This window comes from Dendrobates tinctorius, unplaced genomic scaffold, assembly GCF_039654945.1.
Source record: "Dendrobates tinctorius isolate UK_male_01 unplaced genomic scaffold, ASM3965494v1 ptg000360l, whole genome shotgun sequence".
NCBI classification, from domain to species: Eukaryota; Metazoa; Chordata; class Amphibia; order Anura; family Dendrobatidae; genus Dendrobates; species Dendrobates tinctorius.
Genome location: NW_027362026.1, coordinates 3943477 through 4081575, shown reverse-complemented (window position 1 = coordinate 4081575; position 138099 = coordinate 3943477). Strand labels below are relative to the sequence as shown.

Here is a 138099-nt window from a genome sequence, read left to right as displayed (position 1 = left end):
AGCTGTCCAGACAAAAGCTGTATTCTATTTAGGGAAAACAAAGAAATATACCAAAGTTGCCGCTAAATCCTGTTCCTTGAAGAGGTGGTGGACTGGTAAATATGCCACTGCTAAACAAAGAAAAAGGGGGTACATTAGAGATGTGGCAGGATTGGTGGTCCTGGATTGGGACCATACAAAAGTTGGTGATGCAGCGGTGGTCCTGGGTAGGGACCATAGTAAGGTTGGTGGTACAGCAGTGGTCCCAATGGGACAGTACTTACTATTATTGGTGGCTCAGTGGAGTGTGAAGTCTGCACAATGGTGCCAGAGCAGTGAGTGAGCGCTGGATCACAGGCTGTGCTTTTTATCCTGTCTGGTCCGGTCATGTGACCGGAAGTGACATCAGACGCCGGGGCGTGTGCATTGGAGCACGGCCGTAGTGTCTCACAGTGATCCCCACCAAAAAGATGGCGCTGGCTGTTCACACATGCGCAGTAGAGCGCAATCAAAGAAAACCTAATGAGGCCATGCAGAGACTGCTGTAGCTCTGAGTGGGACACACGCATCTGGGGGGGAGGTGCAGTGTGCTATATATAAAGAGACTGGGCAATTAACATATGGAAACAAATATAAACGAACAGTATTATTGCAAATCATACATGTAAATATACAGCATTTGAATTGCGTAGGAGTCCAAACTTAAACAAACATAAAAAATAAAAGAAATGAAAAGAGTGATGTCAGACCTAGGGGAGAGAATGGAGAAGGTTATGAACTCAAATCAAATGAATTATGAAGATTAGAAAAAAGGAAAAATAAAAAAGGAAAAATAATAAAGGGAAAAATAAAGATATAAAATGAGAATAGTAGAAAATAAAAAATAAAAATAAACAAAAAATAAAAAATAAAATAAAAAGTAAAAAATAAAAAATAAGAAAATAAAAAATAAAGAGAAAAAGGAACAAGGGGGGAAAAAAAAGAAAAAAAGAAAAAAAGAAACCAGACCGGACCAGACAGGATAAAAAGCACAGCCTGTGATCCAGCGCTCACTCACTGCTCTGGCACCATTGTGCAGACTTCACACTCCACTGAGCCACCAATAATAGTAAGTACTGTCCCATTGGGACCACTGCTGTACCACCAACCTTACCATGGTCCCTACCCAGGACCACCGCTGCATCACCAACTTTTGTATGGTCCCAATCCAGGACCACCAATCCTGCCACATCTCTAATGTACCCCCTTTTTCTTTGTTTAGCAGTGGCATATTTACCAGTCCACCACCTCTTCAAGGAACAGGATTTAGCGGCAACTTTGGTATATTTCTTTGTTTTCCCTAAATAGAATACAGCTTTTGTCTGGACAGCTAGATACCTGGGCATATTTTTACAGTCCCTCACTGTCTTTTTTGTATACAACTAGCTACGCCACTTATGCTGGTTAATCTGTTTTATCCATCTGTCCTCCAGACACCCAGTTCAGTACTTGATTTTTTACTCTTTATTTTTTATTTTTTTATTTTTTTTCTTTATTTATGTCACCCTAACGATATGTTCATCTATCCCTACTTACAGAATATGCTATCAACTCATTTATGCCTAGCAGTGACACTATCGATTTGGTGAAAACAGACCCTACATTCAATTGAAAAGGGTATGACCACGCTCCTTCATGTTTCTTATCTACCGCGTTATCTCTCAGTTTCACGTGTTTGATGTCTCCACATCTTTCTAAATAATTCTAGTGCTTATATTCCATGCTCTCTGGATACTATGTGTATATATTTTGTATAAAGTTTACAATTTTTTGATATTTTTATGTATGTATTTTATTACAGCGACTTTGTGATAAAGGCCGATGTGGCCGAAACGTCGTTTGATGTCGCTTCCTCACTGTCAAGCAATAAATTTACTTCACATTAAGTACAATCAGCGTGTGCAGCCTAGGACTCTGGCGTCCTCTTTCTATATCAGCGCTTCGCTTTGGGGTCAGCTATACACAATTTTAGCTTCCCAGAGCCTCTTGTCTCTGCTACTGTCCTTTTTTAAGGTGGGACTCTACGTCCCAGCGACTGACGAATAGGTCTGAGATGTTTTGGGGGTCCTGGATAAACCCAAACCCCTTTTCCAGATTAAAGTTGAGGACCTGGCCCCATCCTGCCGTGTCCTTAGGCCCATACCGCCCTGTGCGGGTTTGCCGTTTCTTTTCTAGGTCTGGGCCTAGCACTACCAATCTTTGCTGCTCCCTCACCCTCTCCTCCTCTGCCAGCTTTCGAATTTGCTGCTGGCAAGAGTCCTCTACCTCTTTTTGGAAATGGCCTCTGCTGATGGAGGACAGCGGTACCATGGTCAGGGGATCTAGTGTCTCCCCCCTGGGGATAGTGTCCCAGGCCATGTCAAGTACTATCTGTCCGGGTGTTGGAGCAGATGGGTAGTCGGGAGCCCCCAGGGCGCAGGGGCGGCGGCCATACCTTTGTTCTCCTGATCATCTGGGTCGGGTGCAGGCAACAGGTGGAGGCCGGTAGCAGCAGCAGTCTTCCCGGCTGCCTGGTCGGCAACCATGGCAGGTGACCGCGGGGGTGAAGCCGGTTTAGTGACAATCCCTGGTGGAGCCGTCGGCGGGACCTGCACAGCCACGTCAGGTCCAGGCAGGAGCACAGCTTCCACATCCATGTTGGCTCCCGGTCCCGCGGATAACACCTCCTGGCAGGTGGTGTCCGGCAGCGTTGTCAGGGTGGAGGCAGCAGCAGACGCTGGCGGCCAGGTTGCAGTTACCGCGCGGTGAGCGGAGGCTGCCAGGGGCGAGGCTGGTGCAGCGGTGACAGGTACCGATGGCACAGGCACCGCAGGTGTAGATTTATCTTCTGTAGGCGAGGCTGCCGGGGACAGGGCTTGTGCAGCGGTAACGGGTACTGATGGTGCAGGTACCGCAGGTGAAGGTTTATCTTCTGTAGGCCCCTCCCGAGTGCACTGCTGTTTTAGCTCATGCAGGGCCTCCTGCCTTAGCCGCAGGCTGTGGCTCAACAGGGCGATCTCCTCCAGCTGCTGTTCATCTTTGAGATAGGGCCGAAGCCTACAACAAATGCGCTGGGGAAGGAAAGCTCCTCTTCCCCGCCCTCAGTCCTAGGACTCCTACTCTTCTCCATCTACACCTTCGGCCTGGGACAGCACATAGAATCCCACGGCTTGCAGGATCACCTCTACGCCGATGACACGCGGATCTACCTATCTGGACCTGATCTCACCTCCATACTGACCAAAATTCCACAATGTCTGTATGCTATTTCAGTCTTCTTTTCTGCTCGCTTTCTCAAACTGAACATGGACAAAACAGAATTTATCATCTTTCTTCATGTAATTCTACCCCTCCACCAGACCTATCCATCAATGTCAATGGCTGCTTGCTTTCCCCAGTCCCGCACGCTCGGTGCCTTGGGGTGATCCTCGACTCTGCCCTCTCTTTCAAACCACATATCCAAGTCCTTGCCTCCTCCTGCCGCCTCAAACTCAAAAATATTTCCTGGATCCGCTCATTCCTCAACCATGAAACCACAAAAACACTAGTGCACGCCCTTATCTCCTGCCTTGACTTCTGCAACCTCCTCCTCTCTGGCCTACCCTCCAGCACTCTGGCACCACTCCAGTCCATTATACACTCTGCTGCCCGACTAATCCACCTGTCTCCCCGCTATTCTTCAGCCTCCCCCCTTTGCCAGGCCCTTCACTGGCTTCCTATTGCCCAGAGGCTCCAGTTCAAAACCCTATCCATGACATACAAAGCCATCCACAACCTGTCTCCTCCATACATCTGTGACATGGTCTCCAGGTACCTACCCGCACGCAACCTTCGATCCTCTCAAGATCATCTTCTCTACTCCCCCCTCATCTTTTCTTCCCACAACCGCATACAAGACTTCTCCCGTTCCTCCCCCATACTCGGGAACTCTCTGCCGCAACACATCAGACTCTCACCAACGGAGACCTTCAAGAAGAACCTGAAGACCCACCTGTTCTGGCAAGCCTACAGCCTGCAATGATCCTCAGTCTTCTGAACCACCGCACAACCAGCTCTACCCTCTCCTTATATATCCTCACCCATCCCTGTAGATTGTGAGCCCTTGCGGGCAGGGTCCTCTCTCCTTGTGTGTCCCTTGTCTTGCACATGTTTATTGTACTTGTCTATATTTCCCCTTTTCACATGTAAAGTGCCATGGAATAGATGGCGCTATATAAATGTATAGTAATAATATTCAGTACAGGAAACTCCAGATCCAGCTCTTCATTTTCTTTTTTCTTAATCATCTGGTGCAGTCCATTATGGCTTCTTTCAGATAGTACTCATCTCTATAAAATGCAACACAGAAAAATATATGGCTGATGACTTCTAGAGTACCTTCTCATCTTTTTCCCCAATTCTACACTAACAGTACTTCCCTTGTGCACTGTAGTAACAGTATCCCAAATAATAAAATGCAATAAAGTAGGGATATGCCACTATACGTACACCATACTATAGCAATGATTATGTCCCCTTTGTTACTAAATTAAGTAGAATTGCCCTTACCGTGTCATCCATATAGTAGTATTGTACATCTATTATGCCCCATACAGAGGCAATTTCTCTCTTTGTGGCCCCTATATAGTAGTAGCAATATTTCCCTTTGTGACCCCATACATTGGCAACATCCCCCAATGTAGCCACTCCCATACAATAATAACGTCACCTTATTTGGCCCCCGTATATTAATAATGTATCCTTATCTGGCCCCCATACATTAATAGTGTCCCCCTATGTGCTCCTCATATATCAATAATGTCCTCTTACGTGGCCCAAACATACTACCAACTTCTCCCTATGTGGTCCCTATATATTAATAAAGTACTCCTATGTGACCCCAATACATTAATAATGCCCTCTCATGTGGCACCCTTACAGTAATAGTGTCCTATGTGGCCATCATACATTAATAGTATTCACATATGTGAAGCCAAAGATTAATAATGTGGCTCCCATACATTATCAATGTCCCCCTATGTGACCCTCATACATGAATTATGTCCTCCTGTGCGGCCAGCATACATTACCAACTTCCACCTATGTGGCCCCCTACATTAATATTGTATTTTTATGTGACTGCCATAAATTAGTAATGTAGACCTGTGTGGACCCCATAAATTAATAAAGTTACCCTATGTGGCCCAATTCATTAATAATGTACTCTTTGTGGCTCCCTATAGTGTTAGGCTATGTGCCCACATTAGCGTTTTTAAACGCTCAGGAAACTGATCCCCTTCCCAGAAAACGCGCGTCTTTTTTCTGCGCGTTTCTTGCGCGTTTTTTGCACAAAAGACGCGCGTTTTTTAAGCGTTTTTTGACGCGCGTTTTCTGGGAACATTGGGGAAGGCTAAAAACGCTCACCAATGCGGAAATTAATGAGCATGCTGCGTTTTTAGCCGCTAAGCGATTCCTGAGCGTTCAAAAAAATGCATGCATTGGCACAAAAAGCCAAAAACGCATGCAAATTCATTTTAAGCTTCTTTTAAGCGTTTCTGCAGCATCTGAGCCGGCACAAACGCTGCGGAAACGTTTAAAAAAATGCAACGTGGGCACACAGCCTTAAAGTTCTTCTTCTGTGTGGCTTTCATGCAGTAATATTGTCCCCCTATGTGGCTGTCATGTAGAAATAATGACCCTATTGTGCCATTGTAAGGAGGGTACCTGTCTTATTCCGGGTCCGGAACTGTCGGGATTGTCTCCTCTGTTGTCCAGGGGAAAGAGTAAGAGACTGGACAGACCTTTGCACTCGGAAGCAGGGAGCATGGCTAAGTGGTCACAGCCACAGTGCGCGTGGAAACAGTCAGTCTTGGCGGGAGCAGGCAGCGCGTAGCACAGAGAAAGTTGTGCTCCTTCCATTGTGCTATGGGACTGTGCCGGCCTGCATCCTGGAACTCCCACTGACAGCAGTGGGGACTACAGAGGTAGATGCACAGTATTCCCGGTAGTTAGCAGAGAGCGGGATGCCGTGCGTGTCGCGACCATTAGTACAACGTATGTGCTTCAGAGAGAGAACCGGGTGCTGGATAGACGACTGTCGCCCACACTACGGGCATATCCCTGCTCGTCCATGGTGAACCCTGGAAGTGTTGCGGCCTTGTTTGTGCCGGCCGTATATGCTCATGGACTAGGTGCTCAGCGGACGGTGCTGGAGACCGACCGCTGCTACCAGAAGATGGACCGCCGCTGCCAACAAAATCTTGGACCATGCTGCGCCAGCTGTTGTTGGCGCTATCAACCCCCCCCCAAGCAGTGCCTGCAACCTGAAGGACCCCCAACACGCTAAGTGTACCTAAGAACTGCTACCGTTTCGTTTATTGACTCTTCATATCCTTTATAATTAAACTACTGTTATTCTCCCATTTAACTCTTCATCTCCCTGCGAGGAATTCATCCACTGTTAAATTAAAACTGTTAAACTGGTTAGCTACACCGTAGTGACAAAGTAACAGCGGTACGAGGCGCCCGGTGAAAACGGCACTTCGACCTCTCTTCCTGCAACCGACTTCAGCCCACAAAGATACCTGTCTACTAGGTCGTCCACCCCCTTTTGGTTATTCTGTCCGTGCACTCACCTGTGGCCCACTCGACTACATCATCAGCCCTCTAGACTCTGGCTGGCATCTCCACAGTGACTCATCCACTGGCTTCTCTATTTCATCAGCTCCCTGACCATGCCTGACTTCTCCAGAGTGGCTCTTTCACTTGCTTCTTCTCTGCTGTAGGTACCACACTCTTCTCCTCTGCTTAGGATGGTTAGGGACTCTGTTTCCCACCTTGTGTGCCAGCTAAGCTTCTCTGTAGCAATGCCTTCTGACTAGTACCAGGGGCTCCCCCTCCCCCCCACTTCACTGACTAAACCAGGAAATCTATCTCCACTCAGTTCCCGGTTAGCCACTCCTCTAATGTCTCCCTAGTTAACCCTCTAGTGTCCTCCTAGTGGCTCCAATATAAATGTGCTCAGTGCCCCCATCTTGTGCCTATTCTCTCTAACTCCACTGTCTCTACCTAATACACCTATATAACACAATATGGCAGTGGAAACATATACACAGATAAGTATGTACAGAATATTCAAACATGTCAATCATGAGAGATAACAGTGTTAACAATATTTTACAGGGCTTAAAGCCTGACCTCCTTACAAATGCACTGCACACTTTTAGAATTCTCCCTTACCAGTGGACAGACATGTCAGCGCATGTATGTGATTTATATACTTCTGGCCACATTCCACCTAGACGTGCCTGGCCTCGCTCTGTTCATTTTCATTGAATGAGGCCACACATGTCTAGTCAGCACATGACTGCATGTATGTAAATCACCGGTGCGAGAGAATCCTAACAGCGTTCAGTGAGCACTGTGAGAATTCAGAAGTCTGCAGTCAAATAGAATGACTGCAGACTCAGCACAAACCTGGACAACCCCTTTAATGCTCCTAACATAAATAAAAACATGAGAATTAGTCACTATCGCAAATAACATTTACATCCAGGTACCTTATAGATGTCGTCATCTCTGGAGTTATTCTGCTTCTTTTCTTCATCTTGTCCAGACCCCATGATGAGTTTTCTTATCCACAGCCGTCTCTGCAGACTTCCATCTTCTCCGGTCTTCTGCAGCAAATCTCCACACTTTGCTCTTAAAGATAGCAGTGTCATTATAATGCTCCTAAATAAAAATATCTGCAGTATGCTAAGCCCCAGAATAAATAATTGCCCCTCGCTATATTGTCTGTACAAAATATGACCCCACACTGTCCCTTTTATGGCACATGGTCTTCACACTGACCTCTGCTTTCCATACCGGCCCCCTCTACACAGTGTCCTCTCACACATTCCCTACACAACCCGTCATCATTCCCCCATTCTCCACACAGCCCATCATCATCCCCCCATTCCCCACACAGCCCCTTGTCATAATCTACCCTTTGCAGGCCCACTCAAGTAACATCAACCCCTTTCCAAAATCCATCCTCGGTGTACTCACACTGAGTCCAGGGTCCTCATTCCCATTTGTAGAAGGGTCCATGGTGCAGCCCCTCAGTCCTATCTTCACACAGCTACATGGTGCAGCCCCTCATTTCATGCTTCTCTGCTCCAGCAGCCTCAGTAAAACGCAGTTTCCTGCTATGGGAGCCTCACTGGACAGGAGGCCCCGCACCTTCCGGTGACATAATCGCCCTAAAAAATCACCTCCATTCTAGTCCCTGCCATCATAGCTTCAATTGTACTCGTGTCTGTAAGATGCGAGTACAATTGAACACTTGACAGGCGACATAGAGAACAGTCGACTTCCAGTCCGGGGGGCGGCAGAATGCAGCCGCTGGGGGTGACACTGCGGACCGCAACATTAGGTGGCCCGACTGCGCCCCCTGCCGGCTGCGCCCAGGGCATGTGCCCTGGCTGCCCTCCCTAGATACGCCTCTTGCCATAACGTCATTGCGCCATCTGCGTCATGACGTTGGAGTGCTGTTTAGCTGTGAGCATCTGATAGACTTGCTGCTATTAAGTGTGGGGCAGGGAGTCAGCAGTTCTCTGCTGCACAATAGGTTTCAACTGTAGGTAACTTTGAAAAGGCACTTCCAGTTGAAAATAACGCTGGCCCCAATGGCCCCCTCTCCTCCGAAGGGCTGGTTGCATTAGCTTGATAAATGTGCTCCAATATGGCTCCAGGCCTACACTGTTGTTTAACATTAACTAGTAATCCAGGGTGAAAGCAGAATTCAGGTCTCTGAATAAAGCTGAAAAATACTATAACTGTCCATTGATTGCTCCCTTTAGCTGACAGCTATTCCCCCCTTTTATTTCCAATCCACATACACGCAAAGCTAAGCGGAGTATGCATGTTTCATTAAATAGGACATGTATGTCATATCAGTTAGGGGTTAATAGAAAACAAATTCAAGAATAGGGAGCACAGTTTGAAATATTTTAAGATGGAGATAAGAAATGTGACAAAACATTATTTTCAGATGCTTGGAACAAACATTCCGTATTTAAGGTTGTTAAGTCTGTAGTAAATGACACATGTTCAGGATAAACGTACAGAGCGCATGAACCAAGTGCTTTTTTTTGCCAAAATAGTTTCCAAGAATGCTTTCAATTACACACGTGGCGTTTTTTTCGCGTTTCCGAGGCGGTTATAACCGCGCGATTTTGCCGCGAAAACGCGAAAAATAAGCATCCCATGCATTCCTATGGGATTCCGCAATGCTGTGCTAATGCTGCGGCTTTTACCGCAGCGGAATCGCTTCGCTGTAAAAACCGCAGCATGCTCATTAATTTGCGGAATCGCGGCGATCCCGCACCCATAGGAATGCATTGTTCTGCTTACTTTCCGCATGTGGCTGTGCACACCATGTGGAAAGTAAGCAGAACATTTGCGGATGGTACCCATGGTCCGGAGGAGAGGAGACTGTCCTCCGGCCTCTGGGTACCATATCCCTGTAAAAAATAGAATTTAAAAATAAAAAATATTGTTATTCTCACCCTCCGACGTCCCACGCAGTCTTCCCGCTTCTCTTCACGCTCTCGTTCCCAGTAGTCCTTTGCGAAAATGCCCGCGATTGCGTCCGTTCTCGCGGGATCGCGAAGTCTCGCGGTCATTCGCGCGACGTCATCGCGAATGACCGCGAGACATCGCGATCCCGCGAGAACGGACGTCATCGCGGGCATTTTCGCAAAGGATTACTGGGAAAGGATGCGCGGGACGTCGGAAGGTAAGAATAACACCATTTTTTATTTTTTTTTACATTCTATCTTTTACTATTGATGCCGCATAGGCGGCCTCAGTAGTAAAAAGTTGGTCACACTCGTCAAACACTATGTTTGACGAGTGTGACCAACCTGTCAATCAGTTCTCCAAGCGATGCTACAGATCGCTTGGAAAACGCTAGCATTTTGCAAGCTAAATACGCTTGCAAAATGCTAGTTTTTCCGCGGGAAAATCGCGGGAATTTAAAATGCGATTTTCCCGCGGACTGGAATTCCGGAATTCTCGCGGTAATTTCCGCGAGAGTTCCGGTACGTGTGCACTTAGCCTAAAAAGTATTCATGTTATCCTAATGAAACTGGGAACTAAGCCATCTGCATTATGGCTTTCTGTTGTTTTCAGATTTCTCCTCCCTCAGAGTCATAAATTATACAACAGTTTTGTATTTCACAATAGATTCCAAGAATGCTTTCAATTAAAAGTATTCATGTTATCCTAATGAAACTGGGAACTAAGCCATCTGCATTATGGCTTTCTGTTGTTTTCAAATTTCTCCTCCCTCAGAGTCATAAATTATACAACAGTTTTGTATTTCACAATAGAAAAATATTCAGAATTTAGAGTCCTCAGTGGTTGATACCTTTTAATGGCTAACTGAAAAGATGGTAACACATTGCAAGCTTTCGAGACTACTCAGGTCTCTTCTTCAGGCTAGACTAATACAAAATCTGAAGAGTCACATATTTATGCACAATACAGCACAGAAAAAATGCAATAGATAAGACAAGTGACGTGAAGCAGAACTATCAATATGGGAGAGGGAGAAACATAAATATTGGACCAGTGCATAGATAAGGAGTCCGGATGTTTTATAGTCCTCTGATTGGGGTCTCCTAATGTGTTGTGATGCCCCCACCAGGTTTTGAAAGCAAATTCCTTAATTGATGTAAAAAGACATAAATCCATGCGACACATTCATTCCAGCACTGAGTGTCAAAGGTCGTCATAAATTTATACTCCCAAACACGTCTCTCTCTCTGAGATGTGAAGTTACCTTTCAATACCAGTAATTTCATATCCATGGTGTTGTGGTCCATCATACAAAAATGTTTTGCCACAGGTAGATCCATTTTTTTTTCTCTTATTGGGTGATGATGAGCATTCATCCTTGTTCTAAGCTTTTCCCCTGTCTCCCCCACATACAGACCCCCAGTTGGACATTTAGTACAAATAATTAAGTACACCACATTAGATGTAATGCAGCTGAAAGTACCTGGGATCTTGTAGTCCTGATGTGAGTTGGGGATCTTTATCTTTTCCGTGGTCATTATAAATGGACAAGTTTTACATTTTTTCTGGTTGCAAGGAAAGGTTCCTGCAGCTGTTGGAGAGGACAGGGAGCTTCTGACAATGATGACAGCAGTGGGGGGTCTGGAAAAATGGATTGTAATCGGGCATCTTTTTGTAGTAAAGGTTGTAATTTCCGTGCCGCTCCCCTTAGCACTTCCAGATTTGGGTTCTAGGTGATGACTAGAGGCACCCGGTTATTTTCTTCTTTAGCTTTGTAATGTAGCAGGTGATTCCTTGACATTCTGGTGGCTCTTGTAATTTGGTTTTCAATTGTTCTTGGATGGTAGCCCTGATTCAAAAAGGTCTTTTTGAGGCGACCAAGGTGTTTGTCTCTATCCATGGGATTGGAACATATACGATTGTATCTGATGGCTTGGCTATAGATAATAGAGTTCTTTATGTGTTTTGGATGGAAACTGTCCCATTTAAGGTATGTTGGACAGTTGATTGGCTTTTGATACAGGGATGTCTCTATTTCATTGTTTTTTAGCTTAATGATGGTGTCCAAAAAGTTAATCTCAGTGCTGGAGTAGTTGAGTGTTAAATTGATGGTGGGATGAAATTGATTAAACTGTTCGTGGAACGTCTTTAGCTGTTGCTCAGACTCCGTCCAGATGATTAAAATATCATCAATGAAGCGGTAGTAGGCCAGGGGCCTGATGGGGCATGAGGACAAAAAGTCGCTTTCAAGCTTGGCCATGAAAAGATTTGCATACTGTGGAGCCATTTTACTTCCCATAGCTGTGCCAGTCTCTTGTAGATAGATCTTGTTGTCAAATTCAAAGTATTTGTGGGTGAGGATGAATTTTATAAGTTTCACCACAGCATCAGCATCAGTCCCTGTGTTTTCCATGAAGAATTTGCAGGCATTTAATCCATCTTGGTGGGGGATATTAGAGTACAAAGATTCCACATCCATGGTGGCCAGGATGGTTCCTTCTGGTAGAGGACCTATTGCTGCTAGTTTATTCAATAGGTCAGTTGTGTCCTGAATGTAGCTAGTTGTATCCTTCACCAGTGGTTTAAGAATACCCTCTACCCATCCAGATACCTGCTCAGTAAGGGTGCCCACACACAAAATAATTGGTCTTCCTGGATTTCCAGACTTGTGGATTTTGGGAAGCATGTAGAATGTCCCTATTCTTGGAGTCTCTGGTATCAGGTCATCACCGGCTCTTATGGACTGGTCAGGCAGACAAGATACCAACTTGTTTAGTTCCTTGTAATAGTGCTGTGTAGGATCCGACTCCAATTTTCTATAGTAGCGTGTCTCCATAAGTTGCCTGTTTGCTTCCTTCATGTAGTTTGACGTATTCATCATGACTAGTGTTGAGCATTCCGATACCGCAAGTATCGGGTATCGGCCGATACTTGCTGTATCGGAATTCCGATACCGACTTCCGATATTTTTTCAATATCGGAATTCGGCATCGGAATCGGAAGTTCAGTTGATTGACGGCCTGACGTCATCATGATGCGCGGTGTGTGCGCATCATGATGCGCCGTCATTTCGGGCCTTCCGGGGGTCTCTGCCGGCCTGCCGGGGGGCTGTGCCGGCCTGCCGGGGGGCTGTGTGGACTGCCCGGGGTATGTACCGGCCTGCCGGGGGGCTGTGCCGGCCTGCCGGTGGTCTGTGCACCCTGTGGGGGTCTGTACCGGCCTGCCGGGGGGCTGTGCCGGCCTGCCGGTGGTCTGTGCACCCTGTGGGGGTCTGTACCGGCCTGCCGGGGGGCTGTGCCGGCCTGCCGGGGGGCTGTGCTGATGTCCGGGGGTCTGTGCAAGCATCGTCCGATGGGACTACAAGTCCCATCGGGCGATGCCTGCTACCATGACAGTGATTGACACATTAGCCAATGATGGGACAGTAGTAGTCCCATCATCCGGCTAATGTGTTAAATGTTAAAAAAAAAAAAAAAAAAAAAAAAAAATACTACATACATACTACATGCATGCTACATACATACTACATATATACTACATACATACTACATACATACTGCATGCTACATACATACTACATACATACTACATGCATGCTACATACATACTACATATATACTACATACATACTACATACATACTGCATGCTACATACATACTACATGCATGCTACATATATACTACATACATGCTACATACATACTGCATGCTACATACATACTACATACATACTACATGCATGCTACATACATACTACATATATACTACATACATGCTACATACATACTGCATGCTACATACATACTACATACATACTACATGCATGCTACATACATACTACATATATACTACATACATACTACATACATGCTACATACATACTGCATGCTACATACATACTACATATATACTACATACATACTACATACATACTGCATGCTACATACATACTACATACATACTACATGCATGCTACATACATACTACATATATACTACATACATACTACATACATGCTACATACATACTGCATGCTACATACATACTACATATATACTACATACATACTACATACATGCTACATACATACTGCATGCTACATACATACTACATACATACTACATGCATGCTACATACATACTACATATATACTACATACATACTACATACATACTGCATGCTACATACATACTACATGCATGCTACATACATACTACATGCATGCTACATACATACCACATGCTACATACATACCACATATATACTACATACATACAATACATTCATACAATACATACATAGACATACAGTACATATAACATAGAGTAACATACTTACCAATACTTGTCACATTGTTCCCCGAAGCCATTGTCTATTCCGGGATAAATATTAACATAACAAACCACAAAAATACTCACCCACGATCCGAAGCAGTCCACGAGTGTGTCCCACGACGATCTTGGGTAGAGAACTGCAGCATCAGATGATGCTGCCGTTCTCTACGGGCTGCAGGAATGCAATGACGGAAGGTAGGTATCCTTCCGCACTGTATTCCTCCGCCACTTAAAAAAAAAAAAGTCCCTAGTCTCACTTTATGCCATTGCTGTGTGGGAAATTCCCACACAGCAATGGCATAAAGTGAGACTAGGGACTTTTTTTTTTTTAAGTGGCGGAGGAATACAGTGCGGAAGGATACCTACCTTCCGTCATTGGATTCCTGCAGCCCGTAGAGAACGGCAGCATCATCTGATGCTGCAGTTCTCTACCCAAGATCGTCGTGGGACACACTCGTGGACTGCTTCGGATCGTGGGTGAGTATTTTTGTGGTTTGTTATGTTAATATTTATCCCGGAATAGACAATGGCTTCGGGGAACAATGTGACAAGTATTGGTAAGTATGTTACTCTATGTTATATGTACTGTATGTCTATGTATGTATTGTATGAATGTATTGTATGTATGTAGTATATATGTGGTATGTATGTAGCATGTGGTATGTATGTAGCATGCATGTAGTATGTATGTAGCATGCATGTAGTATGTATGTAGCATGCAGTATGTATGTAGTATGTATGTAGTATATATGTAGTATGTATGTAGCATGCATGTAGTATGTATGTAGTATGTATGTAGCATGTAGTATGTAGCATGCATGTAGTATATATGTAGTATGTATGTAGCATGTAGTATGTATGTAGCATGTAGTATGTATGTAGCATGCATGTAGTATATATGTAGTATGTATGTAGCATGTAGTATGTATGTAGCATGCATGTAGTATATATGTAGTATGTATGTAGCATGTAGTATGTATGTAGCATGCATGTAGTATATATGTAGTATGTAGCATGTAGTATGTATGTAGCATGCATGTAGTATGTAGCATGTAGCATGCATGTAGTATATATGTAGTATGTATGTAGTATGTATGTAGCATGCATGTAGTATATATGTAGTATGTAGCATGTAGTATGTATGTAGCATGCATGTAGTATGTAGCATGTAGTATGTATGTAGCATGCATGTAGTATGTATGTAGTATGTATGTAGCATGTAGTATGTAGCATGCATGTAGTATATATGTAGTATGTATGTAGCATGTAGTATGTATGTAGCATGCATGTAGTATATATGTAGTATGTATGTAGCATGTAGTATGTATGTAGCATGCATGTAGTATATATGTAGTATGTAGCATGTAGTATGTATGTAGCATGCATGTAGTATGTAGCATGTAGCATGCATGTAGTATATATGTAGTATGTATGTAGTATGTATGTAGCATGCATGTAGTATATATGTAGTATGTAGCATGTAGTATGTATGTAGCATGCATGTAGTATGTAGCATGTAGTATGTATGTAGCATGCATGTAGTATATATGTGTTATGTATGTAGCATGTAGCATGCATGTAGCATGCATGTAGTATGTATGTAGTATATATGTGGTATGTATGTAGCATGCAGTATGTATGTAGCATGCATGTAGTATATATGTAGTATGTATGTTGCATGTAGTATTTATGTAGTATGAATGTAGCATGTATGTAGTATGTAGTATGAATGTAGCATGTATGTAGTATGCATGTTGTATGTATGTAGCATGTAATTTTTTTTTTTTTTTTTTTACATTTAACACATTAGCCGGATGATGGGACTACTACTGTCCCATCATTGGCTAATGTGTCAATCACTGTCATGGTAGCAGGCATCGCCCGATGGGACTTGTAGTCCCATCGGACGATGCCTGCACAGACCCCCGGAGCCTGCACAGCCCCCCGGCAGGCCGGCACAGCCCCCCGGCAGGCCGGCACAGCCCCCCGGCAGGCCGGCACAGCCCCCCGGAGCCTGCACAGCCCCCCGGCAGGCCGGCACAGCCCCCCGGCAGGCCGGCACAGCCCCCCGGAGCCTGCACAGACCACCGGCAGGCCGGCACAGACCACCGGAGCCTGCACAGACCCCCTGGCAGGCCGGCACAGCCCCCCGAAAGGCCCGTACAGACCCCAGAGAGGCTGTACAAGGGCAGGAAAGGGTTTTTCTTATTCCGATACCGGAAGTCCCATAGACTTGAATGGGACTTCCGGTATCGGAATCGGCGATACCGATACTTTTTTTAAAGATCGGCCGATACCATCCGATACGATACTTTGAAGTATCGGACGGTATCGCTCAACTCTAATCATGACTATTTCATCTCCCTTGTCAGCAGGTTTAATGATGATTTCTTTGTTGGTTTTTAAAGACTGTATGGCCTTTCTCTCCTGGGCACTGATGTTGGATGCTTGTCTCCTGTTAGTGTCTATGATTGTGGATTTTATCAAATGTCTGAAGGAGTCTATATATTTATCCAAATGAGGGTTGCCAGTTTGACTATATATTTATCCAAATGGTGGTGTCCAGTTTGACCTTTTCCTAGTTGTTAGGATCCCTTTTCCTTCTGTCTGAGTGTTTTCTGAATCTTCTGTATCACTGAAATATTCCCTCAGGCGCAGTCTCCTGAAATAATGTTCCATATCACTGCAGAGTTCAGTTTTATCTAGGGCCTTAGTGGGACAAAGTGAGAGTCCTCTAGAAAGCACGGCCAATTCCACTTTGTTGGGTTTATAATCTGAGAGATTGATGACACAGTTAGATGCTTTTGTGTCTGGAATGGAGTGTTTGTCCAAGTTGTCAAGTTTTAGATTGGTTTTGTATCTGTTTGTATAGAGTCCTGAATTGAGGCGCAGTCTGTGTAGTTTCTTTTCCTTATTATGAACCAGAAAGGTCAGTAGTTTGTTGTAGTATTGTTGTAATTTTTGCTCTGTGCTTTCTGTAAGTGTTTTCCTCAGAGTTTCATATTTATGTTTCTCCCTCTCCCATATTGATAGTTCTGCTTCACGTCACTTGTCTTATCCATTGCATTTTTTCTGTGTTGTATTGTGCATAAATATGTGACTCTTCAGATTTTGTATTAGTCTAGCCTAAAGAAGAGACCTGAGTAGTCTCGAAAGCTTGCAATGTGTTACCATCTTTTCAGTTAGCCATTAAAAGGTATCAACCACTGAGGACTCTCAATTCTGAATATTTTTCTATCTACTGGCTAACACGGTACAAAGATATACATCTTTCCTGTATTTCACAATAGATTCCAAGAATGCTTTCAATTAAAAGTATCCATGTTATCCTAATGAAACTGGGAACTAAGCCATCTGCATTATGGTTTTCTGTTGTTTTCAGATTTCTCCTCCCTCTGAGTCATAAATTATATAACAGTTTTGTATTTCACAAACTCTATTCTATGTGTTTGAAGGACTTCTTGCCTGCTTCTTAGTATATATTCTGACTATCATGAACGTGAAGGCTGTGCTCATACTCTTGGCTGTGGCATTGGTAACTATCTTGGTACTTGTTTCTGTTTTGCTATCGGGAGCAGGGAAGTCTACAGAAAGTTTTTCTTCTCAACCTCAACATGGAAATTATAAATCCAATGTGGCACAACAGAAAAGTGACACAGGCTCAGTGTTTTCGGACCTGACACCAGAAGAGTACTCTGCTGTTGTTGACTACCTGAAAAAAAATCTTGGCAAGAAATTTGTGAGTGCAGTTGTTGCAAAACCTACCGAAAATTGTATTTACTATATTGATATTAAATACCCCCCAAAACAACAGGTTCTAGATTACTTAGATCGAGGGGGAGAAAAGCCTACACGTGAGGCTCTTGCAGTTGTTTTCTTTGGAGATCAAGAAGAACCTACCATTACAGAATATGTGGTAGGTCCTCTTCCCAAACCATCATACCACAATGATATTACACTGGAAAAATACAAAGAAAAAATCCCTTACTACAGCAGACCTGTGACTGGTAAAGAGTACACTGATGCTTATGCTTTAGTATATGAAAAGGAATTTTCTACTGCACCACAGTTTTTAAAAGCACTTGGGTATGATGGATCCAATTTTGCATCTCTTACCACAGTTCCAAGAGGTGTCAAATCGGGAGATAGAAGTTCCTGGTTTGTTTTATTTGTCAAAGTGAAAGAAAGCTGTTTCACTGTACATCCAGTTGGACTTGAAATACTTTTGGACCACAAAAGTCTAGATTTTACAAAATGGAAAGTAACAAAAGTCTTCTACAATGGTGCTTACTTCTTGAATATGGCTGATTTGGAGAAACAATTCAATGCAGGGAAAGTTGAAGTGATAAAAATCCAAAAAGTTAAACCAGAAAATGATATTGGCTCTATGCAACCAAAGGTCAGTCCTCAGCCTGGAGCACCACTGCAGTTCAACCCAGCTGGTAATAGGTACACAGTTAATAAGAATCAAGTTACTTTCCAGTCATGGAGCTTCACATATGGACTAAATGTCAACTCTGGTCCACGTCTGTTTGATATCCAATTTAACAATGAACGCATTGCCTACGAAATTAGTATTCAAGAAGCACTTGCAATTTCTGGATCTAATGCACCTGGAGGGATGATCACCAGAAACATGGATGCCAGCGCTGGCATTGGAAGATTCTCATTCGAATTAGTGAGAGGTGTTGATTGCCCTCATCTTGCCACTTATGTTGATGCTCATTATCTAATGGAATCTGAAAGCCCCGAGAAGACTAAGAATGCCATATGCATTTTTGAGCAAAACTTGGGTGTACCCCTTCGTCGACACTATTCCAATATGCACTCTATGTATTATGGAGGGCTTGCCAGTACTGTTTTGATTGTGCGTGCTGTTTCTACTCTTATTAATTATGATTATGTTTGGGATTTTATCTTCTATCAAAATGGAGTCATTGAAGCAAAGATGCATGCCACTGGATATATCAGCTCATCATTCTACTTTGCTGATGGAAAAGAGTATGGGTCACGAGTTGGTGAACACGCACTGGGAACCCTTCACACACATTTTATTAATTACAAAGTGGATTTGGATGTTGGAGGTAAGACACATATATATACAACTAAAATTATATTCAGCAAATTATGAATAAAAAAATGGAAATGACCTTCAATGCTATTGTAAGTAGTACATATTCATAAAATTTTGGTGTCCTAACAGCAATTAAAATTATATGCTTGATTCAAAAGGTTCTCCTTTAAAGGGAACCTGTCAGCAGGAGTGTGCACAGTAACCTACAGACAGTGTCAGGTCGGTGCCGTTATACTGAATAAAATGATACCTTGGTTGATGAAATCCATCTTGTTATTATTTCTTAATCTCTATTTTCAGTTTTGTGTTAATGATATGCTCGTGTCCTAAGGCGGAGTTCATGTATGTGGTGGTCCGATTAGGTATTCATAATGCAGACTGCTGAGAGGTCAGTGATCCCTCAGTGACCAGCCCTCTAGTTTACATAATGATTATATATACCTTGGGGAAAAAAAACCTTCTGCAGGGTGTATAAAAAGAGTTTATTGAACTGGAGGCCTATAAATGACTGGATAATGCACTATGTAGTGATACTGTAAATTAAAGGATATCTGACATCAGCAAATTGCACATTAATCTGACCCCAAGATCCTTCAGGCAATCGAATGTTAATAATAATGTTGTTTCTAGCTAGACGGTACAATTGTTGCTATGGCACAGTTGTAAAATAAAAACATTGCCACAGCAACTAATCATACAACTGCTTGGGGGACCTACTGTCTCCTTCCCCACCATCCTGTAGAATGTAAGCTTACAAGGGCAGGGTCCTCTCCCCTCTGTATCATTCTGTCCTTGTTAGTTTGTCTTCAGTAAGTGATATCTGTAATTTGTATGTAATGTAACCCCTGAAGCTGAAGTATTAGGACTTTTACATGTTACCTTTACATGTACTCTGCACGCAATTTTATGGGAGTACTGTGCCAAAAAGCCACTGTGTGTGCTGTCCACCCGTGTTTGTGGGAATACAGTGCCAAAAAACCTCTGTGTGTGCTCTGCACCTGTGTCTGGGAATACTGTGCCAAAAAGCCTGTGTGTGTACACTGCACATGTCTCTGGAAGCACTGTGCCAAAAAGCTTGTGTGCATTCTACAGTGGGTATGGAAAGTATTCAGACCCCTTTACATTTTTCACTTTTTGTTTCATTGCAGATATTTGGTAAATTCAAAAAAGTTCATTTTTTTCTCATTAATGCACACTCTGCACCCCAACTTGACTGAAAAAAACAGAAGTGTAGACATTTTTGAGGAAAAACTGAAATATCACATGGTCATATGAATTTAGACCCTTTGCTCAGACACTCATATTTAAGTCACATGCTTCCTTGTGACCCTCCTTGAGATGGTTCTACTCCTTCGTTGGAGTCCAGTTGTGTTTAATTAAACTGACAGGACTTGATTTGGAAAGGCACACACCTGTCTATATAAGACCTCACAGCTCACAGTGCATGTCAGACCAAATGAGAATCATGAGGTCAAAGGAACTGCCCATGGAGCTCAGAGACAGAATTCTGGCACGGCACACATCTGGCCAAGGTTACAAAAGAATTTCTGCAGTACTCAAGGTTACTATGAGCACAGTAGCCTCCACAATCCTTAAATGGAAGAAGTTTGTGACCACCAGATGTCTTCCTAGACTTGGCCATACAGTCAAACTGAGCAATCGTGAGAGAAGAGACTTGGTGAGAGAGATGAAGAACCCCAAGATCACTGAGGCTGAGCTCCACAGATACTGCAGGGAAATGGGAGAAAGTTCCACAAAGTCAACTATCAATGCAGCCCTCCACCAGTCAGGCCTTTATGGCAGAGTGGCCCGACGGAAGCCTCTCCTCAGTGCAATACATGTGAAAGCCCGCATAGAGTTTGCTAAAACACACATGAAGGACTTCCAGACTATGAGAAATAAGATTCTCTGGTCTGATGAGATGAAGATAGAACTTTTTGGTGATAATTCTAAGCGGTATGTGTGGAGAAAACCAGGCACTGCTCATCACCTGCCCAATACAATCCCAACAGTGAAACATGATGGTGACAGCATCATGCTATGGGCATGTTTTTCAGCTGCTGGGACAGGATGACTGGTTGCATTTGAAGGAAACATGAATGCGGCCAAGTACAGAGATATCCTGGATGAAAACTTCTTCCAGAGTGCTCTGGACCTCAGACTTGGCCGAAGGTTCACCTTCCAACAAGACAATGACCCTAAGCACACAGCTAAAATAACAAAGGAGTGGCTTCGGAAAAACTCTCTGACCATTCTTGACTGGCCCAGCAAGAGCCCTGACCTAAACCCAATTGTGCATCTCTAGAGAGACCTGAAAATGGCTGTCCACCAACGTTCAACATCCAACCTGACGGAACTGGAGAGGAACTGCAAGGAAGAATGGAAGAGGATCCCCAAATCTAGGTGTGAAAAACTTGTTGCATAATTCCCAAGAAGACTCATGGCTGTACTAGCTCAAAAGTGTGCTTCTACTAAATACTGAGCAAAGGGTCTGAATACTTATGACCATGTGATATTTCACCTTTTCTTTTTTAATAAATTTGCAAAAATTTCTATATTTCTGTTTTTTTTTAGTCAAGATGGGGTGCAAAGTGTAAATTAATGAGAAAAAAATGAACTTTTTTGGATTTACCAAATGGCTGCAATGAAGCAAAGAGTGAAAAATTTAAAGGGGTCTGAATACTTTCCGTACCCACTGTATAACAGAGTCAGCATGGGTTTGTAACTAATAAGTCATGTCAGACTAACTTAATTTCCTTCTATGACGGTATCACTGATTGGGTGGATCAAGGAAATGCTGTAGATATAGTATATCTTGACTTCAGCAAAGCATTTGACAAAGTCTCTCATACAATCCTTATTGAAAAAATGATTAAGTATGGAATGGACAAGGCAACTGTTAGGTGGATTCATAACTGGCTTAGTGATCGGACCCAAAGAGTGGTCGTAAATGGCTGCACATCCAGTTGGAAGAATGTCTCAAGTGGGTTACCACAGGGCTCTGTCCTGGGCCCTGTATTGTTCAACATCTTTATCAACGATTTAGATGAAGGAATTGAGGGTAAACTGATTAAATTTGCTGATGACACAAAGCTAGGAGGGATAGCTAATACTAGAGAAGAGAGAGAGAGGATTCAAAAAGATTTAAATAAACTGGAGAAGTGGGCAGCAACTAACAGAATGGTTTTTAACAGGGAGAAATGCAAAATACTACATCTGGGCAATAAAAATGGAAAAAAGCATATATAGAATGGGAGGAATAGGGCTAAGTGACAGCACATGTGAAAAAGACTTGGGTATACTAATAGATCACAGACTGAATATGAGTCAACAGTGTGATGCAGCAGCAAAAAAGGCAAATGCAATTCTAGGATGTATTAACAGAAGCATACAGTCTAGATCACGTGAAGTCATTATTTCCCTCTACTCCTCTTTGGTCAGACCTCATCTGGAATATTGTGTCCAGTTTTGGGCACCACATTTTAAAAAAGACATCAACAAACTGGAGCAAGTTCAGAAAAGAGCGACCAGAATGGTGACCGGTCTGCAAACCCTGTCTTATGAGGAAAGGTTGCAGGATTTGGGAATGTTTAGTTTGCAAACGAGAAGACTGAGAGGAGACTTAATAGCTGTCTACAAATATCTAAAGGGCTGTCACATTGTAGAAGGATCAACTTTATTCTCATTTGCACAAGGAAAGACTAGAAGCAATGGGATGAAACTGAATGGGAGGAGACACAGATTAGATATTAGAAAAAACTTTTTGACTGTTAGAGTGATCAATGAGTGGAACAGGCTGCCACGAGAAGTGGTGAGTTCTTCAATGGAAGTCTTCAAACAGAGGCTGGACAGACATCTGACTGGGATGATTTAGCGAATCATGCTTTGAGCAGGGGGTTGGACCAGATGGCCCAGGAGGTCCCTTCCAACGCTACGATTCTATGATTCTATGATTCTATATGCGTCTCTCTGCGAGTGCTGTGCCTAAAAACACTTTTTTACTCTGCACCTTTGTGAGAATAATGCGCCTAAAAACACTTTTTTTTTACTCTGCACCTGTGTTTGTAGGAGTACTGTACCTAAATCACTTTTTTACTCTGCACGTCTGTCTGTGGGAGTAATGTGCCTAAAAAACACTATTTTTAACCCCTTTAATCCTTGGAGCTTTTTTCAGTTTTGCATTTTTGTTTTTCGCTCCCCTTCTTTCCAGAGCCATAATTTTTTTATTTTTCCATCAATGTGGCCATTTGAGGACTTATTTTTTGTGGGACCAGTAGTACTTTTGAACGCCATCGCTGGTTTTAGCATGTCAAGTACTTGAAAACGGGGAAAAAATTCCAAGTGCGGTGAAATTGAAAAAAAAAGGTGCAATCCCACATTTGTTTTTTGTTTGGCTTTTTTGCTAGGTTCACTAAATGCTAAAAGTGACCTGCCATTATGATTCTCCAGATCATTATGAGTTCATAGACACCAAACAAGTTCTTTTTCATCTATGATGAAAAAAATCCAAACTTTGCTAAAAAATTTAAAAAATTTGTCATTTTCCGATGTTAAGGAGCTGAAACTCCTAAACCCTTCATCCAATTTTAATGTGGATACCCTCAAATGAAAGCTGAAAGTCTGAACTTCAACTGCATCTGAATTGTTTTGCTTAAAATTCATTGTGGTAATGTCTAGAACCAAAATTAGAAAAATGTTGTCTCTGTCCAAATATATATGGACCTAACTGTAGGTAGGTATAAATGGATTTTTTTTATTGTTTTATTTTTTATATATTTTTTATTTTTTTATATTTTTAAAACTTTTTTTTTACTTTCGGCATGCTTCAATAGCCTCAATGGGAGTCTAGAAGCTGTCATAGTCCAATCGGCTCTGCTGCACAGAGGCAAGGCTCAGGTCGCCTTTAAGTAGCAGATTTACTTCATTGCTATGAGAGCCGACTACAGGGTGGCGCTCATAGCAATTCGGCATCAACAACCATAGAGGTCTCAAGGAGACCTCTGGTTGTTATGCCGACGAACCGATGACCCCCCGATCACGTGACGGGGGTCAGCGGTGCAAGTATTTCCGGCCCAATGGCCGGAAGCGCGCGTTAAACAGCGGCATTTAACTAGTTGACATGTCCCGGCTTTGATGCAGGCTCACCGCCGGAGTCCTCATCAAAGCAGGGGTACTGCCATTGGATGCACTATTCTGTCCAAAGGCAGTAAGGGGTTAAACTTTGCATCTCTGTCTGTGGGAGTTCTGTGCCTAAAAGCCTCTGTGTGTATTCCCGTGTGTGGGAATAGTGTGCCTGAAAAACATTTTTTTTTATTGTACACCTACAGTATGTCTGTGGCAGTACTGCGCTAAAAAGCTTGTGTGTATATTCTGCACGTATCTTGGTGAGAGTATTTTGACAAAAACTTTCTGAGGGTACTCTGCAAAAAGCCTGTGTGGGGTTATTCTGCAAAAAAGCCTCTGTGGGGGTACTCTGCAAAACAGCCTGTGTGGGTGTACTGTGAAAAAAGGCTTTGTGAGGGTACTCTGCATAATAGCCTGTGTGAGGGTACTCTGCAAAACTGACTTGTTGGGGGTACTCTGAAAACAGCCTGTCTGTTGTTGTTGCTTTTCTTTTAATTTGGGGAGGCACCAAAACATTGTTAATATCAAATAGAATAAATAAACTGCTGTGGAGTATAACAATGACTGGGTGTGGCTGGTATACTTCTCTATTAGGTCAAAGTTATGGACAAGCCCTGTGGAATCCATGCCTGGTTCATTTTAATGAATGTGAGCTTGCTTACCTTGGCTATGATCAGGCGGATGTGTCTGTCTTTGATCACACCCCCTGATGTGTTAAACACACGTTCTTCTGTCAACACACTTGACACAGGGCAGGCCAGTACCTCCGAGGCGTAAAGGGCAAGCTCAGGCCATGTGTCTAATTTGAAGACTCAGAAGTAAATGGGGCAGACCCATCACTCAGTACATGGAGACGTGAGGACACATACTCTTGCCCTACGATGTTGAAACTGTCATGCTCCTTGATTCCATCCCTTCAGCTTGTGTTCTCTGGACAACTTCACTTTCTGCCGAGCCACAGCAGACACACCTTTTATCTAGGTGTTTGGGCTCTGTTTTCTGGCTGCAGTCTGTCTAGCTTAACACAGGTGTTTTCATTTATCTGCCTATCACCTTTTGAGTGCAGCTTTACATTCTGTCCTCCAGCTGTCGTTTCCTGCTGGTGATAGATTGATTTACATGTTCTTACATTCTATTCATGTTTATAGCCAGTCTGTGAGCTTTCAGCTAAGGGTTTTCGCCTTTCTGTTTCTTTGCTATATTTGGAACCTATCTTCTGTTTATCTTTAGTAAGCAGGCTGTATATTTGTTAATAGTAATTTCTTTATTCTTTGTTTGTATTCTGACTACATAAGTAAGCTGCAAGTGTAGGGCGCTGTCAGACACCATTTCTAGGCTGCCTCTTTCACCGTACTCACACATAGTGATGTCCTAAGCTAGAACTCTGTAGGCAGGGCCAGCGTTAAGGGCAGGCAGACCAGGCAGCTGCCTAGGGCCCCTGCTCCCCCAGGGGCTCCCAGCTAGCAACACATCATGCCGCCACTATGGGGTCCCTGTGAGGCAGGGGGGCTCGCCTGCCCCAGCGCCGACTCCCCCCACCCCCGCCGCATTGAACTATACCGGCGTCATAGAGGCCGGTACAGTTCAAAGCAATGAAGGAGGAGAGAGCGTCAGCCGACGCTCCCTCTCCCATCATTCCCTGCTCTGCCTCTGACACACAGCGGGTGCGCGATGACGTCATCGCGCACTCACTGTGTACCACGCAGAGCAGGAGACAGAAGCCGGGAGCAGCCAGCAGCACGGGCACGAAGAGAAGGTGAGGATTGTGTGTTTTTTTTTTTTTAATATATCGTTGTGTGTGCTGGACTGTGGGGCCATTCTCAGGAGGGAGGGAAGGGGGAGGGAGGTTATGTGATATGTGGTGCTGGGCTATACATACTATGTGTGGCTGGGCTTCATATGCCAAGTGTGGCAGGGCTGTATATACCATGTGTGCATGGGCTGTATATACCATGTGTGGCTGGGCTGTATATACCATGTGGTGTTGGGCTATATATACCATGCGTGGCTGGGCTGTATATACCATGTGTGGCTGGGCTGTATATACCATGCGTAGCTGGGCTGTATATACCATGTGGTGCTGGGCTATATATACCATGTGGTGCTGGGCTGTATATACCATGTGTGGCTGGGCTGTATATACCATGTGTGGCTGGGCTGTATATACGATGTGGTGCTGGGCTGCATATACCATGTGGTGCTGGGCTGTATATACCATGTGGTGCTGTGCTGTATATACCATGTGTGGCTGGGCTGTATATACCATGTGTGGCTAGGTTGTATATACCATGTGGTGCTGGGCTGTATATACCATGTTGTGCTGGGCTATATATACCATGTGGGGCTGGGCTATATACTCGTACTATGTGGCTGTGTTATATACCATGGGGGGGTACATTTTACATTATATTCTATGGGGAGGCTGTGTTATATAATATGGGGGCTACATTATATTTTATGGGGAGGTGGGCTGTATTATATTCTATTTGGGGCTACATTATATTCTATGGGGGAGCTGTATTATATTTATTATATTCTATGGGGGTGATTGCATCATACTCTATGAGGGGGCTGCATTATACCATATGAGGAGGCTACATTGTATTCTATGGGGGCTTCATTATACTTTATGAGGGGGCTACATTATATTCTATGGGGGCTGCATTATACTATGAGGAGGGCTACATTGTATTCTGTGGAGGGGCTACATTATACTATATAAAGGGCTGCATTATATTCTATGGGGGCTGCATTATATTCTATGGGGGCTGCAATATACTCTATGAGGGGGCTGCATTATACTATATGAGGGGGGCTGCTTTATATTCTATGGGGGTTACATTATATTCTGTGGAGTGGCTGCATTATACTCTGTGGGGTAGCTGCATTATGCTCTAAGGGGTGGCTGCATTATACTATAAGAGGGGGGCTGCATTATATTCTATGGGGGGGTTACATTATATTGTATGGCGAGGCTGCATTATACTCTGTGGGGTGGCTGCATTATTCTCTATGCGGTGGCTGCATTGTACTATATGTGGGCTTCATTATACTGTATCGAGGACTATGGGGAATACATTATATGAAGAACTATGGGGTGCATTATGCTATGGGAAGTGAATTGTACTACATGGATGACTATGGCTGTGCATTATACTATATGGAGCACTATGAGGAGTGTATTATACTATATGGAGGACTATGAGGAGTGTATTATACTATATGGAGGACTATGAGGAGTGTATTATACTATATGGAGGACTATGGGGCACATTATATTAATGTAGGGAAGGTGACCTGACGGACGGATGGACTAGTCAGAGTGAAGAAAGATAGGTTTGCACAGTGTAGGTAGGAGACAGTGATTACAGTGGAGAAACAACTAGAAAAGTGTAGTGGACGTGCAGTACCTTGGGATGACCATTAGATGGCAGGGTGGAGTGTGAGCAAAGGACTTTACAGCAGCTTAGGGCTTTAGAAACCGTTGGTCATGGGGGGCGTGGTGACAGTTAGTGACAGTTTCAAGGAACCGGGGAAGTTATAAATACTGAGGGAGGGTTCCAGAAAGTTCCAGTCCCCAGGGGGAGCCCAGGTGACAGGAGGACTTCGCCAGTCTGTGTGCCCTGAGGAGAATCCGACCAAGGGGACTGAGGAGAGGAAACGTCAGGGGGTGGTCCTGACAGAAAGATACCGCAGAAGAGACGAGGCAGTGAGTGCCATATACCGTATTTGACACGACGACTGACCAGTGAAAGCGCTGTTGGTCATTGGGCCTAGGGCGGCCACAGTGGCGGACCTGTCAGGAGCGTCGAACAAGTGAAGGAGGGACAGTACGCATATGTACGTCCCTATTGTAAAAGTACGGTGTGTAAACGGCGGGCCGATAAGTGAAGAAACGTGCGGTGTGCTGCGGAGGCCGTCAGGCGGACGGCAAGTAATGAAATAAACTTGGACCTGTTGCACCCAGAATCTGCCTCATCGTGTCTCTGTTATCATCTCTGCGCGGTACAAAAGTAGGACCACCCCCCCCAGCTCGGCACCCCACCACCAGCACTACATTTGGCGTAGTCGGCAGGATCGCCGCCGCTAATACGCTATCTTCTGCGGCAGGCCTGCAACTGAAGGACTGAGGAAAACTTGGACTGCTCTATTTCGGATTATAAACACCTGTGGACTAAAAATTACTGACCTGTGGATTACAAATTGGGACGCTGTGTCGGATCTGTGTTGCTTGCAGAGGATCCAAGGCAGTAGCTGATTCTGCCCAAGATGGCGGTATTACTTCAGCGCAGAGGAGAGGTCCGGGTGTTTGCAGTTGTTCAGAATGGACTGGGACCCCCTCCAACGTACCCCAAAAGGAAGCAATATATGCCCGGAGACCGACGTTTCCATATATTGGACCCTGGCAGATGGATGGAAAGGTCTGCCAACGCCCCACCCAGCAGGAGGAGTGGCACAGAAGAAAAACTTGGCTGCGGCTGTCTGACGCCATTCGAGTGCTGCCCAACGGACGGTATGAGATGCTGCGGGTGTCGGGGCATCGGCCGCCTAGAGTGGCAATGGCGGCGAGAGATGGAGCTGCACCAGAAGTCATCTTCAGATTTACGGGCAGGCAGCGGGATGCTGAGCCGGGGAGCGGAGCCTGAGGGGAGTCAGCGAGAACGGCTGCCACCAATACCAGCAGAGGACTTCTCAGCGGAGCCCCCGAGTCCGGAGGGAAGGCCCGCAGGACAGTGGAGCAAGGAACGGAGGCTGCGGGGGAAACTGCGTGATGATGAAACGGAGGCCGCAGCGCCGGGGAAGGTGAGAGTACCCCCGGCCCTACCAGTGCCTCCGCAAGCAGCCCCCACCATTCTGCTGCAGCACGCGGCCCCCTGCGCACCGGAAGGCCTAGTTACCACGGGCCCCGTGGTGTATGCAGAGCTGAGCGAGGCCCCCGCTCATGTCCCCGAACTACCCCGCCCGGAGTCACCAGTGCAGAGCTCACCCAAAGAAGACGCTGCTGCGCTTTCCCTGCTAATAGCAGCTGCATCGTTGAAATCGGCCGTTACTCCAGCTCCGTTGGAAGTAGTGGATGCGGCCTGTCCTGAGGCCGCGGTTATGCCGCTGCTGGAGTCGGCTGCGGCCAACTTAGTGGGCCCTGTGATTCCAGCCCCCGAGGACCCGGTTGTCCCCATTTGCCACCTGACCCCAGCGGCTGCTGGGCCGCAGAAATCTTCGGCCGTTTCTGTCTTGCGGTCTTTTTCAGCGGAGTCCCGCCCACCGGACTCCAGGGCCCGTGCTGTTCCCTCCGTGTGGGAAGCGGAGGTGATCAGGAAGAAAAAGGCCCGGGAGCAGGAAGTGTGGAACCTGCTCCACACTCAAGGAGAGGCCGTCATGGAAAAGAAGAGGACTTGAATGGACACCCTCAGTATCCCCGTGGAGCCCTCACCTCTGTCCATTGAGAGTGGTATAGACTGTCAGGAGTTCGATGCACCGTTGTGCAGATTATAAGGACAGTTGCATTTAGAAAAAAAATTTTGTTGTTGTTTAACTGATGCAACTATTTTCTCTCTCTTTCTTTCTTCTTTCTATGTTCTTTATATACGAAAATATGTTTACCTGACAGAATGGGGATACGAAAAGTGGAGGAGTGTCCAGGTCCAAGGAAGGGGGGAGGAGGAAAGAGGAAATGCAATGTTATGTTATATTTTGGTTTTAAAAGTAAGAGAAAATGGAAAAAAAAAAAAATTATAAAAAAATGGGTACTTGTGCTATTATAAAGTTGTATGATGTATAATATGCAAAGTAAAATGCAACAGGTCCGGGTAAGGAAAGGTCTGCGGGACCAAAGGAAAGTGTGAGATCCGGTAGGGATCTAAGAGTTGAGGTCTGGGAGACCGGGACGCCGACCATGACATGTAATTGAAAGAAGGAAAATGAATGGGAAGATGTGAGAAAGACAGCCGTCCTAGGTCAGGTCCCCCGACACCACGGACACCCCTGAAGAAGGAAAGGCGGGCGCCGGCAATGATCTGGTAGGTGAGTGGCCTCGATCATGGCGTACCGGATAGTGAAAGGTAACAGTAGGGGAGAGTAGGGGAAAGATACACGCCGTAGAGAGAATACGGGTGTACCTTGCCCAATTTGAAAGACGTTGTCATGTGGCGTGCGCGCTGGTGAGTAGCAGTAGGCTGCTCAGAGCATAGTGCTCCCAGTGTGGTTCGGCCCCCGCAGATAGTGGGTTTGGCTCAACTTCTGGTCCGACAACAGAATGTAGGTGTAGATTCAGAACGACGAAGGCAGGGATGACGATTGTCGAGGACGACAATGGACAAAGGAAGGGGGAGTGTAGGGAAGGTGACCTGACGGACGGACGGACTAGTCAGAGTGAAGAAAGATAGGTTTGCACAGTGTAGGTAGGAGACAGTGATTACAGTGGGGAAACAACTAGAAAAGTGTAGTGGACGTGCAGTACCTTGGGATGACCATTAGATGGCAGGGTGGAGTGTGAGCAAAGGACTTTACAGCAGCTTAGGGCTTTAGAAACCGTTGGTCATGGGGGGCGTGGTGACAGTTAGTGACAGTTTCAAGGAACCGGGGAAGTTATAAATACTGAGGGAGGGTTCCAGAAAGTTCCAGTCCCCAGGGGGAGCCCAGGTGACAGGAGGACTTCGCCAGTCTGTGTGCCCTGAGGAGAATCCGACCAAGGGGACTGAGGAGAGGAAACGTCAGGGGGTGGTCCTGACAGAAAGATACCGCAGAAGAGACGAGGCAGTGAGTGCCATATACCGTATTTGACACGACGACTGACCAGTGAAAGCGCTGTTGGTTATTGGGCCTAGGGCGGCCACAGTGGCGGACCTGTCAGGAGCGTCGAACAAGTGAAGGAGGGACAGTACGCATATGTACGTCCCTATTGTAAAAGTACGATGTGTAAACGGCTCTGGAAACGGAGGGCCGATAAGTGAAGAAACGTGCGGTGTGCTGCGGAGGCCGTCAGGCGGACGGCAAGTAATGAAATAAACTTGGACCTGTTGCACCCAGAATCTGCCTCATCGTGTCTCTGTTATCATCTCTGCGCGGTACAAAAGTAGGACCACCCCCCCCAGCTCGGCACCCCACCACCGGCACTACATTAATATGGAAGACTATGGGGTGTAAACTGTAGATGTGCTGCTGATAACATGATACTGTATGGTGATTTGTTAGTGATCCATTAGTGATTGTTCTGTCCGCGTCATTCTTTCTCAGTTGGTGGAAAGAGTCTGGGAAACAAGTGTTGAACGACTTCAGTATTGTTGATCACGCTTGTTTAGCAGCCTGAACTCAGCGCATGTAACTACAACCTTCTGTGTGATATGCAATATGTTAGCATTTGGGGCCCCATTTTAAACTTTGCCTAGGGCCCCACTTTGCCTAAAACCAGCCCTGTCTGTAGGAGGTACATCTGAAGATTCCAGAAGGTTTATTTTTTATCTGAATTCTTGAAGATATGCACACATACACTTCGTAAAAAAAGACTTTTCTGACCAGAGCTGCAAACAATTGGGCTTCTAAGATGGCTGATACAGTTAATGGGGAAGAAGGGAGGGGATACTGACATCAGAGCTACATCAAAGAGACAGGGAGAGAGGAAGGATCAACTTCTAAAGAGAGCAAACCTTATAGTATAGAACTAAACAGCGCAATATAACAACACAATAATAATGCAATACTGTCTGATTAACAAATCATGGGACATGACAGTTTGGTATTTCATTATTTGCTTTACTGACTCTAACATCTTTCCATTGTTCAGCATGCTTCTCCTTTTATAGTTAATTCACACTCTGCTATGCCCTATGGTTATTGAGGAGGAATTGAAGCTACTCAATGGCTGTTTAAGCAGGTTAGGTGTGAGTTGTCATCTCCTAGTTCTGTGGTTAGGACTATCTCTGCCACCCGCAGGTACCAGTAGGGTCTGCAGTGACAGGATATCTAGCCTGAACAGGAAGAGGCATGGTCAATTGTGGTTTTTAAGTTTATAATAACCTATTAATCCCAAGTGAGTTGCTACACAGGCATAACAGAAATGCTGCATCTTGCTAATACAAACATTATCAGATGGTGGTGCTGGATGTTGTGCATGTAGAGGAAGGTTTTCCACATTTTGGCCATGCTAATTCTCACTTTCAAGGTGGTGTGGGTACCCCAGCTGTGCTGGCCACTTCCTCTTCCTCTGCTTGTACTTCCACTGAGCCCCCACTTTCTGTGTGAGGACCCGTCAGTAGTGTGTCTATCAGGAAACGCTTGTATTCCCGCATTTTCCATTCACAATCTAGTAACGGAAGTAAGGCATGGCACTTTGTTCTTATAGCGGGGATCTAACAGGATGGCCACCCAATAATCAGCACTTGTAACAATCCAGGCAACTGGGCATTCATTGCACAGGCACAGCAGCATGTATTTTCTCATAAGTGCCAGGCTCCCTAGAGGCAACGACTACCCAGCCACGCTCCAGTTATGCCCGTGAGCTGCTTTTAGTGCCATCATGCTGTGAACACGGTTCCTCATCCTCAAAAAATGTCCCCTGGCTGGACAGTTGTATACCTGGCCGCTGTTGGTACAGGAACCCATTCTCTAAGCCATGTGTGGACGACTGACCTGATAATGGTGTGAATGATTTCTGTTCTGCCTCCTCTTCCTCCAGTATCACCACCTCATCCATCATCGCCTGAAGCGTTTTTTCTAGGAGGCATAGAAGTGAGATAGTAACGCTGATGATGGTGTAGGGGGTATGATATATTATGTTTGTTTATGTCTCTGCCTTTCTCTTTGTTCTCGGTGCCATATATTATCAGTATATGTATATTTGTAATATATGATGGTACTGCTACACTGTTATGTGTATTACCGTCTTCTACTGAATGTATATATGAATAGTGTTATGCTTTTGTAATGCTGCTATGTATAGTGTACAGGGTAAGTGTAGTGTTCATGTTTGGCCATTAGATGGGGGCATCATAGTGTACAGTGTTTTCCCCTAGTGTATAGTATAGTAGGAATAGGAAACCAATTAGTTAATAGTTAACTAGGAGGGGCATGCTGCAGGGTAAGCAGGAGCTTTTCCTGAAGTTTAGTCAGTGCAGACCAGGGTGCCCTTCTGTGAGCACGGGCCTTAGGGCCCAGGGTTAATACCCGAATTCACTTGTGCGGGCTTATGTTCTCAGTAATAGCGTGGCAGCTCTGTAACTTTCAAGCTAGGAGCCCAGACATCCACAACACCAGGCCAGGACAGCAGCAGGCTAGTACAGCAGGAATTCACAGTGGCGGGGACACAGGTGGCTCCAGAATGTGGCAACATATCACTTGGGCTGATGCCCTCAGGTCCAGGGTGAAACAGCTAAGGGAAATTCCAGAAACGGTGAGTTTGAACCAGGAGGATGCTATGTCATCGCAAGGGACAGTACAGAAGGGCAGGTCGCTCGCCATGCGGCAACTGACTTCGGGAGCTGATGATCTTACATCTGGGGCAAAACAGACAGGCGAATGTCTTTCCGTAGCAAAGCTGAACAGGGAGGATGCTGAAGGCTCATCTGGGATGGTATGACCTGGGGGTACGTGCTGTACAACCGTGAGAGAAGTGCAGGGAAAGAGAAGGAACAATGCAGTGTGAAGCCTGTTGTAAATGTTGTGAAGACTATGGATGTGCTGTGTAGAGAACCCAGTAAAGATGTTTTGTTAAAGTTGAAATGGACTGTGTCTCAGTTAACACAAAGTTTCTCCAGCATGTGCAAGATGAAGTTCCACTTTGTGATACGTCGCATATGAGCGCAGACAGGCAAGCAGCAGGGTGAGAATGCTGAAAGCACTCACACCTCCAAATTAAGCACATGTGCCAGGAAAGGGATGTGCATCAAACTGGTTAGGCCCAGAGCTGCCGCAAGATTTCACACATTATCGCACACCACCAAGCCAGGCTTGAGGTTCAGTGACACCAACTATTCATCTGACTGTATTTTGATCCCCATCCACAGCTCCTGCACGTTGTTGTATTTTTCCCACAAACAGATGAGTTTCAAGACAGGCTGCCGTAGTTTTTTTCCTAGCTGTGCTGAAGTTAGTGGTGCAGATTAGAGATGAGCGACTTCGCCTTTTTTAGGGTCGAGTCTGGTTTCATGAAACCCGACTTTCGCAAAAGTCGGGTCGAACGAAATCGGACTACTATAGGGAAAAGTCGGAGGCCGACTGAAACATGAAACCCAATGCAAGTCAATGGGGAAGCAAAGTCGGCAGGGAGTGGAGGACAGTAAACACACCTACAGTGCCCATTTCAATGCCAAAAACATCAATTCTTATTACTGAAGCTTTTCAACCTTAATTCACTTCATAATAATAGTTACGCATTGAAAACTGGGTGCTATTTGGCTAAAGTTGTGGGTGGGTAGGGCTGGCTCCAGGTTTTCATGTGCCCTGGGCCAAAGAGTGTCAGTGTGCCCCTTTAACACATACCACAACTCATGATGCTCCGAAATAGAAATATAGGTATAGTACAATAACAAATACTTCACTGCTTACATGACATGACTGATCTATTTTAAATTGTACAATAGCTCAAAAACAGGACAGTATATTACTCCATACAGTATTATGGCCACCTCATTGTGCGCCATACAGAATAATGAGCCCCATATATTTCTCCATACAGAATAATTGGTCACATATAATGTTCCATACAGTACAGTATATGATGAGCTCCACATAATGCTACAGTATATGATGGTCCCTATGGACGATGCTCCAGTATGTTATGGGCCCAAATAATGCTCCATATATAATGGTCCCCATTTCTAATGCTCCAGTGTATAATATGCCCCATAGATGCTGCTCCAGTGTCTGATCTGCCCCATTTAGAATACTCCAGTATATGATGGGCCCCATGGATGATGCTCCAGTGTCTTATCGGCCCAAATAATGCTCCATATATAAGGGGCTCCATTTCTAATGCTCCAGTGTATAATGGGCCCCGTAAATGCTGCTCCAGTGTCTGATGTCCCCCATTTGGAATGCTCCAGTATATGATGGACCTCATGGATGATGCTCCAGTGTACGATGGGCCCTAATAATGCTCCATATATAATGGGCTCCATTTCTAATTCTCCAGTGTATAATGGGCCCCGTAAATGCTGCTCCAGTGTCTGATGTCCCCCATTTGGAATGCTCCAGTATATGATGGGCCTCGTGGATGATGCTCCAGTGTATGATGGGCCCTAATAATGCTCCATATATAATGGGCTCCATTTCTAATTCTCCAGTGTATAATGAGCCCCGTAAATACTGCTCCAGTGTCTGATGTCCCCCATTTGGAATGCTCCAGTCTATGATGGGCCCCATGGATGATGCTCCAGTGTATGATGGGCTCTAATAATGCTCCATATATAATGGGCCACTGCGAGGACAATGTAGCGCTCTGAGTGAATGTACCAGCAGAAAAATCTAGCAGTGGCTGTGCATCAGTGCACTCCATGTCAAATTCATCTTGGACTGGGGAATTCACAATTTGACTTGATAACCCAGGCATGGTATGTGAGAAAGAGCTACATGGACTAATGTGAAGTGTGGCCTGCTGTATCATTCACTTTTGGTGGGGGTGAAGGACACAAGAAAAGGGATTCTTCCTGACCAGGAGCCAGCACTTTACGACTCAGTGCTTGCATTTTTTGAAACTTCAGAAGAGGAGGCGATAGAGCTGGAGGCTGTTTCAGCAATGTAAGCCAAAAACAGTTCCTGATGCTCCGGTTTTAAAAGCAGTCTACCTACTCCCAGAAAAGGGAGCCTTACAGGCCTTCCGGAGCTACACCATGACTCAGGCTCAACACCTCCTGCCTTAGCTGCTATTGTGTTTTTGGCACTACCAGCAGATGCACCACCACCACCATCAGTAACAGGTGGCCCCCCATGCCCACATCCGCGTCCTCTTCCACCATACTTCCTCATGTTTTGGAAAATGAACACAAAATACCAGCAGATATATGGTACTGTGTCAGAAGCGTACAGCTCTATACAGTCTAGGGATAACAGTAAATCTCTGTATATATTTCATGAGTTATACACAGATGCTCACAGGCTCAGTATGGATTACACAATAAAATAAAAAGTTGAAAAAGGGTACAGTATCACCAGATACAAGGTATATATAGTATAGTGTAAACATTCTGAATCTCTGTATATATTTCAGGAGGCAGACACAAACACTCTCAGGCCCAGTATGGATTACACAAGAATATGAAAAGCTGTAAATGGGTAATGTAACACAAGCATACAGCTGTATACAGTGTTGGGGTAATCTTAAATCTCCACATATATTTCCGGAGTCACAGACAGACGTTCACAGGCTCATTATGGATTACACCAGAATCTAAATAGCAAAAAAGGTTACTGTATCAGAAGCGTACAGCTGTATACAATGTTGGCCAAATTTGAAATCTCGGTATATATTTCCGGAGTCACCCTCAGACGCTCATACAGTCTGGGTTTGACCATAATACAAAATGTTGTAAAAAAGGTACTGTATAACAAGATAGCAAGTATATATATTATAGGGTACAATTGAAATCTCCGTATACATAGTCCCAAAGTCACTCTCAGACGCTTACTCAGTATGGATTTGACAGTAATACTAAATGTCGAACAAAGGTACTGTATAACAAGATACAAGCTGTATCGAGTATAGGGTAAAAATTGGTATCTCCGATTCACCATATATATAGTAGGCGTAAACCACACACGCTCACTCACTATGGATGATACCGTAATAAAAAAATGTTGAACAAAGGTACTGTATCAGCACATACCAGGTGTATCCAGTCTAGGGGTAATTGTAAATTTCCGTCTATACTTCCGGAGTCAGACACAGACACTCACAGGCTCACCATGTATTACACCAGAATTTAAAAAGTAGAAAAAGGGAAAGGTATTTGAAGCATACACCAGTATACAGTGTTGTGGTACTATTAAATCTTCGTATATATTTCAATCTCAGTAAGCCAGTCCAGACTCTCGCTACTGGAAACTACATGGATACAAGTACAGATAGAAAGTTGAGTGTTTGCAGAAATTTGGGAATTACTCATTGCGTGAAAACCTCCCGGTAGATGTTGCAGAGGCGATGTAGACCCTCAATTACTGTGTCTGTGGAGACAGCGAAAACGGTTCTTTGTGAAGAAAGGATTGCTTTATCGCAGTAGCGTGGATCACCTCACCGTTACTCGTCTCCATCAAATTGTGATCACAGGGAGAGATGTAGACATGGTCCTCACTGCCTATCATGATGTGTCTGGTCATTTTGGAGTGCAAAAGACAGAAGCCACAGGCCGTAGGCGATTCTATTGGATTGGCATGAGAGGAGACATTGAAAAATGGTGGCCGGAATGTCACACGTCTGTGACTATCACAAGTGTGAAAGGTGATCATAAACCACCACTGCATCCGCTTGTAAGTTGACGTCCATTTCAAATGGTAGCCATTGATCATCTGAAGATAGAGGCCAGCAGGACAGGCCATAGCTACATCTTAACCATGATCTATCAATACACCAAATTTCAAGTGGCCGTCCCTGTGAAGGATTTAACTGCCCAGACTATACAGCGGTGGAGCACGGAGAGGTAAGTATTGCAACTTGCAAGTGCTGTGGCCATGACCAAGCAGGGGGGGGGGTCACACACATGGGCGACGGTACTGGCACAGGGCCCCTCATAGTACGCTGGTGTGTCTGACGGCGAGTGGGCCCCCCCACCGTCAGATACACTGTATTGTACTATGAGGGGCCCTGTGCCAGTGTCGTCGGCCATCAGTGGACCCATCCACCTGTTCAGAGCAACGACACTTGCCCGGGTGCGCCAGGTGTTGGCCCCAGCCCTTGGGGGGGCAGCCCAGTCAGGGAGGTTTAAAAAATGGCATATGTTGATGTGTAGGCTGGACATTCAGCAGCTGCAAATGGCGGAATTGCGCAAGTCCGAGGAAGAGGAGGACAAAAGCGAGGCAGTTTTCTGGCAACCTATGTGTCATCAGGGGAAGGTGGGACAAAATTCTTTGAAACCCATGCATGGTTCATTTTAATGAAGGTTAGATCATCAACATTTTGGGTCGACAGACGGGTCCTTTTTTCTGTCAGGATTGATCCAGCAGCACTGAAGACTCTTTCAGATAACACACTAGCAGCATGGCAAGCGAGCTCCTGAAAGGCATATTGTACCAATTCAGGCCAGGTGTCCAGTTTAGAGGCCCAATAGTCAAAGGTGAATGACCTGTGAGGGAGAACATCGATATGGGAGGAGAAGTAGCTTGTAACCATAGTTGACAACTGCTGTCTCCTGTCACTTTTAATCGATGCAGTATTAGAAGTCGTGTGAGCGGTACTTGAGAAATCAGTCCACAACATGGTCATGAAACCCCTGTCTCCAACACCACTTCGGCTGTGTGCACCACGAACACCTCTTCCATTGTGCCCACTACAGCTCATGGGAGAACCAGCACCGCTGCTGTGTGCTGGGAAAGCCTCAAACAAACGGTTTACCAGAGTTGCTTGTTTGTTAGCCAATATTATCTCTATGTTCTCCTGTGGCATGATGTTGTGTAATTTGCCTTTGTAGCGTGGACCGAGGATGCTGGCCAGTAGTCGTCATCCTTCATCATTTTGGCAATGCAGGGGTCCCTTTTTAGGATCCTCAAGGCATAACCGCACATGTGGACCAATGTTCCAGGTGTCAATAATGCACTGCCACTGCTGGGTGGAGGAGCACTTTCTGGCAAATCGACATCCCTACAGTCACGCACAAACCCTATACCTGACCTTGGAACGCCAACATTTTCTCTTGCCCCCTGAGAAGCATCCTCCTGCCCAAAATAATCATCCCCCTCATCCTCCTCCTCCTCTTCTTCATCCTCCACCTCGTCCAGGACAGTTCCCTGACCAGACAATGGCTGACTGTCAGCATGGCTTCCCTCCTCCTCCTCCTCCTCCTCCTGTTCCTCCTCCTCTGCTGCAGACGCCAGATCCTTAATGTGCATCAAACTTTGCATGAGCAGACGCATAAGTGGGTGCTCATGCTTATGATGGCATCGTCTGCGCTTACCAGCTGTGTGCATTCCTCAAAACACTGATGGACTTTACAGAGGTCTTTCAGCGTTGACCACTGCACACCTGACAATTCCATGTCTTCCTCAAACTGCCTGCCCGTGTATCCTCCCACAAATGCATTACAGCCTGCCTCTGTTCGCACAGCCTCTCAACCATGTGCATCGTGGAGTTCCACCTTGTTGCAACGTCTATGATTAGGCGGTGCTTGGGGAGGTGGAGCAATCGCTGCAGCTTCTGCATACGACTGGAGTGTACGGACGAGCGACGGATGTCCGAGCAGTCTTCACACCTTATGGAGCAGGGATGTTAACTCCGGATAATTATTAAGGAAGCACTGCACCACCACGTTCAAAGTGTGAGCCAGGCAAGGTATGTGTGTGAGTTTTGCAAGGGCTATGGCTGCCACAAAATTACGGCCATTATCACTGACTACCTTGCCTGGCTCAAGATGTAGACTGCCCAGCCAGGACTCGGTTTGTCGCTGCAAGTAGTCGGCCAGTACCTCCGCGATGTGTCTATTGGCGCCCAAAGACTTCATCTTTAACACAACCTGCTGATGTTTACCACTAGCTGTTCGATAGTGGGACACCTCGTATGCAACACTGCCAGCTGCGGATGGAGTGCTCGTGCGACTGCGCTCTGTGGACAAGCTTTCTCTTATTGAGTTGAGGAGGAGGAGGGTCGAAAGCCTACAGCCAACTGTTTCCTATACCGTGAGCTAGGCAGCACTGTTCCACCACCCCTGTCCCCTGTGGAGCCTGCATCCACCACATTAACCCAGTGCGCAGTGATGGACATGAAACGGCTCTGGCCATGCCTACTGGACCATGCATCTGTTGTGAGGTGCACCTTTCCAATCACTGATTGCTTGAGTGCATGGACAATGCGGTTTTTCACATGCAGGTGGAGGGCTGGGATGGCTTTTCGAGAAAAGAAGTGCCGACTGGGTAGGTCATAGCGTGGGACTGCGTAGGCCATGAGCTCGCGGAAAGCTTCGCTTTCAACCAAACGGTAGGGCATCATCTCTAATGAGATTAGTTTGGCAATGTAGGCGTTCAAACACAGTGTACGCGGATGAGAGGATGAGTACTTGTCCTACTCAGAGTGTCTGGTAGGGTGAGCTGGACTTGAGAGCTGCATATGGGGGAAGTAGCGGTGGACCGGACGGAGTGAGAGGTGGGTTGGTGATGGTATTGGTGGTGATGGCCTAGATTCAGTGTTGTGTTGCAAGACCATTGTGATTCCCTGAGTGCTTTGGCCTTGCGACGACACCTCAACATTTAGTGCTGGTGGTGTGCTTAATGGTGGCGGTGGCCTTACAGTGGGGGAAGCGATGGAGCATTGCTGGCTACCTTCAGTCGGAGCAGGTGCACATGTGCTACCTGAGGTCTTGTAGTCCGTCCACGCTTGCAAGTGCATGTTGATTAAATGTCTAAGCATGCAACTGGTATTCAAATTTCTGAGTTGTTTACCTCGGCTAAAGGTCCTTCCGCACTTCTTACAGGTAACCTTTGCCTCATCAGTAGGATTTTGGACAAAGAAGTGGTTGCTGGTATACATTTTCTGGCCTTGCACGCTGTGCTAAGTTGACCGTCTGGCCAAGCTGTCCTGCAACTCTTTTAGTTTTTGGTCCACGTTTTTGGACAGCTACGTGTTGTGAGTTCATTTTTCCCTTCACCATTGAGGTCTGATGAACTCCCTCCTCTGGTGAAGGAAGGTAGTGAGGCTGATTACCAAACACCTGGGCAGCTAGATGATGACTGGGTGGCTGGAATTGAGGACTGGATGTAAGGCTGCCGACGCCCTTCTTCCTGGCTGGTGATTTTCCTGCTGGATTCTTGGAGACCAGTCTGATTCCTGCGTCTCAAAGCTAAGTTTTTCTGCTCTGCTTTATACTCTTCAGTTTTGTTTTTGTTTTGCCTTATTTTTTGAGAGTTCTGCCATCCCCGGCCGGGGGTGAGCTGAATTCCATTTTTGTCTCTGATCTGTTGATCTTTTGCTCTGTCTTCAGAATATACCTGAGTGCTGATATAGTCTTTTGAAGCCTAGCGACTTCAGGGCCTGTTTTTCCTATCAGTCGGTTGACTCATTTTGATAGGGTTTTTGCGGATGGCAGACAGCAGCTTTCCTATCCTGTCCTATGTAGTTAGCTTGGGCCCCATCATTTGCTCAACCTATCTTTCTATCTGTGTTAGTGTTTTCATCTTGCTTCACCGTCATTATATGTTGGGGGCTGCCTATTGCTTTGGGGTCTGCTCTGGGGCAGTTTAGTTTTTCCCCTTTCTGTCTTTAGGCTATGTAGTTCTCCGGCTGTGATCAAGGGGTCTAGGGCAGCGTAGGAACCCCCCACGGCTACTGCTAGTTGTTGTGGATAGGTTCAGGGGTCTGCAATCCGATAGCTGCCAACCTCTCTGGTTTTTCTGGACTTAGCTGGTATTTTGTTTTTTCCTCCTTCGGTGACTCATCATAACAGCTACGAGACTGGCAAATAACCACTGCTGCAATTTCAATGCCTGCTGCGGATCCTTCTTATCTGAACTATTGCCAGCACCACCCTCCTCCCCCAATGGATGCCAATCCGGGTCAAGAACTGGGTCATCCATCACCTCCTCTTCAAAGTCATCTTCACCTTCCTCTTTACCTTCCTCTGTGTCACCGTGTAAGGTGGTATAGTATGAGGGAAGGGGCACCTGAGTTTCATCAGGGTCAGATTCTGGCTCAGTAGACTGCGAGGGCAATGTAGTGCTCTGGGTCAATGTACCAGCAGAATCATCTAGCAGTGGCTGTGCATCAGTGCACTCCATGTCAGATTCATCTTGGACTGGGGAATTCAGGATTTGACTGGATAACCCAGGCATGGTATGTGAAGAGAGCTCCATAGAGTAATCTGAAGTGTGGGCTGCCGCATCCTTAACTTTTGGTGGGGGTGAAGGACACAAGGAAAGGTGTTTTTCCTGACCAGAACCCTGCACTGACGACTCCGTGCTTGCAGGTTTCGAACGTTCAGAAGAGGAGGCAATAGAGCTGGTGGCTGTTTCGGCAATGTACGCCAAAACCTGTTCCTGATGCTCTGGCTTTAAAAGCGGTTTTCCTACTCCAAGAAAAGGGAACCTTACAGGCCTTCTTGGGCCAGACGATGACGCAGGCCCAACACCTCCTGCCTTAGCTGCTATTGTGCTTTTGCCAGAACCAGCCGTTGCACCACCACCATCCGTACCAGCCGCGCCCCCTGCCCACGTCCGCGGCCTCTTACACCATACTTCCTCATATTTGGGAAAATGTACCAAAAATACCAGCAGAGAGATGGTACTGTATGAGGGGCGTCCACCTGTGTAAGGTTTATTAAAAAAAATAAATCTACGTATATATTTTGCTAGTCACAGACACTCTCCCAGTATGTATTTGACCGCAATCCAACAAGCAGATATACGGTACTGTATCAGAAGTGTACAGCTGTATACGTTTTTTGTGTAACTAACAATCTCCGTATATGTATTTACGGAGTGTCACACACACACGCTGACTCTGTATAAATGTGACTGTAATGCGAACAGCAGATATACAATACTGTTTGAGAATCGGACAGCTCAATACGGTATATGGAGAAATGGAAATGTCTGTATATGTATTTACAGAGTGTCACACACATACGCTGACTCTGTATAGATGTGACCGTAATGCGGACGGCAAATATACAATACTGTTTGAGAATCGGACAGCTCTATACGGTGTCTGTATGGAAAATTGTAAATCTCCGTCAATTTTTATACGGAGTGACACACACTGTCTCTGTCTAGTTTTGACCGTTGTCAAACAGCAGATATACGAAACTGTTTGAAAAGCGGACAGCTCTATATGGTAACATGCTTTTACATTATGCATGTCATTCAAGTCTACTCCAGTTCATTTTTTTGGGTTTTTCTTCAGCATTTTTGTATTCAGTACAAATAGGGTGTGGCCTCCTTTCTACTGAGCTGTGTAGTTCACTTATAGTCCCTCTGAAGCTGGGTGTCCGTTTGGGACCCAGAGATTCTGCAACTATTCACACTAGGTAGGTTTTAACCGTTAGTGTAGTTACTGTCTCAAATGGGTACACTTTGCCGTGGTGGGACAGCTTTATACTTTTTTGATCAAAATAGTGTTTACCAAGTACCCTATGTTATTTAATGCACTTGCTTTTTTACTTATTTATTTTCATTAGGGTATATACACACATTGTTTTTTCCTTTGGTTTTGCTTGCTTTTATGGCCAGTGTGAACATGCTTTTACTTCATGCATGTCATTCAAATCTACTCCAGTTCAGTTTTTTGGGTTTTTTTTTTTAGCTCTATACGGTGTAGGTCTGGAAAAATGGAACATCTCCTCGGTTTGTTTTTCCAGAGTCACACACAGATAGCTTGTATTTGTCTGTGATACCAGCCGGTACACGGTAGTGTGTGAGGAGCGTACACCGCTATACGGTGTCTGTATGGAAAATTGTAAATCTCCGTCTAATTTTATACGGAGTGACTCACGCTGTCTCTGTCTAGTTTTGACCGTTATCAAACAGCAGATATACGAAACTGTTTGAAAAGCGGACAGCTCTATACGGTGTAGGTCTAGAAAAATGGAAAATCTCCTTGGTTTGTTTTTCCAGAGTCACACACAGATAGCTTGTATTTGTCTGTGATACCAGCCGGTACACGGTAGTGTGTGAGGAGTGTACACCACTATACGGTGTGTGAAAAAATGAACGCTCGGTAACTGACCAGAACAAAATAATAAAAGTTGGAGTGCTTTGAAAAAAGCAGTTTGAACAGCAGTGTGCACACAGCAATGCAGCTATCAGGTAGCCTTAGAAGGCAGCCTAATCACCACCAGCGCTGCTGCACACAACAAAAATCCTCCCCTGTCACTGCACACTAACTGTACAGTGAAAAGCGCTATCAGCAGAAGCTATTTTTTTTCTTCTTCCCTGCCTAACGCTCTCCCTATTCAGAATAAGGAGCAGCACCTCTCCCTATTCTAAGATTGGCAGAAGTAAGATGGCGGTCACAGCCTTTTATAGCCACTGTGATGCCACACAAAGCCAGCCAATCACTTCAATGCCCTTCTTTAAGATGGTGGTGGCCGCTGCCCATGTCATCGCGTTGCCCACAGTGTGCTTCCTCCATCATTGGCTGAGAAAAGGCACTGGAAGCATTATTTGAAACGCGACTTTGGCGCTCGGGTCGGCGACCTCATGGCCGACCTCACGCTATGGTCGGGTTTCGATCGGTGAAACCCGACTTTAGCTAAAGTCGGCGACTTTTGAATTTGACCCACCCGTTTCATTCAACTCTAGTGCAGATGTTACGCTGAGTAGATGAGAAGTTGGTGAAGGAAGTGGAGTAGGAGGAGGAGGAGGCAACATAGACAGAGAAACATTCCTAAAACACTCAGCAATCCTCGGTGGTGGTAGGACGTGCACCAAGAAAGTAGATGCCCAATAACACTAATGGTGGTGGTGCTGTCACATCCTATGTTTGCAGGAACCATGTGGCCCTGTTGCTCAGGAGGGGGGGGAAGTGACTGAGAGTGTAGCAAAAGAGGGAGCAGGAAGAACCTCAGATTTTTCCTGTTTTTTCAGTTGTGTACTCCACTGCAGCTTGTGCTTTGCATTCAGATGCTTCGTCATGCAGGTGGTGCTCAGGTTATGAACATTTATGCCTTGCTTTAGTTTCTGAAGTCACCTGTGTATTGTCATGGAGCTACCTTGAGCTGGCTTTGGTGTGCTCAGTTTGTCGGCGCATTAACCAGTAGAAGCCAACGTAATGGCTAGGATCCGGATGTAGTGCTTTTGCACCCTGCTTCCTCTCTTGCTGTGCAACTGGGCCAGCGTGACCACCACCTCTTCTTCCGAACTGCCCACATCACATGGATGACCTTGACTCCATGTGGGGTCTAGGACCTCATCATGCCCATTGCATCTCTCCAGTCTGTCCTTAACTCTGCTGAACCAGTCCTCACTACTCCTCCGTTTCTCTCTTCTGCAAATCCCTTCATTGGCTCCCAATTCCACAACATATCCACTTCAAGCTACTAACACTGACCTACAAAGCCATCTGAGTCGCCCACCCAGGGCCGTGGGGTACTCGGTACCGGGCCGGTGTCAGGGGGATCTGTCGTGGCAGCGGTGACCAGGTCCGTGGCCCTGGGTGCCCAAGTAATAGGGTGGTTTGTGGTAGTTAATGGGATAATAGTTCGTGACGCCACCTGTGGTGTTCGGCAAGGGAGGTGATAAGCCGATGCTGCATGCAGATCCACTGGGACTGATGGTATGATGCAGCAAAGATGGTGTAGCTCCCCACAGGCAGAGCTGTAGTCCCAGGGCAGTGTAGGTGCAATGGATCTGGAGAAGTGCAGGATGGTGTGGATGCTGGTACCCAGATGTAGCGGTGCTGAAGGTGTTAGCGACGAAGGAATGGAGGACACCAGAGCTTGCAGTTTCAAAGCTTTACTGTTGTGAGTTCATTTTCCCCTTCACCGTTGATGTCTGATGAACTCCCTCTGCTGGTGAAGAGAGGTAGTGAAATTGGTTGGGTTGGGAAGAACCTGTCACCTGAACAGGTGGAGCCTGATTGGACACCCGGAATCACTGAGTGGATATAAGGCAGCCGACGCCCTACAGGGGTGCTGGTGATCCTTTCTGCTCTGAGCTCTGCAAACCAGTTCAGTACCTGTCTTCTGAAAGCTAAGTATTTGCTCTCTCATTTTTCCATGAGATATTGTCTGTTTACTTAGTGTTTGTGTTCTGCCTGCCCTTGTTGGTACAGGCTGAGCTCCATTTTTGTCTCTGGTCAAGTTGATCTTTTGCTCAGTCTTCAGAATATACCTGAGTGCTGATATAGTGATTTTGAAGTCTAGTGACTTCAGGGCCTTTTTTCTATCAGACGTGTTGGTCATTATTTTGGCAGAATTTTTGCGGATTGCAGCCAGCATCTTTTCTGTCCTTTCCTATTTAGTTAGTTTGGCCCCATCGTTTGCTCAAACTGTCTTTCTGTCCGTGTTTGTGTTTTCATCTGCTTTTCACCGACAATACATGTTGGGGGCTGTCTATTGCTTTGTGGTTTGCTCTGGGGCAGTTTAGATTTCCCCTTTCTTTCTTTAGGCTTATTTAGTTCTCCAGCTGTGAACAAGGGGTCTAGGGCACCGTAGGAACCCCCCATGGCTACTGTTAGTTGTGTGAATAGGATCAGGGGTCTGCAATCCGATAGCTACCAACCTCTCCGGTTTTCTGGACCTAGCTTGTATTTTTGTTTTTTCCTCCTTCGGTGACTCATTCATAACACTTTACTCACAGTTTGTGGTACACACTGGTGCCTGCCTCCATGCCGTGTCCTCCGGGGTAAAGACTCAATCAACCTCCCGGGCAAGTCAGGGCTCTCCTCTCCAACACTCCGGCAACATGTACCTTTCTTGAACGACTCCTCAAATGTGCCTTGTGGTGTGAAGCATTCCAGTACTTAGTAACCCTAGAATGCCTCCTAACTAGATGTTCCTAGAACTTTACTTGCACGGCAGACAGCTGTAGTCTGCTTCGGGGACGCCTCACTCCCGGGTCTCTATCTGTGTCGCTGTTGTGCGTCAAGTCTTGGATGGGAGTAATGCATTTACAGCCAACTACTCCACCGGTGTCTGCTGCAGAACCATAAGTGTCCATGCAACCTCGGGGACCGGGCCCTGGCCTTGCGCTGAGAACCTATAGGCAGGGTTCCTCTTCCAACCCACTCCTCCTCTCTGTTCTCTCTCCTTTGTTCGGTACTTGTCTTTCCTTCCTATGGGTGCTTTGGTTACAGTTCTCCGTCTTTCCACCTTTCTTACTTTCCCGTGCCAGCTGGTTCAGATCACTGAGGCAGCTGCAGCACTCCTTCCTTCATCCCTTCTTCCAGGGATCCTCACTCCTCACCGAGTGACTTCCTACTCCATCGACCTTCTGTCAGACGGCCCCCTAAGGGACTGACTTGTAATTCTAAACCTTCCCAATCTTTTATATGGATCTAAACTCCACCCACCTCCCAACACATCCAGTGTTCCATGCAGGGAACCACCAGAGGTGCTCCTAATATATAGGAGATGAAAGGACCTCAATATGATGTGCAGAACTACCCTGTTGTGTGGGGTGCGAGTGTTTGAGCGTGGAAAGGTGTTCCCAACCTACCAGGATGGTGGGGCACCGCACCTTAGGAGAAGGTGTAGTACCTCTGTGGCGACTGAGCCTCAGGGACGCCACACATCCATAATATGGCACCCCATATATCTCTGAAGTAATCTCCTGGTATCTCCCACCACGTAATCTCCGGTCCTCCCAAGACCACCTTCTCTCCTCCACAATCGATATGTTCCTGATCCAATTACCTGCAAGACTTCTCAAGAGTATTCCCCATTCTCTCAAATTCTGTGCCCCAACACATCTGATGATCCACCTACATTCAGAACTTTAAAGCTGAACTTGAAGACTAGGGACGGTGTTATACATAATAAATGAGGAAAAATAGTAACTAATGACGGTGATATAAACTGTATACTAAGGGACTGTGCTTTACATAATAAGTGAGTACACTATACACTAAGGGACTGTGCTTTACATAATAATTGAGTACACCATATACTAAGGGACTGTGCTATGTATAATAAGATTACATTCCTGTATCTGTGCAGTGTCGGTGTGCTGCAAGCTTTTACAGTCGCATTGAGCATGTCCTATTCTGATCCTCAAAATTGCATCAGAACAGAACATTCTCTGACCCTCATGGATCTCATTCTCAGAGCCGTGATTTTCATGTATGTGTGAATGGACCTATAAAACTTTGTGTGCCGTCCGATAAAATAACCGGGGAGCACATGGACATTTCACACAAATGTGAGAATGTAGAATAACGTATTTTACAAAAAACATTATCTCTCCACATCACACAGTGCAGATCTCTATATATAAATCTGAATGTGTGTGTATCACCAACCAATCACGAAGCAGCAGAGTGGGACGCGGTTGGAGAGTGGAGCTGAGGATGGATACAGCAGGACAGTGCATGGAGAGCGGGGCTGTGAGGAAGACAGTCTTCTGGACAGGGGCCGAAGAGTGCCGACATCCTCCCAGCCCTGTCCCGGCTCAGTCGGTGCTCCCTGTTGCCAACTGCGCTATCCCCCCTCTCCCCTGCAGCTTCCTGGCCTAAATTTAGTCCCCGACTTCTACTGCGGCCTACTACAGCGCTAGGCCACGCGCTGCAGCTCCGCTCTAGCTCTGCCCACTCCGCCCAGCTCCGCCCACTCCGGCCAAACGAACAATCTGTGCACCTCTCTCCTGGTCCTGGCGTCACCGTGTGTGGTGCATGGAGAGCGGGGCTGTGGAGGAAGGAAGACAGCAGGGCTGTTGAGGGAGAGAGCGGGAGAGCAGGATTGTGAAGGAAGAGAACGGGGCAGTGGACGGAGAGAGCGGGGCTGTGAAGGAAGAGAACGGGGCTGTGGGCGGGGAGAGCAGGGCTGTGAAGGAAGAGAACGGGGCTGTGGACAGGGAGAGCAAGGCTGTGAAGGAAGAGAACGGGGTTGTGGAGGGAGAGAGCAGGAGAGCAGGGCTGTGGACGAAGAGACCGAGGCAGTGGAAGAAGAAAGCGGGACTGTGGAGGGGCACCGGGACATGGATGTAGAGCGCGGCTGCGGAGGGATAGAATGGGATGGCAAGTGAAGAGCGGGGATGTTAAGGAAGACAGCAAGACCCACAGTTAGGTACTGTGCCCAGGCAACGCCGGGCTCTTCAGCCAATACAGAATAATATCTACATCCAGGAACTTATCGCTGACATCTCGTCTGATTAGAGCCCCTTTCTCCTGTTTCTTCTCTATCTGGTCAGACCTTCATGTCAATGTAACCCAGCCATGAATTGTTTTGTCAAGATGATCTTCATAGCCCTGAAAATAACAAGATCACATACATTGCATTGTATACATACATGTGTCTCCCCCCTGAATACAGATATGTAGCCCACCATTAATAATATAAAGCGATAAGCAGCACGGTGTACCCCCTTAACTATAATCTCTGACTCCCCATAATTTAAGTTATTCAGTCTGACTCTCATTGTTCTCCTCCATCATTTCCATCAATGCCCTCTCCACCACATCCATCATTGCCCTCTCCACCACCTCCATCATTGCCCTCTCTACCACCTCCATCATTGTTCTCCCCCACCATCTTCATTATTGCCCTCTCCACCAGGTCCATCTTTGCCCTTTTCTCAAACCTCCATCATTGTTCTCCCCCACCAACTCCATTATTGCCCTCTCCACCACTCCCAGTATTAACCTCTTCACCGCATCCATCATTACCCTCTCCACCACCTCCATCATTGCAGAGGCTTGCTACCTGATAATGAGGAGGACGATTGGAGATCTGGAGTTTCTGACTGGATTTAAGACAGCTGACTCCCTCTATCCCTGCTGGTGATTTTTTCCTGCCTCCTGAGGTCTTAGTTTCCAGCTCAGTCCCTGCATGCTCATATAAGTGTTCTTTTGCTCTTGTTCACATTTGATCTGGTTTTGTCTATTTCAGTTTTGTGTGGTCAGGCAGCTCCAGCTGGGGCGGTGATGAATATGTTACTGCTTGTGCCAGTTTGTTTTTGTCCCTTATTAGATTGGCCTCTTTTGCTCTGCTTTCAGAATATACCAGAGTGCTGATATAGTGGGCGAAGTCGTGCGACTTCAGTATTTTTCTATCAGACGTGTTGGATATTTTTTGCAGGGTTTTTTGTGTGATTGCAGACAGTATCTTTCATTTCCTGTCCTGTCTAGTTAGTGTGGGCCCCATCGTTTGCTCATTCTATTTTCCTACCTGCGTTTGTGTTTTCATCTTGTCTCACCGACAATATATGTTTGGGGGCTATCTATTCCTTTGGGGTCTGCTCTGGGGCAGTTTAGATTTCCCTTTTCTTGCTTTAGGCTTATTTAGCTCTCCAGCTGTGTCAAGGCGTCTAGGATCATCGTAGGTATGCTCCACGGCTACTGCTTGTTGTGTGGATAGGATCAGGGGTCTGCTGTTATGAATGAGTCACCGTGGGAGGCAAAAACAGAAATACTAGCTAAGTCCAGAAAACCAGAGAAGTTGGCAGCTATCGGATTGCAGACCCCTGAACCTAACAACAACAGCTAGCAGTAGCCGTGGGGAGTTCCTACGGTGCCCTAGACCCCTCGATCACAGCTGGAGAACTACATAGCCTAAAGACAGAAAGGGAAATCTAAACTGCCCCAGAGCAGACCCCAAAGCAATAGGCAGCCCCCAACATATAATGACGGTGAAGCAAGATGAAAAAACACTCACACAGATAGAAAAATAGGCTGAGCTAATGATGGGGCCCAAGCTAACTAAAAAGGACAGAATAGAAAAGCTGCTGTCTGCAATCCGCCAAAACCCTCTCAAAAACAAGAGCCAACAGACTGATAGGGAAAAAAGCCCTGAAGACGCTAGGCTTCAAAAAGACTATATCAGTACTCGGGTATTATCTGAAGACAGAGCAAAAAGGAATTTAGCTCACCCAGCAGGGAAGGGCAGAAATCCAGAAAAACAAGGCAAAACAAAACCAAAACACAAATGCAAAAAGTAGAGCAGAAAACTTAGCTTTTGGGGAGCAGGAATCAGACTGGTCTCCAAGAATCCCTCAGAGTAATCACCCGCAAGGCAGAACGGCGTCGGCTGCCTTATATCCAGTCAGCAATCCCAGTCACCCAGTCATCATCATTCTGCTCAGGTGCTTTGTAATCAGCCTCACTACCTTCCTTCACCAGAAGAGGGAGTTCATTAGACCTCAATGGTGAAGGGGAAAATGAACTCACAACAGTCTGCAATCCGCTTAGTTACCAACCTCTCTGGTTTTCTGTGGCTTAGTTTGGTCTTGCTCTCCTCCTCGGTGACTCAATCATAACACACCCCTCCACCTCCGGGCCCCGGTGCAGCTGCACTGACTGCACATGCAGTATGTCTGCCTGTGAATCGCTGTTCGACCCCATCCTCACCCCTGTTTTCTTTGCCAGTCTACACACAGCAGAAAGCCACAGCAGTTGGCACCTGTGTTTCCTCATCATCAGCAGACATGTACTGCGATAGTTCACTGACCGTTTGTACTACCCATCTTATGTACTCATCCTAAAGCAAAACAAGTGGTTGGGCATCAGTGCAGTTAATCTATTCCACTTGTGGGGCAGGACCAGGTGGATGGCCCAAAGAACCACAGTCAGCAGAGTCATCAAAAAGCGGAAGTGACTGCTGCAGACTGGAAGTGACTGGGGCTCAGACTGGTTGCCCGATTTGCAACTGTGCTAGGTGGAAAACAAAGCAAAGGAACTGAAGTTACTCTCAGCCATCCAATCTAAAAGCACCTATACTTGCTCTGGCCTTACCATTCGCCCAGCAGTACTCTTGCCTATGAAATTACGCAGAACGTACAGTAGCTTGCATGCACCAGAGAAAGATGTTTCATTTGTGCACGTAGCAAGCACAGATTGACCACGTCCTTTCTCTTCCTGCAGCAGCTATACCACCACCAGCAGCAAAATGGCCACATCCCCTATTTGATGGTCTCCTCATTCTTTGCATCACAAAAAAAGGGCAGAGTATTACACGGCCTGTATAAAGATTGCTCCCACAGAGCCTGTTTTCAGAGTACCCCCCCTCATAAAAAAATGTTAGCTACCTCCTCCACCTCTTCCACCTACAATGGCACGTCCACCTCCTCCTTAACCTCTTCCTCTACTTGAATCTCCATTCTCCTGGTTCAAGATTATTATTATTTTTATCTTATTTTATGTTATTTTAAGTCATTTCCTAATCCACATTTGTTTGCAGGGAATTTGTCCTGCTCTTACTCTCATTTAGCTTCATTTTGCAGTCCCCTAGCCCTCACTATGACCATTTTAGAGCACCAAATTTCTGGTCCCTATTGACTTCTATCGAGTTTGGGTTCGGGATCAAATTCAGATGCCGAACTGAACTTTACGCTGCAGTTCGACCGAACGTGAACATCCAAGGGTCCGCTCATCCCTACTTATTACATACAACTTAAAGTTTGCACTCATATATGCTAAAAAAGACTACTTGTTAGGCCTGTTTCACACATCCGTTTGTCTCCATCAGTCAAAATCCGCCGTTTTGCAAAAAAAACATCCGCCATTTTTCTTGGCGGATCTGTTTTTTTTCCCATTGACTTGCATTATCGGCAGATCTTGACGGATGGTCATCCGTAGGATCCGATTTTTACGGATCCGCCAAAATGTTGGCGTCCGCTGACATGACAGGATGGACAATGAAATGTTTTTTAGGCTGGCCGGATCCGCATTTGTCGGCTGCTAAAAATTCTCTCTCTCTCTCCCCCACGGTTCCTTTAAATTTCATCATTTGCCGGATCCGTTAGAACAACGGTCCGGTGACACCCGTTGATGTCAGTACTAACACGGATCTGTTTTCCACCATTTTCGCGGATTACAACTGACATAAAAAACGTATGTGTGAAACAGGCCTTACTCTCATATCTACATCCCATCACCGCAATTATTTCAACTTCTAACTCCCATCTCCACTCTGTTGTTGTCTCCTACATCTCCCACCTCAGTTGAGGACAATGTTTTAAATTCAGAGAAAGATTCACCCTAGAGAGTCCTCGATCTCTCAGCACAGTTTTTTACTCCTCCTCTCGTACCATAACATGCTTCTTCACCATTCATTATGAAAACCTGTCCATTCTACTCTCCAAACCATACCTCAATAATAACTAATGCAGTGTTGCACAGTTTAAGAATGCCCAAGATGAACTTTTGCACCTGGATCCATAAACTTTTAGATTAGCCCCTGCTATAAACTATTAGGTACATTCCTGTTAATTATTTTTTTACCTGCTGGACTTTCTAGATATTACAAGAAATATGTAATATGAGACATTCATAAAAACTGCAGAAATGTGGATGGAATCTTGCTTATTATTTTGCAACTTTGGAACCTAATGTATAATGTCATTTGTTTTTCTAGGAACTCACAATTCAATTATGACTCAAGATATGAAATTTAATCCTGTAAATTTACCATGGGAACCAGATGTTAAAATACAACGACCAAAGGTGGTACGAAGCATATTGGAAAATGAGAACGAAGCAGCTTTTGAGCTTCACGCCAAAACACCTCGTTATATCCACTTCTCAAGCAACTTGACTAACAAATGGGGTCATCCTCGTTCCTACAGAGTTCAGGTGGTCAGCTTTGCAGGAGACTTTTTGCCAGAAGATAGTCCAGTTGAGAAAGCGATGGGTTGGGCCAGGTGAGAAAAGTCAAGATTTATTTTCTTCTTATAATAATTTTATAATAATAATTTTATTTATATAGCACCTGCAAATTATTCTGCAGCACTTTACAATTAAGCAGGGACATGTACAAACAATAAAAACAATACATAGTAACACATAGTTCAACAGTTATAGGAGGAGAGAGGGCCCTGCTCCCACAGCTTACAATCTATAAGGAAATAGAAGGGACACAATAGGTAAAAAGTGCTCGTCATATATGGTCCAGCCATCATTATAATAAATAGGGCATTTCAAATAATGCTGCATGAGCTAGTCATCAGCCAGTATCTGTCTACGTACAGTTACCAAGTTCTATTGTGTACATGGTAGATGTGGCAGCAGAACAGATTTTGAGGAAAAGGAAAAAATTTGAAGCGAGAACAGGGAAGAGATAGATTAGTGATGATAGACCTATCTAAAGAGGTGTGCTTTTAAAGAACGCATACAAATGCGGGGGCTAAGTATTAGTCATTAATTAGTCTGAGTAGTACATTCCAGAAAACTGACACAGCATGAGAGAAGTTTTGGCGCTGAAGGTCTGAGGTTCGAATCATGGAGGATGTTAGTCAGTTGCAGAATGTAGAGCATGAGTAGGGTGATAGAGAGAGATGACGTAGGAGATGTAGGGTATTGCAGAATTTTGTGGGTGAGAGTGTTCAGGATGTATTGTATTCTGTAGTGAATAGGCAACCAGTAATGACTGGCACAAGGCTTAGGCATTGGTGAAGTGACTGGACAGAAATTCAACCCTGGATGCCGCATTCAGGATGGATTGGAAAGGAGAGCGTTTTGTAAGAGGTAAATCAATCAGTAGAGAGTTGCAGTAGTCCAGGCAAGATTGAATAAGAACAACAGTCAGAGTTTTTGCAGTTTCAGGCTATGTACCCACATTGCAGAAATGCTGAGGAAATTTCCGCAACATTTCTGCAACTCCCTCCTTGGGTAAAACGCATGCGAATTCGCATGCGTTTTTCCCGCGAAAAACAAGCAGGTTTTGCATAGCGCTTGACAAGTATGACCAACTTTTTACTATTGATGCTGACTATGCAACATCAATAGTAAAAGATAGAATGTTAAAAATAATTAAAAAAAAATAGTGATATTCTCACCTTCCGACGGCCGCCGGAGCCTTCCCACCTGTCCGCAATGCTCTCGGCATCTTCGGGTCCCAGTAATGCTTTGCGCGAAACGCAAAAGAACAGCATCACGTGCACACAGCCTAAATGTTGTGGAACATCATAGTACATAGTAATGTATAGAATTTATTAGTAGTTTTAACTCCAGCGTACAGCTACTTTGTTGTTGACGAAATTTCCTAATAAGGCTGTGTTCACACGTAGTGTTTTTTTCGCGGATTTGCCAAAAAATCTGCTCAAAAAACTCTTAAAATAAGCTTCCCATTCATTTCTATGCATTTTGCACTTTTTGTGCATATTGATGCGTTTTTTACCGCAAAAAAAACGCTTCGAGGTAAAAAACGCAGCATGCTCATTAATTTTGCGGAAAATTCCACGTTTTTAGCTATTTTCTATGGGTCTGGAAACGCGTGGAAAAAAAACGCATAAAAAACACGCGGAAAAAACGCATAAAAACACGCGGAAAAAATCGCATAAAAAACGCACGTTTTCTGGAAAGGGAGTCCGGTTTTTATGCAGAAATTTCTGCATACGTGTGCACATAGCCTAAGAAATCATTATCAAAATCACGTCTTTAAATTAGAAACTCAATAAATGTGCTCAATGTGAGTTTTTCCAGCAGACCTATACATTAGATCCCAATTATTTGTTATTCTGCTCTGTGAAAAAGTATAGTCCAGAATTTTTAGAAAACTGGATAATAGCAGGAAATTGTATACAATAATTCTGCATGTATTTAGTCCATCTTTCAAAAACCATGGTCGACGCCTTTATCTGCATTCACAGATGTACATACACCATATTAAACAGAAGTCTGGAAGTGACTGACTGACTTCAAGAATGGAATAGAGAGTCTAATAAGACAGTATCTGCAATGACTGCTTCAAAGCCGTTTCTTAGATACTCACGAGAGGTTGCAGTGAGGAGCAGCTCAGGCAATGGCACTCAGTAGCAGTATATACCATGGGTGGATGCCCAATAAAAGGAGGCATAGTAGCAGCATAATACAGTGGCTTGGTTGCAAAAGTATTAACCTCACCCCCACCGCCTTTTGGCATTTTTCATGTTTTGCTATGTAACAACCTGGAAATACACTGTTTTTTTGAGGGCTTACATCAGTTCATGTAAAGAGCATGCCTACAACTGTGAACATTTGGTTTTCTTTTTATTGTGAAGCAAATAACAAATAGGAAAAATAACTGAAAACTTCAGTGTATATAATTATACCCCCCTAAAGTCAGTATTTTGTAGAGTCTGCTTTGGCGGCAATTACAACTGTAAGTTGATTTAGATGAGTCTCTATGAGCATTCCATAACTTGCCACTGACATTTTTGCCTATTCCTCAAGGCAAAACTGCGCCAGTTAGGCTAGTTTCACATTTGCGCTTTATAGTGCAGCCATGGCCTGCGCACGGCCGCCGCTAAGCCCCGCCCCCTCCCGGCTCCCTGCCCGCCCCATCCGGTCATCGCCTCCTACTAGCGCACATGGACACTTGCGATCTGCGCACCCTATCTTTAGCATAGGGTGCGCAGATCGTGCGCAAGCAGGATTTTGGTGTGCGCTGCGCACTTTTGAAGGTGCGCCCGTGTGCGCCGAACACAGCATGTTGCATTTCGGCACGCACGGCGCACCTTCAAAAGTGCGCAGCGCACGGCAAAATCCTGCTAGCGCACGGCCAGCGCACGATCTGCGCACCCTATGCTAAAGATAGGGTGCGCAGATCGCCAGCGCCCATGTGCACTAGTAGGAGGGGATGACCGGATGGGGCGGGCAGGGAACCGGCAGGGGGCGGCTGTGCGCAGGCCGTCACAGCGCTATAAAGCGCAAATGTGAAACTAGCCTTAGATGTTTCCTCTGGTGAACAGCGATCTTGAAGTCTGACCAAAGATTCTCAATTGGATTAAGGCCTGGGCTTTGACTAGTCAACTCTTAAACATTTACACATTTCCCCTTAAACTACTTGATTGTTGCTTTATTTGTATGCTTTCGGTCATTGTCTTGTTGGAAAGTGAACCTCTGTTTCAGTCTCAAATCTCTGACAGACTGAGCCAAGTTTTGCTAAAGAATATCCCTGTATTTCGCACAATCCATCTTCCTCTTGGCTCAGACCAAAAAACATCCTCACAGCCTGATACTGATGTAACAAGGTGGCACGGGGTGGTAGCCATGACCGAGTCCATTTAAAGCAACAGTCGCCAAACACCCCGGCCCCTTGCACATAGAACAGACAGATACGGTCCCAGGCAATTACCTTTTTGTCACAGTCACTGTGATTGCTGGTGAAGAGGGTCCAGGGAAATACTCTGGCACGGTTTTAATCCAACAGGGAAAACGTTTTAATGAAGATGCAATGAACAAGATCTGACTTCCTGCACTTTCCCTATCAAAAGTCCACCACAGCAATAGCAGCAGCAATAGCACCTGTTCAAAAGCCAGTATCTGGATGCTTATAGACCTCGGCGGGGCACTTACGCAGTCCTGGTGCCCACTTCCACGACAACAAACTCTCCCCTCCTGGGGAGTCTTCAACTCCTGAGGCTGCTGAGCACCTGCCCTGGGCAAGCCTGCCCAGGCACTGACTGAGGAGCAGGAACTTTCTGCTCCTTTTGGGGCTGTTGGCCCAACCTCCTCCAGTTAACCTCTTGCTCTCCCTAGCACTAACATGTACAGTACAGTGCAATGGCAATATACAGTGACATGGCAGATATAGAACATTACACAATAAAAATGAGACATAAAAGGGGTTGCATGGGCTCTGTGTGTAGGAGAGGGGAGGCAAAGGATGGTCCTAAAAACACGTTCGTCCTAGACCGTAAGGGTCCTTGAAAAAGCAATGCAACATAGCCTTTTAAAATGCACACAGTCTGTCTATTATTGCCGGCGAATTGAACGTGGCTTGGCTAAATTAATACACTCCAGTCCATACAGTCCATAAAAACATAAGAGTGTATTGCAGTCCATAATACAAGCTTAGTCTCTTAAGGTGGGCCCATCTGGCCCTGAGTCCCCGGTCCCAGGGAGTATGGGCCTGATGGCCACTTAACACAGTTCTGACCCGGCTCGCTCCTCAGGTTTTCCTAATCTGCGTCTCCCCCCTCCCTCCTTTTAGTGGACCACAGGCTTTTAATGGTGGTGGGCTGCATATAACATGGGGCCAGTCCAGGGGTAGAAGTGAGTCCAGTGGCAACAGGGTCCAGTTATAAGGCAGACACACACAAAGCTCACTGTGACCAACCCCCATGGAGTTTCAGCCCTGTGATCCAGCAATCGGTGCGCCAACAGGCACATACAAACTAGGAGGAAGGGGAAAACCAAACTTAGTCCTTTATTTGTGACCATGGTGGCCACTCCTGATGCCTCAGTCCCTTGGCATTATGCAGGGCTCACTGCCCCCTCAGAGACGCGGAACAGTCCCTGGTACTTTCCACAGGTGCAACCGGCACAACTCACATTTTCCTTAGAGGATCCGCTTCAGTCTATGCACGGCCGCTGGTTGGTATAATGGGCCGCATGTGGGCCCTGCACTACAATATAGGTGTGGGATAAAGATCCGCTGGAGGAGGAGTCTCCACTGTTCCTTCTGCTCCGCACCCCCACCATTGGTGGACCCACTGCTCCCAGAGCTACAGGCTCTGGCAACTCATTTGCAGCTGCCACATTATGTCCAGGTGCTGCGTTCTCCTGCACAACTGCAGGAACTGCGGCCATGGCAACCGGCCATTGATCGCACTGAGCCTCCAGCGGTGGGTGTTATGAATGAGTCATCGAGGAGGAAAAACAAAAACAAGCTAAGTCACAGAAAACCAGAGAGGTTGGTAACTAAGCAGATTGCAGACCCCTGATCCTATCCACACAACTAGCAGTAGCCGTGGAGCGTACCTACGATGATCCTAGACGCCTCGTGACAGCCGGAGAACTAAATAAACCTAAAGCAAGAAAAGGGGAAATCTAAACTGCCCCAGAGCAGACCCCAAAGCAATAGACTGCCCCCAAACATGTATTGCCGGTGAAACAAGATGAAAACACAAACATAGATAGAAAAATAGGCTGAACAAACGATGGGGCCCACACTAACTAGAAAGGACAGGAAAGGAAAGATGCTGTCTGCAATCACGCACAAAACCCTGCCAAAAAATGTCCAACACTTTCTGATAACAAAAACCCTGAACTCACTAGACTTCAATTCCCTATATCAGCACTCTGGTATATTCTGAAGACAGAGCAAAAAGAGACCAATCTGATCAGGGACGAAAAGCAAACTGGCATAAACAGAGACATAAGAATGGAAATTCAGCACAGCCCCAGCAGGGGCTGTCTGACCACAAAAACTGAGTAAACAAGACCAAATCTCATGTGAAAAAATAGCAGAACACACTTAGCATGAGAAGGCAGGAACAGAACTGGAAACCAGAACCTCAGGGCAGGAAGAATCACCAGCACAAAATTAGGGAGTCGACTGTCTTAAATCCAGTCAGAGACTCCTGATGTCCACTCACAGTCCTCCTCGTCAGGTGGCAGGTCTCTGCCATTTAGACCAACTTCATTACCTATTGTTACCACTAGAGGGAGCCCGGATGGAGAACTCACGACTCCTCTGTCAACACATCCAGCTCCACCACCCTCACCAGAAGCCAGAGGTAAACCAGAAAATGAGTTCACAACAGTACCCCTCCTTGAGGAGGGGTCACCGAACCCTCATTCACGCTACCGGGCCGATCAGGATGGGCCCGGTGAAAAGCACGAACCAATCTGTTGGCATGAATGTCAGAGGCAGGGACCCAAGAATTGTCCTCCTGGCCATAACCCTTCCACTTGACCAAATACTGGAGTCTCCGTCTAGCCAGACAAGAATCCAGTATTTTCTCTACCTCATATTCCACATTACCTTCAACCAACACAGGGTCAGGAGGTGCCGCCATAGGAACCACTGGCTCAACAAACCTCTTCAACAGAGACTTATGAAACACGTTATGGATCTTAAACGTAACTGGAAGAGCCAATCGAAAAGAAACCAGGTTAAGAATCTCCAAAATCCTATAAGGTCCAATAAATCTTGGCTTGAACTTCGGAGACAAAACCTTCATAGAGATATTTTTTGATGACAACCAAACCATATCACCCACTTTAAACCGGGTACCAATGGTCCTATGCCGGTTGGAAAACCGATGGGCCTTTTCCTTTGAGAGGGACAACTTATCCACCACTTGGTCCCAAATCTGCTGCATTCTCTCTACCACAGTGTCAACACCTGGGCAGGCTGAAGATTCCACTTGCCCTGAAGAAAATCGAGGATGAAACCCAAAGTTACAGAAAAAGGGCGACAGCAATGTGGCAGAACTAGCTCTATTATTTAGGGCAAATTCGGCCAAGGGCAAAAATGAGACCCAATCATCCTGATCAGCAGATATAAAACATCTTAACTAAGACTCCAAAGTCTGGTTTGTTCTCTCAGTCTGCCCATTGGTCTGTAGGTGAAACGCAGAGAAGAAGGATAACTGAATTCCCAGCTTGGAACAAAAAGCTTTCAAAAATCTGGAGACAAACTGGACTCCTCTGTCCGACACAATGTTCTCAGGAATCCCATGCAACCGAACCACCTGTTGTAAAAACAAGGGCACCAACTCTGAGGAAGATGGCAGCTTTGGGAGTGGTACAAGATGGACCATCTTAGAAAATCTATCACAAATCACCCAGATAACAGTCATTCTCTGAGAGACAGGAAGATCAGAAATAAAATCCATTGAGATATGGGTCCATGGCCTCTTGGGCACCGGCAAGGGCATCAACAACCCACTAGAACGAGAACAGAGTTTAGACCGGGAACAAGTCCCACAAGACTGCACAAATTTCCTGACATCATGAGATAAGGCGGGCCACCAAAAAGACCGACTCACCAAATCTCTAGTACCAAAAATACCTGGTTGACCAGCCAACGCGGAGCAATGAACTTCAGACATCACTCTCTTCCTCCACTGGTCAGGAACATACAATTTTCCCATAGGACAACGCTCAGGTTTGTCCTCCTGAAATTCTTCCAGGGCACGTCTCAAATCGGGCGAGATGGCAGAAAGAACTACCCCCTCACCTAGGATGGTAGTAGGTTCGGTCACAATAGGAGAATCAGCAAGGAAACTCCTAGAAAGGGCATCTGCCTTAACATTCTTGGTGCCCGGAAGAAAGGAGACCACAAATTCAAAACGCGTGAAAAACAAGGCCCACTTAGCCTGTCTAGGATTCAAGCATTTGGCCGACTCCAGGTAAATCAAATTCTTGTGATCAATAAGGACCACAACTTGATGTCTAGCTCCCTCCAACTAATGTCTCCACTCCTCGAATGCCCACTTCATGGCCAACAATTCCCGATTCCCCACATCATAGTTGCATTCAGATGGGGAGAATTTTCAGGAAAAGAAGGCACAGGGATTCATTTTAGAAGTCACCGGATCTTTTTGGGACAAAACAGCTCCTGCACCAATCTCCGAAGCATCTACCTCTACCTGAAATGGAAGTGAGACATCAGGTTGCCGTAAAACCGTAGCTTCAGCTCCTGAAATGCCAAAACAGCCTCTGGAGACCAATTCAGCACATCAGCGCCCTTCTTGGTCAGATCAGTCAGAGGTTTGGCAATACCAGAAAAATTAGCTATAAATTTACGATAAAAATTAGCAAAACCCAAAAACTTCTGGAGAGCCTTCAAAGAAGTGGCCTGTACCTTGGCCGGGTCCATTTCAATAGTTGACGGAGACAAAATAAATCCCAAAAATGAAATCCTCTGTACACCAAAAAGGCATTTTGATCCCTTAACATACAGGGAATTCTCCCTCAAAATCCGGAACACAGTCCAAACATGTTCCACATGAGAATCCCAATCACTGGGAAAGATCAGAATATCATCCAAATAGATGATCAAAAACTTATCCACAAAGTCCCGGAAAATATCATTCATGAAGGATTGGAAGACAGAAGGGGCATTAGTGAGCCCAAAAGGCATCACCAGGTACTCAAAATGTCCCTCCGGAGTATTAAACGCCGTCTTCCATTCATCCCCATGCTTGATGCGAATAAGATATATGCCCCCTGAGGTCAAGCTTAGTAAACCAGCAGGCACCTTTAACTCTGGAGAGTAAATCAGAAATCAGGGGTAACGGATACTGATATTTAACCGTAATCTTGTTAAGGGAACGATAGTCAATACAAGGCCTTAAAGAACCATCTTTCTTTGCCACGAAAAAAAAAAAAAAGCACCTAAGGGTGAAGAGGATGGTCTAATATGACCCTTCTCCAACGACTCCTTAATATAAGATCGCATAGCCTCGTGTTCAAGTACAGATAAGTTGAAAAGCCAACCCTTGGGAAATTTACACCCAGGCCTCAACTCAACTGCACAGTCATAACTCCTATGAGGAGGCAGGGACGCAGACTTACTCTCACTAAATGCATCATAAAAATCTGCCAAATAGTCAGGAACATCATGAGACTGGGGAGAGGTGGAGAAAACAGGAGTGTCACCAAGAGCACACCGACAGCCCCAACTCACCACAGACACAGATTTCCAATCCAAAACTGGATTATGGATTTGCAACCAGGGAAAATCCAGAACAATAGTATCATGCAAATAATGCAGTACCAAAAATCTACAATTTTCTTGGTGATCTGGGGCGACCCACATTATCACCTGGGTCCAAAACTGAGGTTTATTCTCCGCCAAAGGAGTAGCATCAATACCCCTCAAAGGAATAGGCGTCCACAGAGGTATCATGGGAAAACCACAACATTTAGCAAAATCCAAATCCATCAGATTCAAAGCCGCTCCTGAATCCACAAAAGCCTTGGCGGAAAATGTGGATAAGGAGCAGATCAGAGTAATTGCCAAAAGAAACTTAGGTTGTACGCCACCCACAGCAAATGTGTGTGCAAAACATTTCTCTCGTTTAGGGCAGACAGAAATAATATGAGAGGCATCGCCACAGAAAAAACACAGCTTATTACGCCTTCTATACTCCTAACGTTGCACCCTAGACAAAACTCTATCACATTGCATAGGTTCAGACATTTGTTCAAAAGGTGGCAGCAGCTCTCATGTAGTTTTACGTTCACGTAAACGCCGATCAACTTGAATGGCTAATGACATAGAATCATCAAGACCAGAAGGAACAGGAAATCCCACCATAACATCTTTTACGGTTTCTGCCAAACCCTTCCGAAAGAGAGCTGCTAAGGCACCGTCATTCCATGTAGTAAGGACCACCCACTTTTGGAATTTTTGACGGTATAACTCTGCAGAATCCTGACCCTGGTTCAATGTCAAAAGGGCTTTCTCAGCTTGATCAATAGCATTAGGTTCATCATACAACAACCCCAAGGCCTGAAAAAATGCATCCACATTAGTCAGAATAGGATTTTCAGGTGTCAAAGAAAACGCCCCATCCTGGGGATCGCCGCGCAGCAAGGAGATGACAATTTTAACCTCCTGCGCAGAGCTCCCCGATGAGTTAGGCTTCAAGGCAAGAAATAATTTCCAATTATTCTTAAAATTCAACAATTTAGACTGATCCCCAGAAATCACATCAGGAGTAGGGATTTTGGGTTCAACAACATGTGATTGAGCGAGATAGGCGGAAATTCCCCGCCCTTCAGCAGCGAGCTGCTCCACACGATCAGACAATTGCTTAATCTCCATTAAGGTAAATAAAATCTTCCTATGGCCCCAGAGAAAAAGAGGAAAAACTGCATATATAAAAAAAAAAAAAAAAATTCTGACACTTTTTTTAATTTTTTTATCCTGCTTTTGAGTACCCTAGAATCTGCGGTATGGCTGGTGATACTATTATGAATGAGTCATCGAGGAGGTAAAACAAAAACAAGCTAAGCCACAGAAAACCAGTGAGGTTGGTAACTAAGCGGATTGCAGACCCCTGATCCTATCCACACATCTAGCAGTAGCCGTGGAGCGTACCTACGATGATCCTAGATGCCTCATCACAGCTGGAGATCTAAATAAACCTAAAGTGTTATGAATGAGTCACCGTAGGAGGCAAAAACAGAAATACTAGCTAAGTCCAGAAAACCAGAGAAGTTGGCAGCTATCGGATTGCAGACCCCTGAACCTATCAACAACTAGCAGTAGCCGTGGGGGGTTCCTATGGTGCCCTAGACCCCTCGATCACAGCCGGAGAACTAAATAGCCTAAAGACAGAAAGGGAAATCTAAACTGCCTCAGAGCAGACCCCAAAGCAACAGGCAGCCCCCAACATATAATGACGGTGAAGCAAGATGAAAAAACACTCACACAGATAGAAAGATAGGCTGAGCAAATGATGGGGCCAAGCTAACTAAATAGGACAGGATAGAAAAGCTGCTGTCTGCAATCCGCCAAAACCCTATCAAAACAAGAGCCAACAGACTGATAGGGAAAAAAGCCCTGAAGACGCTAGGCTTCAAAAAGACTATATCAGTACTCAGGTATTTTCTGAAGACAGAGCAAAAAGGAATACAGCTCACCCCAGCAGGGAATGGCAGAAATCCAGAAAAACAAGGCAAGACAAAACCAAAACACAAATGCAAAAAGCAGAGCAGAAAACTTAGCTTTTGAGGAGCAGAAATCAGACTGGTCTCCTAGAATCCCTCTGAGAAATCACTAGCAAGGCAAAAGGGCGTCGGCTGCCTTATATCCAGTCAGCAATTCCAGTCACCCAGTCATCATCATCCTGCGCAGGTGCTTGGTAATCAGCCTCACTACCTTCCTTCACCAGAAGAGGGAGTTCATCAGACCTCAATGGTGAAGGGGAAAATGAACTCACAACAGTACCTCCCCCTTGAGGAGGGGTCACCGAACCCTCATCCACGCCACCAGGGCGATCAGGGTGAGCCCGATGAAAGGCACGCACCAATCTTTTGGCATGACTATCAGAGACAGAGACCCAGGAATTATACTCCTGACCATAACCCTTTCACTTAACCAAATACTGGAGTCTCCGTCTAGCCAGACGGGAATCCAGTATCTTCTCTACCTCATATTCCATGTTACCTTCAACCAATACAGGGTCCGGAGGTGCCAGCCCAGGAACAACTGGTTCAACAAACCTCTTCAACAAGGACTTATGAAACACATTATGGATTTTAAATGTGACAGGAAGAGCCAAACGAAAAGAGACCGGGTTATTAATCTCCAAAATCTTGTAAGGTCCAATAAATCTAGGCTTAAACTTAGGAGAAGCCACCTTCATAGCGATATTTTTTGATGATAACCAAACCATATCACCAACCTTAAACTGGGGACCAATGGTCCTATGTCGGTTGGAAAACCGCTGGGCCTTTTCCTGGGAGAGAGATAACTTATCCACCACTTGGTCCCAGATCTGGTGCATTCTCTCCACCACAGTGTCAACACCTGGGCAGGCAGAAGGCTCCAGCTGCCCTGAAGAAAATTGAGGATGAAACCCAAAGTTACAAAAAAAGGGTGACATCAAAGTGGCAGAACTAGCTCTATTATTTAAAGCAAATTCGGCCAAGGGCAAAAATGAAACCCAATCATCCTGATCAGCGGAAATAAAACATCGCAAAAACAAGGGCACCAACTCAGAGGAAGATGGCAACTTAGGGAGTGGTACAAGATGAACCATCTTAGAGAACCTATCACAAATCACCCAAATAACAGTCATTCTCTGAGAGACAGGCATATCAAAGATGAAATCCATTGAAATATGGGTCCATGGCTTCCTGGGGACCGGCAAATGCATCAACAACCCACTAGAGCGAGAACAAGGTTTAGACCGGGAGCAAGTCCCACAGGACTGCACAAAATTCCTGACATCACGAGACAAGGCGGGCCACCAAAAAGACCGACTCACCAGATCTCTAGTACCAAAAATACCTGGATGACCAGCCAATGCAGAGCAATGAACTTCAGACATCACTCTCTTCTTCCACTGGTCAGGAACATACAACTTTCCACTGGGACAACGCTCAGGTTTGTCCTCTTGGAACTCTTCCAGAGCACGTCTCAAATCGGGTGAGATGGCAGAAAGAACTACCCCTTCGCCTACGATGGTAGCAGGCTTGGTCACCACAGGAGAATCAGCAAAGAAGCTCCTAGAGAGAGCATCAGCCTTGACATTCTTAGTGCCAGGAAGAAAAGAGACCACAAAATCAAAACGTGTAAAAAACAAGACCCACCTAGCCTGTCTAGGGTTCAAGCGTTTGGCCGACTCCAGGTAAATCAAATTCTTGTGGTCAGTGAGGACAACGACTGGATGTTTAGCCCCCTCCAACCAATGTCTCCACTCCTCAAATGCCCATTTCATGGCTAACAGTTCCCAATTCCCCACATCATAGTTACGTTCAGATGGAGAGAACTTTCGGGAAAAGAAAGCACAGGGATTCATTTTAGATGTTACAGGATCCTTTTGGGACAAAACAGCTCCTGCACCAATCTCAGAAGCGTCCACCTCTACCTGGAACGGGAGTGAGACATCAGGTTGCCGCAAAACCGGGGCAGAAGTGAATCTTCGCTTCAGCTCCTGAAAGGAAGAAACAGCCTCTGGAGACCAATTCAACACATCAGCACCCTTCTTAGTCAGATCAGTCAATGGCTTGGCAATACTAGAAAATTTTGCTAAAAATTTCCGATAAAAATTAGGAAAACCCAAAAACTTCTGGAGGGCCTTCAAAGAAGTGGGCTGAACCCAATCATAAATGGCTTGTACCTTGGCCGGGTCCATTTCAATAGTTAACGGAGACAAAATAAATCCCAAAAATGAAATCCTCTGTACCCCAAAAAGGCATTTCGATCCTTTGACATACAGGGAATTCTCCCTCAAGATCCGGAACACAGTCCGAACATGTTCCACATGAGAATCCCAATCCTTGGAGAAGATCAAAATATCATCCAGATAGATAATCAAAAATGTATCCACAAAGTCCCGGAAAATGTCGTTCATGAAGCACTGGAAGACAGAAGGGGCATTAGTGAGCCCAAAAGGCATCACCTGGTACTCAAAATGTCCCTCCGGCGTATTAAACGCCGTCTTCCATTCATCCCCATGCTTAATGCGGATAAGATTATATGCCCCCCTGAGGTCAAGCTTAGTAAACCAGCAGGCACCTTTAACTCTGGAGAGTAAATCAGAAATCAGGGGTAACGGATACTGATATTTAACCGTAATCTTGTTAAGGGAACGATAGTCAATACAAGGCCTTAATGAACCATCCTTTTTGGCCACGAAAAAAAAAACGGAACCTAAGGGTGAAGAGGATGGACTAATATGACCTTTCTCCAACGCCTCCTTAATATAGGATCGCACAGCCTCGTGCTCGGGTACAGATAAATTGAAGAGCCGACCCTTGGGAAATTTACACCCCAGGCTCAGTTCAATTGCACAGTCATAACTCCTATGAGGAGGCAAAGACGCAGACTCATTCTCACTAAATACATCATAAAAGTCCGCCAAATAGTCAGGAACATCATGCTACTGAGGATTGGTGGAAAAAACCGGAGCCTCACTAAGGGCACACCGACAACCCCAACTCACCACAGACACAGATTTCCAATCCAAAACTGGATTATGAATTTGCAACCAGGGAAACCCCAGAACAATGGTATTATGCAAATTATGCAACACCAAAAATCTGCAATTTTCTTGATGGTCTGGGGCGACCCGCATTACCACCTGGGTCCAAAACTGAAGTTTATTTTTCGCCAAAGGAGTAGCATCAATCCCCCTCAAAGGGATAGGCGTCCGCAGAGGTGTCATCGGAAATCCACAACGTTTAGCAAAATCCAAGTCCATTAGGTTCAGGGCTGCTCCCAAATAGTGTTGAGCGACTTTTGTTTTTTTAGGGTCGAGTTTCGTTTCATGAAACCCGACGTTTCCAAAAGTCTGGTCGAGCAAAATCGGCCGACTATAGGGAAAAGTCGGGGTCGTCCCGAAACACGAAACCCAATGTAAGTCAATGGAGAATTAAAGTCGGCAGTGAGAGGACAGGAAACACACCAACAGTGCCCATTTGAATGCCAAAAGCATAAATTCTTGTTACTGAAGCTTGTCAACCTTAATTAACTTCATAATACTAGTTACGCACTGAAAAATGGGGGTTATTTGGCTACAGTTGTGGGGGGGAGGGCTGGCTCCAGGTTTTGGTGGGCCCAGGGCCAAAGAGCGCCCCTTTAACACATACCACAACTCATGATGCTCCGATACGGCAGAGAAATAGCAGTATAGTACAATGAAAAATACTTCACTTCTTACATCTCATGACTGATATCCATTTTAAATTCTCCAATACATCCAAAAACGGACAGTATATAACTCCATACAGTATTAAGGCCAGCGCTTAGTGCGCTATACAGAGTAATGAGGCCCATATATTTCTCCATACGGAATCATTATTCCCATATAATGTTTCAAACCGTATATGATGAGCTCTACATAATGCTACAGTATATGTTGGTCCCAATGGATGAAGCTCCACTGTCTTATGGGCCCAAATAATGCTCCATATATAATGGGCCCCATTTCTACTGCTCTAGTGTATAATGGGCCCTGTAAATGCTGCTCCAGTGTCTGATGTCCACCTTTGGAATGCTCCAGTGTATGATGGGCCCCATATATCATTCACCAGAGTATAGTGCTCCCCAAAAATTGCTGTCCCAACATTGAAAACAATTACATAAGTCTCCTTGCTAGGGAATCCCTGCACTACACTGAACTCCTTGTCGTCCCCATCTTCCATCTCACTGCACTTGGCTGTTTAGGCCCTCCCACCGGCAGAGACACTTTTGCGTACTATGCAGTGCCCTGTGCCAGTGCCATCGCCCATGAGTATGCCCCCCCACCTGCTCAAGGAACCTGCACTTTCATCTGCACCTCCCTCTTTGTCACCGTGTAAGGTGGTATAGTATGCGGGAAGGGGAACCTGAGTTTCCTCTGGGTCAGATTCTGGCTGTGTAGAGTGCGAGGGGAATGTAGTGGTCTGGGTCAATGTACAAGCAGCATCATCCAGCAGTGGCTGGGCCTCAGTGCACTTGTGGCGTCCCCAAGAGTACGGTCGCCACTGTGGCATTGCCTTCCTCCTAGGGAGTGTGTTGTCAAGCTTGGGAGCAACGAAGGATCTCTCTAGCAGTGAAACCAACACACAACACATTTCCCACTCCAGGCCAGCAGGAAGACCTCTGAACCTGACTGCTGAGGAGCTGCTCTCTGTGGTCGGGAGGAGGTAAGTTAGGGCACTCTGTGCAGGTAAGGGGAAGTGTGTGGACGTGAGAAGGGGAGCTGGAGGATGAGCAGAGTTAAGGCTCACTCCTAGCTGGAGCGCATGGTCCGGATTCCGGTCTCCGAGTTTGTAGGGACACTGACATTCCTGCAGCAGAAACCGGGGGAAGTAGCAGCTATAAACGCTCTGTACCCAACTAAGGCTCGGAGGCCCCAGCATCGACGTGTGCGAGGCAGAAGGAAAAGGCTACAGCTGTCTGCCGTACAAGTAAAGTCTGAGAACCATCTGTTAGACAGGAGGCGTTTCAGTGAACCACGGTCCTGTGAGTGCTTCCCCCACAAGCGCTAGAAAGGAGATGTTCAGGAAGGTACATGTTGGTGGAGTGTTGGAAGGGAGCTTTCCATTCTGGTCCCGGAGGTTGGCAGAGGTCCTGACCCGGAGGACACAGCATGGAGGCAGGCATCTGTGTAACCTGCAGACTGTGAGTAAAGCTTTGGAACTGCACGCTCTGGTGTCCTACAGTTATTCCAGCACCGCTACATCTGGGTACCAGCACCTACACCGCCTGTGCCTTTCCCCCATCACTACATCTACACTTCCCTGGGACTCCAGCTCCACCTGTGGGGAGCTTCACCATCTTTGCTGCACAACACCATCAGTCCCAGAGGATCTGCATGCAGCGTCGGCCTAACATCTATGTTGCCGAACACCACAGGTGGCGTCAAACTATCTATATAAACTCTTTACCATTACACCACGCCATTTACATGGGCGCCCAGGGCCACCGACCGGGTCACCGCTGCAGTGACACATCCCACTGACACCGGCCCGGTACCGAGTACCCCCCATATGCCGACTGCTGATCGGGCGGCGTTATTCCCACGAACCTCCAAACAGCGTCCCTGAAGGCAAAGTTTTTGGTTTCCGGGGGCAGTATGATTGCAAAGCTGAACCTTAAAGGAATGTCCAAAAGGGCACCACCAGGAGTGGAGCCTGTGGCTTAATTGGACTGCACCCGGGAAACCACTACCATACAAGCTACAGAAAAGATGGACAGATTGCAAGCTTTGTCGATTCTGTGTGTGGTGTGGTATGTCCGTTTGTAGTTGTGCTAGCGATTTCTCAGCTTTATTCCGTTAACGACCGAGACTCCGGCATGGCCCCGCGGTACGCGTCAAGCTTACTAGAGGGATACGCGAGGCTGTGGCACGTAAGATCGAGCAATAACAGGTCTAGCATTCCAGTACATGTCCGGGGCTGCATGCACGCACGCTACACTGAAAGGACCAGCTTTTGTTGCTTACAGGTGCAGATAACCTGCTGAACTCCGTTAGTGATGGGGATCTGGGATTCAGATTATTCCCCGCGAACGATGATTTCCCAGTAAGTTCAGGTCAACTGCAATTCCGGAGTTAGGCCTAACCGTCATTCCTGAAAAAATTACGTGTCCAAACCACAGGTGCTGTAGCTTGCTTAACAGCTCGGCAGCCGTTCTCAGGCCCAGTATGGATTCAACAACATTGTAGAAAGTTGATAAAGGGTACAGTTTCACCGGATAACACGTATATATGTAGCCTAGTTTACACATTAAAAATATATGTCTATAGATCAGGAGGCAGACTCAGATGTCTCAGGCCCAGTATGGATTTGACCATATTGTACAAAGTTGAGAAAGGGTACTTTATCACTGGATAGCAGGTATATATAGCATAGTTTAAACTTGTAAAATTTCCGTATTCTCAGTATGGATTACACAGCAATCTAAAAAGTGGAAAAAAGGAAATGCATTTGAGGCGTACACAACTATATACTTTTGGTGTTATTTTTAAATCTTCATATATATTTCTGTCTCAGTAATACAGTCCAGCCTCTCCGCAATAGGAAATGAGATGCATACAATTAGTGACATAAAGGCTATTGATTGCAGAAATCTAGGAATTATTATTCACGGGAAAAACTTCCGTCACAATTCTCATAGGCGATGCTGACCCTCAATTAATTTGTGTGTTGAGACAGTGAAAACATTTTTTTGTGAATAAAGTCTTGCTGTATCGCACTTCCGTGGATTCAATCACTGTTACTCATCTCAATCCAATTTTTATCACAGGGAGCGATGTAAACATGGTGCTCACTGGCTATCATGATCTGTCACGTAACTTTGGTGTGCAAAAGACAGAAGCCACAGGCCGTAGGCGATTCTATTTGATTGGCATGAGAGGGCACATTTTGAAATGTGCGCCGGAATGTCACACGTTTGTGAGTAGGAAAACTGTGAAAGCTGATGATAAACCACCACTGCATGTAATTGTGAGTCGACGTCCATAAGAAATGGAAGCCACTGATCATCTGGAGCTAGAGCCCGGCCAGCAGAACAGGGCATAGCTACATCTTAACCATCATCTTTCAGTTCAATCAATTTGTAGTGGCAGTCCCAGTGAAACATTTGACAGCCCAGACTACACAGCGGAGGAGCAGGGAGAGGTAAACATTGCAAATGCTGGGGCCCTGCCCAGGTAAGGGGGGGCACACTCGTGGGCGTCGGTACTGGCACTGGGCCCCTCATAGAACGGCGGTGTGTCTGACGGCGGGTGTGCACCACCACTGTCAGAGACACTTGATTGCACTATGATGGACCCTATGCCAGTGCCCGCGCCCAAGAGTCGGCCTACCCACCTGTCCAGGGCAACGGCACTCGCACGGTTTTGTGCGCTAGGTGGTGACCCCGGCCATGGGGGGGGCCGCCCACTTAGGGAGGTTTACAAAGTGGCATATGTAGATGTGGGTCATTCAGCTGCTGCAAAAGGCGAAATAGGTCAAGTTCGCGGAATAGGAGGAGGACCAAAGTAAGCCATTTTTCTGGAAACCTATGTGTCATCAAGGGAAGGTGGGACAAAATCCTTGGAAACCCATGCATGGTTCATTTTAATGAAGGTTAGATCATCCACATTTTGGGTTGACAGACGGGTCCTTTTTTCTGTCAGGATTGATCCAGCTGCACTGAAGACTCTTTCCGATAGCATACTTGCAGCTGGGCAAGCGAGCTCCTGTAAGGCATATTGTGCCAATTCAGGCCAGGTGTCCAGTTTAGCGGCCCAATAGTCAAAGGGGAATGACCTGTGCGGGAGAACATCGATATGGGAGGAAAAGTAGTTGTTAACCGTAGTTGACAACTGCTGTCTCCTGTCACTTTCCATCGATGCAGTATTACCAGTTGTGTGAGCGGTCCGTGATAAATCAGTCCACAACATTGTCATGAAACCCCTGTCTCCAACGCCACTTCTGCTGTGTGCACCACGAACACCTCTGCCAAGCTGCCCCCGGCCCGTATAGCTTGTGTGAGAACCATCACCGCTGCTGTGTGCTGGGAATGCCTCAACCAACCGGTTAACCAGAGTTGCTTGTTTAGTAGCCAATATTAGGTCAAGGTTCTCCTGTGGCATGATGTTTTGTAATTTGCCTTTATAGCGTGGATCCAGGATGCTGGCCAACCAGTAGTCGTCATCGTTCATCATTTTGGCAATGCGTGGGTCCCTTTTTAGGATCTGCAAGGCATAATCTGACATGTGGGCCAATGTTCCCGGTGTCAATGATGCACTGCGAGTGCTGGGTGGAGGAGCACTTTCTGGCAAATCCACATACCTCCAGTCACGCACAAACCCTGTACCAGACCTTGCCACGCCAACATTTTCACTTGCCCCATGAGATGCATCCTCCTCCCCTAAGTAATCATCCCCATCATCACCCTCCTCCTCCTCTTCTTCCTCCACCTTGTCCAGGAGAGGTCCCTGAGCAGACAATGGCTGAATGTCATCAAGGATTCCCTCCACCTCTTCCTCCTCGTCAACATTGGCTGCAGACGCCTGCTCCTTAAGGTGCGTCAAAGTTTGCATGAGCAGACGCATAAGTGGGATGCTCATGCTTAGGATGGCGTCGTCTGCGCTTACCAGCCGTGTGCATTCCTCAAAACACTGAAGGACTTTACAGAGGTCTTTCAGCTTCAACCACTGCACACCTGTCAACTCCATGTCTGCTCTCAAAGTGCCTGGCCGTGTATCCTCCCACAAATGCATTATGGCCTGCCTCTGCTCACACAGCCGCTCAACCATGTGCAGGGTGGAGTTCTACCTTGTTGCAATGTCGATAATGAGGCGGTGGTTGGGAAGGTGGAGCAATCGCTTCAGCTTCGGCATACGAATGGAGTGTACAGGCGACCGGCGGATGTGCGCGCACAGTCTTCGCACCTTCTGGAGCAGGGCTGTTAATTCCGGATAATTATTGAGGAAGCACTGCACCACCAGGTTCAAGGTGTGAGCCAAGCAAGGTATGTGGCTGAGTTTTGAAAGGGCTATGGCTGCCACAAAATTACGGCCGTTATCACTAACTACCTTGCCTGCCTCAAGATGTACACTGCCCAGCCATGACTCAGTTTGTCGCTGAAAGTACTCGGCCAGCACCTCGGCAGTGTGTCTGTCGCCCAAACACATCATCTGCAACACAGCCTGCTGACGCTTTCCACTAGCTGCTCGATAGGGGGACACCTCGTGTGCAACAGTGGCAGCTGCAGATGGAGTGCTCGTACGACTGCGCTCTGTGGATGAGCTTTCGCTTCTGGAGGAGGAGGAGGAGGGTTGAACGCCTACAGCCAACTGTTTCCTATACCGTGGGCTAGGCAGCACTGTCCCACCACCGCTGTCCCTTGTGGACCCTGCATCCACCACATTAACCCAGTGTGCAGTGATGGACACGTAACGGCCCTGGCCATGCCGACTGGACCATGCATCAGTTGTGAGGTGCACCTTTCCACTCACTGACTGCTTGAGTGCATGGACAATGCGGTCTTTCACATGATGGTGGAGGGCTGGGATGGCTTTGCGAGAGAAGAAGTGGCGACTGGGTAGGTCATAGCGTGGTACTGCATAGGCCATGAGTTCGCGGAAAGCTATGCTTTCCACCAACCGAAAGGGCATCATCTCTAACGAGATTAGTTTGGCAATGTGGGCATTCAAACCCAGTGTACGCGGATGAGAGACTGAGTACTTTCTTGACCTACTCATAGTGTCTGGGAGGGTGAGCTGGACTTGAGAGCTGCATATGGTGGAAGTAGCGGTGGACAGGGCGGACTGAGAGAGGGTTGATGATGGTGATGGAGTTGGTGTTCTTTCTGATGGCCTAGATTCAGTCTTTCGTTGATATAACAGTGGGATTCCCTGACTGCTATGGCCTTGCAACGACACCTCAACATTTGCTGCTGTGCTAACCGGTGGGCTTAAGCTGGTTTCACACTTGCTTTTTTTTGCAGCGCGTTTTTCCCGCAAAAAAAGCATTGAAAAAACGCATACAAATGCTGCGTTTTTTTCAAGCATTTTTATGAGCATGCATGAAAAAAACGCAGCGTTTTTATGCGTTTGTATGCGTTTTTAGTGCGTTTTTACCGCGTTTGCGTTTTTTTCCAACATTAGGTGGCCCCTCACACTAACCCAAACCATGACTTTACTAACCCTAACCCTAACCCTAACCCTGACCCTAACCCTAACCCTAACCCTGACCCTAACCCTAACCCTGACCCTAACCCTAACACTGACCCTAACCCTGACCCTAACCCTGACCCTGACCCTAACCCTAACACTGACCCTAACCCTAACCCTAACCCTGACCCTAACCCTAACCCTTAACCAAACCATACTAACCCTAACCCTAACCCTGACCCTAACCCTAACCCTTAACCAAACCATACTAACCCTAACCCTAACCCTGACTCTAAACCCTAGCTAACCCTAACCCTAGCCCTAAACCCCCTTAACTAACCCTAACTCTAACCCAAACCCCTAAATTCCATTGTCCAACTAATGGTAATAAAAAAAAAGGAATGCGCAAAAAAACGCATACATAAGCATGCCAATGCGCACATATGCGCACCCATAGACTTATAATGGGTGTCTTGCTGTAAAAAAACGCATTGCGCGCGCATGCGTTTTTTTGAGGCAAGTCGGACGCCCAAAAAATGCAACAGGATGCATTTTGTGCGCCCGAGCGCATACCGCAAAAAAACGCATGCGCGGAAAAACGCATACAAACGCATGTGTATGCGCACATAAGCGCATCCCATGCAAAGTATAGGAAAAAAAAACGCATGCGTTTTTTAGCTCTAAAATCCCGCGAAAAAAAAACGCAAGTGTGAAACCAGCCTTACAGTGGGGGAAACAATGTAGCGTTGCTGACTACCTTCTTTGTGATCAGTTGCACATGTGGTACTTGAGGTTTGGTGTTGTGTCCACGCTTGCAAGTGCATGCTGGTTAAATGTCTAAGCATGCAACTGGTATTCAAATTTTTCCCTCAGCTAAAGGTCTTTGCGCACTTCTTACAGATAACCTTGGCCTGATCATGAGGATTTTGTTAAAAAAAGTGCCACACTGCACTCTTCCTACTTTGGCAGACATTTTGCGGCCTAGCACGCTGTGATATTTTGAACCTCTGGACAAGCTGTCCAGCAACTCTTTTGATTTTTGGAACCTGTCTTTGGAGTGCTCCGGGCCTGCCAGATAACAGCTGTTGCGATGTCGATGTCTGCTGTGGATGCTCCTCCTCCTCATCTGAGCTATTGAAAGAAGCACCCTCTTCCCCCAATGGATGCCAATCTGGGTCAACAACTGGGTCATCCATCACCTCCTCTTCAATGTCATGTGCACCTTCCTCTGTGTCACCGTGTATGGTGGTATAGTGTGCGGGAAGGGGCACCTGAGTCTCATCAGGGTCAGAATCTGGCTCTGTACACTGCGAGGACAATGTAGTGCTCTGAGTGAATGTACCAGCAGAATCATCTATCAGTGGCTGTGCATCAGTGCACTCCATGTCAGATTCATCTTGGCCTGGGTAATTCACCATTTCACTTGATAATCCAGGCATGGTATGTGAAAACAGCTCCATGGAGTAATCATTAGTATGGCCTGCATCATCCTTCAATCTTCGTTGGGGTGAAGGACACAAGGAAAGGTGTGGTTCATGAACATGAGCCTCCAGTGACAACTCAGTGCTTTTATTTTTTACAACTTCAGAAGAGGAGGCGATAGAGCTGGAGGCTGAGTCAGCAATGTAAGACAAAACTTTTTCCTGAAGCTCTGGCTTTAAAAGCGGTTTGCCAACTCCTAGAAAACTAAGCCTTCGAGGCCTTGTGGAGCCAGACGATGACGCAGGCTCAACACCTCCTGCATTCGGTCCTATTTTTCTTTTGCCACTACCATCAGATCCACCACCAACACCATCATTACCAGCTGCCAACCCCCGCACAATTCCACGGCCTCTTCCACCAGCCTTCCTCATTTTTGGTAGAAATGTAGACAAAATCCAACAAACTATATAGTAATGTAAAACAAGGTACAAGGTGTCTATAGGACAGGGGAGATTTTAAATTTCTGCACACACTTGTGGACACTGGACACTTTTGGATTGTGTGAGGCCCACTGAATATTACAGCGCTATGTCACAGGCTCGATGTCGCAGGTGTGAAAAATGTCACTAGAGGATAACGGAGATTTTGAATTTCTGCACACACTTGTGGACACTGGACACTTTTGGATTGTGTGAGGCCCACTGAATATCACAGCGCTATGTCACAGGCTCGATGTCGCAGGTGTGAAAAATGTCACTAGAGGATAACAGAGATTTTGAATTTCTGCACACACTTGTGGACACTGGACACTTGTGGATTGTGTGAGGCCCACTGAATATCACAGCGCTATGTCACAGGCTTGATGTCGCAGGTGTGAAAAATGTGACTAGAGGATAACGGAGATTTTGAATTTCAGCACACACTTGTGGACACTGGACACTTTTGGATTGTGTGAGGCCCAGTGAATATCACAGCGCTATGTCACAGGCAGAAATTGGCTAGTGTATGACAAACTACAAGGTGTATATAGAATTGGGCAGAATAGGAATCTCCCTAGAGTGTAGGTCTGTAAGAACGGAACATGTCCTCGACTTATCCTTACAGAGCGACACACAGATAGCTTCACTGTGGCCATGATAACAGCTGTTACACGGTACTGAGAGAGGAGCGTGCACGTACACGGCTGTCCGGTGTACGTAAAATTGTCAAGCTCCGTGTTTTTTAAGTATACGGACTGACACACGCTGTCTCTATAGTTTTGAATGTGATCATACAGCAAATATATTTAATTGTTTGAAAGCTAGACAAAACTAGAAGGTTTAGGTCTGTAAGAACGGAACATGTCCTCGACTTATCCTTACAGAGTGACACACAGATAGCTTCACTGTGGCTGTGATAACAGGCGTTACACGGTACTGTGTGAGGAGTGTGCACCGCTGTATGGTGTGAAAAAATGCACGCTCAGTACCTCACCAGGACAAAAAAAAAAAATTGGGATTGCTTTTAAAAAAGCAGTTTGCAGAGCAGTGGGTAAACAGCAATGCAGCCGTCAGGAAGCCTTAGAAGGCAGCCTAACAACCAGCACCGCTGATCCAGCAAAATATAGCCTCCACTTGCACTGCACACACAGTGACTGGTGTGTTGTACAGGCAAAATCGCTAGCAGCAGAAGCAGTTTTTGGTGTCTTCTTCCCTGCCTAACACTCTCCCTACAAAATCTGCAGCAGCAGCAGAGCAGCAGCGCTCCCTATTCTGAGATCAGCATGAGTAACATGGCGGTCGGCATGCATGCCCTTTTATACCCCCTGTGACGCCCACCAAAGCAAGCCAATCACTTGCATGCCCTTCTGAAAGATGGTGGTGACCCCTGCCTATGTCATCACGTTGCCCACAGTGTCCGTGGATCCTGATTGGCTGAAAAAGAGCGCAAAACAAACTTTTGAAACGCGACTTTGGCGCTTAAGGTGCCGACCTCGTGGCCGACCTCATCCTAGGGTCGGGTTTCGTTTCATGAAACCCGACTTTGCCAAAAGTCGGCGACTTTTGAAATTTTTCGACCCGTTTCACTCAACTCTACTCCCAAATCCACAAAAGCCTTGGCGGAAAATGTGGACAGGGAGCAGATCAGAGTAATTGCCAGAAGAAACTTAGGTTGAACACCACCCACAGAAAACGTGTGTGCAAAACGTTTCTCTCGTTTAGGACAGACAGAAATAATATGCGTGGCATCTCCACAAAAAAAACACAGCTTATTACGCCTTCTGAACTCCTGACGTTGCTCCCTGGACAAAACTCTATCACATTGCATAGGTTCAGACACTTGTTCAACAGGTGGCAACACCTCTCGTGCAGTCCTGCGTTCACGTAAACACCGATCAACCTGAATGGCTAATGACATAGAATCATCAAGACCAGAGGGAACAGGAAATCCCACCATAGTATCTTTTACGGCTTCTGACAAATCCTTCCGAAAGAGAGCTGCCAAGGCATTATCATTCCAGGTAGTAAGGACCGCCCACTTTCGGAATTTTTGACAGTACAATTCTGCAGAATCTCGACCCTGGCTCAATGCCAACAGGGTCTTTTCAGCCTGATCAATAGCATTAGGTTCGTCATACAACAACCCCAAGGCTTGAAAAAATGCGTTCACATTAGTCAGAATAGGATCATCTGGTTTCTGTAAAATAATGCTTATCCTGTAAAATACTCAGGACTAGTTACCAGATAAAAATATAGTGGTTTATTTGGTTTCTTCCATCAAAGAAAGGTTATTACAGAAAAACAGGTGAATAAAAATAAGTGAAAGAGATATTGTCCATTAGATCATGCTCTGAGATCCCACATGGCAAAAGCAACATGTATTCTTCTTCTCTCCGAGATCCTGAATAGCAAATGGCTGCTGTGTCTCAGTTCGGCTTCTCACATCGCCGTCAAGTAATATACCAGCTGTTATGTCATGTCATCTTGCGTCTGTCTCTCATGATGGTGAGGGAAGAAGAAGAGCGACCTCTACAGTTAGCCATGAATTATATACGTCTCCTAAAGCACGTGGTCTCTACATATATGGAGCTGTCTTTCTACCATGAGCCAAGCTTAAAAATAGCCTATGTCATGTAAGCTAAAGCATTCTACAGAACTGAGTCTTATAAGAAATTAACGGATTATTAATATTTAACAATTCCCCCTTTTGAGGGAGACAGACATTAATTGGAACCCTCAAAATATAACAAGATCTTCTTTCTTCTTTTCTTCTTCTTTGACAAAATAATTTAATATCAATAATAATAATAATAATAATAATATTAGATTACCGTTATAAGTACTCAATGACATAATTGATGTGAATTCATGTTATGGTAAGCTGTGAACAATATTCATATAAAATATGTATAATTATACTTCCCTAAGTCTAAATTGAAGCATCTCAGGTCCAGTCATCATCATCTGATGTCATCTGGTCTTCATTTTGATGTCTTCTGTCTTCTTCTTGGCTCTTTTAAAAATACAGTTTTCTTATAGCATATAGATGTTGTAGGAATTGTGTGGTGTATCAAATCAAAGTCCATAAATTCAAATGTTGATAAGAAACAAAGTCTATAGATGAAATGCAGCTTTAATATCTGTGCAGTGTCATCTTTAAAAACCTGGGCTTACATTGGCTCGCCTTGGATATTCTGGAATCCTCCATCGGTACTGGTCTTTGAACAGGTGTGACGTCTTTGGTCAGCAAAGCAAGGGTTAAAATGACTCTTCCTTGCTAAACATAGCACCATAACCAGTCCTTGTCCTAATGCACAGGACATATGTCAGGGTTGTAGCTTCCTGACAATTACCTTATTGTTCACCAGCTTTACATCGAAGCTTTACAGGTGATTGAAAACTTCTGGAACTTGATAAGAACGAGATAACACAGTTCACATCAGCATCGTAGGATCATCGTCCTCTGGTTGTCAGGTTAGACACTTTAATCGTGACTGTCAGTGGTGGATACTGCACTTGTAATTAACACAGTCTTACTGAGAAGTCATAGCTTTGTTACCTTCTGGGACTTCTGGATCGCGGCATTCTTCTTCTTGCAACTGATAAGAATCAATGAAGTTTAGAAATGTGAAAAGTCTTTATTAACATAATTTCAGTATCTTGCTTGAAGTCTTCATTCCCTAGTCTATACCAAATCTGGTAATTTCCTATCCTATAATATCACATCGTACCATAGCAATCAGTAATATCCATATAATTATTATCAGAATTTGTACTGTATATGGATTTCAATGTTTGAAATAATAAACCAATAATAAGTGATAATACATTATTATCCATATTTTTCATGTGATAGAACATTTTTTTATGTCTTAGGTGTAATTACCTTTTTCAACCCATAGGTGTCACTGTGTTTTATGTAACCAGTGTTTTCATCTTTATTAATAAGGAATATATTTATTATACTAATAATATGTAGGAATGTATAGCCATGAACCAAAATAAGAATATATGAGTGAGCGAATGAATGAATAAAAGAATTGTTGCATATAACTCAGAAGTGAAACATTTTCCTTAGTAATAGAACCATATAATTGCTATATTTAATGAAGCAATATTCTCAGTAGATATTACTTTACTAAATATTGGTGAAAGAATTAAAAATAATGAAAAATAAGAATAAAAATAAAAATAAAAACAAGGCCTTTATGTTGATGCAGAGTAGTTATGTCTTCAGTAACATATACCGTTAATATTTCCATGATCTGGATTATTTCATAATTGTCATAAACTTGTGTTATCAAAATATTCAAATTATGCAACTTTGCATGTAATTCCTCTTAGTGTAAAGAAATGACTCTTTATAATACTTGTTATTATACCCAATACTTATACCATTGTACCTTATTAATATTTTTTCCTATTAAAATGTGTGAAGAAGAAGTATTAATCAAATGTGATGATGTAGTCAGGATCAAAAACATATTTTCCCCCTTAATACCAAAAAATATTGTTTCATGAAATAATTCATTTATCAAAACCAAAATTAAAAATAATTAATTTATAAATTGTGTAAATATTATGCTTGCTTATACCATTATTTGTCTGAAGATGTGTAACCATCAAAATTAATTTGAATATCATAAAATTATCCTTTGGAAAAATTAATTTAAATGTAGTTTAAGATTAACACACTTGGACAGAGAAGGAAGGTCCACTATTCCCAGATGCAGCTGGTGAATACCAGGCTCTGTGAAAGAATAGATTTTCTTCCTAAACTATTTTCTACTAAAGATAAAAGCTTTTGGGGTTTTTTTCTTTCCTCATTCAGAATCCTGAGGTCTCACAAACATATCACATTACTCGCTCAGCAGCTGCTCATACACTCAGTCACTGTCACTCAGACTGTGTCACATATTAACTTTAAACCAAATACCTCACATACGAAGGTGTGATGAATACACGTATTTTAACCCAAATTATCCTAATTATCAATGCATTGTAAACTATTTCAATTTAGTCTCTTAATATTTCTTTGAATATTCCCCAAATACACATGACATAAATATATATATAGCTATACTTGACATTTAGGCCTGGAAAAAAAATTCCATTGCTTTGCAAAAGTTGAGACCCCCTTTAAAATTCTTTTCCTAAGGAACAGGGACATAGTATACTGGTATACTTGTATTATTAGAACAAGGTTGAAATTTTCACCTGTTGAGGTTGTCATTCAAACCATGCAGTAAAGCACACACCCAGAACACATTTAAAAATGCAATTAGTTATTTCCTTTTAAGGGTTAGATATATAAAATCATGCAATTATTGCAACATCCTGTGTAAATAAAGGCATAAATCCTTGGAAGAGAATTTTTCTCGATTAAGTCCTGCTTTGAAATGAAAATTCTAAGGAAACATAAAAAATAAGGTTAATATCATATTCATATTCTAAATATTATTACTGATGTAGATTTTAATTTTCATTAAAAAAATACAGTTCTACTATTTCTACTTCTACAAACACTCTATATATACTGTATGACTATGTATATACCCACAAACCATAAAACTACAGGATTATACTCTATAAAATAATTACATATAACTCACTAATTGTATAACACTTTTACACAATATATATAATTACTTTTTCTAGCCAATTCCTACACCCATACTTATTTCTCTGCAAAAAATATCCTGAAAGGTTCTTGCCATTTTAAAGCTGATAGATTCTTGGAGCAGAGTATTCAGTTTACAGGCCATGATGTCACTCACCACCTGTTTCTGTCTGTTAAATTCGGCCATCTTTGTTACAGAAAGAAAATCAGAACTCATCATTTTTCTTAATTCCATTTGTGTCTTTTCGGTGTTCTTTTGCATCATTCCATATGGCTTATAACAAACATGTGATCTCCTTTGTTCTTCATATATTTGCTTTTGGGGAAAACTCATTTTAGAAGGTTTTGCTAATACAGGCTTCTGATAAGATTTTACTCTGCCTGTCTTTACAAAATTAGCACAATTTACTTTCCTTTCACGATTCTCGTGTTTTCTGGCAAAATCAAGGGATTGCGCACATTCAAACAAAGAATCTTTTTGTGACGCAATAACACGAGATGCAGGATTTAGAAACCAAAATTTGCTTACAAAACTCCTTATGAGGGACGGTGTTTTGACATTCTCACTCAGCATTTTGTACAAACGTTCATATATGGACATGAACGTAAAAATACATTCCTTCCGACCAATCCTTAATTTTTGAAGAATATCAATATCTGGATGATTTTCATTTGATGAACAAAAAATGAGAATTTTTAATCTGTCTTTATCAGTTAAATTCTCATGTGTTTCACCAGATAACTTTAAAGACAATCTCCTAGCAAAATTTACAGGGATCCACATTTTGAACAACTGATTCTTCTCCTCGTTAGATAAATCAAATCTATCAGAACAACTTTCAAAGATCTCAGAGTTCCTACAAACATCTATTTTGTTGTCATAAGCAGGAATTATTTGGCATATCTTTATCAAATCCTTCCTCACGCTACTTCGGATTTGGGCCTGTGAGTCTTCTATTTTTAGTGGTACGTCTTTCCTTTGTACGTCCTCTACGTCAGTTCTGAAGTCTCCTCCTACTTCTCCATCTTGTTCCACGTCTGCAAGGTCACCTTCAATGGCTGCTACAGACACTTGATTACAGTCAATCTCCCTAACTTTACAGCCAATCTCGAGAACATCACAACAATCATTTTTGGATTTCTCTGACACAGATCTATGAAATATATCTACCATCTGTAGAATATTTTTTAATCTCTCTCTTTCTCTATTGAAAAACTTAGAATCTAACCTTTGATTCTCGAGTTCACACTCGGCATATAAACTTAACCATAGAACTTCTGAATTAGAATTGTCTACAGACTTAAATTTCAATTTACTCTGCTTAGCAAGACAATTAATGACATCCATTTTATCTTACCTTGAAATGTCTCAGCTTGTTCCTTTGATGGACAACGCTGGGTTCCTGTTGTCTTGGTTTCAGCACGTCTGGCACTTTGGCACTTGTAGTACTTCTCAATCTATCTGGCAATTCTTACTTCTAGGTTCTGTTAAATTCTTGTAAGTAGTGGAATTCCCGATAACTTGCACATATGATTTGACGTTAGCAAAGTCCATTCCCCCGTGTGAGCAAGTTGAGGGAAATCCGCAAAAAAGTACAAAAATTCAGATCTGGCTGGCTCGCCAATGTAAAATAATGCTTATCCTGTAAAATACTCAGGACTAGTTACCAGATAAAAATATAGTGGTTTATTTGGTTTCTTCCATCAAAGAAAGGTTATTACAGAAAAACAGGTGAATAAAAATAAGTGAAAGAGATATTGTCCATTAGATCATGCTCTGAGATCCCACATGGCAAAAGCAACATGTATTCTTCTTCTCTCCGAGATCCTGAATAGCAAATGGCTGCTGTGTCTCAGTTCGGCTTCTCACATCGCCGTCAAGTAATATACCAGCTGTTATGTCATGTCATCTTGCGTCTGTCTCTCATGATGGTGAGGGAAGAAGAAGAGCGACCTCTACAGTTAGCCATGAATTATATACGTCTCCTAAAGCACGTGGTCTCTACATATATGGAGCTGTCTTTCTACCATGAGCCAAGCTTAAAAATAGCCTATGTCATGTAAGCTAAAGCATTCTACAGAACTGAGTCTTATAAGAAATTAACGGATTATTAATATTTAACAGTTTCAAAGAAAACGCCCAATCCTGGGGATCGCCACGCAGCAAAGAGATGACAATTTTAACCCGCTGCGCGGAGCTCCCTGACGAGTTAGGCTTTAAGGCAAAAAATAATTTACAATTATTTTTGAAATTCAAAAATTTAGACCGATCCCCAAAAAACACATCAGGAGTAGGGATCTTTGGTTCAGCAGCATGTGAATGAGCAAGGTAGGCGGAAATTCCCCGCACTTCTGCAGCGAGCTGCTCCACACGATCAGACAATTGCTTTATCTCCATTGAGAGAAAAATAAATTCCCCCTACGGCCTCAGAGATATAGAGGAAAAAACATACACACTTTTTTTTTTCTTTTTTTTTACAATTCTTTCCTGCTATTGAGTACCCTAGGATCTGTGGTATGGCTGGTGATTCTGTTATGAATGAGTCACCGTAGGAGGCAAAAACAGAAATACTAGCTAAGTCCAGAAAACCAGAGAAGTTGGCAGCTATCGGTTTGCAGACCCCTGAACCTATCAACAACAACTAGCAGTAGCCGTGGGGGGTTCCTATGGTGCCCTAGACCCCTCGATCACAGCCGGAGAACTAAATAGCCTAAAGACAGAAAGGGAAATCTAAACTGCCTCAGAGCAGACCCCAAAGCAACAGGCAGCCCCCAACATATAATGACGGTGAAGCAAGATGAAAAAACACTCACAGATAGAAAGATAGGCTGAGCAAATGATGGGGCCCAAGCTAACTAAATAGGACAGGATAGAAAAGCTGCTGTCTGCAATCCGCCAAAACCCTATCAAAACAAGAGCCAACAGACTGATAGGGAAAAAAGCCCTGAAGACGCTAGGCTTCAAAAAGACTATATCAGTACTCAGGTATTTTCTGAAGACAGAGCAAAAAAGAATACAGCTCACCCCAGCAGGGAATGGCAGAAATCCAGAAAAACAAGGCAAAACAAAACCAAAACACAAATGCAAAAAGCAGAGCAGAAAACTTAGCTTTTGAGGAGCAGGAATCAGACTGGTCTCCTAGAATCCCTCTGAGAAATCACCAGCAAGGCAGAAGGGTGTCGGCTGCCTTATATCCAGTCAGCAATTCCAGTCACCCAGTCATCATCATCCTGCTCATGTTAGGGTCGGCAGAATGCACCAAATATAAATAATAGTAGGTGCGTTCGCCGCCCGGGGTCCACCGTGCGGTAGGTGACAAGACCACTGCTGAACAATGGCAGATGCACCTAGTAGGTGCGGTACTGCGCTCGGGTTAACGTCACCCGAACGCTAAGGGCGGCTCCGTACAAACACAGAGTCGCTTGGCGAACACTAAAGCAAAGGCGCGGGCCCTGTTAGCGTCACAGAGGCCTGCATGTGGCGTCACAGCCGCGAACACCAAAAGCTGCTGTTACTACAGCGCAGCGGCAGAGAAAGCAGCAAGTGTCGGCGCCGAAGACCGGGCGCCGACGGACGCTAGTGTAGGCGTGGAGCAAGTGGCGTGTAGCTTGCCACAACCCTGGGGCTGACTATACACACTCGGTCACCACTCGTAATATCAGAGGGTAGGGGTTTCATAATGAGTCAGACACCAGTCCATGCATCCATCACCATACACACACAGAATAATATGCTACACTAGCGCATGGCCGAGCCGCCATGCAGGGCTTTTATAGCCATGCGCTTCCGGGACCTTCCAATACTTTGGGAAGGACCAATCAGATCCGACACAGGACCTGCACATGTGACCCCTGCTCTCCACTGAGAGGGCACGTTGCGGGCATGCCAAGTAGCACGGCACGAGGACTTAGCCTCTGGAGCGGTTCCCTGCAAAGCAGATTGCACTACCATTGCTGCACTGGAGGTGGCAGCAACATCCAGGCTCACAGAACGAGTCTGAGGAGAATGCCTGGCTCGCCGTGATTGCTGAGCAGGAGTTCGAGCGGTCGGAGGAGAATGGGAGACCGCAGGATGTCTGGCTCTGGATTCCCGCTGTGCAGTGCCAGGAATCCGAGGCCTAACAGCTCAGGTGCTTGGTAATCAGCCTCACTACCTTCCTTCACCAGAAGAGAGAGTTCATCAGACCTCAATGGTGAAGGGGAAAATGAACTCACAACACTAAAGCAAGAAAAGGGGAAATCTAAACTGCCCCAGAGCAGACCCCAAAGCAATAGACAGCCCCCAAACATGTATTGTCGGCGAGACAAGATGAAAACACAAACACAGATAGAAAAATAGGCTGAGCAAACGATGGGGCCCACACTAACTAGAAAGGACAGGAAAGGAAAGATGCTGTCTGCAATCATGCACAAGACCCTGCCAAAAAATGTCCAACACTTTCTGATAACAAAAACCCTGAACTCACTAGACTTCAATTCCCTATATCAGCACTCTGGTATATTCTGAAGACAGAGCAAAAAGAGACCAATCTGATCAGGGACAAAAAGCAAACTGGCATAAACAGAGACATAAGAATGGAAATTCAGCACAGCCCCAGCAGGGGCTGTCTGACCACAAAAACTGAGTAAACAAGACCAAATCTCATGTGAAAAAATAGCAGAGCACACTTAGCTTGAGAAGGCAGGAACAGAGCTGGAAACCAGAACCTCAGGGCAGGACAAAATCACCAGCACAAAATTAGGGAGTCGACTGCCTTAAATCCAGTCAGAGACTCCTGATGTCCACTCACAGTCCTCCTCCTCAGGTGGCAGGTCTCTGCCATTTAGATCAGCTTCATTACCTATTGTTACCACTAGAGGGAGCCCGGATGGAGAACTCATGACTCCTCTGTCAACACATCCAGTTCCACCACCCTCACCAGAAGCCAGAGGTAAACCAGAAAATGAGTTCACAACAGGTGGGCTTGCCTCCCAATCAGAGGCTATCTGCACGGCCACCACATATAACCCTCGGGCCCCTGTTCTTTAACGAAGGCAACATGGTCCCCCACCTGAAGAGGGCCACGGAAAGTAAAGGACCCGGCATTCACGTATATCTTGGCTCAAGTGTCGGCCTCCTGGATGAAGCCTTATCCTCTTGCTGTGCCCCGGTGTCGGACCTTGCCACTGGTCATCCGGCCAGCTGCAGCTCCCCCATTGGTGTGCTGTATTTCTTTGACTATGCGGCGCTCTTGCTGCTTCTTCTCCCAGATGACCTCTCACACCCAATGGGCCTTCCTGGAAGAGCGCACTGGAGATCCCTCTCCGCACGTGCTGCTGGTGCCAGACGGGACAGGTGCAGACCAGGAAGATGCAGGTGCCACCATCATCGGGAACGGTGGAGTTAGGAGCCGCGATGCGACCTGAGAGGAAGGCAGAACCACAGGAGGTGAGGGAGCAGAGGCCAAGGTGACTGACCGGTCAGACGAAAGCTCCTTACTCACCACCACCATGGTTTCTGCTGAATCCACCGGGAATCCTCTTGTGCAGCCATGGAAACTGGTGGTCGCAGTTGTGTCAATTCCCCGCAGGGCAGCTTCCAACATTTTCTGGACTCCCTCTGGTTCCTGTCAGAACACCGCCAGTCTTCTGAACTCTTCGTTCTCCACCGGCCTTCTATCTGGTCACCGGACGGGGTGCCATTCGATCAGCTCCTCTGACCACCAGGCCTCGAAGCGCAGACCCATCTCCTCCCGGGCCATGGATCGCCTCCAGTCCTGGCGACCGATGCCACCATGGAACAACATGCTTCTCCTTTCCATCATGGTGAATAATGGCATCTCCCCTCTGAACACACTGTCTTGCTCTGCAGGGTTCCACCCATTTGTGTGCGGGGTCACACTTGGCTGTTCCACCCATTTCCTTGGGTTTTGCTGCACAGGTGGGAACTTCATCTTCCCCCGCAACCATTTCGGGTGGGCTTTTTTCACAGGGAGGCGCAACCTCCTGTCTTTTAGTGCCAAATCTTCTCCATGATGCCCACGAAAGGTGGCAACATCTCTCATTTTCACGCCAACGGCCACCATCTTCTCGGCAGCAGTTGGCGCCATCTTTAAATTATCAGCAACCGCCATCTTTGTCTATTTCAGAGCGGTCACTGATTCACAAGCCCCAAGAGTCCTCTCTTGGAGTCTTGCAGTTGCTAGTTTGCGGGGGTCCATCCTGCCGACTTCGCCAAATGCAACAAGGTGGCACGGGGTGGTAGCCATGACGATCTCCTTGTGTGTGGCACACATCAGCGACTGTCCCCCCCGCCGGGTTTCGCTGATCGTGCAGGATCGTCCTGGGCCGTTTTTTGATCACTAAGAGTATATAACTTAGATGACTTTGTGTATGTGTATACCATGATTAAGGCTTAATTGCTGAAACGCGTTGGTCATATTTCTGCCTCATGTGTTACCCACATTGTTTTTTCATGTTTTTAAAAAGCAATTAAAAAACTGTTTTTAATACATCAGTGGATTGTTTCATCGCTGGAGCACATCTCTTCTTTTTTTCTGCTGATTTCTGACGCCCTGGACTGAGGCGGCTCCGTGCAGAGGACTTCCACTATTACAGACCAGCATGCTGTGGTGAGCTGACTTTCCTTTTCCCCTACCCTGAATTTTGATATCTTGTAGGACCTCTTGCAAGCATTCCTGTCTTACCATCACTTCTGCTCCTCGTGAGCTCACGTCATATTATCGTGCACCAGCTGCGCCAAGGCCTGCATCTTGTCATGGAAGCACATAACATACTCAAAGACCGACACTCCAGGGTTAGCTAAGTCTTCTTCCCAGACCTCTTTTACCAGAGCCAGGGGCCCCACACACGTTGTCCGTACAGGAACACCAAAGGGGAGAACCCAGTCGAGGCCTGTGGAATCTTCCGGTAGGCAAATAGGAGGTGTGGAAGGTACCGCTCCCAGTCGCACCTGTGAGAATTGACCAACATCTTAAGCATCTGCATCAGGGTGAACTGTTCGCACAGAGCTTTGGTCTGTGGTTACTTTGGATTGGTCACCTGATGTTGCACCTGTATCTGCTTACAGAGGGACTCCATTAGCTGCAGCATTTCCTGGGAAAAACCCAGTCAGGAGAAAATCTCCAGTTAGGCATTGGCCACCATGATGGCCTGAATAGACCACAAGGCTACCGCTTCCAGGTACCGGGTGACATAGTCTATTACCGTCAATGCAAAGAATTTCCCGGAGCTACTGGGAGTGCCCATTGAACCAACCAAATCTACTACCACCCTCCTGAAAGAGTTTTCAATGATGGGCAGAGTTATCAGTGGGGCATTGGGGCACTACCTCATTTTCCCCATCCTCTGACCTCTATTGCACAAATGGCATTAGGCAGCCATATTGACCCCCATTCTTGGCCAGGAGAAATACTGGGTTAGCATGGCCTTAGTTTTAGTTATCCCTAGATATCCGACCATCGGAATCTCATGCGCAATCTGCAACAACTCCGCCCTGAATGGATGGGGTACCACTAACTGTCAGTCTCTAGGCCACGCCTCCGGTGAACTTTGCTGGACCGTTACATGGTACAGCTGTCCTTGGTCCCAGACCACCCACTTGAGGTCTGAATCGAGGAAGAAGGCTGTGCCGCCTTCTCCTTATCCTTAAGAGCTTTCAGGCTGTTGTCGGTTTCCACCGCCGCCAGAAACCCCTGACTGGACATGGCCAGTATAGACGAGGCCGCCACGGATTCTGTCAGTTCCCTGCTACCTGTCTCCTGGCCTCCATCTGACCCGGTATCCACTTACTCGGAATGGTGGAAGCCATAAGAGAAATTGCTAGTCTACTTCTGTGTAAGTTAAGTTTTGCATAGAGTTCAAGACTTTGCAGGGAGTGGTAACGTGCATGTTTAATCATTGCTGTATTGCAGTTGAAATATGAGGCCTCCAATCTGGCGATCAATATGGATCTCAGATGTTGTTGTGCTTCTGGTTAGGGGATACTTGCTTATTAACCATTTTAACTGCCATATGGCCTTTGAAATGTGATATCTACAGAACATGAATTTTCAGACTATTGTGAGGCTCAGTGGTCACTCTGAAAACATCAAGATTTCTGTTTTTATAGGGAATCGGTCAGCAGGATTCATCCTCCAGGCTATTTATATGCACATTATTATTACTATTATTTATTTTATAGCACCATTGATTCCATCGTGCTGTACATGAGGGACGGGTTACATACAAACCACAAATAGAAATTACAATGAACAAACTAGTTACAGAGAGGTACAGAACAGAAAGAACCCTGCCCTTCCGGGCTCACATTCTACAGGATAATGGGGAAAGAGATAGTAGGTTCAGAGGTTTCGACAGCTCGGGTGTTAGTGAGGCGGGATCTCTGATAGTAGTGAGGTGGCAGCAGGGTTATTGCAGGCTGTAAGCTGTTCTGAAGAGATGGGTTTTCAAGTTTCTCTTGAAAGTTTTGATTGTAGGGGATAATCGGACATTTTGGGGCACAGAATTCCAGAGGATGGGGGATACTTGGGAAGGTCTTGTAGAGTGAGAAACCTAGAGGAGAGACGAAAGGCCTTGGGAGGACCAGAGATTACACGTGGGAAGATATCAGGAGATTAGTTTAGAGATATATGGGGGAGACGGATAAGGGACTGCTTGTAGGTCAGTGTTAGCAGTTTGAATTGAATACATTGTGGAACTGGGAGCCAAAGAAGGGATTTATAGAAGGGAGAAGCAGAGGAGTGGTGAGGAGAGTGGGGATTAGTCATGCAGCAGTGTTAAGAACGGACTGTAGAGGTGCAAGAGTGTTTTCAAACCACACAGTATAGAGTCTGTCAATCAAGCAGGAGACAGTGCTCTGTGTGGAATGGAGCTGGAATGACTGAGGCTTCAGATCTACCATAGCTCTTCAGCTTTATTTGCTTATCAATTCAAGCTCTGATATCTCTTAGTAACAGAGGAGCAGACTGGCCATGTAAAGGTATTGCTGGACTTGTTTCTAAAAGAGCTTCATGTGCATATAAACAGTTTGGAGGGGTGAAATGCTGCTGACAGATTCCATTTAATAAAGATAACTTCATAAGTTTCTTTTGAAAATATGTTAATTATAAACACTCACTTTAAACAATTTCATTTTCTGACCATACATCCATACTATTATGTATTTATGAGAGAGAAACTGGAGAGGAAAAAAAGGGCAAATAGGGTCTTATCTGGGTAGCAGTGTAAAAGGATATGCACAATTGTGCACACAACCATTTATGAGGCTCAAGGCTGCTGCAGACCCATGAGGATAAATGCATAGAACTAGAAAAACAAATGGGTTATTCTGCACATTCACTGTCCTGATGAAGAAGTTATACACTTTAAAAAGTGTTGATGAGTTAAACCACCTGAAATTAGATTGGAACCCTTCATTTTTTCTCAACAGCAGAGCAGAATAACCCACTTATATCTCCATTTTTATGTATTATGGATATGTGACATATTGGTTAACTACTAATATAACTAAGTTATGTTAAAAAAAGAATAAGAATGACTTAAACAGAGTAAATCGATTTATGTTATAGCTAAACATACTAAAAATAGGTCTTATTTCTATTTTCATTCATTATTATTATTAAATCTCTAATACTTGCAATACTAATGCGCTATTATAGCCCACCTCCAAATCTGTTCATCATGTGATGACTTATGTATAATCTCATTTATTTTAAGGTACAAGTTAGCAGTGACCAAACATAAGGAGGCAGAGGCTGAAAGTAGTTCCATCTACAATCAAAATAATCCTTGGAGTCCCAGTGTGACGTTCTCTAAATTTATAAATAATGAGAATATAAAACATCAGGTAAGAAAATGTGGGTGAAAGAACATAAGTATTTTACTATATGAATCCATCTAATGCTGAACATCAACATTTAGACACTTTACGTAAAATGAATCATTTAACTTCCAAAATGTTATCAAACTAAAAATCATCACTACTCAACTGTTCTCTTCACCACCAGTCCAGTGCTGATGCTCCACAGTCCTCTAGGTCTGTTTTTCAACACAGCCAGCATGTCACCACTGCAACTAATCAGTTGTCCTGCAGTCAGTTACCATATTACTGTCAGCATGGTTCTGAGCTGAGTGGGTGATGCCAGTTAACTGTGGCATAACTAGAGTCCTTTGAGCCTTAGAGCAAAATTTGGACAGGGCCTCCATCTCTGTGCACTATATTCATAAATATCTCCTTATCACACTGAAATTTTTAGATGACTGCCTGAGAAGAGATATTCAACGTGCTAAACGTATTAAAATACAATAAATATGCCAAAAGGATCTTACTAATGATCCAGCCTTTTTTATTTTATTACCTAAAAATATTAACAGTGAGTTGAGTTTATATATAGTGGGTTAAATTTCACTGTCCTGTGTGTTATGTGACATTGTCACTGGTAAAGTACCAGATGGGAGATATGTATCATTGAGGATGTTAGCTTCAGTGATATGAACCTGAGGGCAATGTTCCAGCACATTAAGTGATGAGAGGGGTTAATCGCACTTTTTTTTCGTGTTCTGGGTTTTTTTTGTGAACAGCTGAAGAATGGGAGGGAGGCTGTTCACCATATTTCCACCCCAGCATGGGGTCTAGAAGGTAAATAGTCATCCTTTCTATATCATTCAGTGTTCGGAGTGTCTGGAGATGAGAGCTTCAGAGCTAGGTTTAGGGTAAAGAGAGCTGAACCCTTTTGTTTTCCCTGAGCGGGCGGATCCCCGCAGCAACATATTGTCCCTTTATTCCAGAAAGGCAGTGTTTATTTTGCTGAACTTTGCACTGGTATGTTTCATACCTTTTTAAATAGTAACACAGAGACATTTGGCACTCGTGTAAGTGTATTCAAAAGAATTTTATCAAGTGTAGTAAATCCAGAAAAATAAGAAACGTTTCGGTCAACACAAGATCTTCGTCAGTCATCTGAATAGAGCATAGTGTGCACCTGAGTTAGGTCCCATTAGCCTCAAATCCATTCTGATGTCATTTGATGATTCAAATTTGTGTTGGTCAATTCCACATCATAAGGGCATCAAAGCAATGAGGGAATTACTTTTACCATCATCCCATGACACACGCGTGCTCTCTCTCTCTGCATGAAACTACTCACCCTTGTGCTCACCGAAAATTATTTTTTATTTGAATATTGTTTTTATTTAAAGCTTCAAGAGACTGCAATAAGCTCAAATGTGCCCCCCATAAGCAAATCGCTTTATGGCAGCATTCGAGGAGAAGATAGTGTACTCCAACAATCTTTTTCAGCAATATTCCCAGTTCTGGAAGCGCTACATTGATGATGTGTTCTGTGTATAGGGGGGCATCTTACTGCCTTCTACAGTTATTTGGAATGCTGAATTCAGCGTGGCCTGGACTAGGGTTTACCATACAAATAAACCAGCACAAATTGAATTTTTTGGATACACTGGTCATGAAGAATCTTCGGGCATAGTCTCTACTGATTTATATGGTAAAATCACAGATCACAACAATATCCTGAGGTTTGATAGCTTACATCCCTCACCCATGAAGAGATCTTTGTCACAATACCAGTGAGTGAGGAGAATAGTGTCCTATAAATCCACCTGCCAAGTGCGCCTCAATGAGATGAGTTAAAAATTCAGAGCCAGAGGTTATGCCTCTGGAGTCCTGCATCAATCACAATTAGTTACATCAGTTAATAATAATAATAATAATAATCTTTATTTTTATATAACGCTAACATATTCCGCAGCGCTTTACAGTTTGCACACATTTTCATCACTGTCCCCGATGGGGCTCACAATCTAAATTCCCTATCAGTATGTCTTTGGAGTGTGGGAGGAAACCGGAGTACCCGGAGAAAACCCACGCAAACACGGGGAGAACATACAAACTCCTTGCAGATGTTGTCCTTGGTGGGATTCGAACCCACTAACCACTGAGCCACCGTGCTGCACCACACAAAATTCAAAACGTGTTCCCGTCATGCCCACTTTTTACCCCTGCACTTACCAAATTCATCGATCTATCTGGAAACACTGGCACATAATCAAGACTGCCTAACATAAAATTGAAGAGTTCCAGGTTCTTTTCTTGCCCTGTTTCAGACGTTCTCCTAATCTGAAGGACAAATTAGTCAAGGCTGATATTGGCCCAATCACTAGAGTCCACCACAACAAAGGCTCCTAGCTACACCCAAGAATGGTACCTTCCATGTCTCTATTGTTTTCTGTGCAATAATATTTTCAAAGGGGACACCATCCATCATCCACACTCTAGTAAACGTTATCCAATTAAGGGTTTTTTTTTCCTGTGATTTTTCCAACGTGGTCTACTTGATCAAATGCCTGTGCGGTCTCTATCCAGACAACTTGCGTTGAGAAACATGTGATGGTGTCTCCGCGGCTGTTGATTTACATGCTTTTGCATATTTCCCATAAGGGATGGGGGCATTGCTCTAGAATCACTGCGTTGAGAAACATGTGATGGTGTCTCCGCAGTGTTGGATGTTGATCTCCATGAGTTCATTCATCCTCATTTTTTCATCTCTATCCAGACAACTGACTGACTGACGAAGGGCTTGTGTTGACCGAAACATTTATTTTTCTGGATTTTATGCGCTTAATAAAATTCTTTGAATACACCTACACGAGTGCCAAGTATCTCTACATTACAGTTGACGCATTTGGTTATCCTACTTGTACACCACTGTATTTCCAGAAGAGCCTTGTTTTTGTCTCCTTTTTTAATAAACTAGTATAAGATTCAAATAAGAAACGTTCCTGTGTCCAGCCCTGTGAGCAGCTGAGTGAGTCAATCGACCACAGTTACCTTATAGTCACTGATTTATAATGCTATCAGTACTATTGGTACTGTATTCATATTATCAACAAGCTGTCATCTAGATATAAATGTATTAACATCTGGGGTAAACACTGCTGCCACTCAGTCGGCAGTATAGCGAAAATGCTGCAGTTGGTCATTTCACAATCAAAATATTTCTTTATAATAGAGTCCTATGGTTGAAAGGATACAACGACACCCATCAAGACTGTTGGACTCTTACCCTTAAGTTTATAGAGTAATTGTTGTTTTAATTTATATTTGATAAATTAATAGCACAAATGAAAATATGCAATTTGTAATTAGTTTATCAGAGAAATCTGCTTCTTTCTCCGGCAGGACTGAGCTTTCACTTTCAATTTTCTCGATTACGGGTAAAATCTGTATTCAGTGAGGACAGGTTTTTAAATTACTGAGATAGGAGATGGCGGCTGTTACTGATAAGATTCTATGTAGAGGGAAGAAAGGCGGAGAGAGGAGCAAGAAGCAGAGCTCCTTCCTTTCTAGACAGGATATTATAAAAACACCTTCCATTTCCTATCTCAGTAATTGGACAGTCTGTTTTCACTGGATAGGAATTTTACCCCGAAATTGAGAATTTTCAAAATGTTCAATTTGTCATTGCAGAAAAAGAAGCAAATTTCTCTGATTAGATATATGGCAAAGTTTCTAAATTTTATGTGTATTATTGATTTATGGAGAAAAATTACAGCGACAGTTACACTTTAATATGTAATAGTTTTGATTTATATATTGATATTTTTTCATATATATACAGTTGTGGCCAAAAGTATTGACACCCCTGCAATTCTGTCAGATAATACTCAGTTTCTTCCTGAAAATGATTGCAAACACAAATTCTTTGGTATTATTATCTTCATTTAATTTGTCTTAAATGAAAAAACACAAAAGAGAATGAAGCAAAAAGCAAAACATTGATCATTTCACACAAAACTCCAAAAATGGGCCAGACAAAAGTATTGGCACCCTCAGCCTAATACTTGGTTGCACAACCTTTAGCCAAAATAACTGCGACCAACCGCTTCCGGTAACCATCAATGAGTTTCTTACAATGCTCTGCTGGAATTTTAGACCATTCTTCTTTGGCAAACTGCTCCAGGTCCCTGATATTTAAAGGGTGCCTTCTCCAAAATGCCATTTTTAGATCTCTCCACAGGTGTTCTATTGGATTCAGGTCTGGACTCATTGCTGGCCACCTTAGAAGTCTCCAGTGGTTTCTCTCAAACCATTTTCTAGTGCTTTTTGAAGCTTGTTTTGGGTCATTGTCCTGCTGGAAGACCCATTACCTCTGAAGGAGACCCAGGTTTCTAACACTGGGCCCTACATTATGCTGCAAAATTATTGGTAGTCTTCAGACTTCATAATGCCATGCACACGGTCAAGCAGTCTAGTGCCAGAGGCAGCAAAGCAACCCCAAAACATCAGGGAACCTCCACCATGTTTGACTGTAGGGACCGTGTTCTTTTCTTTGAATGCCTCTTTTTTCTCCTGTAAACTCTATGTTGATGCCTTTGCCCAAAAAGCTCTACTTTTGTCTCATTTGACCAGAGAACATTCTTCCAAAACGTTTTAGGCTTTTTCAGGTAAGTTTTGGCAAACTCCAGCCTGGCTTTTTTATGTCACGGGGTAAGAAGTGGGGTGTTCCTGGGTCTCCTACCATACAGTCCCTTTTCATTTAGATGCCGACGAATAGTACTGGTTGACACTGTTGTACCCTCGGACTGCAGGGCAGCTTGAACTTGTTTGGATGTTAGTCGAGGTTCTTTATCCAACATCCGCACAATCTTGCGTTGAAATCTCTTGTCAATTTTTCTTTTCCGTCCACATCTAGGGAGGATAGCCACAGTGCCATGGGCTTTAAACTTTTTGACGACACTGCGCACGGTAGACACAGGAACATTCAGGTCTTTGGAGATGGACTTGTAGCCTTGAGATTGCTCATGCTTCCTCACAATTTGGTTTCTCAAGTCCTCAGACAGTTATTTGGTCTTCTTTCCTTTCTCCATGCTCAATGTGGTACACACAAGGACACAGGACAGAGGTTGAGTCAACTTTAATCCATGTCAACTGGCTGCAAGTGTGATTTAGTTATTGCCAACACCTGTTAGGTGCCACAGGTAAGTTACAGGTGCTGTTAATTACACAAATTAGAGAATCATCAAATGATTTTTTGAACAGTGCCAATACTTTTGTCCACCCACTTTTTTATGTTTGGTGTGGAATTATATCCAATTTGGCTTTAGGACAATTCTTTTTGTGTTTTTTCATTTAAGACAAATTAAATGACGATAATAATACCAAAGAATTTGTGCTTGCAATCATTTTCAGGAAGAAACTGAGTATTATCTGACAGAATTGCAGGGGTGTCAATACTTTTGGCCACAACTGTATAATATATATATATATATATATATTAATTTTAATGGAAGCATTTGCAATCAGTGTTATTGATAATTTATTATTGCAAACAATCTTAATTTTGTTGGCAGCGGATTATTCAGGATACTCTCCAAGCGTGTGACAACAGCTTCTTTATTCAGGAACAAACAGGAACAATATATGATAAGCTGAATAGTTCAGGAATAAATCACTTGTCTGTCTCTGTCTCTATCTGTGCAGCATCTATAGCAGGCTGCTTCTCTCATACACAGACACAGGAAAACAGGAAATACAGTCACATGCTCTCCCTGTGTGAGCCTCTGTGAGGTTTTTTTTTGCTCTAACAGCATACAAATCTATCAGCTAAACACTCATAGACAGGAATGGAGATGTTGCACCAAACATATTCCAATACCCCCACTCATCAACTACTTATCCTGTTAATCACAACATTATATATTGCCTAGATAAGAGGCCCTTCCGATTATCAACAAATCGTACAAAAAAGGATTGGAAGCTATATACCATAAAATCAATAAAGTTTTATTATGAACAAGTTAAAATGCCTTATAGCACAATACAATACGTATGGGGGCAGTAAATGCAAAAGAAAAAGGCCTTAAACACCAGTACATGAGGTTCAAAAATACATATACATGAATCTTGTTGTTGATCCATAAAAGTATGCTATAAAATAAGAGTACAACATACTGATCCTTGTAGAAATTAAACTACCTCCAGATCCTTCCCCTGGAGGAAGCATTGACAGAGAAACACGCGTCGGGGTCCTGGAGTTTAAGCGGGCCATTTGGCATTTATACGCAGCAAGAGTTAGGAACAGGTAACATGTATTTATGAGATCTGAAAGTGTTATATATCTGTTGGTGAGCCGTGACAGGGTTCAGTTTTATGTATAGCACATGGCAGCACTTACAGCCGTCTTTATGTGCTCTTTTTCCATTTCCGTGATAGGGTTCAGCATTATGTTAAGCACACGGTAGTATTTGCAACCGTCTTAGTGCGCTCTTTTTCTCATGTCTAAAGCATGCAACTTATTAAGCTATGCGGATTACCGCAGTATTATGTTTTTGTATTGGAGCGTTTATTTAAGTGTATGACATGCAAATTATAATTAATGAGGCAATGTGGCATGTTGCAATATATATAATAAAAAAGGAGCACTTTATAAGGAACTTTTTCTAATGAGTATACATATAAAATAAAAGAAGGATATTTTTTTCTGGCAATTTTTTATTTGCAATTGCAGCTAAATAGTACGCCTTCACTCAAGTGCAAAATTATGCAAATGTAGTGTGTGAAACTCTGCGTTTTTTTCGCAATATTATACCTTCTATTAATTTTACTCTAACTATTCAGTGTCATATGAGGTTATAGTGATATATTTTTTACAACAACTCTTTTGAGCGCTAAAAGTAAATATTCCTATTATTGTGATTATCATATATATATAAAATTCTGATAGATATATATTTAATGAAATGTTATTTATTGTTTCTATGTGTCCTAAACTTGTGCATACGCTAAACTCTGATTTTTCTATGGTATGAGGCGCCTTGTTTTATATTTATATGTTGAAATAAAAATTGATATTTTAATAAACTTGTGTTTCTATCACATTTTTTTGACCTGGATGTAGTTTAATTTCTACAAGGTCCAGTATGTTTTATTGATATTCAAAGTGTGGCCAATTCCTCTGTGAAGGAAATGGGCTTGGGTAGTTTACTTATAAAATAAGAGTGTCCCAAAAAAAGTTAATGGAGCTTATAATGTAATGCTTCCAAGAGGAAAAACTCCTAAAGCAGGTTAATATATTGAATGAACAACAATTGATCCTATATAAAACCCCATTGAATCAGCTAGATCCTAATCCTTAAGTGGCAATGATAAATATATGCTATATAAATGCATAGTGCAATGTGTAGACAAGGATGCTATAAAGGGTAATGGGTGCCAGGCCTTCCAGATATGCTATGTCCATCAGCAGTAACCCTCTCCTTCTCCTCTCTAGCTATTCACATGCTTTACTTTTTGTAGCCAGCATGCTTATTTATTGCACTATACATTACCCTTTAAAGCATGCGTGTCTACACATTGCACTATGCATTTATATAGCATATATTTATCACTGCCACTTAAGGATTAGGATCTAGCTGATTCAATGGGGTTTTAAATAGGATCAATTGTTGTTCATTCAATATATTAACCTGCTTTAGAAGTTTTTCCTCTTGGAAGCATTACATTATAAGTTCCATTAGCTATTTTTGGGACACTCTTATTTTATAGTATACTTTTATGGACCAACAACAAGATTCATGTACCGTATATGTATTTTTGAACCTCTTGTACTGGTGTTTAAGGCCTTTTTCTTTTACATTTACTGCCCCCATATGTATTGTATTGTGCTATAAGGCATTTTAACTTGTTCATAATAAAACTTTATTGATTTTATGGTATATAGCTTCCAATCCTTTTTTGTATGATTTACTTATCCTGTTAGTCCCATTGTGTTTCTGAAGTCCACAAGCTTGGCTTTTGATAATGGCTTTGTCTTACCATCAGCTATCATCTTGTCAGACACTCAATAAACTCGAGTACACTATGTTCCACTAAGTCACGTAAGTGGTGATGTTTTACATCAATGTTCTCAGTCCTTGCACTAATCTTCTCACTGCTGACAAATTTAATGCATCCTTGGTTGTCTTCATAGATAACTGTTGGTTGAGCTAATGGCTTGCCGAAATCTTCCAAAATTTGTTTTAACCAAATTACTTCTTGACTTGCATAAGCAGCAGACATACTGTATATTCTGCTTCTGTAGAAGATAATGCGACTGACACTTGTTTTCTGCTGGACCAAGAAATTGAATTTTCTCCCAACTTGAACTAAAAACCATTTGTTGATTTCCGATCTCTTGAATCTCCAGCCCTATCCGCATCCACATAATGTCAGAGATTGAGATCTCCTGATGCAGATATCTTAAGATTTAGCCTTTGAATTTCTCCAAGATGTTGAAGAATTCTCCCAATTGCATTCCAGTCTCTTTGGCGTGGCTTGCCTACACGTCGGCAGAGAATTCCGACTGTGGCCATAACATTTGGACGAGCTGCGGCTGCCATGCACAGAAGCGCCCCCCACTGCTTGTCTGTATCTCTCATTGCTGGGTCGCAGATATTCTCCTTCCAACTTTAGATAGGATGGATCCATTGGTGTTGACGCACCTTTGGCTTCCAACATTCCAAACTGGTTTAGCATTGCGGAAATTTTAGAACTTTGGTTGAGAAGAAAACTCCCATCTTCCTCTCTCTGGACCTGGATTCCCAAACAATATGTCACATTTCCTAGGTCCTTAGTCTCATAATGCTGGTTGAGAATTTCACCTAGCTTTGCAATTTCTTTTTCATCCTGATGAGACATGATTACATTGTCTACATAAAGGAGAACATATATTTTTCATATACAAGCATGGATCAGCTTGAGATCTTTCAAATCATTCATCCATCAAAACTGTTCATTTTCAAGTTCCAAGCTCCTGCTGACTGCTTAAGTCCATAGACAGATTTTTGCATTTTATAAACAAGGTGCTCTTCACCCTTTTTAACCCCTTCACCCCCAAGGGTGGTTTGCACGTTCATGACCGGGCCAATTTTTACAATTCTGACCACTGTACCTTTATGAGGTCATAACTCTGGAACGCTTCCATGGATCCCGGTGATTCTGACATTGTTTTCTCGTGACATATCATACTTCATGATAGTGGTCAAATTTCATTCAAATAACTTGCATTTATTTGTGAGAAAAACGGAAATTTGGCGAAAATTTTGAAAATTTCACAATTTTCCAACTTTTAATTTTTATGCCCTTAAATCACAGAGATATGGCACCTAAAAAACTTGATAACTAACATTTCCCACATGTTTACTTTACATCAGCACAATTTTGGAACCAAAATTTTTTTTGTTAGGAAGTTATAAGGGTTAAAAGTTGACCAGCGATTTCTCATTTTTACAACACCATTTTATTTTTATGGACCACATCACATTTGAAGCCACTTTGAGGGGTCTATATGATAGAAAATACCCAAAAGTGACACCATTCTAAAAACTGCACCCCTTAAGGTGCTCAAAACCACATTCAAGAAGTTTATTAACCCTTTAGGTGCCTCACAGGAATTTTTTTTGAATATTTTAAAAAAAATGAACATCTAACTTTTTTTCACAAAAAAAATACTTCAGGTTCAATTTTTTTTATTCTACCAAGGGTAACAGGAGAAATTGGACTGCAAAAGTTATTGTGCAATTTGTCCTGAGTACGCTGATACCCCACATGTGGGGGTAAACCACTATTTGGGCGCATGGCAGAGCTCGGAAGGGAAGCAGCGCCATTTGACGTTTTTGGCTGGAATTGAGATCGGACACCATGTCGCGATTGGAAAACCCCTGATGTACCAAACCAGTGGAAACTACCCACAAATGACACCATTTTGGAAACTAGACCCCCTAAGGAACTTATCTAGATGTGTGGTGAGAACTTTGAACCCCCAAGGGCTTCACAGAAGTTTATAACATAAAGCCGTACAATTAAAAAATCATATTTTTTCCACAAAAATGATCGTTTCACCCTCAATTCTTATTTTTCCAAGGGTAACAGGACCCTAAAAGTTATTGTGCAATTTGTCCTGAGTACGCTGATACCCCACATGTGGGGGTAAACCACTATTTGGGCGCATGGCAGAGCTCGGAAGGGAAGCAGCGCCATTTGACGTTTTTGGCTGGAATTGAGATCGGACACCATGTCGCGATTGGAAAACCCCTGATGTACCAAACCAGTGGAAACTACCCACAAATGACACCATTTTGGAAACTAGACCCCCTAAGGAACTTATCTAGATGTGTGGTGAGAACTTTGAACCCCCAAGGGCTTCACAGAAGTTTATAACATAAAGCCGTACAATTAAAAAATCATATTTTTTCCACAAAAATGATCGTTTCACCCTCAATTCTTATTTTTCCAAGGGTAACAGGACCCTATAAGTTATTGTGCAATTTGTCCTGAGTACGCTGATACCCCACATGTGGGGGTAAACCACTATTTGGGCGCATGGCAGAGCTCGGAAGGGAAGCACCGCCATTTGACGTTTTTGGCTGGAATTGAGATCGGACACCATGTCGCGATTGGAAAACCCCTGATGTACCAAAACAGTGGAAACCCCCCACAAATGACACCATTTTGTAAGCTAGACCCCCCAAGGATCTTATCTAGATGTGGTGAGCACTTTGAACCCCCCAGTGCTTCACAGAAGTTTATAACGCCCGGGTGTGAAAATAAAAAATTCGTATTTTTTCCACAAACATGATCTTTTAGTCACCATTTTTTTATTTTCCCAAGGGTACCAGGAGAAATTGGACCCCAAAAGTTGTTGTCCAATTTGTCCTGAGTATGCTGATACCCCATATGTGGGAGAAAACTACTGTATGGGCACACGTTGGGGCTCGGAAGGGAAGTAGTGACGTTTTGGAATGCAGACTTTGATGGAATGGTCTGCGGGTGTTATGTTGCCTTTGGAGAGCCCCTAATGTACCTAAACAGTGGAAACCCCCCACAAATGACCCCATTTTGAAAACTAGACCCCATAAGGAACTTATCTAGATGTGAGGTGAGCACTTTGAACCCCCAAGGGCTTCACAGAAGTTTATAATGCCCGGGCATGAAAATAAAAAAAATCGTATTTTTTCCACAAATATGATCAATTAGTCCCCAATTTTTTTATTTTCCCAAGGGTAACAGGAGAAATTGAACACCAAAAGTTGTTGTCCAATTTGTCCTGAGTACGCTGACACCCCATATGTGGGAGAAAACTACTGTATGGACACACGTCGGGGCTCGGAAGGGAAGTAGTGACTTTTGGAATGCAGACTTTGAGGGAATGTTCTGCGGGTGTCATGTTGCCTTTGGAGAGCCCCTAATGTACCTAAACAGTGGAAACCCCCCACAAATGACCCCATTTTGGAAATGAGACCCCCTAAGGAACTTATCTAGATGTGTGGTGAGCACTTTGAACCCCCAAGGTCTTCACAGAAGTTTATAATGCCCGGGCATGAAAATGAAAAAATCGTATTTTTTCCACAAACATGATCAATTAGTCCCCAATTATTTCATTTTCCCAAGAGTAACAGGAGAAATTGGACCCCAAAAGTTGTTGTCCAATTTGTCATGAGTACGCTGACACCCCATATGTGGGAGAAAACTACTGTATGGACACACGTCGGGGCTCGGAAGGGAAGCAGTGACGTTTTGGAATGCAGACTTTGATGGAATGGTCTGCGGGTGTCATGTGCGTTTGGAGAGCCCCTGATGTACCTAAACTATTGAAACTTCCCACAAGTGACCCCATTTTGGACACTAGACCCCCCACAGAACTTATCTAGATGTGTGGTGAGCACTTTGAACCCCCAAGTGCTTCACAGAAGTTTATAACACTTGGACGTGAAAATAAAAAAATCATTTTTTTCCACAAAAATAATATTTTTGCCCCAATTTTTCATTTTCCTAAGGGTAACAGGAGAAATTGGACCCCAAAAATTGTTTTGCAATTTGTCCTGAGTAGGCTGATACCCTACATGTGGGAGTAAAACACTGTTTGGGCGCATGTCAGAGCTTGGAAGGGAAGGAGCACCATTTGACTTTTTCAACTCAGAATTGGCTGGAATTGAAATCTGACGCCATGTTGCATTTGGAGAGCCCCTGATGTGCCCAAACAGTGGAAACCCCCAATTCTAACTCCAACCCGAACCCCAACACACCCCTAACCCTAATCTCAGCCCTAACCCTAGCCCTAACCCTAGCCCTAACCCTAGCCCTAACCCTAACCCTACCCTAACCCTAACCCTAGCCCTAACCGTAATGGAAAAATGGAAATAAATACATTTTTTTTAATTTTATTATTTTTCCCTAACTAAGGGGGTGATAACGGGGGGTTTGATTTACTATTTATGGCGGTTTTTATGTTTGGCGGCTGTCGCACGCTAAAAGACGCTTTTTATTGTAAAAATAATTCTTGCATCACCACATATTGAGAGCTATAATTTTTCCGTATTTTGACCCACTGAGTCATGTGAGGTCTTATTTTTTGCGGGACGAGTTGACGTTTTTATTGGTACCATTTTCGGGCATGTGACATTTTTTGATCGCTTTTTATTCCGATTTTTGGGACGCAGAATGAACAAAAACCAGCGTTTCATGAATTTCTTTTGGGGGGGGGTGCGTTTACACCGTTCCGCGTGCGGTAAAATTGATAAAGCGGTTTTATTCTTCGGGTCAGTACGGTTACAGCGATACCTCATTTAGGTCTTTTTTTATGTTTTGTCGGTTTTATGCAATGAAAACTATTTTTTATAAAAAATAATTATTTTTGCATCGCTTTATTCTGCGAGCTATAACTTTTTTATTTTTTTGCTGATGATGCTGTATGGCAGCTCGTTTTTTGCGGGACAAGATGACGTTTTCAGCGGTACCATGGATATTTATATGCGTCTTTTTGATCGCGCGTTATTACACTTTTTGTTTGGCGGTATGATAATAAATCATTATTTTTTACTTCATTTTTTATTTTTTAAGGGGTTCGCTAAAGGGGTTAACTAATCGGACAGTTTCATAGGGCAGGTCGTTACGGACGCGGCGATACCTAATATGTGTACTTTTATTGGTTTTTTTTTTCTTTTTCAAAAAATGGATTTATTTGGGGGGAATATTTTTTTTTTTTTTTGTAATTTATTTGGCGATTTTTTAAAAAATTATTTTAACACTTTTTTTTAATTTTTGTTTTACTTTATTAAATAGTCCCAGGTGAGACATCACTGTTCTGTGACAGATCGCTGATCTGTCACATCACAGATCACTGTGACAGATCAGCGATCTGTCACAGGCAGTGCACAAGGCTTCCTCATGCCTGCGCTTTGCAGGCACTGAGGAAGCCAGCTTCCTGCAGGCCCCCGAAGGCCCCCGTCGCCATCTTGGATTCGGGGGCCTGCAGGAAAGGAGCCCCCGGCATCAGCACTGCACATTGCGCTGCCGTGGGGGGCTCAGGTAAGCACGGAGGGAGCCCCCTCCCTGCCAATGCTTCCCTTTAACTCCCGGTACACCGCGATCATGTTTGATCGCGGTGTGCAAGGGGTTAACGTGTCGGGGGCGGTCCATGACCGCCCCTGACACATTGTGCCGGGTGTCAGCTGTGATAATCAGCTGACACCCGGCCGCGAACAGCGGCGCTCACCACGTGGGCGCCGCTGATCGCGGTAGACGTACTATCCCGTCCATGGGCATAGGGGCCCGGGTCCCATGGACGGGATAGTAGGTCTGATGTCAGGAAGCGGTTAAATATATCCCTCGGGTTGCCTCATATACAACTCTTCTTCAATGTCACCATGTAGGAAGGCTGTTTTGATGTCAAAATTTCTCACTGTCATCTGTTGAACTGCAGCTACGAACATTAAACACAACTGGAGAAAATGTAGCATCATAATCTTCACCATACTTTTGTGATTATCCTTTAGCGACCAATCTTGCATTAAACTGGTGAACTTTACCTTTTGAGTCATATTTGATTTTGAAGACCCACTTACATCCAATAGCTCTTTTTCCTTGTGGTAGCTCACTAAGAGCCCATGTCTGGAGTTGGTGAAGGGACGCCATCTCTTCATTAGCAGCATTTATCCACTTCTGCTTCTGGTGAACAGGCAGTTTTTGCATCTCTTGCCATGACTGTGGCTCTGGTTCAGGAAGTGTTCTGACTATATAAGAAAGGCTTCTAGCTGGGATACCTTTGTTTGGCTGTCCTGATCTCCTGACTAGAGGTTGACTTGGTTCTTCTGTGTCTTCCATGGTGGCTTCAGAGCTTATCCACACTTCAGTGTTTTCCTTTTCGGCATCTTGGTTTGGTGATTGAGATTCTTGTTCTTGCTTCTTAGGTTGAATAGCTAGTGTAACTTCATGGAATTTGAGCGATGCAAAGTTTTCATCAATCACTACATCTCTGCTGATTGTTACTGTGTTGGTCTCTGGGTGCAGGATTCTGTAACATAGTAACATAGTTAGCAAGGCCGAAAAAAGACATTTGTCCATCCAGTTCAGCCTATATTCTGTCAAAATAAATCCCCAGATCTACATCCTTCTAAAGAATCTAATAACTGTAAGATACAATAGTGTTACGCTCCAGGAAGACATCCAGGCCTCTTTCGAACCCCTCGACTGAATTCAGGCAAGGAATTCCAGTTTCTCACTGCCCTTACAGTAAAGAATCCTCTTCTATGTAGGTGGAAAAACCTTCTCTCCTCCAGACGCAGGGAATGCCCTCTTGTGACCGTCACCTTCCTTGGTATAAACAGATCCTTAGAGAGATATTTGTATTGTCTCTTTATATACGTATACATGGTTATTAGATCATCCCTCAGTCATTTTTTTTCTAGACTAAATAATCCTAATTTTGCTAATCTCTCTGGATATTGTAGTTCCCGACATCCAATTTATTAATTTTGTTGCCCTCCTTTGTACTTGCTCTAGTTCCATTATATCCTTCCTGAGCACCGGTGCCCAAAACTGTATACAGTACTCCATGTGCGGTCTAACCAGAGATTTGTACAGAGGCAGTATAATGCTCTCATCATGTGTATCCAGACCTCTTTTAATGCACTCCATGATCCTGTTTGCCTTGGCAGCCGCTGCCTGGCACTGGCTGCTCCAGGGAAGTTTATCATTAACTAGGATCCCCATGTCCTTCTCCATGTCAGATTTACCCAGTAGTTTCCCATTCAGTGTGTAATGGTGATATTGATTCCTTCTTCCCATGTGTATAACCTTACGTTTATCATTTTTAAACCGCATCTGCCACCTTTCAGCCCAAGTTTCCAACTTATCCAGATCCATCTGTAGCAGAATACTATCTTCTCTTGTATTGACTGCTTTACATAGTTTTGTATCATCTGCAAATATTGATATTTTACTTTGTAAACCTTCTACCAGATCGTTAATAAATATGTTGAAGAGAATAGGTCCCAACACCGACTCCTGCGGTACCCCACTGGTCACAAAGACCCAGTTAGAGAATATACCATTTATAACCACCCTCTGCTTTTTATCCCTAAGCCAGTTATTTACCCATTTACACACATTTTCCCCCAGACCCAGCATTCTCATTTTGTGTACCAACCTTTTTTGTGGCACGGTATCAAACGCTTTGGAAAAATCAAGGTATACCACGTCCAATGACTCACCTTGGTCCGGTCTATAGCTTACCTCTTCATAAAAGCTGATTAGATTGGTTTGACAGGAGCGATTCCTCATAAATAGCGTTGAGCGATACCATCCGATACCCTAAAATATCGGATCGGATGGTATCGGCCCGATACGAAAAAAGTACCGGGTATCGCCGATTCCGATACCGGAAGTCCCATTCAAGTCTATGGGACTTCCGGTATCGGAATAAGAAAAACCCTTTTCTGTCCTTGTACAGCCTCTCGGGGGGGTGTACGGACCTTCCGGGGGTCTGTGCTGACTGCCCAGGGGTCTGTGCGGACTGCCGGGGGTCTGTACCGACTGTCTGGGGGTCTGTACCGGCCTGCCGGGGGGCTGTGCTGGCCTGCCGGTGGTCTGTGCCGACTGTCTGGGGGTCTGTGCAGGCTGCGGGGGTCTGTGCAGGATCGTCCAATGGGACTACAAGTCCCATCGGGTGATGCCTGCTACCATGACGGTGATTGACACATTAGTCCAATGATGGGACAGTAGTAGTCCCATCATCCGGCTAATGTGTTGAATGTACAAAAAAAAAAAAATACATACATACTACATGCTACATACATACTACATACATGCTACATACATACTACATATATACTACATGCATGCAACATACATACATACTACATATATACCACATGCATGCAACATACATACATACTACATATATACCACATATATACTACATGCATGCAACATACATACAACATATATACTACATTCATGCAACATGCATACTACATATATACCACATATATACTACGTGCATGCAACATACATACAACATATATACTACATGCATGCAACATGCATACTACATATATACTACATATATACTACATGCATGCAACATACATATATACTACATGCAACATGCATACTACATATATACTACATGCATGCAACATACATACTACATATATACCACATGCATGCAACATGCATACTACATATATACTACATATATACTACATGCATGCAACATGCATACTACATATATACTACATGCATGCAACATACTACATATATACCACATGCATGCAACATGCATACTACATATATACAACATATATACTACATGCATACTACATATATACCACATGCATGCAACATACATACATACTACCAGTGTTGAGCATTCCGATACTGCAAATATCAGGTATCGGCCGATATTCACTGTATCGGAATTCCGATACCGAGTACCGATATTTATTCAATATCGGATATCGGAATCGGAAGTTCCAATAATGCAAAGAGCCACTGCTGTGGCTCTGATTGGCTGCCTAAATGACGTCATCATGATGCGCCGTCAGTTCGGGCTTTCCGGGGGGTCTATGCTGACTGCCCGGGGCTCTGTACCGGCCTGCCGGGGGTCTGTGCGGACAGCCCGGGGGTCTGTGCGGACTGCCGGGGGTCTGTACCGACTGTCCGGGGTTCTGTGCAGGCTCTGGGGGTCTGTACCGGCCTGCCGGGGGGCTGTGCCGGCCTGCCGGTGGTCTCTACCGACTGTCCGGGGGTCTGTGCAGGCTGCGGGGGTTTGTACCGGCCTGCCGGGGGGCTGTGCCGGCCTGCCGATGGTCTGTACCTACTGTCCGGGGGTCTGAGCGGACGGCCGGGGGTCTGTACCGGCCTGCCGGGGGGCTGTGCCGGCCTGCCGGGGGGCTGTGCCGACTGTCCTGGGGTCTGTACAGGCTGCGGGGGTCTGTACCGGCCTGCCGAGGGGCTGTGCCGGCCTGCCGGTGGTCTGTACCGACTGTCCGGGGGTCTGAGCGGACTGCCGGGGGTCTGTACCAGCCTGCTGGGGGGCTGTGCCGGCCTGCCGGTGGTCTGTACCGACTGTCCGGGGGTCTGTGCAGGCTGCGGGGGTCTGTACCAGCCTGCCAGAGGGCTGTGCCGGCCTGCCGGTGGTCTGTACCGACTGTCCGGGGGTCTGAGCGGACTGCCGGGGGTCTGTGCAGGCTGCGGGGGTCTGTACCAGCCTGCCGGGGGGCTGTGCCGGCCTGCCGGTGGTCTGTACCGACTGTCCGGGGGTCTGTGCAGGCTGCGGGGGTCTGTACCGGCCTGCCGGGGGGCTGTGCCGGCCTGCCGGTGGTCTGTACCGACTGTCCGGGGGTCTGAGCGGACTGCCAGGGGGCTGTGCCGGCCTGCCGGGGGGCTGTGCCGACTGTCCGGGGGTCTGTGCAGGCTGCGGGGGTCTGTACCGGCCTGCCGAGGGGCTGTGCCGGCTTGCCGGTGGTCTGTACCGACTGTCCGGGGGTCTGAGCGGACTGCCGGGGATCTGTACCAGCCTGCCGGGGGGCTGTGCCGGCCTGCCGGTGGTCTGAACCGACTGTCCGGGGGTCTGTGCAGGCTGCGGAGGTCTGTACCGGCCTGCTGGGGGGCTGTGCCAGCCTGCCCGTGGTCTGTACCGACTGTCCGGGGGTCTGAGCGGACTGCCGGGGGTCTGTACCGGCCTGCCTGGGGGCTGTGCCGGCCTGCCGGGGGGCTGTGCCGACTGTCCGGGGGTCTGTGCAGGCCTGCCGGTGGTCTGTACCGACTGTCCAGGGGTCTGAGCGGACTGCCGGGGGTCTGTACCAGCATGCAGGGGGGCTGTGCCGGCCTGCCGGTGGTCTGTACCGACTGTCCGGGGGTCTGTGCAGGCTGCGGGGGTCTGTACCAGCCTGCCGGGGGGCTGTGCCAGCCTGCCGGTGGTCTGTACCGACTGTCCGGGGGTCTGAGCGGACTGCCGGGGGTCTGTACTGGCCTGCCGGGGGGCTGTGCCGACTGTCTGTTGGTCTGTGCAGGCTGCGGGGGTCTGTACCGGCCTGCCGAGGGGCTGTGCCGGCCTGCCGGTGGTCTGTACCGACTGTCCGGGGGTCTGAGCGGACTGCCGGGGGTCTGTACCAGCCTGCCGGGGGGCTCTGCCGGCCTGCCGGTGGTCTGTACCGACTGTCCGGGGGTCTGTGCAGGCTGTGAGGGTCTGTACCGGCCTGCCGGGGGGCTGTGCCGGCCTGCCGGTGGTCTGTACCGACTGTCCGGGGGTCTGAGCGGACTGCCGGGGGTCTGTACTGGCCTGCCGGGGGGCTGTGCCGGCCTGCCGGGGAGCTGTGCCGACTGTCCGGGGGTCTGTGCAGGCTGTGGGGGTCTGTACCGGCCTGCCGGGGGGCTGTGCCGGCCTGCCGGTGGTCTGTACCGACTGTCCGGGGTCTGAGCGGACTGCCGGGGGTCTGTACCGGCCTGCCGGGGGGCTGTGCCGGCCTGCCGGGGGGCTGTGCCGACTGTCCGGGGGTCTGTGCAGGCTGCGGGGGTCTGTGCAGGCATCGTCCGATGGGACTACAAGTCCCATCGGGCGATGCCTGCTACCATGACGGTGATTGACACATTAGCCAATGATGGGACAGTAGTAGTCCCATCATCCAGCCTATGTGTTGAATGTAAAAGAAAAAAAAAATACATACTACATACATACTACATGCTGCATACATACTACATACATCCTACATGCTACATACATACTACATGCATGCAACATACATATACCACATGCATACTACATATATACCACATATATACTACATGCTTGCAACATACATACAACATATATACTACATGCATGCAACATACATACAACATATATACTACATGCATGCAACATGCATACTACATATATACTACATGCATGCAACATACATATATACTACATGCAACATGCATACTACATATATACTACATGCATGCAACATACATACTACATATATATACCACATGCATGCAACATGCAAACTACATATACTACATATATACTACATGCATACTACATATATACCACATGCATGCAACATACATATATACAACATATATACTACATGCAACAAACATACAACATATATACTACATGCATGCAGCATGCATACTACATATATACTACATGCATGCAACATACATATATACTACATATATACCACATGCATGCAACATGCATACTACATATATACCACATATATACTACATGCATGCAACATACATACAACATATATACTACATGCATGCAATATGCAAACTATATATACTACATGCATGCAACATACATACTACATATATACCACATGCAAACTACATATATACCACATATATACTACATATATACCACATGCATGCAACATACATATATACAACATATATACTACATGCAACATACATACTACATATATGCTACATGCATGCAACATACATATATACTACATGCAACATACATACTACATATATACTACATGCATGCAACATACATATATACTAAAAGCTGCGTGGGAAATTTCTCACACAGCAATGCCATAAAATGAGACTAGGGACTTTTTTTTTTTTTTACAGTGGCGGAGGAATACAGGGCGGAAGGATACCTACCTCCCGACACTGGTTTCCTGGAGCCCGTAGAGAACGGTAGCATCAGCTGATGCTGCTGTTCTCCACGCAAGATCGTCGTGGGACACTCGTGGAATTCTGCGAATCAGGGGTAAGTATATTGCTGCTTTGTTATTTTAATATTTATTCCATAAATGACAATGGCTTCGGGGAACAAAGTGACAAGTGATGGTGAGTATGTACTCTATGTTATATGTACTGTATGTCTATATGTATGTATTGTATGAATGTATTGTATGTAGTATATATGTATGTTGCATGCATGTAGTATATATGTAGTATATATGTAGTATGCATGTTGCATGCATGTGGTATATATGTAGTATGTATGTATGTTGCATGCATGTAGTATATATGTATGTTGCATGCATGTAGTATATATGTAGTATGCATGTTGCATGCATGTGGTATATATGTAGTATGTATGTAGTATGTATGTTGCATGTAGTATATATGTATTATATATGTATGTTGCATGCATGTAGTATATATGTGGTATCTATGTAGTATATATGTATGTTGCATGCATGTAGTATATATGTGGTATATATGTAGTATGCATGTTGCATGCTTGTAGTATATATGTTGTATATATGTACAGTCATGGCCAAAAGTTTTGAGAATGACACAAATATTATATTTTCACATGATCTGCTGCCCTCTGGTTTTTATGTGTGTTTGTCAGATGTTTTTATCACATACAGAAATATAATTGCAACAATATTATGAGTAACAAAAGGTTATATTGACAGTTAGAATGAGTTAATGCAGCAAGTCAATATTTGCAGTGTTGACCCTTCTTCTTCAGGACCTCTGCAATTCTCCCTGGCATGCTCTCAATCAACTTCTGGATTAAATCCTGACTGATAGCAGTCCATTCTTGCAAAATCAATGCTTTTATTTTGTCTGAATTTGAAGGTTTTTGTTTGTCCACCCGTCTCTTGATGATTGACCACAAGTTCTCAATGGGATTAAGATCTGGGGAGTTTCTAGGCCATGGTCCCATAATCTCTATGTTTTGTTCCCTGAGCCATTTAGTTATCACCTTTGCTTTATGGCAAGGTGCTCCATCATGTTGAAAAAGGCATTGTTGATCGCCAAACTGCTCTTGGACGGTTGGGAGAAGTTGCTCTCGGAGGACATTCTGGTACCATTCTTTATTCATGGCTGTGTTTTTAGGCAAGACTGAGAGAGAGCCCATTCCCTTGGCTGAGAAGCAACCCCACACATGAATGGTTTCATGATGCTTGACAGTTGGCATGAGACAAGACTCACCTGGTCTTCTCCGAATAAGCCGTTTTCCAGATGTCCCAAACAATCGAAAAGGGGATTCATCAGAGAAAATGAATTTACCCCAGTCCTCAGCAGTCCACTCCTCCCTGTACCTCTTGCAGAATATCAGTCTGTCCATGATGTTTTTTCTGGAGAGAAGTGGCTTCTTTGCTGCCCTCCTTGAGACCAGGCCTTGCTCCAAGAGTCTCCGCCTCACAGTGCGTGCACATGCACTCACACCTGCCTGCTGCCATTCCTGAGCAAGCTCTGCACTGCTGGTAGCCCGATCCCGCAGCTGAAACACTTTTAAGAGACGGTCCTGGCGCTTTCTGGTTTTTCTTGGGCGCCCTGGAGCCTTTTTGGCAACAAGGGAACCTCTCTCCTTGAAGTTCTTGATGATGCGATAGATTGTTGATTGAGGTGCAATCTTTCTAGCTGCGATACTCTTCCCTGTTAGGCCATTTTTGTGCAGTGCAATGATGACTGCACATGTTTCTTTAGAGATAAGAGAAGAGAAGAGAAACAATGATGCCAAGCACCAGCCTCCTTTTAAAGTGTCCAGTGGTGTCATTCTTACTTAATCATGACAGATTGATCTCCAGCCCTGTCCTCATCAACACCCACACCTGTGTTAATGGAGCAATCACTGAAACGATGTTAGCTGGTCCTTTTAAGGCAGGGCTGCAATGATGTTGTAATGTGTTTTGGGGGATAAAGTTCATTTTCTAGGCAAATATTGACTTTGCAAGTAATTGCTGTTAAGCTGATCACTCTTTATAACATTCTGGAGTATATGCAAATTGCCATTAGAAAAAATTAAGCAGTAGACTTTGTAAAAATTAATATTTGTGTCATTCTCAAAACTTTTGGCCATGACTGTATGTTGCATACATGTAGTATATATGTTGTATATATGTATGTTGCATGCATGTAGTATATATGTAGTATGTATGTATGTTGCATGCATGTAGTATATATGTAGTAAGACATTCCAAAGGAAGAACTAAGCCAAGAACAGGAAAACATAATGGCAAAACTAAAAGCAATGGAGCAAAAAGTAAAAAATTTCCAAAACCCCGTGGATGCACCTATTACATTACAGGAAGTAGCAGAGAGAATCTCTTCCATAAGATGTAGAAAAGCCGGTGGCCTGGATGGAATCCTACCAGAAATGCTGAAGTACAGCCCACCAGAAATACAGGCCGCAATGGTTAAACTCTTCAATATTGTGCTAAGTGCCGGCTACTTCCCTCCTACCTGGAATCAAGGCCTCATCACACCCATCCACAAGAATGGGGACAGGTACGACCCTGCCAACTACAGAGGAATATGTGTCAGCAGCAACCTGGGAAAACTGTTCAACAGCATCCTGAACAAGAGGATCCTCAGTTTCCTCACCGAGCACAACGTCCTCAGCAAGAGCCAAGCAGGCTTCATGCCAAACCACCGCACTACTGACCTCTACACCCTGCACAGCCTCATTCAGAGCCACGTCAACAATACAAAGAACGGGAAGATATACGCCTGTTTCGTGGACTTTAAAAAGGCCTTTGATTCGGTGTGGCACCCAGGCTTATTCCTGAAACTGCTGGAGAGCGGAATAGGAGGAAAGACCTATGATGTTATCAAAAGCTCCTACACCGAGAACCTCTGCAGTGTGAGTGTGAACGGCAGAAGAACGGCTTATTTCCAGCAGAGCCGGGGAGTCAGACAAGGCTGCAGCCTAAGCCCAACGCTCTTCAACATTTACATCAATGAGCTGGCTGCCGCTCTGGAATCTTCCACAGCACCAGGTCTCACCCTCCACGACGTGCTGGTGAAATTCCTGCTGTATGCAGATGACTTAATGCTTCTGTCACCAACCGAGAAAGGCCTCCAAGACAACCTGAAAATCTTAGAGAAATTCAGCTCCACCTGGGCTCTACCGGTCAACCTAAAGAAAACCAACATCATTGTGTTCCAGAAGAGAAAGAGAAAATCAGACCAGCACCCTTCATTTATCCTCAACAACTGCGCCCTTACAGGAACGGACAAATATACCTATCTGGGACTAGAGATTCACCGATCAGGGAGCTTCAAACAAGCCATAGAGACCCTGAAAGACAAGGCATGCAAAACCTTCTATGCCATCCGAAGGAAACTCTACCATCTAAAGCCACCAGTGAGGGTCTGGTTAAAAATCTTCGATTCTATCATCGCCCCAATCCTCCTGTATGGCAGCGAAGTCTGGGGTCCTCACACCTACCCAGACTGGTCAAGGTGGGATTCAAGCCCAACAGAAATATTCCACCTGGAATTCTGCAAGCACCTTCTCCAAGTCCATCGGAGCACCTCCAACAGTGCTTGCCGGGCCGAGCTGGGCAGATTCCCTCTACACCTAACGGTTCTAAAGAGGGCACTGTCATTCCGGGCTCACCTACGTAGGAGCAATCCAAGCTCCCATCACCATAAAGCCCTGACACATGTAGGGGAAACAGAAAAACCAGGACCCTCGGAACAGCTCACCCAAACCCAACCTGACCAGAAAACCAATCACAACAACCTGACAAAAGCCAGAATCAGGAAGATGGTAGACGAAGGCCAGGAGAGGTACGTAAGAGACTGGAAGAACGACATCATCAGCTCACAGAAACTGACCAGAGTCTACAGAGAGACTACAGACTGGCTCCATACCTGGAGAAACTCCCGGACCCCAAAGACCGCAAGATCCTGAGCCGGTATAGACTCAGTGCCCACAGTCTGGCCATCGAATCCGGCCGACACAGGCAGAGCTACAAGCCCAGGGAGGAAAGACTGTGCCAACACTGTGACCAGGAGGCCCTGGAGGATGAGACCCACTTCCTGCTACACTGCTCCAAGTACTCAGCAGTGAGGGACACTCACTTCAGGAGACTCTCACATCTCTTCCCGGATTTCACCACCATGAAGGAGGAAGAGAAAACATACATCCTGCTGGGGGAAGAAGAGAGAGCAGTGGAGATAGCAGCGCAATATGTGAGCGAATGCCATAGACTGCGAGAAAGAGAACTATGATATGCCATGGACTTCTATGGCACCCACCCTGGATATGCCCCAACCCCCCATCCACCTTCCCTATGCCATGGACTTCTATAGCCTCATCCTGGATCTGCCCCCATGCCCCCATCCACCTTCCCTATGCCATGGACTTCTATAGCCCCATACTGGATCTGCCCCATCCACCTTTCCTACAGCCCCTTCCCAACATCCCTACAGTCCCTATCCCTATTCCCTTCTGTACACCTGCTTTGGCAAAACTAATGTGTATTTAGTCCTGCCAATAAAGCTTCTTTGAATCTTGAATCTTGTATGTATGTTGCATGTAATATATATGTAGTATATATGTATGTTGCATGCATGTAGTATGTATGTTGTATATATGTATGTTGCATGCATGTGGTATATATGTAGTATGCATGTAGTATATATGTAGTATGCATGTAGTATGTATGTATGTTGCATGCATGTAGTATATATGTAGTATGTATGTTGCATGTAATATCTATGCAGTATATATGTATGTTGCATGCATGTAGTATATATGTAGTATGTATGTTGCATGTAGTAGATATGTTGTATATATGTATGTTGCATGCATGTAGTATATGTTGTATATATGTAGTATGCATGTTGCGTGTAGTATATATGTTGTATGTATGTTGCATGCATGTAGTATATATGTTGTATGCATGTTGCATGTGGTATATGTATGTTGCATGCATGTAGTATATATGTTGTATGTATGTATGTTGCATGCATGTGGTATATATGTAGTATGCATGTAGTATATATGTGGTATATATGTAGTTTGCATGTTGCATGCATGTGGTATATATGTAGTATGTATATATGTTGCATGCATGTAGTATATATGTAGTATGCATGTTGCATGCATGTAGTATATATGTTGTATGTATATTGCATGCATGTAGCATATATGTGGTATATATGTAGTATGCATGTTGCATTCATGTAGTATGTATGTTGCATGCATGTAGTATATATGTAGTATGTATGTTGCATGTAGTATATATGTATTATATATGTATGTTGCATGCATGTAGTATATATGTGGTATATATGTAGTATGCATGTTGCATGCATGTGGTATATATGTAGTATGTATGTTGCATGCATGTAGTATATATGTATGTTGCATGCATGTAGTATATATGTAGTATGCATGTTGCATGCATGTAGTATATATGTAGTATGTATGTTGCATGTAGTATATATGTATTATATATGTATGTTGCATGCATGTAGTATATATGTGGTATATAAGTAGTATGCATGTTGCATGCATGTGGTATATATGTAGTATGTATGTTGCATGCATGTAGTATATATGTATTATGCATGTTGCATGTAGTATATATGTATGTTGCATGCATGTAGAATATATGTAGTATGCATGTTGCATGCATGTAGTTTATATGTTGTATGTATGTTGCATGCATGTAATATATATGTGGTATATATGTAGTATGTATGTATGTTGCATGCATGTAGTATATATGTATTATGCATGTTGCATGTAGTATATATGTATGTTGCATGCATGTAGTATACATGTAGTATGCATGTTGCATGCATGTAGTATATATGTTGTATGTATGTTGCATGCATGTAGTATATATGTGGTATATAAGTAGTATGCATGTTGCATGCATGTGGTATATATGTAGTATGTATGTTGCATGCATGTAGTATATATGTATTATGCATGTTGCATGTAGTATATATGTATGTTGCATGCATGTAGAATATATGTAGTATGCATGTTGCATGCATGTAGTTTATATGTTGTATGTATGTTGCATGCATGTAATATATATGTGGTATATATGTAGTATGTATGTATGTTGCATGCATGTAGTATATATGTATTATGCATGTTGCATGTAGTATATATGTATGTTGCATGCATGTAGTATACATGTAGTATGCATGTTGCATGCATGTAGTATATATGTTGCATGCATGTAGTATATATGTGGTATATATGTAGTATGCATGTTGCATGCATGTGGTATATATGTAGTATGTATGTATGTTGCATGCATGTAGTATGTATGTAGCATGTATGTAATATGTATGTAGTATGTATTCCGCTCAGACCCCCGGACAGTCGGTACAGACCACCGGCAGGCCGGCACAGCCCCCCGGCAGGCCGGTACAGGCCCCCGCAGCCTGCACAGACCCCCGGACAGTCGGCACAGCCCCCCGGCAGTCCGCACAGACCCCCGGGCAGTCGGCACAGACCCCCGGGCAGTTGGCACAGACCCCCGGCAGGCCGGTACAGACCCCCGGGCAGTCGGCATAGACCCCCCGGAAGGCCCGAACTGACGGCGCATCATGATGACGTCATTTCGGCAGCCAATCAGAGCCACAGCAGTGGCTCTTTGCATTATGGGAACTTCCAATTCCGATATCCGATATTGAAAAAATATCGGTACTCGGTATCGGAATTCCGATACAGCGAATATCGGCCGATACCCGATATTTGCAGTATCGGAATGCTCAACACTAGTAGTATGTATGTATGTTGCATGCATGTGGTATATATATAGTATGCATGTAGTATATATGTTGTATATATGTAGTATGCATGTTGCATGCATGTAGTATATATGTATGTTGCATGCATGTAGCATATATGTGGTATATATGCAGTATGCATGTTGCATGCATGTGGTATATATGTAGTATGTATGTATGTTGCATGCATGTAGTATGTATCATGTATGTAGTATGTACGTAGCATGTATGTAGTATGTATTTTTTACTGTCCCATCATTGGCTAGTGTGTCAATCACCGTCATGGTAGCAGGCATCGGCACAGCCCCCCGGTAGGCCGGCACAGCCCCCGGCAGGCCGGCACAAACCCCCGGCAGTCTGCTCAGACCCCCGGACAGTCGGTACAGACCACCGGCAGGCCGGCACAGCCCCCCGGCAGGCCGGTACAGACCCCCGAAGCCTGCACAGACCCCCGGACAGTCGGCACAGCCCCCCGGCAGGCCGGTACAGACCCCCGGCAGTCCGCTCAGACCCCTGGACACTCGGTACAGACCACCGGCAGGCCGGCACAGCCCCCCGGCAGGCCGGTACAGACCCCCGCAGCCTGCACAGACCCCCGGACAGTCGGTACAGACCACCGGCAGGCCGGCACAGCCCCCCGGCAGGACGGTACAGAACCCCAGCAGTCCGCACAGACCCCCAGGCAGTCGGCACAGACCACCGGGCAGTCGGCACAGACCACCGGCAGGCCAGCACAGCCCCTCGGAGGCCGGTACAGACCCCCGGCAGTCCGCACAGACCCCCGGGCACTCCGCACAGACCCCCGGGCAGTCGGCACAGACCCCCGGCAGGCCGGTACAGAACCCCGGGCAGTCGGCATAGACCCCCCGGAAGGCCCGAACTGACGGCGCATCATGATGACGTCATTTCGGCAGCCAATCAGAGCCACAGCAGTGGCTCTTTGCATTATGGGAACTTCCAATTCCGATATCTGCTATTGAAAAAATATCGGTACTCGGTATCGGAATTCCGATACAGTGAATATCGGCCGATACCCGATATTTGCAGTATCGGAATGCTCAACACTAGTAGTATGAATGTATGTTGCATGCATGTGGTATATATGTAGTATGCATGTAGTATATATGTTGTATATATGTAGTATGCATGTTGCATGCATGTAGTATTTATGTATGTTGCATGCATGTGGTATATATGTAGTATGTATGTATGTTGCATGCATGTAGTATGTATGTAGCATGTATGTAGTATGTATGTAGCATGTATGTATTTTTTTTTTTTTTTACATTCAACACATTAGCCGGATGATGGGACTACTACTGTCCCATCATTGGCTAATGTGTCAATCACCATCATGGTAGCAGGCATCGCCTGATGGGACTTGTAGTCCCATCGGACGATGCCTGCACAGACCCCCGCAGCCTGCACAGCCCCCCGGCAGGCCGGTACAGACCCCCGCAGCCTGCACAGACCCCCGGACAGTCGGCACAGCCCCCCGGCAGGCCGCTCAGACCCCCGGACAGTCGGTACAGACCACTGGCAGGCCGGCACAGCCCCCCAGCAGGCCGGTACAGACCCCCAGCAGTCCGCACAGATCCCCGGGCAGTCGTCACAGACCCCTGGCAGGCCGGTACAGAACCCCGGGCAGTTGGCATAGACCCCCCGGAAGGCCCGAACTGACGGCGCATCATGATGAAGTCATTTAGGCAGCCAATCAGAGCCACAGCAGTGGCTCTTTGCATTATGGGAACTTCCGATTCCGATATCCGATATTGAAAAAATATCGGTACTCGGTATCGGAATTCCGATACAGCGAATATCGGCCGATACCCGATATTTGCAGTATCGGAATGCTCAACACTACTCATAAACCAATGCTGATATGGAGTTAAACAGTTATTCTCATTGAGATAAATCAGAATAACATCACTCAGAAACCCTTCAAATATTTTACCAACAATAGAGGTTAGACTTACTGGCCTATAATTTCCAGGTTCACTTTTAGAGCCCTTTTTGAATATTAGTACCAGATTTGCTATGCGCCAGTCCTGTGGAATAGACCCCATCACTATACAGTCCCTAAATATAAGAATAATGGTTTCTCTATTACCTTACTTAGTTCTCTTAGTACTCGTGGGTGTATGCCATCCGGACCCTGAGATTTATCTATTTTAATCTTATTTAGCCGGTTTCGTCCCTCTTCTTGGGATAGATTGGTGACCCTTAATATAAGGTTTTCGTTGTATCTCGGCATTTCACCTTCACATTCTTTCCCTCTCTACTTTTGAAGTCAAGAAACTGGTTCCAGAAGAAAATGCACAATTAGCATATCAGCACACATCAATAGGCAAAGATAAACACACACTATGTTATATGGTACATCAGCTTGCAAGTCTGTCTTCTTGACCCACCAGAAATCAACACTTAAATCCAATATACAGATAAAAAGTCAATTCTTCTTGGTTTGCAAAAACAGTCATCTGGGTAATTAAGATATACTTTGGTTTCTTCACATTGCTCCCCCATCCTAATTAGCCAGACGTGATAGTTTTCCGATCATCCAGTTTCCTTAGAGCATATTCCATGTCCTCCTTCCGAAAATAAACTCCACACGTAATTGAAGAGTAACAACTGATATCCATTCAGTCCAGGCATGGCTTCCTCCGCATTCTAAAGTTCCTGGATTAAATCCCATTCCATCTGTTGAAGCTGGAACATCTCCTGTAGTTTCCGTTTTTTGTTGAGGTCATATATCCACTCTGGTCTTTTTCCCAAGGCCGAATCTTTATCCACATCCACATCCTTATGGATGCATGTGCAGTCAATGTTATTGATAATAATTGATTATTGCAAACAGTCTTACCAATTTTTGTATAATGGTTTTTCCTGGCTGACTGTCCCGTCCCTTCTACTGTCTCTAGTTTGGAAAAAAGAGAGTACAAAAGCAAGGGAGGAACTCATCACTGCAGGATAGCAGGTTGCTAAAGGTTTATTTTTAGTCTGTAACTGTGGAGAAACATGGGTCTGCATAGGAGCTATAGGAACAAACCATCTACATTACTAATATATTGTTCCTCTTTTCATTGATCAAATTTACATATATCCCTCATACCCTTCTTGTTTATTTGGATTCAAAACTGTTCTCTCTCTCCCTTAGGACTTGGTTGCTTGGGTCACCGTTGGGTTCCTTCACATTCCACACTCTGAGGACCTTCCAAACACGGCCACTCCAGGGAATGCTGTGGGATTCTTACTAAGGCCCTTTAACTATTTTGATGTCGACCCTTCTGTGCATTCACCAGATGGAGTTTATTTCCAAAGTGAAGACGACTATGGGTCTTGTGAAGTGAACCATATTGCCTGTGTATCTAAGAATGCACCATGTGCACCCAACATTCCTCCTTTCACATATGAAGGTTTCAAAAGTCTGGTGAATTTATAATGAAAGCTAATTATGTGTACTGTTTCTTAGCACTGGCATTTGTATAAACTCCTGTATAAGTGGAGTTTTATAATCTCATGTATGTAAAGTTTTTATCATAATGACCATCTTTGAAGGAATTGTCATGATCGTCAGCAGAATCATTCATCAAAACTAAATCATACATCATGAAATGGGTGTTTTAGGGTAAAATGTTAAATTCTAGTATATTACAAGATTATAATGGTATACGTTACTTTACAGTTTTGAGAGTTCAACACAGATAGCGACTCAACAGAGGAGACAAATATTCTAGAATGAGGTTAGGTCATGGATTTAGAGGATTATAGTCAAAAGGATTGACAAAGGCACTTTATCCAGTCTACATATGTATTTTTAAAGGTTATTTCTATCTTTTAAACTTATTGTATATCAAAAGGATATGCCATAAATGTATGCTAGATGGCAGACCCACCACTGGAACACACAATTATCTTGAGATTGGCTTAACATGCTGTTTTAGGAGAAGTACATGTGTATACATGGTTCTATTTATATATTTGTATGGAAGAATGGAGAAATTAGTCAAGACAAAAGAGCTGGTCTTTTGCTCCTCTGGCAGTGACATATGAAGAGTCACCACGCTCAGGATAGATGAAGTTTCCAGCGGTAGGACTCCCATCTATCATACATTTAGGGCATATCAGGAAGAATGGGAATACATGTTCAAGGAACTGTTCCCAAAGCTTACATGCTGGCATATGGAGTTCTTTTGGCTCTGTAGAACAATGCACAATGTCTTCTTCGTCCAAAGCAATCTCCATCGTACAGCAGGACATTAGTTTGATATATGATTTTTCCAAAAAAACATAGAGGCCCAAATTAAGTATTTTCGTTTTTTAAGTGAATAACATTAGTCTAAGTCAGGGGTCCTCAAACTTTTTAAACAGGGGGCCAGATCACGGTCCCTCGGACCATTGGAGGGCCGGAATATAGTTTAAAAAAAATTATGAATATATTCCTGTGCACACTGCACATATTTTATTTAGAAGTAATAAAACAAAAATAGGAACAAATACGATATTAAAAATGAAGTTAAATCATCAAACTTACCGATTTTTTGGGTTCTTCGAATATCCTACACTTCGAGTCAATTTTTTCTCTTTCTTGATATCATTGTTTCCTAGGGATTCAAAATTGCTATTAGTAAAATACCAACATATATACAGCGCTACAAAAACAATATACCAACAATAAAATTGCCCACACAGAGACATACAAACTGCACTGCCCATCAATGCAGCCTGATCAGTGCCCATCAATGCAGCCTGATCAGTGCCCATCAGCGCAGCCTGATCAGTGCCCATCAGCGCAGCCTGATCAGTGCCCATCAGCGCAGCCTGATCAGTGTCCATCAGCGCAGCCTGATCAGTGCCCATCAATGCAGCCTGATCAGTGCCCATCAATGCAGCCTGATCAGTGCCCATCAATGCAGCCTGATCAGTGCCCATCAATGCAGCCTCACCAGTGCCCATATTGGTGGAACTCCACTTTTACCTCAGGCTCAGACTGGTGTGGTGCAAGAATCCCCAATAGGCAGCATTGGTCCCTAAAAGACAGGTAAATGTCACCAATAGGCAGCATACGTCTCCAATAGGCAGGTAAATGTCCCCAATAGATAGCACAGGTCCCCAATAATCAGCACAGGTCCCCAATAGACAGGTAAATGTCCCCAATAGGCAGCGTAGGTCCCCAATAGGCAGGTAAATGTCCCCAATAGGCAGCACAGGTCCCCATTAGGCAGCACAGGTCCCCAATAGGCAGGTAAATGTCCCCAATAGGCAGCACAGGTCCCCAATAGGCAGGTAAATGTCCCCAATAGGCAGCACAGGTCCCCAATAGGCAGGTAAATGTCCCCAATAGGCAGCACAGGTCCCCATTAGGCAGCACAGGTCCCCAATAGGCAGGTAAATGTCCCTAATAGGCAGCACATGTCCCCAATAGGCAGGTAAATGTCCCCATTAGGCAGGTAAATGTCCCCAATATGCAGCACAGGTCCCCAATAGGCAGGTAAATGTCCCCAATAGGCAGCACAGGTCCCCAATAGGCAGCACAGGTCCCCATTAGGCAGCACAGTTCCCCAATAGGCAGGTAAATGTCCCCATTAGGCAGCACAGGTCCCCATTAGGCAGCACAAGTCCCCAATAGGCAGGTAGATGTCCCCATTAGGCAGATAAATGTCCCCAATAGGCAGCACAGGTCCCCAATAGGCAGGTAAATGTCCCCAATAGGCAGCACAGGTCCCCATTAGGCAGCACAGGTCCCCAATAGGCAGGTAAATGTCCCCAATAGGCAGCACATGTCCCCAATAGGCAGGCAAATGTCCCCATTAGGCAGGTAAATGCCCCCAATAGGCAGCACAGGTCCCCATTAGGCAGCACAGGTCCCCAATAGGCAGGTAAATGTCCCCAATAGGCAACACAGGTCCCCATTAGGCAGCACAGGTCCCCAATAGGCAGATAAATGTCCCCAATAGGCAGCACAGGTCCCCAATAAGCAGGTAAATGTTCCCATTAGGCAGGTAAATGTCCCCAATAGGCAGCACAGGTCCCCATTAGGCAGCACAGGTCCCCAATAGGCAGGTAAATGTCCCCAATAGGCAGCACAGGTCCCCATTAGGCAGCATAGGTCCCCAATAGGCAAGGCAGCACAGGTCCCCATTAGGCAGGTAAATGTCCCCAATAGGCAGCACAGGTCCCCTATAGGCAGGTAAATGTCCCCAATAGGCAGCACAGTCCCCACTAAGCAGCACAGGTCCCCATTAGGCAGGTAAATGTCCCCATTAGGCAGCACAGGTCCCCATTAGGCAGCACAGGTCCCCAATAGGCAGGTAAATGTCCCCATTAGGCAGCACAGGTCCCAATTAGGCAGCACAGGTCCCCAATAGGCAGGTAAATGTCCCCATTAGGCAGGTAAATGTCCCCATTAGGCAGCACATGTCCCCATTGGGCAGGTAAAAGACCCCAATAGGACCCGGCATTAAAAAAAAAAAAGTACTCACCTATGTCCCCCGCTGCTCTGAAGAGGCGCCCGCTCATCTCAGTCTTCTTCCTGCACAGACACACAGGCGGCGTGACGTCATCAGGCCGCGCAGGCGGCGTGATGACAATCACGCCGTCTGTGTGCACTGTGCTCTGCTGCATACGGAGGGCTGCGTAACGCCTTTCCTGGGTGCCTCGTCCCGCCCGCGATCACAGGGTCCGCCGGCATTGAACTGCAGTGCAGTTCATGAGTTCAATGTCGGCCTGGCGGGGGGCCAGATAAAAGTCCTTGGCGGGCCGCATGTGGCCCGCGGGCCGCAGTTTGAGGACCCCTGGTCTAAGTGCTGTCCATTTTTTCACAGACAGCACTCGGACTGAAAATATGATCATGTGAACCTACACTTTGCTCCTTTTTTCTGAAGTTAAAAGGATTCTAAGATAATGAAGAATTGAAGCCATAGCTAGTACTCACTTTCATTTAATTCAGTGGACAGAAAAATGTGGACGCAATAATTGTTAAGAATTATGCATTTTGTAAAACTATTTCATCATACTCCATATTTACAATAAATAGAAGGTACTGTTGAAAAAAAATGTTTTACTTTTTGTTGGTTTTGCTTTCCTTTTGTTTTTAGTCCTGTCTCCAGTAATCTTTACATGGTATAAACCAAAGAGAATAAATACTCAGCCATAAGGAATATTCATAGAAAATACACTGCTCAAAAAAATAAAGGGAACACTTAAACAACAGAATATAACTCCATGTAAATCAAACTTCTGTGAAATCAAACTATCCACTTAGGAAGCAACACTGTTTGACAATCAATTTCACATACTGTCGTGCAAATGGAATAGACAACAGATGGAAATTATTGGCAATTATCAAGACACCCTCAATAAAGTTGTGGTTCTGCAGGAGGGGACCACAGACAACATCTCAGTCCCAATGCTTTCTGGCTGATATTTTGGTCACTTTTGAATGTTGGTTGTGCTTTCACACTTGTGGTAGCATGAGCCGGACTCTACAACCCACACAAGTGGCTCAGGTAGTGCAGCTCATCCAGGATGGCACATCAATGCGAGCTGTGGGAAGAAGGTTTGCTGTGTCTGTCAGCGTAGTGTCAAGAGGCTGGAGGTGCTTCCAGGAGACAGGCCAGTACACCAGTAGATGTGGAGGGGGCCTTAGGAGGGCAACAACCCAGCAGGACCGCTACCTCTGCCTTTGTGCAAGGAGGAACAGTAGGAGCACTGCCAGAGCCCTGCAAAATGACCTCCAGCAGGCCACAAATGTGTATGTGTCTGCACAAACAGTTAGAAACCGACTCCATGAGGATGGTCTGAGTGCCCAACGTCTACAGATGGGGTTGTGCTCACAGCCCAACACCGTGCAGGATGCTTGGCATTTGCCACAGAACACCAGGATTGGCAAATTCGCCACTGGCGCCCTGTGCTCTTCACAGATGAAAGCAGGTTCACACTGAGCCCATGTGACAGACGTGACAGAGTCTGGAGACGCCATGGAGAAGGATCTTCTGCCTGCAACATCCCTCAGCATGACCGGTTTGGCAGTGGGTCAGTAATGGTGTGGGGTGGCATTTCATTGAAGGGCCGCACAGCCCTCCATGTGCTCGCCAGAGGTAGCCTGACTGCCATTAGGTACCGAGATGAGATCCTCAGACCTCTTGTGAGACCATATGCTGGTGCAGTTGGCCCTGGGTTCCTCCTAATGCAGAACAATGCCAGACCTCATGTGGCTGGAGTGTGTGAGCAGTTACTGCAAGATGAAGGCATTGAAGTTATGGACTGGCCCGACCGTTCCCCAGACCTGAATCCGATTGAGCACATCTGGGACATCATGTCTCGCTCCATCCACCAACGTCGTGTTGCACCACAGACTGTCCAGGAGTTGGTGGATGCTTTAGTCCAGGTCTGGGAGTAGATCCCTCAGGAGACCATCCGCCGCCTCATCAGGAGCATGACCAGGCATTGTAGGGAGGTCATACAGGCATGTTGGAGGCCACACACACTACTAAGCATCTTTTCCTTGTCATGAGACATTTCCACTGAAGTTGGATCAGCCTGTAATTTGATTTTCCACTTTGATTTTGAGTATCATTCCAAATCCAGACCTCCATGGAATATTCATTTTGATTTACATTCATAATTGTTATGTTTTATTGTTCTGAACACATTCCACTATGCAATGAATACAAATTTACAACTGGAATATTTAATTCAGAGATATCTAGGATGTGGTATTTTAGTGTTCCCTTTATTTTTTGAGCAGTGTATGTAGGAAAGACTACAAAACACAGGCACATTACTTATTCCTTCCAAAGACCATAGTAAGGACCAGGGGGCACTCAATACGGGAGGAAGAAAGGCGATTCCGGCGGCTTAATAGGAAAGGGTTCTTTACAGTTAGAGCAGTCAGACTGTGGAATGCCTGACCACAAGAGGTAGTAATGGCAGACACTATGACAACTTTTAAAAAAGGGTTGGATGATTTCCTTGATACACATAACATTGTGGGCTATAATTAAATTAGTGAAAAAATGTACAGTTGGTGGAGAAAGATTGAACTTGATGGACCTAGGTTTTTTTTCCACCTATGTAAATATGTAACTGTAGAATTTTGCAGGAACTTAGGATGTCACCACGGACAGGAGACAGATCAAGAGTAAAAGTATTTATTAAACAGGGAATGCCCTCCACGCAGGGAGTGAGGGATTGTAGGGTGATGGTAAGGAAAGTGGCAGAACTGAGATAGTGGCAGGGTAGGTCAGGGACGAACGAAAGTTCAGTAATAAAGAGGTGAACTTATCAGTCTGTAGTCTTCTTGGGCAGCCCCTTGGGGTTCCAACGGTGGCACCGACAACAGTGGCACGTGACATCTTGGTGAGGTCTCTAATAGGCGGGGATCCAACAGTGGCACTGGCAACAGCAGCATGGGATGTCATAGGCTGGTTTCACACTTGCGTTTTTTTGCGCTTGTTTTTTGCGCAAAAAAACGCATGCTTTTTTTTCCTATACTTTACATGGGAGCGCATACACATACGTTTGTACGCGTTTGCATGTGCATGCGTTTTTTTGTAGTGTGCGCTCGGGCGCACAAAATGCATCTTGTTGCATTTTTTGTGCATCCAACTTGTCCCAAAAAAACGCATGCGCACACAATGCATTTTTTTCACCCAAACACCCATTATAGTCTATGGGTGCGCTCACGTGCGCATGGTAATGCGCACGTCTGCAAAAAAACGCATGCTTTTTAAAAAAAAAACATGCTCAAAACCGCAAAAAAACGCACACAAACGCATGATGCGTTTTTTATGTGCGTTTGCACTGTGCACGGTGCGCAGCGCAAAAAATGCAAGTGTGAAAGTAGCCGTAGCGAAGTCTCTGAGAGGCAGGAAGATTTCCCATGCTTAAACGTGTCTAGCACGGTACTGAGTCCAGTGCGAGGGACCGCCGGAATGGGACATCGCTCCACGGTGTACACAAGTCCTCCGCTATGGGGCTTTGGCCTAGTCACCTGCTCCTCACTGCGCTGCGCACGTGTTACAGTCTCTCTCTGCTAAGTTGAGTCACCTCCTGGCGTGACGGGTGGCGGTACGCTGTCAGTCTGTTGTCCACCTCCAGTGGACCTATATGTAAGGGGTCTGTCAAGTATGCAGTCACTCTTGGGCAGCGCGTGTGCGGTACTCACTGTCTCATAGTGTACGGCACCTGGCTTAGCTCGGAACGGCTTCACACAGCTCTGCTCTGCCGGCACGGCTCTGCTCTGCTGTTTCAACTCTTAACTTCTGGCACGGCTCTGCTGGCACGGCTTATCACCCCAGCACTACAGCTCTTATCCTGGACAGCAGCAGCATGGCCTATCACAGGCCCAGCACTCTCAGGTGGGGGAAGCAGAGCGCACTGCTTACCACATAAATATTATGTTTATCCCTCTCCCATAATGATAGTTCTGCTTTATGTCACTTATCTATTGCATTTTTTCTGTGCTGTGTTGTGCATAAATACTGTATGTGATTCTTCAGATTTTGTATTAGTCAATGCCTGATGAAGAGACCTGAGTAGTCTCGAAAGCTTGCAATGTGTTACCATCTTTTCAGTTAGCCATTAAAAGGTATCAACCACTGAGGACTCTCAATTCTGAATATTTTTCTATCTACTGGCTAACACGGTACAAAGATATACATCTTTCCTGCACATAATAATAGTAATGCACAGAGGCGTTGAGTATACTTTACTTAATCAAAGAAAAATCATCCATGGCGTGTTTTCTTTGATAGGTAAGGTATGCTCCGAGCCACTGTGCATTACTATCATTATGTGAACTTTTTCTTGGATGTGGAAAAAAAAAATTCTCCACATTTGTTGGATATGTTATGTGAAACTACCCTTTTATTTATGACCTATTCTTAGGTTGCAAATACCAAATCAGTGGCGGTCCAAGAACCTGACACTTTTATTAGTCAGCTTTTGCCAGCTCTGACAGCAGCCGAAAGTGAACAGCGTACAAACCAGAACACCACCACACCATCACATTGCTTAGTGGCCGCTGTTGGGAACTGCAGATCAGTTATTATTAATTGTGACCAATTGCAAAGCTTCAGTAAGGTTTCTGCATGAGAAAGGGTATAGGCATGTCCTTCGTTACATCCCCCTTAACCTCCAGCATACCCCATGAAATAAATAGATTGCAAACAAAGATTGGATTAAAATGGCCATAGCAGCCTTTTATTAAACAAACAATGTAAACCACCATTATATTTTAACCATAGAGGTGGTCCTGGAAGCTCATACCAAGCCTGTGACATTGGTACTGACCAACTACGGATGTGTGACTAACCTCTAAGGAGGAGCTTGGTAAGAATTCTAAATTCAGACCATATGGTATGGTTTTTCCTGAAGAAGAAATGAATTGCACTTCGAAACGTGTCGAATGAAACCTTAGATTTAATCAATCTTCTGAATTTAATGTCTTCAATAGTCAGCAGCGCCAACAAGTCCACAAAATCCCTCTAGGTCTTTATTGCAAGTGACCTCATAATCCATGGATCTGCAGCAGCTGAATAACATTCTAAAACGCACCATCCTATAGATCAGGTGAACAAAATCTGCTATTTTAATTCAGAATTTTTATCGGATAAGACCCTTTTGCGCGATTTTTCTCTCCAACTTATCTACTTCAATAATACTCTATTGTCACTTCTGTGGGCTATGTTGAGGCTACTCCGGTGGTCTGCATTGGAACTGATGACATCACCTTCTGTCACAGTCTGGCTAAAGCCTGGGATTGACTACAGCAGTCAGGTGACTCACACATTTCATCAGAGAATCATCCGCAAATGGTCATTTCCTGTCACCTCACTGCTAGTGCCAATCACAGGCCTCAGAAGAACAGTGACATTATCGCTTCTGGTGTTGGCAGAGACCACGGTATCAGCCTCGGTAGAATCAACGGGGTGACAGCAGGTGAGTATAATAAATGTTTTTATTTTTATCCTATGAATACATCTGATGAAGCTTTAGTTTGGTCTGAACAATCATTTTGAGAGTACGGTGCTTGTATATTTCTGTTGGAATAATGCATATTGATCTGTATGTATTGCAACAACTACTACTGTACTGTTTTATATATTGTGCATATTGTGACATTGTTAACAAAGTTCAGTGACAAAAATAAAAAAAAACAGACAGGATGCCCCCTCCTTCTCTTCCCTTGTTGTTGTTGTAATGCTCCCATGCTGCAAGCCACAGCAGATACCAGACTGATCACATTTCATGCTGTAGCTGTTCAACCTGGATATGAATAAATCTACATTCTGTGTTGCTGACTCTGGATGTTGCGCTGATTAATCCGCTGCTAACAGATTATGGGCCCAGAGTCCTAGAGTCCCAGATCCCCAAAGCACAGAGAAAAGAAAAGAAAGGAAGACAGCAAAGATGGCCACCAGCAGCAGCAACTCCATGAAGTTTACAGTACCAAGTCTCACTAACCAAAATTATCAATCCTGGAAATTCAAAGTAAAAATGCTGCTGATAAGAGAAGGTACATGGAAATACACACAGGAGCCTAAACCTGACCCAGTATCACATGAGTGGATAGAGATGGATGAGAAAGCACAAAGTACCATATCACTCAGTATAGATGATGATCAGATTGTGCATGTGTGTAAAAGTGAAACTGCAAGAGAAATGTGGGAGCAGCTGCAAAAGGTGCATGAGAGGATAAATTTAAGCAATAAACTTTATCTCATGAGAAAATTGTACCAGTCTAAACTACAGAATGGCCAGGATATGCAGGACTACATAACAAGCATTCTAGAGATTGCAGAATGCCTGAGAGGCATTGGGGAAGATTTGAAGGACTTTCATGTAGCCGCATTACTGCTTAGTGGTCTTCCAGAAAACTATGACACGCTTGTAACCGCACTAGATGCGCGCCCAGATGATGAGCTTACAGTGGAGTATGTCAGAGGGAAGCTCATAGATGAATATACGCAGAAAGTGGAAGGTGTAAACAGCAGGACATGCGATGCAGAATCTGATTTACAGACACAAAATCTAAATGATAACAGAAAGCACCTAAAAGAAACACGTGAATGTTTTGTTTGCAAGAAATCAGGACATTTGAAAGCCGACTGCAGAGTCTGGAAAGCTAGAATGAATCAGCTGAAAAAGCAAAGCAGTCTTCAAAGGGTTAAAAGTGCTGTGTCTGCAGAAAATGATTCTGTGAATACTGAAACTGCATTTACTATCAGTGTAAATACATCAAAGCATGCATGGTGTATAGACTCTGGAGCAACTAGTCGCATGACTAATAACAGGGACTTCTTTTCTAAGCTTAACCAAAGTAAGTCAGAGAAAGTGATTATGGCTAATGGTCAGTACATGACTTCACAAGGTATAGGAGATGGTTATATTGATTGTCAAATCTCACCAACACAAAGCAAGAAGATCCCAGTAAAAGATGTGCTCTATGTGCCTAGTCTTGAGAGTAATTTACTATCTGTGAAGAAACTCACAAAACAAGGAAATTAAGTTACATTTAAGCATGATAGCTGCATCATCTCAAAAGAGGGCCACACACTAGCAGAAGGAAAAATCACAAATGAACTTTACCAGCTTAAATGCAAAGAGTGTGTGTATACTGCTCAGGAAGAAAGGCACAATAACTGCATTCATGTATGGCATAGGCGCCTAGCACACAGAGACCCAGAAGCAATAAGGAAGTTAGTTCAAAAGCAACTAGCTGAGGACATTACAATTGATCTATGTAACCAGATAATGAAATGTACTAGCTGCATCAAAGGGAAAATGTCTAGAAAAGCTTTTCCTAAGAGGAGTACTAGAAGAACAGAACAGACACTAGATTTAATACATACAGATGTCTGTGGTCCAATGAGCACTCAGACTCCTGGGAAGAAGAGATATTTTCTCACATTTATTGATGATCATTCAAGATATACAGTTGTCCATCTGCTTCACAGCAAGAAAGAAGTTCCAGAGAAACTTGAAGTATATCTAGCTGAGGTATATAATAAATTTGGGAGAATGCCAAAGATTCTACGTGCAGATAATGGGACTGAATACACAAGTAATTAATGAGACACAGAGCATTTTAAAGAAAAATGGAATCCTATTTCAGACCACTGTACCTTACAATCCTGAGCAAAATGGTGTCGCGGAAAGAAGGAACCAAACACTCTGTGAGAGTGGAAGAAGTATGTTGTTTGATGCAAATCTGCCCACAGCATATTGGGGTGAAGCAATCATGACAGCTTGCTATCTTCAGAACAGACTACCAGGTAAATCTACAAAGAAAACTCTGTTTGAGCAATGGAACAGCAGAAAGCCAAAACTACATCATATAAGAATATTCGGAAGTAAAGCGCTTGTACATGTTCCCAAAGAAAGGCGAACTAAGTGGGAATCTCACGCTAAGGAAGGGATCCTGGTAGGCTACAGTGAAACCCAGAAAGGTTATAGGATTCTACACCCAGAAACAAACAAGGTCACAATAAGTAGAGATGTAGTGATTGATGAGAACTTTGTGTCCCCCAAGTTTTGTGACATCACGCCAGTAGTCCAGCTGAAGTCACAATTACAAGACAATAACAAGGAGGATGTAGAGGTCTGGCTGGATTCTTCAACCACTGAAGGAACAACAGAAAAATCAGGTGAATCTGAAATCAGGAGATCTTCAACATCAAACAGAGGCGTACCAGCTAAACATCTATCCTACATAGTCAAGACACTACCTGAATCAGAGCCGCAGTCATGGGATGAAATGCAAGAACTACCTGTCCAAGAAAGAACAAAGTGGATCAATGCTGCTAATGAGGAAATCAAATCGCTTCATCAACTTCAAACTTGGAAACTCACCAAGCTGCCACAGGGCAAAAAGGCAGTCAAGTGCAAGTGGGTCTTTAAAACCAAATATGACTCTGAAGGTAAAGTCCACAGATTTAAAGCAAGGTTGGTGGCAAAAGGATATTCTCAAAAGTATGGCGAAGATTACGATGCTACGTTTGCTCCAGTCGCTAAACAGACCACGTTCAGAGCTTTGTTAGCTGTAGCTGCTGTACAAAAGATGAATGTAAGACAATTGATGGATGATCTTGGCACACCGTCAACTCAGCCGATGGTGATTTATGAGGACAACCAAGGATGCATTAAACTTGCATGCAGTGAAAAGATCAGTGCTAGAACCAAGCACATTGACGTCAGACATCATCATTTAAGTGATTTGATAGATCATGGCATAATTCAGTTCGTCTATTGTGAAACTGATAAGATGGCAGCTGACATTATGACAAAGCCATTGCCACGAGCCAGGTTCCAAGAATTGAGGACCACACTGGGACTAAGAGGATAAGTAGTTGTTGAGTGGGGGTTTTGGAATAATGCATATTGATCTGTATGTATTGCAACAACTACTACTGCACTGTTTTATATATTGTGCATAATGTGAGATTGTTAACAAAGTTCAGTGACAAAAAAAAAAAACAGACAGTATGCCCCCTCCTTCTCTTCCCTTTCTTCTTGTTCTAATGCTCCCATGCTGCAAGCCACAGCAGATACCAGATTGATCACATTTCATGCTGTAAGCTGTTCAACCTGGATATGAATACATCTACAGTCTGTATTGCTGACTCTGGATGTTACGCCGATTAATCCGCTGCTAACAATTTCTATTCTGGTGAATCTGGCATGTGAATAAGTAAATGGTAACCTGCATATTACATGCTACGCTCTTTTCACCGGGTCCGGTTTTCACCATCACACTCATCAGGTTCCATTGTATTCAATGAATGTCCTCATTTGTTTTGTGTTCAGCTGTAATTGGTTATTATGGCATTTTTCAATCTGGGGCAGGTTGACCCAACTAATGAATAGTTTACAGATGTCAATACATATTTTACTCCATGCAAGACAGCTCTGATCCAAAACATATTTATTTCCACTGAAGAAAACCTGTACCAACTTATGTCAATATCCTTACTCCATAAGCAATTCTTGTATACAACTTAAGGAGTTTTGATTTTTTAATGGTAAAATTTAGGATTAATTTCCATTCTCTTAAGTTACCTAGTTTTTAAGGGTTAAAGTAGACTTAAGTCCTTCAAGTTCAAACCTAAGGCCACGTTCCCACCTTCAGTATTTGGTCAATATTTTACCTCAGTATTTGTAAGCCAAAACCAGGAGTGGGTGATAAATGCTGGTGTTGTACGTGTTTCTATGATATTTTTCATGATCGTGTAAATGTGGCCTTGATCCAGAGGAATTAAAATACCCCATGGGTCAGACACTGATGGCTCAATATTAGGGGAAAAAATTCAAGAAAATAATGAAACACTGACGCTAAAGGAGCAAAAGAGCATGCCCTGCAGGCCCGGATTGCTAATCTGCCGAGCCGGGAAGATGCCTGGTGGGCTGGCAGCTATGTAACACAAAGTGGGCCGCCGGCCGTTTAAAACATCTTACTAGAGGCTCTCTCCTTGCACATGCTGACAAGAGCCGCTGTGGCACTTGACAGACAGTACGTGCTCGCCGCGGCGGCCCTCTGTCAGTGTGTGCAAGCATGAGTGCGCGCACACAGTGCCTTCAGTCACAAGTTTGAATGGGCCACCGCAGCACCCACAGGGCTCTTCAGTCTGACGCTGGCCAGTACCAGCATCAGAGCAGATTTTTTTTCCTTACGCTACACACCACCAGCCCCAGCCAGAGATCCACTCCTCTGCAGAGGGGCATATGCCCCCCAGGCCGCTTCTCCAGCAGCTGTGCAGGGACAAAAGACTGGCTGCTTCTTCCCCTGGGCCAGCACTGCGCCATTAAATCTTGTGTGCTGGCCCGGTCGTATCACAGCTAGCAGACAGACACGGCCCTGTCTGCTAAAATGATATAATGTAGCGCGCCCTGCACTGCCATCCTCCTGCTGGAGAGGAACATCAAAGGATCATGTGGGTCAGAGAAAAGTCAGGGGAAGGTAAACCCCCCCCCCAATAAGTGTGTACATGTACATGTATGTTGATTCTGTATATTTATATGTCTGTAGATATGAATTTTATAAGTTTTTTTGTATTTTTTTAAGTCTTTAAATATGTATGTGACTGCATGTATATATATCTGTGTATGTGTCTGTATATGTGTATGTCTGCATGAATGTCTGTGTGCCTGTCTATGTGGGTGTATGCATGCGAGTATGTCTGTAAGCATGTCTATAAGTGTGTTTTTATGCATGTTGCAAGTGTGTCTGTGGGTGTTTCTATAAGCATGTCTGCATGCGTGTTTATAATCATTTCTATAAGCACGCCTGCAAGCTAGACTGCATGTCTGCTTGCGTGCGTGCGTGTTTGCTTGCGTGCATGTCTGCTTATGTGTTTGCTTGCATGCGTGCGAGTCTCTGTGCGATTGTTTATAAGCATGTCTGTCTGTGTGCGTGCGTGTATAAGAGTGTCTATAAGCATGTCTATGTACTTATCTAAGTCAGTGCGAGCGAGCATCTCTCTGTGTATGTCTGCATGCATGTCTATGAGCGTGTTTGTGACTATATACACAGCTCCACTCTATATTCCTTACCACAGTATATATTGTGGAGCTGTGTATACTTCTGTCCTGTATACATGGTGTAATTCTCAGTATCTGCGCTTATTATGTGTGTGTGTATATGTATGTGTATATATATATATATGTATCACTCATAAATTGTGAAAAAATGTCGGACTCTTTATTGGCCCATGTGGCAACATTTCAGATCCATAACATAACCTTTCTCTGCTGTGGAACTAAACTGTTGCCATGTGGGCTAACAAAGAGTTCTCCTCTCCCCGGTTGCTCAGGGCCCTGGCACTTGAGATACTTACCTATTCCCGCTCCTTCGCTGTGGCATCTTCTGACTGTGATGTTTCAGGTCAGAGGATGCGATGACGTCATGTGTGCCCTCTGCCTGAACAGTCACAGTGCAGAGAGCCAGAAGACGGCGACGCTGAGGTGCCCAGAGAAGAGCAGCGGCCAGCGAGGAGAGGTGAGGATTTCAGTTTTTTTTAAATGTTTTGAGCAATATATGGGGCCCATCATATACTGGAGCATCATATAGGGCCCATCACATACTGGAGCATCATATGAAGCCCATCATACACTAGAGCATTATATGGGGAACATTATGTATCAAGGATCATATGGGGCCCATTATACTGAAGCATCATATGGGGCTCATATACTGGAACATCATATGGGGCCCATTATATATGGAACATTATAAAATAATCAAGCATATCAAATAAAGCTCTTTTCAGCCTCAAGTTATTATTTTTATTATCAGAATTCTGTTCTTCCTGACGGCTTGGTTGTATCTTTCCCATTTATCATCATATATTATATGGGGCCCAACATATAATGGAGCATCATATGGGGCCATTATATATGGAGCATCATATGGGGCCCATTATATATTGAGCATCATATGGGGCCCATTATATATGGAGCATCATATAGGGCCCATTATATATGGAGCATCATATAGGGCCCATTACATATGGAGCATCATATGGGGCCCATTACATATGGAGCATCATATGGGGCCCATTATATATGAGCATTATATAGAGCCCATTCTGTTTGGAGCAATATATAGGGCCCATCATATAAAGTACGGAGCATTATATGGAACTTATTCTCTGTGGAGCAATATATAGGGTTTTTTTCCTTTCTTTCACTGTTTTATGGCCTTGTCCAGCATTGGTTGTTTACCCTGCATAGTAATGCCTGCTCTGGCCTTGTGCTAATTGTTTAATTACTGATTGTGGCCATTTGGTGGCTGAAGCTAGCAGACATTTCATTTCATATATATTTAGCTCTGGCTGGGATAGCACATGTGCGGGCTCACGTGTGCAACAGATATTAAGTGCAACAGGATAAAATGCTTTGCAGTTAGACAGTGCAACAGGATAAAGTGCTTTGCAGTTAGACAATGCAGTTGGACAGGGCAGGAGACAGGTAAGGTGCATAAGTTTTTCATGCAAGCATGCTTCTTGGTCAGTCATACTACATTATGCATTGATCATATCTACCTGCTGCTTATTTGTCTTAACTTCTGCTTTCTCACAACTTGCACGCCCTTTTACACATTCTGTGCACTCTTTGCATATCCACCCCTCCCCTCTCCCATGTGAGGCTCTACTGACATTTCTTACTCACTCCAAACCATCCAATACCTCCATGGAGCACTCAAAACATTCATACAAATCATCCCACCACCTGCTCTTTCGTTTTTTTCTCCTTTTACTAGTTGCAGGCGACATCTTCCCCAACCCTGGGCCTCCCTCCACCAGCATACATTACTCTCCTCCAGCTGCATATAGAAACCCTGCTAATCTTATTAACATTCAGTGCATGCCTTCTCCTATTGCTTTCCAATGTGCTCTCTGGAATGCACGGTCTGTGTGTAACAAACTGACTTACATTCACGATTTTTTTCTCTCTAA

General features: G+C 44.7%; 1 protein-coding gene across 1 annotated transcript; it reads left to right on the top strand.

The window, feature by feature from the left end:
- The first annotated feature begins 17300 nt into the window (after positions 1–17300).
- LOC141075531 (amine oxidase [copper-containing] 3-like) lies at positions 17301–129245 on the top strand. Its single transcript, XM_073562623.1, has 4 exons — positions 17301–18958; positions 53202–53487; positions 91564–91693; positions 121800–129245. Exons 1-4 carry the CDS (start codon positions 17368–17370, stop codon positions 122082–122084), a joined length of 2292 nt encoding a protein of 763 aa, XP_073418724.1. The 5' UTR covers positions 17301–17367; the 3' UTR covers positions 122085–129245.
- The last annotated feature ends 8854 nt before the right edge of the window (positions 129246–138099 follow it).

Bases quoted from the DNA above. Each gene is read 5' to 3' on its own strand.
- LOC141075531 (XM_073562623.1), top strand. From the start codon at position 17,368: ATGAACGTGAAGGCTGTGCTCATACTCTTGGCTGTGGCATTGGTAACT. The intron at 18,959-53,201 runs GTAAGACACATA...TTGTTTTTCTAG, and splicing joins AGTGGATTTGGATGTTGGAG to GAACTCACAATTCAATTATG. The intron at 53,488-91,563 runs GTGAGAAAAGTC...ATTTATTTTAAG, and splicing joins AAAGCGATGGGTTGGGCCAG to GTACAAGTTAGCAGTGACCA.